Source organism: Chrysoperla carnea, chromosome 1 (genome assembly GCF_905475395.1).
Source record: "Chrysoperla carnea chromosome 1, inChrCarn1.1, whole genome shotgun sequence".
NCBI lineage: Eukaryota > Metazoa > Arthropoda > Insecta > Neuroptera > Chrysopidae > Chrysoperla > Chrysoperla carnea.
Window position 1 is genome coordinate 47,931,271 of NC_058337.1, and position 144,179 is coordinate 48,075,449.

At 29.1% G+C, this 144,179-nt stretch overlaps 9 protein-coding genes across 12 annotated transcripts; 4 read left to right on the forward strand and 5 right to left on the reverse strand.

The window, feature by feature from the left end:
- Positions 1 to 5,685: 5,685 nt before the first annotated feature.
- LOC123306175 (prisilkin-39-like) lies at positions 5,686 to 8,051 on the forward strand. Of its 2 annotated transcripts, none has more exons than XM_044888072.1 (3): positions 5,686 to 5,716; positions 7,689 to 7,917; positions 7,982 to 8,051. In XM_044888072.1, exons 1-3 carry the CDS (start codon positions 5,699 to 5,701, stop codon positions 8,020 to 8,022), a joined length of 288 nt encoding a protein of 95 aa, XP_044744007.1. In that variant the 5' UTR covers positions 5,686 to 5,698; the 3' UTR covers positions 8,023 to 8,051. The 2 variants fall into 2 exon arrangements, with proteins under 2 accessions (XP_044744007.1, XP_044744008.1); XM_044888073.1 differs by having other exon boundaries at positions 7,689 to 7,914.
- A 23,215-nt stretch (positions 8,052 to 31,266) lies between these two features.
- On the forward strand, positions 31,267 to 57,081 carry LOC123296912 (mucin-2-like). Its single transcript, XM_044878616.1, has 2 exons — positions 31,267 to 31,293; positions 53,789 to 57,081. Exons 1-2 carry the CDS (start codon positions 31,291 to 31,293, stop codon positions 56,462 to 56,464), a joined length of 2,679 nt encoding a protein of 892 aa, XP_044734551.1. The 5' UTR covers positions 31,267 to 31,290; the 3' UTR covers positions 56,465 to 57,081.
- A 13,413-nt stretch (positions 57,082 to 70,494) lies between these two features.
- Positions 70,495 to 81,552, reverse strand: LOC123299939 (putative ATPase N2B). The gene is made up of 6 exons (XM_044882365.1): positions 81,073 to 81,552; positions 79,794 to 79,979; positions 73,617 to 73,858; positions 72,813 to 72,984; positions 72,238 to 72,504; positions 70,495 to 71,087 (listed from the first exon to the last, which is right to left on the reverse strand). Exons 1-6 carry the CDS (start codon positions 81,433 to 81,435, stop codon positions 70,962 to 70,964), a joined length of 1,356 nt encoding a protein of 451 aa, XP_044738300.1. The 5' UTR covers positions 81,436 to 81,552; the 3' UTR covers positions 70,495 to 70,961.
- Positions 81,553 to 83,605: 2,053 nt separating this feature from the next.
- On the reverse strand, positions 83,606 to 84,575 carry LOC123290846. The gene is made up of 3 exons (XM_044871192.1): positions 84,176 to 84,575; positions 83,917 to 84,110; positions 83,606 to 83,855 (listed from the first exon to the last, which is right to left on the reverse strand). Exons 1-3 carry the CDS (start codon positions 84,361 to 84,363, stop codon positions 83,680 to 83,682), a joined length of 558 nt encoding a protein of 185 aa, XP_044727127.1. The 5' UTR covers positions 84,364 to 84,575; the 3' UTR covers positions 83,606 to 83,679.
- A 3,877-nt stretch (positions 84,576 to 88,452) lies between these two features.
- LOC123305356 (zinc finger protein 184-like) lies at positions 88,453 to 90,318 on the reverse strand. The gene has a single exon (XM_044887052.1). The coding sequence runs from the start codon at positions 90,316 to 90,318 to the stop codon at positions 88,453 to 88,455; it is 1,866 nt and encodes a 621-aa protein (XP_044742987.1).
- Positions 90,319 to 91,648: 1,330 nt separating this feature from the next.
- On the forward strand, positions 91,649 to 92,588 carry LOC123290843 (negative elongation factor E). The gene has a single exon (XM_044871187.1). It carries the CDS (start codon positions 91,770 to 91,772, stop codon positions 92,586 to 92,588), a length of 819 nt encoding a protein of 272 aa, XP_044727122.1. The 5' UTR covers positions 91,649 to 91,769.
- Positions 92,589 to 94,196: 1,608 nt separating this feature from the next.
- Positions 94,197 to 97,047, reverse strand: LOC123290842 (general transcription factor IIE subunit 1). Of its 2 annotated transcripts, none has more exons than XM_044871186.1 (4): positions 96,768 to 97,047; positions 96,073 to 96,368; positions 95,301 to 95,991; positions 94,197 to 94,422 (listed from the first exon to the last, which is right to left on the reverse strand). In XM_044871186.1, the coding sequence occupies exons 1-4, from the start codon at positions 96,889 to 96,891 to the stop codon at positions 94,256 to 94,258; spliced, it is 1,278 nt and encodes a 425-aa protein (XP_044727121.1). In that variant the 5' UTR covers positions 96,892 to 97,047; the 3' UTR covers positions 94,197 to 94,255. The 2 variants fall into 2 exon arrangements, with proteins under 2 accessions (XP_044727121.1, XP_044727120.1); XM_044871185.1 differs by having other exon boundaries at positions 94,197 to 94,431.
- A 981-nt stretch (positions 97,048 to 98,028) lies between these two features.
- On the forward strand, positions 98,029 to 101,255 carry LOC123290844 (rab-like protein 3). Of its 2 annotated transcripts, none has more exons than XM_044871188.1 (5): positions 98,029 to 98,156; positions 99,353 to 99,562; positions 99,631 to 99,791; positions 99,875 to 100,063; positions 100,743 to 101,255. In XM_044871188.1, exons 1-5 carry the CDS (start codon positions 98,093 to 98,095, stop codon positions 100,860 to 100,862), a joined length of 744 nt encoding a protein of 247 aa, XP_044727123.1. In that variant the 5' UTR covers positions 98,029 to 98,092; the 3' UTR covers positions 100,863 to 101,255. The 2 variants fall into 2 exon arrangements, with proteins under 2 accessions (XP_044727123.1, XP_044727125.1); XM_044871190.1 differs by having other exon boundaries at positions 99,631 to 99,785.
- A 500-nt stretch (positions 101,256 to 101,755) lies between these two features.
- LOC123290845 lies at positions 101,756 to 105,553 on the reverse strand. Its single transcript, XM_044871191.1, has 3 exons — positions 105,302 to 105,553; positions 104,951 to 105,233; positions 101,756 to 102,762 (listed from the first exon to the last, which is right to left on the reverse strand). The coding sequence occupies exons 1-3, from the start codon at positions 105,463 to 105,465 to the stop codon at positions 102,538 to 102,540; spliced, it is 672 nt and encodes a 223-aa protein (XP_044727126.1). The 5' UTR covers positions 105,466 to 105,553; the 3' UTR covers positions 101,756 to 102,537.
- Between the last annotated feature and the right edge of the window lie 38,626 nt (positions 105,554 to 144,179).

Consider the following 144,179-nt stretch of genomic DNA (forward strand, 5'->3'; position numbering starts at 1 on the left):
TGACATATACAACATATACTACTATTTACAATCCTGCTACAATAATATTAATCAAATACGTATAAATTATGAAATAAAATATTCATTAAATCATCAAACTACAAAAATACAATAATAATTACAAAATCATTTTACAATCACAATAGCACTTACCCTACACTACATATGATCTACAATTAATCATCTTAAAAAATAAAAATACCCAAATTAATTTGTAATCTTCGTTTACAATGAGTTAAGAAAACCTTTTTATTAAAAAATATTGAATAAATCCTTACTATTTAAGTTTAAAAAACACCCCTGAAATTCATACTTTATTCAAGAGCTGATATAACAAATATCAAGTACATATTTTTATCATGAAAACATTTGTTTCAAGTCTCTCATGCATGGTCCTTTAAATTGTTGTTGACATCTTAGCACATTATTCCACATAACAAATGAGGGCGAGACTTTACAGTATTATCAAATGGATTAACGTATACGTAACTCGAAATCATCGCGTAATAGCCTCTACCTCTATTTTACACAGGTAAAATATATGTACAGTTTTCAATTTTTTTTAAATGTAAAATAGTCCGAATTCATTGATTATATTCAGAAAAGATGGCTATGAGTTACATTTTGTTTTAATTTTTAGAGAAATATTAAATTTCTGGTTAAAAATGATGCTCAAAGATGGCGCGAAAAATGTCAGACTTAATTAATTTTTTTTTTTTGTTTGTTCAATGACCATTTGTCCTGCCCAACGAGAATAGCCTAGAACATATGGTTGTATGGTAGTTTGGATAAGGTTTTATTAACTTCTTGGTATCCCAACCTCATATCCTGGAGTAATTAATGAATTTTATGCGTAAGTTCAAATCGTTGTCAAACATAATTAAGCAAGATTGGAAACGCTACTCGAATAGCCGATTAACGTTTCAATAGCCGAGATAATATGGTTCCAATAACCGAGAAAAAACAACAACTTCGATTTATCATAAATATTTCAAATACATGCCCTTGTGCTTTGAACGAGGCAGGTTTGAGACTTTTTATTTCAAAAGCATAATTAATCAAATACTAAAGTTAGCTTTGAATTTAAAAAGAAAAAAGATAACTTAAATTTTATGAGAAGGTGATTGTAAAAATATTTTGGGAATTAGCTATCGGTATCAATTTAGCCAGCAGTCTTCAAAATATCAAGTAAACTACCATATCTCCGGGACATAGAATAGTTGACTTAAGTTTTTTGCCCGTTGCTGGAAAAAACACTTCATACATAGTATATAGAATAATTTTGCATACTTTGTGCAGGTAGACGGAAAAATTCATTAATTCTACAAAATAGAAAACTTATTATTTCAAATTTTTAGAGCGGATTCATTTTTCTAACCATTTTGTTTTTTCCTTGGCACTTTTTTTCAGTTTGGAAATTCCTTGTAAATGTCATGCGTCCATATGGAATATTTCGTTATCTTATTTGAGATCTTAGTAGAAATATACTTCCTTTTTAATTTAGTGTATCGAAAGATCGAATTGAATGATGACAAAAATTCAATAGATAATACATTTAAATCGAATAAAATTGTCATAACAGTAATTAAATAAAAATTCTTAAGGAAAAACAATAATCGCATCAAGACCGCTATAAAACTGTCGTCACTATTAAATACAAATACCTAAGTATTACAATGGTTGTTTATATATTGCGTGTAGGACGGGTTAGTTGTTTTCGATGTCAAGGTTTAGCTAATTTAAAAAATGTCCCCTTACTTGTTGTAAATACATGTTTGTGTTTACATACATTCAATTAATATTAACAATAATTAAATGAGGAGAAATTTTTCGGTAATTAATTCATCAAGTGAATAGAAATTACATGTCATTGATATTATTTAACTTTGATCACAACTATATTATTTACATTACTTCTAACAATAGTGTTATACATACAAATTGTAATTCAGAACTATAATACTTTTTGCCTATAAATATGGAAAAGTTATATTTTTTTATTTTTACAGTAGGCCAGCAAAGTATCTCAACAATTCAAAAGCACTTTCAGGAAGACAATCTGTGAAAAATGCACCAAAAAAAATTAATAAATGTGATGGGACCTAGTTAAGTGAAACATCAAGGGACCAGCAAATTTGTCACACTTAGAGGTATTTCACTTACCCAGTGTCTCAGATATCCAGGTATAAATAAATACTTGTCTCATTTACAGAGGGTTCCATTAATAAAGGTCAAAATGCAGGTTATTTCAGTTATAGAGATGCGATTAATAAATAAAATAACGAATTTTCAATATCATTGCTGCTACAGAAATTATGAATACCCAGCCTTCGCATGAAATCTTGTGCCTTCTCTTTAATCATCGGTCCACTTACCGGAACGATTGTATTACGAAGTAAATTAACCCATGTTAGCAAACACTGTTCAAGTTCAGGATATTCTGATAAAAGTACACGTATTAGTTAATTTTCCTTGCCCTCCAGAACATTGTGATTGAATTTTATCTTTATTCTGAATTATTCTACAAAGAGTAGATTTTGGCACTTTAAATTCGACACATACTCTATCGCGTGTCCACTTTCGGATATTAACTTCAAACGGATATTAACTTCAATTTTGCACGAACGATTTGAGCCATCGTTTCGGTATTTTTCAAATAAACATCCGTATGATAGTAAAGCAAAACTAAAACTCGGTCATTGAGGCTCAAAATAAGTTAAGTGAAGAATTTGCGGGTAGAATAAGAATATAAGTAAGTAAACAAACAAAACGATGTGAAATCATTTCTCAGTTACAGAGGTTGACGCATATAAAATTCACTCGCTGTCTCAGCGTCCCACTAACAGAGGTAATTCAGTGGAAAAATGTTGGGACTTCAGTAGAAACCTCCAGTTATGGAGATTTCTCACTTATCCAGGTCCCACTTAACCAAGTTTCACTGTATAATAGATTTTTTATTTTAATTTTTAAAAAGTGTATTTTTCAAAATTTTTAATGAAAGTCCCGTCAATTAAGATTGCGGTTTCCTCATTAGCTTCAAGTAAAAAACACAAAAGTCGAAATAGTACAGACAATCCTTCTTTAACGGTTTATAATTAGGATGAGCTATTAATGTAACGTATCCAATAAACCATAAAATTTTCTCATGGAATTTAACGTTAAATTCATTTAATCTTCCCATTATAACCCTTTCTCATAGATCAATTAACTGTTCTTTATGCAACATAATTATTTAAATGTATTGGTTTCCACAAAAAAAAATTGATTTTAACACAGTTTTGTGGTCAACCTTGATGTACCAATGTAAATTAATTAATTTTAAATTGATCAATATTTTATTTTTAACTAAACTCTGTAATGTATAAACTCTAAAACTATACAAATTATTTAACAAAAAATTCCAAGTACATATTGCTTTTTCAATCACACTGAGACAAGCCAAAATTCAAGAAAATATGTCTTATTTCCTATCCTATCTGTTCTATTCCTGAGCAGCGTCCTAGGCCTAAATCTCTAACCAGTCGATGAAAAATACTCTACCGCCACATTAGCAGATAATATTTCCTTTCTATCTAAAAGTGAACCAAAATGTAGCTTTTCAAATTTACAAAATAACACAAATGAAGTTACAAAAGTTGCATATTCAAGAAGCCATATTCCGTAAGAAATATTCACTTCCAAGATTCCATATTCCGAGAGAAATTTGCGCATCAATTACAATGAAAAATGTCAGCTTTCCACAGGCAAATTTTTTAGAATATTTAGAAATATACTTAGATTGAAGGCTAACTTGGCGCAAACATAACCAGTCTGCAAGAAAACTAATATACTGAACACTTTCTAAATTATAATGGGTATTAGAAAATAAAGTTAAATGTAATAATAAATTCAAAATTTAAAAAAAAAAGTGTGAATATACTGGGTAATTGACAGCCTCAATAGGAACTTTTTGAATCGGTAGTACCTGAAGTTATACATTTAAATTTTCATAGCTCTATCTCACTCTAACTTGGTTTTTCCATGAGAATTTCTGTATTTTGAGATTCTCTTTTAATCATTACTAAAGAATCTCGATCATATAAAGTTAAAATAAAATGAGTAAAATCTATTCGTCCGTTTGAAAATGCCACAAATACACACACAAACAAATGCACACATTAAAGACATTTTTCAACCTGGGTGGTCCTATATGGGTTCCAAGTATGAAAAACTGCTAGAAAATTAATAGGTCAGTACTTCGATTTGGGAAAAAAAATTTTTGAGGTACAAATTTTGTGACCCTAAGGGAGTTTTACAGTAACCACATCAGATCAAGAGTTATTAAGAGTGGATACCTTCCATCTTCTGTGTAGTCTATCTTGAGAATAAATCAATCGATTTCATTTTTTATAATGGTAAATAGAGAATTTTAAGCCCCCTTTAAATGATGTACAAGAAGGTAGGGGTGCCATTTGAAATTTCAAAGTCGATTTGGCTAGAGGCGAAGGGATGAAACTTAAAATTCTCTGGGTACCATTTTTAAACTTTCGCCTCGATATTCAAATCGACCTGTGTTGGAATGATTTGTCGGGTCATTTGCCGTGGGTAAATAGACGATTTCCTTCAATAACTTGAAAAAAACACATAAGCTGAAAAAAATTAAGTATAAAGGTTGAAGATGGCGTAATTCTATGTACATTTTCACAACTTTAGCATGCCAGTTTACATACTATTAGCTACTTATAACCAAACTTTCAACTAGTTCCTACAATTTTTAAGCTTAAAATCTGTATCTCTTGTACTAATAATAAGATAAAATAATAGGATACCTACTGAAAAAAATTATTAGTACGAAAACCAATCGTAGTACTCTTTCCTTGTTACTTAGGATAATTAGACCAAGTTCCTAAATATTATTCAATCTGTACTATTTACTAACAAATATAATTGAATTTTCAATGTGTTTTTCACTACGTCCATTTGGCAATATAAAAACCACAAACCACAAGGAGCTTTGGACAGGAAACACGACGTTTTCGATTGAATTTTCTTCAAAGTAGAATTTACACCTATTGGAAAATTATAGAGTTTGCAAAATTTTGGAAGGGTTGGATTTTTTCATGCTATATGAAAGGTCACGGCCTTATTATTATTGATGATCTGTAAATTCGAAAATTTTTTATGTATAATTATTTCAACATCACTTATGAAGAATATTTGACTAACAAAAATTTATAAGTAGATAATAATTTGTAATTATTAAAATTAAAATAAAATTTTTTATGTCAATGCACCTCAACAATAAATAATATGGTGACTGGGAAACCAAAACATAAAAGCATTTTTCAACAAATCAATAGACCATTGATTACCTTAATACCTACGATAATAAATATTAGATAAAAGAAATTAACCAGAAATAATGGTCAAACATTTTAAGGACGAGCACGCAATTTTTTAATAAATAATTATCAACTATAATTACAATAAATTTATAAAATTTTATCCTCGTTATTTGCTATGTAACAATAGATTTTCCCTCCAATTTGGTACAAGCTTATTATCTTTGCTAAACAATAGTTTTCGTAAATATATATAAATACTAAAATTATCTATTTCTTTAGTTACTATTATTACTTTACAAGTTCCTTAACAGAATAATTTTCTGTTTAAGAGTTTAATATTGTGTTTTTGTGTGTTTTTAACAAACTCATTGAAAATGAATTTCAAACAAATTGTAAGTACCTACTTAAATCTATAAAGCCTAGTTTGATCCTGAAAGGTCAGGACGATTTTACTTAATTATTTATATGGGTCGTAAAATTATCGTAACTATGATTTTTCGACACCAACAGACAATAGTCACTTAAATACCTTATGGTCTGTCTATCTATGCCGCGGAAATTAATTAAGGAATTTTTTTGACGGCGGTATTATTGATATCCATATTTTGCAATGATTTATCGTTTTGTTATGTCTTTCATATACAGTTCATTTATATTAACAGTGGCGGGAAAAACAAATCTAAAAGACTAGCCCTTTTAAAATTTGACATGAAAAGAGATGGAGAATTACATAAAGTGTCTCTCAATTTCATTACGAGCTGATACAGTGGCACGTCTAGATGGGTGGAAATATAAGGATAAGAAGAGTTAAATTTCTATACAATAAGGAAACAAATATTTATAATTTATAAAGTTTTTTTTTTCATTTTCAATTCCCATATGATATTTAGCCCTTAAAAGCCGTCCTGATAAGTTTAGTTTATTTAATCGTTGTGTCGTAGTTAAACAGTGGGGGGGGGGATACAATCTGTATGCACGCGTGTGCTCAAATATCTATCGGCGAGTTTGGCCCTAAAGTGTTCTTTTGCATTTTACTACGAAACTAGGATAAATTATTTCAAATCATTCTTCTAAAATTCTACAGAAAAAAATAAAGGAACCTGTTTTCATAATTTTATAATTTCAGAACTTTAAATAAAAGTTCAAATCTCATGGAGCATTCACTCGCGAATAAAATTACTTAATAAATTAGTTTTTTACGCATAATTCTATGTCTACCGATGCCCTAATCAATTGGCTACGTGAAATAGGCACATTCCTAATCCTCCAATTACCAGATCGTATTTGAAATAATTTTCGTTATTTTATTTAGTATTTATGCAATACTAGTTTCGAATACTATATTTAAAAGATTTTCGGATCGCATTGAAAAATCATTGCATACTTTTAATTTCATTTTGTGTTAATTTCATTTTGCCCAGACATGCCCTAAAATTTCAAAACCATGACAGTTACCCTGTGAATTTCACAAATTGGACCTTACTGCTTGCATCTTGACCAATGACTCTTAGGCTAGTAATACTTGTACCTTTGGGTAATACTTGTACCTTGCTCCTAGGGTAGTAAATTACCATCATTTATTATTTTGGCCTAATCTAATACATTCTTTGAATTACAAAAATTATAGTAATTTGTATTTATTTTCTTTATTCGAACGTTAAGGTTAAATATTGTATAAAAATATTATCAAGTTTGAGGGCAAGATTACGAAGATTACCATAAATACATTAGGCAATGCAGTTCGGTAGACTGAGAAAAACTAAATAAGGCAAAAAAATGACCGGATTTAAAAAAAAAAATGTAGTTTGGAGATGAGGGCTTCTCAGCAAAGACAAAAAAAATTGTCATACAGGCGGAGGTTACTTAACTCATCCCTATTCTTAGTCTGTGAAAAAACTCGTTAATTCTGTGTTAAAGTGGCTTTTACAATAGTTTTACTATAGGAACTGCAAATACCATGCTGAAAATACCTTAATAATAATAAAACTTAGAAATTAAAATGATATTAATTAAAAAATGAAGAAGTTAGAAACTTTCAAAGATTATTGTCCATCGCTTTTTTTGCAAAGTGTTTTTACTAAAAAAACTGCGTATTTCTAAAAATTTTCAAAAACCAATTTCTTTAACTTCTACGTGAAATAAAAGTAAAGTAAGTAAAAATTATTCTCATGAAGTGATCAAATAAATTTAGTATTAAATAATCTCTATAAAACAAGTAAATCATCCTTATTGTAGAAAATATGTCAATTAATGCTAGAAACTAGATGGTAATCATTTCAAATCTATATCCTTCTATAATTATTGATTAAAATATAAACTTGTTATAAATTTTTCTTGTACCTCACAACAAAATCGCTATTACAGAGCATCATTTTTGTGGTAATATTGGCTACATTATTAAATACTGTGTACGCATTACCGGTAGTAGAAAAAGCATCAGCTATACCTAAAGAAGACTTGGAAACTGCCAGTTCATACGGTTATGGATATGGGTTTGGATATCCTTATCGTGGATTCGGTGGATACGGTGGATACGGTTATGGTGGATTCGGTTATGGTTATCCTTATTATGGTTATGGAGGCTTCTATGGTGGTATTAACTCTTTAAATAATAATTCATTTCGAAGGTATAAACATTTTAATCGTTTTGTTCGTAGGTTACCCATACCTGGGCTATTACGGATATGGATGGTTTTAGTAAATTCTGCAACTTTTTTCTGATAGCACAAATGCAATTTTGGAAATTCTTAAATTATTAAAAAACTATGTATATTTTCATAATAAATTACTCTTGTTTTTAAATTAAACATGTTTTATTATAAAAATATCGATAATCACTTATAGAGGGTATTCTATAATTGATAGTAGAAAATTATACCAATAAATTAAGCTTATGAAGACAAATGGAAAAACTGTTTACCAAATTTCGAAATGAGGCCTGATTCGGGAGATATAGCTATGGGAAAAATAGAAAGAAAAATTCACAGATCTATCAAATTCATTAAATTAGTAGGTGCCACGTTAGAATATAGAGGGGACTGTCATAAAAAATTATTGATTGTAAATTGATTTACAATAGCGAATACTAAAAAAAATATTTTTTTGTCTTTATTAATAAAGAAAACAAAAATATATTACATATTTATCAAATTATTTCACCAATACAGAGACACTTACGTGTTTTGACAATTAAGTTATGTATTACACAATTTAATACCCCCGTACCTATATAAAATAATTTAATACCTTCCTCATCTAAGTGTTTCTGTATTGGTGAAATAATTTGATAAATATCTATATTTTTGCTCCCCAATTAAATCAATTTACAATAAATTATTGCTTGATGATAATCCCCTCTATATTCTAAAGTGACATCTACTAATTTAATGATTTGATAGGTCTGTAAATTTATAAAACTTTCGATTTTTCCCATAGCTACATCTCCCGAATCAGCCCTCAGATCGAAATTTGGAACAGTGCTTTTCCAATTGTCTTCATAAGCTTAATATACTGGTATAATTTTCTGCTATCAATAACACAACATCCTGTATATATGCCTGTCTCACAAAATGGGAATATACACACATTATTATTATTCGCATGTGCCAAGCCAAAAATACCTAATGCAGATTTATAAACGTTTTTCTAAGCAAGATACAAAAGTTGATAAGGTATTTTGGGAAATGAGCTTAGATTATTATCGTGGTTACAAAATTCTTCACTGCGCCCGCACTTCAAAAATTTTAAGGTTGGACTTCTTTGTACATTTAGCAGCTTCTTACATTGATAATCTATCTATTCTTATTCTTAAAGAAAGTACACAACGGTTGCTAAATTTACAGAAAGAGAGAACAAAATAGTAATATGTATGTAATAAATAGTATATTAATACTTTAATTAACTTATCAACTTCTCAATGCGTGAATATTAGTTAGAATAGGGAATTAATAGTCGGGAATCAATGCAATAACGACATTAGCTATCGATAGTTAGTGGAATAATTAATATCGCTATTGCACTGATGCGTAACATAAGTAATTTTCCAAAAATTATATCACGGAAATGTTCTTTTAGCACTTGGGGTATTTTTTTAACTAATTTTTGCATTTATAAAATGCGAATTCGGTTATTAAAAACCCATACTGTTTGGACGGTTTTGGTGCTTCAAGTTTGTTTTTTTCATAATACATTGTATACACAAAAAGTATACTTCAGACAGTAAAGTAGCCCTAGTTTTTGCCATTTACAAAAAAGGTTGAAGCAATAATTACACAGGAATGTGTGCTACGGAAGACGTGTATTTGGAACAAAATTTAGCAGAAGCTGCTGGTCACACACTTAAAATTAGTTATATTTTTGGTTTTTACCCATGACCCTTTTTTCATCTCAATATAAGATTTGAATGGAGAAGTAAATTTTGAAACATTTTATAATCAGTTAGGTGGATGGATCAAAACTTTGTAACCACACTGGCTAAATATTGATTTACAGCAAATGATAGCATAGGCATTCTTTGCATTATATTTCATTCTTTGGTTTTGCTTTTTAAAGTTTTTACCGCTGGTCACTATGTTCAAGGATTTTTTCTTTTAGTTATTTAAAGGATTTTGCATGCGATCTTTTCTATATTTGATCTATTTTTTTGAATGTCTTCCCATTCTTCAAATAAGTATTGTGAATTTTTCTCTGCTATTGTACTTGGTCTGTTATAACAGTTTTTATTTTCTTTTCCTGGTAAATTATTTATCCTGATTATATAACACAATTTGGCCAATGCAAATTTTGTCGAAATACCTATACTTCACAATTCCACTTTTGTTCGATCAATAGTTTGCCAAAATATTCGAAAAAACTCGAAATTTTCAAAATTTAAATATTATTTACGAAAATTAAACAAGTAATTTTCATAGAATCCTACGCTATGTGGATAAGGAATTTATCAAACACGAAACTAAATGTTTATAATAAAAAAATATTTAAATTATATAATTAATTTAAATTTAAAGGCATGATCCACTTTCAATTCACTTTCATAACAATCCCTGTTACGATATAATTAAATCATCAAATGATCATTGCTCTCCACATTAATCACGTATTTTAATTTTGTTAATTTAACTTGTCGGCGCTCACGTCAACCGTTCGGTGATCTTTAGTTTGCGTGATGAGAAATAAATTGTTAAATTGTCTTTAACTTTGTAAATCATAACCTCTGCATAATTTTATAAAAATTTATTTTTTTATGCGCTACATAACTAAAAATAGTTTGATTACGTGATTATTAAATGAGGTTTGAGAGTGAGATAGAGCAGAGATATATACAACGTATTTCTATCACAAGTTTTTAAATTTACTGAGTATGACTTTTATTAAACTAACGTAAGAACACGAACAGGCTTGGAAAATTTCCGAAGTTTATCCTTTTTTGTTTACACCTTTGCTAAAATAGATTTTTTTAAACTGTAGATAGACTGAAAAAATATGAAAAATCGATAAAATTATGTGAAGATAGAAAAAGTTTCAACCACATATATACCACACAACGTATAAGTTATTAATGTTTTAAATCGAGTGTGAGCAAAATGCTCATAGACGAGTGCTGACGGGTTAGTAACAGAAATTTCATTTTCGAATTGGAGCTGTGATTATGTGGTGGTACAATATAAAAAATAATTTAATAACCATCTTCCAAAAATTAATAGCATTACTCTCCACATTATCCCGTACTTCTTTTTTTTGATAATAATATCAATAGAAATTACATTTTCGAATTGAATTTGAAGTTAATACAGCAGATTAGAGCAGCCATTGTACTTCTCCAATATTAATTTAACTTACAAAAATTTATATTAAATAATCGCTCTTCAATTTTAAGTAAAACATCACAACTTGTTTGTTAAATATATTTTCCTAAATTTTTGCGACGATTTAGAAGAACCTGTTTGTTATTTATAGTTTACTATAAACATTCATTTTGTAAACAAATTTTCACAAAAAATTTAAATAAAAAATTGCTCAAAGCAAACAGTCATTGCAATATCGCATACTAAGTATGAAATCGTAAAAGTTTAGGATAATAAATTCATGTGCGTAAATTCAATGTTCACCATTAGCTTCAATGTTAACAATAAGCATTGGATTATGTATCTCAATCAATGGTTACGTTAGAACACATTTAATTTATAAAGCACATTGTGTGTGGTACCTGAAACAGAAAAGGAGTACCTCTTATCCGAACAATTTTGAGCGGTTCAGAGAAAAGAACATCGGATAACAGCAAAACAGATTTGACGCTAACAGATTTTAAGTCAAAGAATGGCTAAGCTAAGTCAGCTAGTCTCATATCATATTATTAAAATTAATAGCTAGGTGTTGGTAAATTGAAATTTATAACGTCCTAATATATCATTATAAAACTACCTAAAGACAAAACTAATCCATAAACAGTAAAATCCAATATTATGGAAATGGAAATAATTAACAGTCAAATTGATCTGTTTAAATTATCAAACCAAGCGGAAATACGAACGCAAAAAATAACAGAAACTGTAAAATAGCAATGTCAAGATATGTTTGCTAATATTAATCGTACCTACCATCTTACAGCCAAAAGTATCATACCTAATTATCCTCAAGCTCATATATCTATTGGCTGAAGAAAAAAATTAGGAATGCTCGAAAGAGTTCAAAAGATTTTAATATAAAAAAAATGAACAACTGATACGGTATATCCACGGATTCGCCAAATAAAACAATCAACGTTATCGAATACATTAATAATTATGGAATTTTAAACTTTAAAATATCAATGAACATTTAATATCAATTAATATTTAAAATATTAATCAGAACTCATCAATGCATTGGAGAAGACATTTAACAGAAATTCGACACTTTCTTTCGTAACAAAGCGTCCATCCCAACATACTGGGCTATGCTCTGGGATAAATTGTATTGAATTTTGAAGATTATGGTAAATAAATCACATGCGATAATTGGAATTTTTAAGCAGCTTAGAAGAAGTTGTTATATATATATACAGTTGGTGAGTCATTTATATATAAAAATTGACAAATCCTGCTGATACCTTCAACAAATCAATCATTATTTGGTTTATCTATTCCAGAACTCAAAATGCTTCAGACACGGGAAGTGGAAACTGTAATTATCAAGACTTTGCAGTCGAAGATTTGTGGACCAACGTTTCGGAGTACCTAAAGCTCGTGTATACATTATTTTGGCAAAGTGCAGATTCATTACTAAGTAATAACTTATTTATTATTATAAAAAAACTTATGTATTTGTATCTCTTTCTACCAAAAAAAACTACACAGTTAATCCATATAACTTTGATATGATTATATAAATCATTTTTTGTATTATGGAAATAGGTACATTTTGAATTACCAAATTTTGTATAATTAATATATATGTGTTAATTTCTATGTTTTACTGGTAGCACATAAATAATACTTACAGATGGCAATTATATAAGTATACCAATACAGAGTTTTACTGAGTTTTGGAAATACAGAGTTTTCCAAAATTGTGGAAGCCTAATTTCATCTCAAAAAGAATTTAGGGAAAATTTTTAATCGAATATAATAACTATAAATTGATTTTTGAAGTACCTTGAAAGTCTTTTACTTAGATTTCAAAAAGACATCAAATTTAAGGTTCGGTTGAAAGAACAGACGAACACTCAGGTAATGTTTTCAAAAACTAAATTATTTTTTATGTAGGTAATTGTGGAGGGGAAGTCCTACATTTTGAGAAAACTGTGTATATAAATATATCCACAGGTTTAATAGATACATTTTTTAATGTTGAGTTAAAAATTTGTTATAAATATTTTGAATTTGAATAATTAATTATACAAAATGTTATTTGATACATGTTTAACGGTAATCTATGGCACGCCATTTTACTATTTAATGTCCGAAAAAAAATTATCGTAATAATAATACATTATTATTATGTTATCATCATAATAATAATCATTTTCATTATGTACATAATTTTAATTCAATCATTTTTATTATGTACATAATTTTAAATCAATCATTTTTATTATGTACATAATTTTAATTCATATTAAATAGTAAAACGGCGTGCGATATATTTCCATTATGTACATAATTTTAATTCAATCATTTTTATTATGTACATAATTTTAATTGTCTATTTCCATTATGTACATAATTATAATTCAATAATTTTTTTTTAATCTAATTCAAATAAAATTAACTGATTTATTATTATGTATCATCATAATAATAATACATTTTTATTATGATGATAACATAATAAAAATGTATTTTTATTATGTATCATCATAATAATAATACATTATTATTATGATGATACATAATAAAAATACATTTTTATTATGTTATCATCATAATTTTAATTCTCATCTCTCTTTTCTCATCTTATCTTATATCAATCTCTCTTTTACTAAGATTTATTTTACGAAATATAAAATATAAAATATAAAATTTCTGATTGAAAAAAAATAAATAATTAATTTTTTTCTCGATAAAAATTTGCCTATTAAATAGTAAAATGGCGTGCCATAGTAATCGGAAAAAATACCCCTGGAAAAAATAGACCAAAAAAGTAAAATAGACCCAGAAAAAATATATTCGGAAAAAATATTCCCAGGAAAAAAGATTTGGAAATATAGTTCCAGAAAAAATAGACCTCGGAGAAAATAGATCCGAAGATAGAAAAAATGTTAATTTTTTATATGTTTATGAATAAAAATTCGAATCAAAAGAAAAAATTTAAGATTTTATTAATATTTTACACCCATTTATATCCATTACATTCAGTTAATTTTTTTCAAGTGTTTTTTCCAGATTCTTTTTTTTAGAAAGTTAGGATTTTTTAATCTATTTCATTTATGTTCCTTTGACCATTTCTTATTTTATTTGATGAGTTTTCGACTATAGAGGACTTGGTTAGATTCTGAAATTTTTAGCCCTTGTGTTTACGAATAAAAATTCTGATTTATTTGTTCAGTTCCGGGTCTATTATTTCCTAAGGATGAATTTTTTTCCGGAACTAATTTGTCTAGATCTATTTTTTCTTAGGTATATTTTTTCCTTATCTTTTTTTTCAGATCTATTTTTTTCGGCTCTATTTTTATTAGATTCACTTTTCCGTATCTATTTTTTGAGATCTATTTTTCCTAAATCCATGTTTAACTTGAAAACTAACTATGTTAATGACAAATAATGTAAACTTATCATGTATATTAATTAAAAGAAGTGAATACTGCCGAAGTTCTACTTTATATAAAGGATATAGAAAAATGAAGATGTTGGAGATATTATCGCTCTACGGTTTAAGTATACGATATTTAAAAACACAAATAATATATATACACGTTCAATTTGATGATGCAACAATAGTTTGTATGAAAATTTGCACAAATATTTTAAAAAAATTGTGGAACAACTGTGTCTGGGCAAATCCTTGTACAAGTAATTGAGACTATTGTACAATAACTCAATCTAAGCAATAGCTTCTAAATTATTTACACTAAGAAGGACTCTTAAACGAAACAGTCCTGGTTCGAGTGTATTTTTTTCAATTCTCTTCAATTAAGATTACTAGACAAGATATTTGTCAATATTTAGTTTACGAATGTGTAACATATTATATATCAAAATTAGTCGAACAGACCATGATGTAAAATATCGTGTGCATGATTAAATGTAAACAACAACAATAAGTAATAAAAATAGATTTAGGTTTAAGAATAGAAAGTCAGAACGTTAGTTAAATGTAGGTAAGTATCATGGCGAGGATCGGGGCTCGATACCCAATCACCAGTAAATGCTGGACCTAAAGGCAACGTTTTAGATACAAAATTTACAACAACATATAAAAATTACGGAAGATTTACATTTTTGTTATCTTCATAAAAAATTAGTCCAAATTAAATTATACCGTAAGATCCGAGCGATCTATAGAAAAAGTTCATTTTATTACTACATTGATTAACTGTGCCACTCAACAGTTTTCCTGAATCAAATAAGGAGTCTACTTCTCTCATATAAAATTTCGTCTGAAAACCAAAACCATTTCGTTATGTTTCACCTATGAGCACTTTCTATTTGAAATAAGGCTTACTTTTCAACATTGGATACCAGCATTTTCCTATGGCAAGTATTATGAGAAATACCTACAAATGATTAGGAAAATATGAACCACAAGTGAAACTGTTTTTAATTACGAAAAAATAATGTGATAAATCTGCCAAATAAATATTTCCAACATAACTGAACAATGCACTCATAAAAGGAAGATGATACCTATATTAAACTAACGTTCTAACTTCATAATAAATTGGTGTAGGATGCTCCGAAATTTATCTTTGAATAAGATCGAATATTGCGGTTGTTTCACTATTTCCCACCTTCCTCTGTATACATTTTCGATCACCCAAATTTAATACTTTCGTAAAATAGTCATGGAGGTAATATTATTTTCCAACAAGGTAGGGGAATTATTAGAATAGGTTGCAAATATAAGAAAAATCAAAATATTTTTTAAAACAAATATTTACATATAAACGATTGTTTCCTAAAAACTATTTATTTCAAATAGTAAAAGATAGAAGAAAACCAAAAAAATACTTGAATAAAAAAAATCTAATACATTTGCCGCAAATTGTCTTGCAAAAAAAGTCTTGCAAAAATTGCAAAAATAAACTTACATCTAAAAATATTTTTCTCACGAAATAAACTATTGTGACATTATATTTGATTTTATTTAAAAATAATGCAATTAAATTAAAAATATTCATAAAAATATACTTTTTTATTCATTATAAAATTTAATTTCCATCAATTAACTATTATGAAATATGTATTATCAATAATTAATGAATTTATCATATTCTAGGTCCTACAAGATACATATGAACTGGTTATTCCATATACAATAAAAAACTAGGTATTAATAGGTAGGTACATTCCAAAAAAGGTCACCCGTCATAAAATAAATTACCTTTATTTGTCATCTTAAGGTTAAATCTCATCAAAAATATGAATACGATCATCATTTTTCAATAAAATTCTGATATTTACACCACATGACTTCCATGTACGTTTTACTTATGTGACATAAATAAAACATCCGTTTTCATATCCATTCCTTTTTAGCGGCACTTATACGGATCTTATTTGTATGTTTTTAGTTTGTTAGAAAACAAAAAAATTTAATAACTGAACTCACCAAAAATTTACAATAATTTAACCGAAGCAAACAACTGCATATAGAAAAAAATATCTTGATTTTTTTCTTTATTTCTATTTGCTTCATGGTCTAATTTAAGATATAGTATAGCAGTATCGAGGGTCACAGATAACTACTATTTTTTTAAATTTATTGAAAAGATCTTAATTCCGGAATTTAGGAGAAAAAATTAGATTTTTCCGAAGGAAATTGAGTTATTGCTTTTGTACTGATGATGGAATTTTTAAAAATTTCTTCAAATGCATCGATCCGTATGGATTATCTATCTATACGTTTATGTGTCTGTATCCTCTCTAAAATTTGGTGTAAAGAGATTTGATATTTAAAAGGTCAAGTTCGTTAATGAGAAAAATCGACGGGTAAACGAAGGGTGGGGAGATGCACAAAGTACAAAATTTTGAGTTTTTTCATTTTTGTATTTTTTTATCAGTTTTAACTTTTTAAGAAAAAAAGTACTTTTGTGATTTTTTTCTCTCAACCCTTAATTTTCGAAATAAAAGTTATTGAAAAAAAATGCAATATTCGATTTTAAGAAAATGTTTTATTTTTTCGGACTCTGAGGGAATTCGTTTAGCTATCGCAGCTAACTTCCTGCGCTACGAATTTTATTTTCTTTGTACAACTTTACCGGAAATTGTTTGTGTCAAAATTGGCACAGTTCACCAAGCTATAGTAAAAAACATATGGATAAATTAAATAGCACAAAAAACGTAAAAATACATGTGTGAATTAAATAGTTTTTTGGTTACCTTTTTTGGCGTGAATAGCCATATCTATAGATGTATATATAGCTATAGATGTAAACTCAGGAAAATAACTTTGTATATTAAATATTATGAATATATATCGGACATTCCAATTCTTATTTGCGGCATATTTACTATTAAAATTTTATTGTTTATTCGAATAATTATTTGGATAAAAAATTATTCGAATAATGCCCATCTCCGATTATGAAATATGCAAGCTACGTGAGTATATATACGTACTTGTGGTGTGCCGGATCTAAACAATGTAGATGAGCGAGAAAGATACGAATTATCAGCATCAAGATTCGCGAATACGGAAACGGACCTTTGTTTTAGAGAAACGAATTGTTTTTGATGTGTGATTAAACTACCTAAAGAGATCCAGTAAAAAAGAAACGGCTTCGGATATCCGGCACAACACTGGCACGTTCACATTTACCTTCAAACGTCAGGCCGTTACTAGTCCAAATAGACTTAAAGATGCGCAAAATATACATATTTCCATTGAAAACTTAAGATTGAATTTTTTTCGTGATTTTATTACTTTCCATACTATGTACAAGGAAGTAATTATACGAACAATTTAATAAATGACTATAAAACAATACCTTGATAATTTTAAGTTTGCTCTGTATTGTAAACATTGGAGATTTATGAAAATTACGTCGATACTTACTATTTTGTGATCTATGAGAGTAATAAAACTGAGACATGGGTATTATAATTTTGCCAGCGACGCGACGACTCGTGTTTCTCAATAAATAAATAAATTGAACACGTTTTATTTCAAACAAATTAATCAATTCAAAGATAATCTTTACCTTTAGATGATTACAAGCCAGGGTACCAAAATATGGATATGTGGATAAATTCACGAGGTTTACGCATGGCTAATACAGAATAAAAAAAAATTTCCTTATTTTTTGGAGCATTAAAGTTGGAAACGTGAGAACCAAATAAAATATAATAATGTATTGATATAAATATTCAACTCCTACCGTATAATAAAGAGATTGCCAAAATCGTTCCTTTGACGGGCCATCTTTTGGTTGTCGAAGCTTCAAGCTATCCGAATTGAACACATTTAGGTCACAAAGCTAAGATACGTATTTGACAGGATATATCAGCATCTCATTTATTTTGAAGGACTGAGTGCCTTTTCTTCATGCATATGTCGTCTATAAAGTAATTGTTGTTGCGATGGCGAAAATCCAATGCGTGTTTCTTTTTTCAAACAATGTCTGTAGGTGGGACCAACTTTTTTGTTCAAATTTTCAGGTTCAAATTTTTACACGTTTGTTTGTTTTCACTTCTTAAGTTTCATACCAAATCGGCTCTACCCCTAAAATTTAGTGCTATTTATATGCTAATTTCTTGCTCTCTTCCCGATTTCGTTGCTGAAACCGTTTAACAGGAATGGATTATTAAAGGTGTTGGGGCTACGTTGGCGTAACGCTAGCCTCACCACTTTGGAAAAATTATTTTGTTTCTCTAAGAATTCAGTACCAAAAAGTCAACCATTTACACTGAAACCTATACATGCCTTAAAATTAACCACGCGAACTATGCAAAAAATTACCATGTTAGAATTTACACTGTGATGAGGGAGATCAAGACCAAGATAAAAACCGAGACTGTATTTGACTATCTTTGTTTAACGAATTTAATATAATGGGTGGATTTAGCATCTTTGTCTTACTCATTGGTCTTAGTCTTGCAAGTCTTGTTTGGTCTTGCATATGTGTAAGAGTGTGATCAAATTAGAACACCAAGTATGCTAGATAGAAGCAATTAAATACAACAGGACCAAGACTAATGTAGAAGATAAAAACAATCAAATTAGTCTTGGTACTCATCACCTCACTGAAACCTTTATCTTAAAATCTTCCCCTATAATTAACCAACCATCTAAACTATATAAAAAATGACCCTGTCATCAGACTGTTTACCCGGAATCAGGGATTGCAGGTGATGACGCTAGGTTGACGTGCAGCTAGCCCCAACACATTTAATCGTTGATTGTTGCTAAACGGTTTGAGCAACCAAATTGGGAAGAGAGCAAATAATTAGCACTTAAATAGCATTAAATGTTTTGAGGTAGAATTTGATTTACAATGTTGTAGGAACCAGGTTGACGTGGCTCTTAATTATTTTATTTTCACCGTTCATTATGTTTTACATGCTGATCTGCCTTCTTGAAGTAGTATGTAATTACACTTGTATAGATAAACAAAACACATTTTCAAATAACTGAACAGCACTTACATCAGGGTCATTATGTCATTTTGTTTATACATATTATTCGTTCCCTCTGTTACACTGTTAAATTTTTAACTTTAAAAGATATTGTTATTAAATTTTAATGTAAGTATGAATGATATAATTATGTGGTATTTTGGATTCTTATTTCTAAATAACGCTCTGTAAAATAATACAGTTATAAGCAATTGTGTATTTTTTTACCAGAATAAATTTTAATTATAAAATCGGAAATTCAAGTATATAATTTAACGAAAAAATGTTAGTTGTTTTCATTAAAGAGTGTCTAGATAGGTATTCGATGCGAAACTTTTAGAAGATATTTATTTTTTCGTTAAAATAGAATCGAATTTATCAGTGAATTCCAAATATATTTAAAAAAAAAACTGAAGTTTACAACGACATGGCTTTCTTGCACGCTCGTAAGTTAGTCAAAATCAATTCAGGGCTAATAAAACAGAATTTATTTGTCGAATTCTGAAAATTTTCAATATCGCTACTTACACAAGTATAAATAGATCCAAAACAATTTAATTAAAACACTGTTAAATTTCAAATTTCAACATTATACGGCTAATGGCTTTTAAGTTATGCATATGATATCGAAAACTGCACAACTACTTAGATGATACTTATTCAAAAATTTCAACTTTATATACAATTTATTGTTTGTGACTTACTTTTCTTGCAACTAGTAGAAACTTTTTAACTGTGAATAAAAATAGTCTTTAAATTAAAACGCTTCTAGTGATTCAGGATATTGTCATATAAAAACTTAAAGTGGTAGGTCTAAAATTTATCTTTCATAGAAGAAACATATGTAATACAACGGAGTAAAGCCAAAAATTTAAAATATAAATCCAAATAGTTTAGTCCTACACAATCAAGTTTTGTAATAGTTTTATTCTACAGAGCCAACTTTTTTCCTTATTAATTAATATTATCGCCCGTAGCAGAATAATAATAATTTTTATTTTTAGTAGGTATTTTTTTTAAGTATAATCAGCAAGTGACTTAGAGGGTTAAGTCACTGATATATGTATGATATTATTACTTAAAAATACAGTAAAATAACTTAAAAAATAAATAAATCAATAATAAAAAAAAAAAATTATTATAAGAAAGAATGGGATTTTTGTCAAATTTTTGTTACCTCAATTAATCAATAATGAAAAAATCTGCTATGAGATTCAGCAAAAAATATTCTTACCGATCGATGATATTTTATGGTCATTTGATTTATTATTTTATTTATTGATTTACATATTTATTAACCAACTATTTACGATGACTCTCGACCTCTAGCCTTTCTTTTAATTGTGTAGGAGAAAAACAAAATTAAAGAAATAATTAAATTAATAATAATAATAATAATTAAATTATTCACGATTAAAATTAAAAATGAGTTATTTTTACTTTATACAGCTATCAAAAAAAAAATAATAATAATAATAATAATAATTCGCCTATTTAAAAAAAGAATAATTTTAATAAATGACTGAGATAAAAAAAAAAACAGTGATCTATTTGAAAGTCGGGAAGCCCGAAGTACAAGCTTGCACCGTTTTATGCAATAGCATTTTTGAATGTTTGTCTAAAATAAATAGTGAGAATAATTCGTGACTCTTTTTGTACCAAGCCCTCAATTATTTTCCCGTAAACATGAAGAATGAAAAACTTTAAATTACTATTTTGATCCGTGTAAAAGTAGCTACATTTAAATCACTAATATTATTAAATGTTTCAAAGAAATTGCATAGCATAAAATAGATTGGTCTAAATTTTGAAATTTAGTTTCAATTCTTCCCAAACAATATTCTAGTTTTTAGATTTAACATTATGCCAACAGTCTTAAATCGAAGAGGTTTAATGAAATTAAATAATTGTCCTAAAAGTATTATTCACTTAAATTTTAATAATATGGTGGAAGCGATGAGAAGAAAAATTACATCACAGCGCTTTCATCATAGCGAAATATAGCGAAAAGTATTACAGCGCTTTTATCATATTTTTCATCTTATTATTGTACTAGCAAATAGCCGCTTCTCTGGGTAATTTGAAATTTAAATACAAAGATTAATGCGTTATAGCCTTCGTTTCGTTATCCCTCACGCATGTCAACTTTTGTTCTCAATTTCATAGGTTTTAATTTTTCGGCGCGGAATCCTAATAAAGTTCATGTTACTCCCTGATAATGTAGCTTTGTTACCTCTTTATAATATTAGTGTAGATCGATTGAGTGAGCAACTATACTGTGATTTTCAAGTCTCCATCTCATCAGAAAGTACAAATACAAGATTTTCACCAAAACAAGCGTGCTGGGCAGCGAATCGATAAAAAGCTTGGCAAAAATATAACAGTAAACAACAAATCATGCTTTAATGACAGCAATATTAATTCAATTTTTGTTTATACGAGTTACAGAAACGTTGGTCCCTACTATCTAAGTTTGTCTCACTCTAACCTAACCCATAGAAACAAAAAAATAACCTATAGAGGAACCAACTTTAAAAAACTTGGAGTTAACATTTCAAAAATTCTTGTCACATAATTTTGAATACATTATCTGGTAATTAATTTTTTTGTTTAACAAAATCTTCTTCAAAGAGTAGAATAAAATATCTAGTTCAATAAACTTATGAATATGACAAATTTATATTAGTTTTTCTATCTTAAATGTTTCGAGTAGATTCTTTTCCTCAAAAAATACATTTAAAACCAAGGTTTCAAACCGTTGGTAACAAAAGTTTTTAGGCGTTGTGAGCGAAGTAATATACGGTAATAAATGATAATTAAAAATGCTAATTTTGAGAATTAATCACGAGTAACGTAGAAAACAAAACACTTAGGTATTATCCAAGCACAAAACAACAATATTTTAAAAAATACAACGATATTTTTTTTTATTAGTCAAAATTCATCAGGTCAAGAAAATGGAGAGACCTACACTCCTTATACAGTCGAGTCACAAAGGTTAAATTATAATACATCGAATTCAAATGAACATCCTACAATAAATCCGTGTGGTTTCTTAATCCAAATCCAAAAATTCAACATTCTACGGCTAATGACTTTTGAGTTGAGGCGAAATACATACATATGTTACGCCAAAATTAGCCAAATACATTCAGGATTCTCAAAATTTCCTTTGACAAGTGGGATTTACATAATTAAAAAAAAAAGAACAAAACAAATGTTTCGAGTTTGGAATCTTAAATCCGCACTTAAAACATAGCTACGAATACTCTCCATTCAATTACCTTAAAACAAAACAAAACAAAAAAAATCAAAATAGATTCACACATAGCGTTCAAACTTATACCCTTTTTTTTTTTATTTGGGGGTTAAAAAACAAAACACTGAGTATTTAGATAATACACCGTTTTGGTTTATATAATTCCTAAATTCAGAAAAATGGTTCTTATTTTCATAAGAACCTTCTTTTATTTTCATGGTTTCTTAAAACCGGGTTCCTTGCGATCACTTTTGACTCTCCATAATTTTCTTCACGTTGAATAGGAGTTATTTTTTCAACCACAAGAATGAGATACGTTGTAAACAAATTTTTTCTATATCTATATACAAAACTATACAAAAATTACATACAGTTAATTTCATTATCTTTCACAGCTGCTTTAGCCATTATATTTTAGTTTTTGTTTGCTCGAACAATAGTTATGAATATTTCACAAAAAATTTTAATCTGTTTATCGATATTATTAAAGATAAAAAATTTATTTTGAAACTTGTTTTCCATACCCGGATTTTGTATAAAATTAATTAATGGTGATTATTTTTGATGGAATTTATGGAAAATAAAAAACTTAATTTTTACTTTTAATTTAAACTTTTATTATATTAAATAATTCGAAAGTGTTCAACTCAAAAAACTTTATTATCTTACCAGTTTGAGTAGATTTATTTAATGTTTTTTACTTAAAATATTTAGTGCCTGGAGACAAGGAATATATTTAAAATGAACGCAGCTCTAAATATGGAACAAAAAAATTGTTTATTTTTATTAGTTTAAAATATGTTCAAAAAAAATTGAAACGTTTACTTACCGTTGCATCCGGACGGTTAGGCTTTACTTCTATAACCAGATTTCTACACCCTCTTCTATTTCGAAAATGACTTCACTTCATGTATTGCACATGGATTAAACTCCACATGGATTTTTTGACGCGCCATACCCTAGGCTATAACTGATACAAACATGGTAATGAAGTAAAATTATAAAATATTTCCTTTTTTTCTTTGACTAGGGATCTGAAACATACACCAGAAATTATGTATTTACGACAATTGAACAATGTATTAAAAAATCGTATTTTTAAAAATCAGAAAAATGGATCCATCCAGCATTTTTCCCACATGCTACCTTCTCAACACTTTACGTTATGTTTAAAATTGAAATATAAATGACTTAGGGATATACGAGCACCAAAGTAATTTTAAAGTAAAAGCTTTTGAGATTTGTTTTTTTATATTTATTTGGACTAAGTCAAATCAATTCTGAAAATTTTAGGGAGTTTGCCCGATTATTTAAATAAATAAACGACTTCAAAAGTAGGAAAATTTAACATTGGTTTTATGGTAAAACGGTAGATGGATGATATGTTTTCATAGATTTCTCCATAACTAGTCGATGGAAATTGAAAAAAATTTATTTAAATTAAAGTTAAAACCTTAATAAATTATTCAAAACAAGAAAAAATTCCGACTAATTAAGGATATATGAGCATGGTGAGGGAACATAAATTTAAAAAAATTTTTTTTTCAATTTTGATGGTGAATTATGTTATAACTTGGCAATACAAAATTAAGAATAAAATTGTTCGTTATCTGGAGTAATTTTCAAAATATCGATAATTGTAAATTTTTTTTCATTATTTAGCTTTCGATATCACAAAAACCAAAACAGATATCGAAAAACTTTATTCTTATTTTTCGTCTACATTCATGAAGTTATAAGAAAATTCATCCAAAGTTGAAAATAAGGTAAAAATAATTTCAACCACAAGTCTAAACTTGCCTTAGCGCTCGTACTACCTTAACCGATTCAGAAGAAAAATTCTCTTAAAGCATACATGCCTACAGAACCTTACAAGAACCATATAAGGGAAATGCAGTACGTACACGCATTCCTATAAGCTAACCATATAAAGAAAATAATTAATAATATGATATGATATGATACCGTCGCGTCCGCACTTGAACAAGCCATTCTAAATTATTTGTACATCAAAGTTTTTATTTAAATGAGATTGAGAATAATGTTATTAATGTCATTAATAATGTATTTTTTACAAATGAATTCATAATAAGGAATGTAATCCTATAAATGTGATATGATATTACATAATAATAATAACAGTAATTTTTTATAACATCATGTAGTACAAGAAATACAGATTTTGATCTCAAAATTAGCACCTCGCTGAAAATACTTGATAAAATATCAAGATTATGATTTCGTGACTAACACACTCACGAAAATTCGCGAGTGGCTTCATTTCAGTGTAACCTACAACATTTTTATTTATGCAAAATTTAGAAATTGAGGCGTTTGCATAATAAAACATATAGACGTTAAACTGACAACTGACAATGCTTTTTTGTAGGCCACTATTATTGTCTCTTATTATATTCATATATCTTGCATTCAAGAAAAAAGCAAACGGTTATTCATATTTTTTCAATAGGACGTTTAATTGACATGTTTCCCGTTTTCGTCATATTGAAAACGCCCCAATTTCAAAGTTTTCGTAAATGTAAATGTTGTAGGTTACACTGAAATGAAGCCACTCACGAAGTTTCGTAAGTGTGTTAATCACGAAACTACACTCCCTCTCTGTACTGAAGACTATTAATATCACATAGAGCTCTTGGAAAATTGGGAAATAGATATGAAACTTTAAAAAATGGTTCCCTCCAATAACTTAAAAGCAGTAAAAGTTGAACCAGACGTAATTCTAAATTTTTTTTGGTTGACTTTCTAAAGCATCCAAATTGGCTGAAATAAGCTACTTTTTACTAATAAGCTAATATATTCGACGGCCAAAGCTTTAACAGTATTTCGATAGCTCGAAAATCTCGCGATCTATCCAAAAAAGTAGGTATCTCAAAAGGAAGGTCATAAAATAATAAAAAATTGCTTTTCGTTACAATAAAAAAAATTACTCTCCGAGCTATGGAGCATTGAATGTGGTATTTAGTCTCCGAAAAAGCTAGTAAGATGATAATTTTATTATTGTCATAGCCATGTTGTATTACTACTGTCCATAAATATAGTCTACCATAGTTCTAGTTTACCATAGCTCATTTTGAAGACGTTTTTACGAATTTTAAAATAGGTCTTTGAGTTTTCTCCAAATGATATTCCACTTTACAATTATTAAACGTTTAATGGTTGACATCAGTTATCGATGACAATGAATTGCGTTATTACAACTTTTATTTTTTCAGTTAATAGCTTCATTATGTTGAAGGTAAACTGTTTGTAAATATAAACTTTCTATTTCAAAATTTTCCAAAAGTACCGCGTGACAGCGACATGTTGTGTTACATTCTTTCATTTTCTAGGAATTTCTAAAATATTTGAGGTCATAGTAAATTAAATTTCTTTATTGCTTCTGCTAATAATAAGATGGAAAAAATTACATTAATATAGACTTTACATAGGATGATATTAATACAAATGTGTGCACCTATCCTTGTTTAATGACGATACTTAAAGTTGATTGCGTAAATTTATTGATGCAACAACAATATTCAATCTATGGCTATTGGGGCAAGTAAAGTTTGATTATAATAAAACTTCTGAGGAGAAAATTCAAATACACAAGGTGCTCTTTAATAGGGTATTCCACTATTTTTGAAAAAGTACTTCAAAATGTTGATTTTGCTAAGAAAAAGCCACCAAAAATTTATTTCGGAAAGATACATACGCTTTCTTGCCAAAAACTTAAATTAAAATTTAAACCTTTTTTAAACTGTCAAAAACGCGGGCATCCAATTTGATTATATAAAATGGGTATTACTGTACGAAAAAACACAAATTAGTTTGACAGATATTTTCATAGACATCTGATTATAATATAAATATAAATACTTATCTATGTATATATTATACCCAACTGTCTACACTGAAGTAACTGATGGTCTATGACTCATACCGCTATGACATCACAGCAGGACTTACCCGCGTTTTAGGTCACGTGATATACAGTTTAAAAATTACTATTTTTAATTTTAATATTTTAAAAGAAAAAAGTGCTTTTATGACTCGAAATCAGAATATTTAAGTATATTTTTACATAAATTTTAACTTTTTTCAAATTTCATAATTTACTTTTGACTAACGATAATACCCTATTGACTGCAGAACTCTTCACTTTCTAAATAACCAGGCAGTTGATTTACCGAACGAAAAAACGTGTGAAGTAGGCTTTTTTGAAAGGATGCTTCGGATTATACAAAGATAGATTCAAGCTCCGTTTCTTTTATTTGAATCATTGTAAACTTACCAAAATAAAAATCCCAATATATACCTACACTTTTATTTTCTTAATGAGTATTTCTTTTAAATGTCTTTCTTTCATTTATATGATTTTAACTAATAGATCACTGATTTCTTTATGATTAGTTAACATTTTTTCTGTTGACATTGTAATCAATTTAATAATAAATATACCTACTTATGTATAAAAATATAAATACTTCACTTGATTGAAATTACATAAAAAGAATATATGTTATTACAAATTAAAAGAAATTTCTTAGTTACCGTATAGTAAAGAATGTTATGTTATTAGATCGTATAACCGGTATAATATTAATAAGTAACTTTTTGTCTTTTTTAATATAAATCACCTTTTATAGTTTTTCGTTATTATATAAAAAAAAAAGACCTCGCAAGTTTGGATTCCGCCAAATTTATTTTAAATTTCCCCTCAACATTAGGATAAAAAATCTTAATGAGCTGATAGAATGATACCTAAATTTGTTCGGTCGTAACAAAATAGAACATTGAAATCTATAAGCATTTCTGTTTAAATATGCGACTTTGAGTGATCATCAAATTGTATTTTTAACTCCCGAACTAAAAAAAAATTGTGTTATAAGTTTGGCCGCTCTGTGTGTGTGTCTGCCTGTGGCATCGTAGCGGTTAAACGAATGCACCGATTTTTTTTTTGTTTCGTTTGAAAGGTAATTTAATGGAAAGAGTTCTTAGCTATGTTTCAAGTATGAGTTTAGGGTTCCGTACCCGAAAAAATTGGCTATGATCTTCAAAATCGGCTCAGTTTGGAGGTTTGTTTAAGGTAATTTAAGGGAGAGTGTTCTTAGATATGTTTTCAGCGCGCGAGTTTAAGGTTCCCTACCCAAAAAATTTGTCGGGGTACCTTTAAATTTTGGAAATTTCACTTGTTATAAATATAGGTAGGTACCATTAGTTGAAACAATTTCAAATATTTTTTTTCAATTTGTTTTTATTTTATTTTTTATTTATACGAGAAAAATTTATTTTGTAGCATTTTTTACAAAATATTATTATCCGTACAACGAAAAACTTTTTTCCCGAAAATTTGCATAAAAGTGCATACCTATACTATAAAATTATACATTTTGCATATTTAGATAATATATTTTTAGTGAGAAGTATAATTGAAAATATTGAAGAATTCATAATAAACCTTTTCAAAATTAGTTGAAAATGGAAATTTTAAAATTATAAAATGTAAACACTTTTATTCTAATTAATCAAAATTGATGAAAATATTAAATAACTATGTAAATTTATTTTTGTTTTTGTGTTAAAAATAAAATTTATTATGTTAAGAATTGCAATAAAATAATAAAATTTTCTTCTTCCTTTTTGATTACAGTTTAAATTATTATTTCTGATCGATATCGTTCGCGCGACATCGATCAGGAAATAAATTACCACGAACGTATGTTTGTACGTACGTACACATACATATACTTCTTCTCCAAGTTGGTGTTAATGTCGTTTTCGGACCCATTACAATAACTTCCTATACTGGGAAGTTAAAAATTGTTTATTTTTTATAACGAATATTTTTTTACTTTTTTTTTCTATCATTTACGGTTTACAAAATGGTTCCTACAGACCCAAGACCCAATTGAACTGTCTTCCATGCTGTAAGAAATTCAGCTTGATATGTCTTTCGTTAAGAGCTATCATGATGACGGACGGACGAGCGTACTACATTTAATGCATACAGAGTATAATAATTTTAGAGTAATTTATGAATTTATAATTTTTGTCACATGTCATTTGTAGCCTTATTACATCATTTGTAAAACAGACCGAGATGAATATGATTGGGTAACATCATAATCATGGATAAAATATAGTAGAATTTAACCTGTAATAACCAACATCTGTAAAAGTGATCCGATTTTAATGGGAAATTTTTTCGGTAAAACTTTTGTTAATAAGATTATAATCTACATGTTTTGAAACTAATTTTGCACAATATGATGGTATTAAAAACATATTTTCTTGCAACTAGGAGGTATGGTCTTTTTTTTACTATGTAAAATAATCAATTTTTTTTATCAATCTTTAAAAATTAATTTATTGGCTAAATAATTAATTATTGTTTACAAACGAAAAAACTATGTAATTTATAAAATTTCGAAATACAAAATGTGTTTTTCATCGAACCAAACGTAGACAGGATGCAACGCTCAAAAGTCAATTAAATGATTTAAAATGTGAAAATTTACTTGAAATGAATAAATTATAGGAAGGTTGCACTCCACAAAGTGGATATTATTATTATTATTATTATTTTTTTAATATTCATTGACATTTAAATTATTTTTTTTCATCTTCTATATTTAAATATTAAACTCATCAAACAAATTAACAAATTTATTTATTAAATTTAAAAAATAAAATTAGTGGCTAATATTAAATAAGATAAACCAAAAACAAATTCGCAAATTTTAATTTATTTCATATTTCATATTAATTAAGTACCTTCCGCTTATGGATGTATATACCTAGTACTTACTCTATGCATTGAGTTATATCTTGAGGTTTAGGTTAATTTAAAAACTAAGTTCACTAGTTCATTAACCATTTGTGGTAACTGTTAATGTGCTCAATAATATGAACCTGGAAATCATTTGTTTATTATACCCTGTATATATACATATAATATATATCAAAGTATACTAAGTTTAGTCCCAAGTTTGTAACTCTTAAAAATATTGATGCTGCAAACCAAATTTTGGTAAAGGTATTTATACAATCGCCTAAAGAGTCCATTTCCGGTTGTCTGCCAATGTATCTGTTAACACGATAACTCGAAAACGAAAAGAGATATCAGGTTGAAATTTTTATAGCGTACAACATTTATCAATTGGATCTTTGCGTCGGTTTACAAGATGTGTCCTACCGACCCATTGGTGCGGGACAAGAAAGTATATATTATTTCTCGACTTTCCCTTTTAATTTCCAAAATTTTCTCAGACGCATCTGTTAGCAAAAAAATATCCTGAAACCGCGTTAGCAAAGAAAAAAAATTTGATGGCGTGGAAGTTTCTCGTTTCGGACGTTACACGATTTTGTTTCCTGTTACTGACCGGTTTTACAAACATTTGAAATTCACCAATTTTGTTTAAATAACCTATATATAGGAAGAAATCTATTGTACATTTCTACCCCTAGGTTTGTCTCAAAACACTAACAAAAAGCAATAATGATAGAGCTGCGCTTTGAAAGTTCTAAGTCCAGAAAATTTTTAATTACATCTGTCAGCTTAAAATTATTGAATATCTACCTTTTTCATACTCTTTATAATAAGATGATCCGTTGAATATCCATTGAATTTTTGGGTAAAAAATATTAACTCCCTATTGCTAGGTATATAAAACTAGAAGTAGGTCCAAACAACAATTTTGCTTTATTACTTCACTCCCCAGATCAGATTTCATAACAACCAGAAAAAATAAACTGTAAGAAAGATGTAATAAAAAAAGAAACTATTACAAACTCAAATTGGAAATTTTAAAAGTTTTTTTCTTAGAATGTATGAAGAAGACTTGTTTTAAGTTGCTTCATTGCTACAAAACTGAAAAAAAGATCTGAAAAAATAGATGTTTGCGCTTTGAAATTCAAAAGTAAAGGCAGAAGATTACCTTGGTATGCCGCCACATACATACAAACATATAATGTTTTTATACATATATATTTTACAATAATAAGGCAGATCAATTAAATTTACAGATGAAATTAATGACTGACTGGACATAATATAGGTACATTTGTAGTAGAGTATAGGTGTAAAATTTTAGCAAAATTCTATATAAGCAGTATCATCAGTTGTAAAGCAGTTAAAATTGTTGTCATCATCCGAAACAACTTTCAATTAGTGTCCCATCTCCACAGCAGCACGTAGTGTATGGTATTTTCTGTAGATCATCTTCTCAATACATACCTAAACATCTTGTATGTGTGATCAACCACATATTTGAATATCTTACCGTTGATCATCGGTTAATGCGCTACTATTAATTTTTTGTTGATAAAACTTGATTGATTAAATCAAGTTTGGAGTTAAAAGTGTTTGTGTCTATGGAACAATGATATAATCATTAATTTAAATTAAAGTGTAATTAATTTTAAAAATTGGAATTTTTTTTTTTTGACAAAGATGGTGAGTTTTAAATTTTTATTTAAAATATTTTTTCTCAAAATAATTATTACTCAAATCAATGATTTTGCATTAAAATTTATTTCTTTGTTATTAAATTTTGATTACCCGGGCCTTAAGTAATATTTTTGTTCAGTTTTTTAATTAAAAACTAATTATTAAATTAACTAATTAAAAAATAACCGTGTTCAAAACCGCAAAATTTTTGTTCACTATAACAATGTTTCATTACTAATTGTAATATCTTTAGGCTCATGAAAAAATACAATCAGTAATAAAACGAATGAGAAAGTTTTGAGTTGATCAATAATCCTCGCATCTAAGAAACCGAATGTTCAAATAACGAATAATAATAAATAACGAATCTTAACACCAGAAAAATAAATTTAAATATGGTGTTAATACTTTTGGGTAAGCGACAATGAGAATAAAATTTTTACCGGATAAGCGACCAATTCAAATCTTTAAACAATGAGAATAAAAGTATAACCGGATAAGTAACATTTTGCAAAACAACACGAAGCATCAGCAATTAACATTGTTTATCCAAATACAAGCTCATTGTAGAATCCATTTTCTGCTGGCGAGGTTAAAAGCTTTTTAAATATTTAAAGGATTGATTGAAAACAAAAACATTACTTTACCAAAAGTTCATCACCCACAATAATTATTTTTTCTACAAATGATCAAAGTAAAAATTTAAAAATCATGTTTATGTAATTAAATTTTGTAAATACAAATTATTAACCTACGTATTAGAGCAAATTAAATATTTTTTTCTAAACGGTTCTTATTGATTATTATCTTTGTTGTTTATTATCTCTTGAAACAAATAAAAAGAAAAATTTTTTTTGTCCGTTGGCCGTGTCCAAATAAGGATAGCTAAACTAACAGTTAGAAATGATTGTTATAAAAGGAAGGTGAGTTGGGAGGAATGTGCCTAACTGTAAAAGTGGATTCTACACCAGAAAATTATACAAAGTAAGAACAAATAATAAGAACAATCACATTGTTTTTTGTTTTCATGTTTCAACTTTTTATTTTGGGAATTTTATTCCAAAAATATTTTGTATAAATACTTAAATTGATGCAAATTTTATTATCTACTACTTCTATTTATATAAATTTATAAATAGAATACACCTAATATAATTAGTATATTATTATAACAAAAGAAAAAATATTGAAATAAAGAAGCATCTGGGCTGTTTTGCAAAAATTATCCCGCCCGGTTCTTCAAGGAGATAATAAGGATAAAAATAGTAGTTTTTAACAAAGCATGCTTTGGAAAAAATTGGAGTGTAGGAAGGTATTTAAAAAAAATCGAAAAAACGATTTTTATTAATTACAAAAAAAATAAGGGTTCTAAAGATAAAAAACGAAACAAAGGAGATTATCTTATAAGTCAAACCCCTTCAAAATTTTACAAGAAAATAAATACGATTTTATCGCGAAAATATCCGCCATTAAAACAAAAATTTGAGATTAGAACGGATGCCCTGCGAGTCATACAATCTGAGAAAATAAAAGGCAAAAAACGCGATATTTTTGCGATGAAACTGTGTTTTCTCATAAAGTTTCAAACGGATTTGATTTTAGCTTGTCTCATTTTTCCCGTTTTTTTAGCTCTAGAACCCTCTATTTTTTGTTTTTTATCAAAATCCTTTTTCAAAAAAAAAAAACCTGTTTTTACACTTTTCCGACTGTTTTAAGCAACTTCCAACAATCCGATTTTTTCCGAAGTATGTTTTCTTAAGAACTACTATTTTTCTTCTAAATATTTTGTTGAAAAAGCAGACAGGAGAATTATTTTAAAATCTGAGGTATATTCTTACGTATAAACTACACCAAAATTTTGCTTGTAGCATCAATATTTCTTAGCGTTACAACTTGGGACTAAATTTAATATACTCCGAAAATATGTTTTTATACATTTGAGGATTGAATGTCTCGAAAAAATTAAGGAGTGTAAAAATTTGGGTTTACAGTCTAACTTGGGTTTTTTTTTTCAATTTTACGTTTATTATAGCTATAAATTGTACCTATTAAATAGGATGTAAACACACATAAAAAATTTTAACGCACGTAAGAGCTCCATTTAACACTTTAACAGATTGTGTTTTAAGTGAACATACGTTCGCGACTCGTTTGACCTTACTCACAAAACAATAAAACACCAAGCATATGAGTTTCTTCTAGCGGCAACTGTTTTTCTTGGCAACGTAATAAATAAACTTGAAAAAAAAATTTTAATAGTTATAGATATAATTTTTATAATTTTATCACGTACTTATAAATGACAGATTTGCGATTAAATTAAAATTAAAAAACCGGATTTAAAATAGAATTCAAATAAACCTTGGCCATCTTTCACATAATAAGGATCATCTTATAAAATACCACCTACGTATATAACCAAAAATAAATTAATTAAAGATAAATTTTTTTAAATATTATGTCATTTTTTTATAAAAATATACATATTGAGTGATTCAAGATAAATTTACCATGCACTACGATTGCACAAATTTTGCATGATTCTCTTTGACTTTTTGAGAATTAATAAAGGTAAATTTTTAATAAAAAATTTTTTTTTGTTATAAAGGTAAATTTTATTGCGACTCGAGTGTCGCATTTATGGATATCCAGTTTTTCGAATATCCCGTGTTTTTTATGACTTTTTTGTCTGCTTTTGAAAGATGTAAGAGGGGTCTTAAAAAATTATAAAGTTTCACGCCAATCAAATAATGATTTCACGTCATTGAAAAATGTGTAGAGAACCGTCTTAAGTGTGAAATGAGATTAACTCACCCAGTAACTGCATTTGTTAATTTATTTCAATTTAGAAAATGAAAACGCCATGTCACACACCCTCTTTTTACAAATACTGGCTAACCTTTAAGACGCTAGTATTGTAAACGATCGTAAAATTTAGTCTATTTCAAGGGCATATTTTCGTATTTCTCAACTTGGGTATTATAAAAAAAAAAACAGTAAATAGAACGTAGGAGGTAACACACATCAAGACTATGGATACGTAACTATGAATTTGGAGCCCTGAGTTCAATTTTTTGTCTGTGACAACAAATTCATTTTGTGGTTGGTGTAGGCGAGAAAAGTTTGTAATATAATAATTAATATACAGTTGATTTGAAAAAAAAAAACACTTTCCATTCTTAGAAATTGAAAAACAATGTAAACCTGGAGGAAACATTATTTTTATACTATGTATATATGAAATATATCAAGGTATATTGTCTTTAGTTCCAAGTTTGTAACGCCTAAAAATTTAGATGCTACGAACATAATTTTGGTATATAGGTGTTTTAAAATCACCTAATTATCCATTTCCAATTGTCTGCCTGTCTGTCGATATCTAAAAAACGAAAAGTGATATCAAACTGAAATTTGTATAGCATACTCAGGGCGTAAAAATTTAGATTCAGTTCGTAAATGAGCAACATAAACCAATTGGGTCTTGAAAACCGTTAGAGATAGAAGAAAAGTTTAAATGTAAAAAATGATCCTTGTAAGAAAATAAGCAACTTTTGTTTGAAACGTTTTTTCGTAAGTAAAACATGTAAATGCTTTTATTAGAATAGGTTAAATGCATCATATTATAAAGTGAGAGGAGATTTTAGTAGTGGTACAAAATTTAATTAATATAATTTACTCTTCTATGGTTTAATTAACTCTTCATTGTAAAATGTGTACCTATATTTAATTAATAATGCAAAATAATATTCTGTGTCTGTTAATAGATGTCAAAAATGACTATCGTTAAAATTTATATATACTACTGTGCCCAAAAAAAAAGGTGACATTGTATTTATTTTGAAAATTCTTTATTTATTCTTCCAAATCAATTTCATCCCCTTCAAAGTAATCCCCTTCCGATGCAATGCACTAATGCCAACGGATTTTCCAATCTTCGAAATACTGGTTGTAGTCACTTTCCGGATTGTCTTCAGTCCCGTCTTCGCTGCGGCTTGAATCTCCTCTATCGTATCAAAACGGTCGGTCCCCGGAGCGGTCTTTTGAGCTTGCTGAACAGCCAGAAGTCGCACGGCGTCAAATCAGGGGAATACGGTGGTTGAGGAACGATATGGGTTGAGTTTTTGACGAATGATCACGAATTATGAGTGCAGTATGGGATGGTGCATTATCGTGGTGTAAAAACCATGAATTGTCTTTCCACAATTCTGGCCTTTTTAGGCGGATAGCGTTACGCAAATGACGCATAACGCGCGCAGTTTAAAATTCAAATTTCACCCTATTTTTTGGACACAGTATTATACATATATACATACATACACACATACATTTATATATATATATATATATATATAAATGTATGTGTGTATGTATGCATGTGTCTATACGTTAATGTGTCTGTAAATTCTCTAACGTTCACAATTTAAGTACGATTTGAATAAAATTTGGTATCAAGAAGGGTTTTGGTATTTGAAAGGTCAAGAATTCAAAATAAAAAATATTTTTGTATTTTTTGATCAGTTTTAAGCAAAAAAATACTTTTGTGATTTTTTCTCTAGGCGCTTAGTTTTCGAAATTCTTGAAAAATAAAAAATGCAATATTCTGTTAGCTAACGAAGCTTCTGTGCTACGAATTTTTTATGTATAATCCTGTGCTTCTTTTAAAAAAATGGGCAATTACATTTCAATAAAAAACCTCTTATAATAAGAGATATATAACAAGGTGGAAGGAAGTAGGACTTTAGTGATGATTTAGGAGTTTTGCTGCTAATGAATTTTTTTGTATATTTTGATGAAGATTTACATTAAATTATATAATATTATATCTACATTTAATATTTTATACTTATACACACATATTTTAATTAACCACTTAATTAAAAATAAATACAATTCATTATGTACATATATAAACAATATCAATATATTACGTACATTTAATTCATTTTGTTTAATAACACACCCAATATTGTATAACTTAACTATTACCTATGTTTTTAAAAAATTAACTAATTGTAATATTAAATTCATAATTTAACGATGATATTCCAAATTTTATGGCCTGTAGGCAGAGAAAAATGTTAGAGTTGGCTTTAATCGTAAAATTAACTCTTCTTTTTTATATCACCATCATTGTGTGCCATGCCAACAGACGTTGGCGATCAGATGGACTTGCAGACACGGCTGCCGATCGTATGCCAAGTTAATTTATGAATTCGAAAAAGTTCTTCAATAGTTTTATGCGAATATAAGAATGTTAGGCAGATAATTGCCTTTCTTTCTCTTGGTAGACTTTATTTACGACCTAATATTTTACCGTTAAAAATAAGGTGTTGCATAGACTGTTTCCTTATCATAAAGCCGCTAACGCCGATGATTTTCGATAAGTTTTCGACAGGCAGACGATAAATCTCGATAGATTACAAAAAGTTTTATAATTACTATTTTGAATATAATTTGGCTAAGCACAAAAATGATTTTTTTTTTTTTTTGGTAATTTTTCGAACCAATCTTCCGCTTGTAACGATTCAAACGGTACTATCGGAAATAATAAAAAAACTTGTATTCGTAAGAAAGAAACGATGCACGAAACATTCCACTCTTAGGAAGACATTATTTTTATTTCTTACCGAGAATGATCATGATTTTGGTTATCTTTCGAATGTAGCCGTTCTAATAATAATAACTTTTCTAAATTTAATCGGTAAGAACGGGTCGCATACGTTATATGTATATTAGAGGAGTTGTTGGACCTGAAGGTACACCACACAAGAGATTTTTAACTATAGCTATTTTTATTAACTTGACACAATGGAAAGAACTTGTTCTGGTGAGTACGACCCTTATGGTTCACAACATCAATTTCTCAGAATATTAAAGAATACTTCTCAGAATATTAAAGAATGTTTTTCATATATCTTTTCGAAGACAATAATGAAAATTTTCCATAATTTCCCTAAACACTTCATTAAAGAGTTAATGTATAAATATTTATTTTATTAGTATTTTACAGAAAAATTATCAAGGTATAAATTATTGCTTAATTGATTTTTAATGATCAAAACTTCCAGTTGCCTAATATTAACAGAAAAATTTCAAGTGTAAAAGCGTTTCTACACGCCGCTTTTGTCAGCCTTTCGGATCTTCACGAAAAATCGTGAAAGAAAAAATGTCTTCAAATGAACGATCACCCACGATCACACAGACATCAATCTAAAAGTGGTGTTAATACATTATCCTGACTCTGTAAATAAAAGTTGAAAATTTTAATTTGGATTTTCGACCCCATTACAATAACTTCTTTATATTGGAAAAACCGTAAGGCGATAGCTCCAGCAAACAATTTTTTCGAAGGAAAAAGTTTCCTTTACTATACTAATAATAAAAATAGTTTTTTTAGTTATTAGAAGTCAACATCATATCGAAAATAAATAGTAAGCTGTATCAAACGTAACTTTTTATACGTAAGCTGTATAAAAAGTATGTGTTACGTTATACAACATGTCCTAAAAGTCCTTTATTTTAATAAGATGCATTTTTGAGATATTCGTATTAAAGAGAAGCATGGACATTGAAGGTCAGTTAGAGGTCAACTCATTTTCGTTACTGGTAAGAGATAGATGACCAATTTAAATTAGAAAAATTTTCCTTATAAATTTAACTTAAGTACATTGTTTTCTTGAAATATGAATAGAAACCCAAAACCCGAAATTGGAGCTAAAATATAAAATTTTGAGTCAAAATTTAATAGTTGTGGTAGATTTTTACTTTTAATTTCTGTTATATGTAAATGTTTCATTCAAAAAATTTTCATGTTTTTAAGAACAACTTTCTAATTTAAAGTTGACTTTTCTCAAGTATATATGTAGCAACGAAAAACGAGTTATTCGTAACTGACCTTGTAGGTCAAGTTCCAATCCAAGGTGCCTATAAAATTCCTATCTTTGAAACGAACAACTTGTGCTTGAAATAATTTTCTATATCTAATAAGAAAAAAGATTCAAGAGTGCATAAAGATTTCTGGAACATATTGTACACTGAAAGCTCCGTCAAAGTAATCACAGTAGTAATGAATACAAATATTATTTCTGCGACTAAATTGACAATAGTTTCATGAAGTAACGGATCAATTTATTAAAAACTTTTTCATTGAAGTATCTTTAAACTTAAACATTTTGTGTATGAGATATGCGCTACTAAACATTTTTATACCATGTATTTATGAAATATATCAAAGTATACTAAGTTTAGTCCCAAGTTTGTAACGCTTAAAAATATTGATACGACGAATAAAATTTTGATGTAGGTGTTCATAAAATCAACTAATTAGTTCATTTTCGATTGTCCGTCCGTCTGTCCGTACGCCTGGCTGTGGATACGATAGCTCTTCCAAGCTGGATTTTTTATAGCGTGCTTAGGACGTAAAAAGTGAGATCGATTTCGTAAATGAGCAACATTGGTCAATTGTTTTGTGCGTCAGAAACGGTTTTCTTGTAAACCGTTAGACGTAGGACAAAAGTTTAAATGTAATGTATGTTCCTAACAAAAAAATTAACAACTTTTGTTTGAAACATTTTTTCGAAAACATCACTGTTTATCCGTGAGGGCGCAAATTATATAGTATGTATTATATGGGAATATTAGTTATGTGTGTGTGTGATATGTGAAATACCAACAATTACTTAATCAACACTATCTATACATGGTATTTCAACAATTAACTCAGTCAATTGTTTGTATTCACTTGTTATTTTTTTAATTTTCGCTGTATTTAGTTATTATTGGGAAATAATTTTAGTCCATTTTTATATTTGGTTAGAAATATAAATAATTTCAATTGGTTCAGTAAATAAATAAGCAACATGCGAATGTGCCCTTAGATATGAGGACAAACAATACCAGCGATTATATCGAACCGATATCATCTCCGGTTTCCTGTATCACATATCTAATAAATAAAATAATCCATTTTTCTCATATATCAGTTGTTTAAGTTCTATCATTTTGAATGAAAAACCCTTTACTTACTATAATAAGCTGCTGATGGCTGTGTAATAATACCCATTGCTTAACTTGAGACAGCTTTTTAGCAATCAAGAAATTCAAGTTTAGTAATTTAAGATGAGTTTATAATAGTCATTCCAAATATAGGTGAGACCAACATTATGAAATACCCTAAATAAACTTCACTTTCCATTAAATGACAAGATAATCTCATCTTCAATCCAAACAACTTTATTAAATGTTAATTATTAAATTTTTTTTTAAACCATTGTAATCTGTAATCTGAGTCCATTTGTCTATTTTTCTGTCCGTCTATCATTCATTCAAACGGTGACTTAATAACATTTAAATTACATGCAAATTTTTGAAAGAACATGTTTTTTCAGTATAATATTATAGATTTCTATCACAATAATTTATTAATCAGGTGTTTTATATTTTTATTTTTATTCGTAATTTAAAATCTCATCAATATATCATAATATCGACATCACATCGACTTCACAATCATCATATTTGAACTTTTGATTTTTAAACTGTATTTCATTAAAAAATGACTTAACACAGTTCCTTGTTGTCATATTAAGAATACGACTCCCACTCTATTACATAAATATAAATATTTTATTAAATACATATCAATTTATGATGGCCATTATTATTCGTTTATTATCACATTGTGATGCTATTTACATGTCAGCGTAAAAGTAATATTATTTACAATGGAATGGCAATAAAAATTAAGTAAGAATTGCCATTAGAATAACCAAGTCGCCATCCCCACAACTCTCATTGAGACAAGGATATCTTAAGTTTAGCATCCACCAGTGGCGGATCTAGAATTTCATTCTGGGGAGAGGAGGCTATGATTCATCAATAAAATTTTTGAAAACCGGAAAAAGTTCATTTACTGGTATATTATCAGTCTCAATGAACATTTTTCTGGACTTCTCTATAACATAATTAAAGAATAATTGTTGCTGGTATCGCAAGTTGTTGAATCACACATGGATGTACGTATAATAATGGATTTTATTTAACAATCCACGTCTGTCGAGTTCAATATTTTGACGACGAGGTTTTACTTGGCAAAACATGTTAACTATTTCTTCAGTTGTGATTTGATTTGATTTATATCTCTTTGTGAACGTTACCGAGTGCAAACCCGTTGAATCTGGGCTCGGGCATATTTACACGCAGGTAAGATTTCAATCTTTTCAGCAGAGAAAAAATCCTTTCAGCTGTTGTTGAGGTGACGGGGATCGTCGAGAACAATTGTAACAATATTGAAATTTTTGGAAGAAAATTATTGTATTCCTTCGATTTGATGACTCGCATGAGTGCAGCCTGAGCTTTTTTAAACTCCGGGTTCTTGCAATTCCTGTGCCACAGAATGATTTCTTGCCTGAGCTCGGTTTCGCTGCAATCGTTCAAATCTTGCTCATAAATATTCGCAGCTTCCATAATTAAAATAAGCAAGGCAGTCTAGGATATAGATAATTAAAAAAATATTCCGTTTTTGTATCCAATTATTCCATCTGACAGCGCTGATGAATTCGTATGCTCAGCTAACATCGAAAAAACCTATCGACATATATCGAGTGTTTCGATAGGAATCAATTAGAATGCATCCTCACGCTAGACGGAGATTTAGCTTATCAGTATCAATTAAAAATTTCAAAAAATATTAAATTTAACTAACCAAAGTCCCAAATTGAATAATTTTTGATAGATTTTTAAAATAATATATATTATATCTTGTAACGACCCAATTCAGATAGAGCTAACATTATTTTCGTGCGTACCTATTCCAGATTACAGCTTTTAGATTAGACACGATTTTTTTAAAGGGAATTAAGTCGACTTTATCCCACAAAAATGGTAAATTTCCAAATTATTAGTACCTGCATATGTCAAATAATTCATCAAGAGACAAATAACAATTGTTATTTTAAATGACCCTCTGGCTATTTATGAGTGAAAGTATATTTCAAAGATCTGCTGCATATGGATAAATGTTGGACTTCTCACTTCGCTCAATACACGTAGGTATAAAGTTAAATAAATAACCCAATTTTCAAAATATTTTGGTTAATAGGAACAACTGATAGTTTTTTTACATATCTTTAGTGTTCTATAACTGCGGTTTTTCCCAACTATATGAGTACCAGAACAAATCCGATTTTATTTGTTGTAAATTATGAAAATATCAGACTTTTTCCATGGATCATTTTATAAGATTAATAGTTTTAATTATCATGATTTCTTTTTTGATTGAGTTTATCCAATGTCAGCTTGAACACAAATAATACTGAAAATTATCTTTCATAAATTCCCTAGTTAGAATTTCTGCGATCTATAACGGATGCGGATAAGTTTAAATACCTTTTGATCCAAAATTGTTCTTCATGCAGTAGTTTCATAGAAACGATAATTCCAGTCACAGTTGCAAGCGAAGAAAGATCTTTTTGAAATTGGAGTACTCAAAATTTATCTGAGAAATAGTGACTATGAGGCAATTAAGATTGAGCTCTTTCTTATTACTCCAATAAAAAACGAAGAAGCAAAAAATCAACCAACCGTGTCAATGTAGGAATTTGCGAATATGAAAGATCGCAAGAAGGATTCTAGTACTCACTAATCTATAACATCTTTTCCAATGTACAAAAGTCGGAAAAGATGCGTTGTATGATTAAATATGTTTCAGCGCAAAAGAATATTCGTTTCTTGCATTGTCGTAAATTGATAAGGTGAGGGGGGCGTAGAGGCGACGTGCCCATTTTTCTCGGGGTAACACATATAAATCGTCATTTTTAAATGTATTATGTTTTTGGAGGTATATAATCCGAATAGACCTTTTTCACAGTTTTTTTTCTTTTTTTTAAATGAAAGTAAATTTCTTGATAAATGGGCTAATTTTTTTTCCCGATTTTTTTGTAACCATATGACCGAGAAAACAGACAATGAAAATCATTAAAATTCAAATTGGTAAACGATCCGGAAACACACGAAGTTACACGAATGTGTTGTGACGTCATTTAAAATTGATAGTGATATATTAATACAGCTGTTGACACTGTTTTATTGTCATTGCTTGTCGGATTGACGTAACAGATCACGTGTGCGGTGGAGCCAAAGAAAAATCGTTTTAAATTATTTCAAATATTGTGATTTTTTTACAATTTTTTTCATAGTGTTTTTATTGTTAAAAATGCGTAATTTTCGAGTAACAGGCTCTATTCGACCTATATTTTCATAAAAAAATAAGAAAAAGTATTTCCGTTTTTCATGAAAAAGGTCTATTTGAAGTTTGCTAATAAAATTTCCTTAAACGTTCACTTTGTGTACTTTTTTTCAAAAATTGGCCTGTTCGTAAATCAAAAATGTTAAGATTTGTTAAAAATTCATCATCAAGTTTTAGGTGAAACACACCTCCATACACATTATACACACATATTTATAACAGAGTTTATGTTTGTAAATAAACTTACTTGTATAAATCTCTATTATTTGCATTTTTGTTAAATAAATTCATCGGCATACAATTAAAATTAATTTAATACCAACACTTATTCTACACCTTATTGGAAATGAAATATGTAATTTATTGCACTTTATATGTAAACCGTAGCGAATATGACCTTTAGAGAGCATATCGATAAGCTAAAATTAATACGTCTAGTGTATTTTTGTATAAATAGAACATTAACCACGTAAATTACTTTGAAATACAGTGGAATTTGTTTAAGTGGGGCCTGGATAAGTGAGAAACCTCCATAACCTATCATGATCTTCACCTCACTGACCTTCAGTTTTGGTTTTGCTTTACTATCATACGGATGTTTATTTGAAAAATGCCGAAACGAAGGCTCAAATCATTATCAGTACATGAAAAGTTGAAGTTAACATCCGTTTATGTAAGTGGGAAGATACGCAATGAAGTCTGTGTCGAATTTAATGTGCCGAAATCTACTCTTTGTAGAATATTTCAGAATAAAGATAAAATTCAATCACAATGTTCTGAATTAATTATTTTATTATTTACATGAATATTTTTAAGTATTACCCTTATTATCTTTTTTTGATTCCCAATAAAGATTAAAACTCTCGTATAATGTTTACATAATACGTTATTTTATTTTATAATAGACCTCTATAATTGAAATAACCTGTATTCTGGCCTCTAATTACACTGAGAAAAATAAGCAGGTCTCTTGATGTCTCATTTAATCAGGTTTCACTGTATTAGCCTTCAGAATAAACAACAATATTCTACAACTTGGCTTATGAATGATGCTTCCAATTAAGTAATATTAATCCCTCCTTGTCCCATTTTCTAGAATCTTCTCAGCAAATATAACGTCATAATTTCTAGATTTCCCTGCCCAGATAAACAATGGAAAATTTACAAATTTAAAATTTACTACGAACTGTGAATGTCACGTTTGCTTGAAGTCACGCTAGGCAATGTTCCACTTTTTTTGTACTTACGTTAATATTCTCATAGAAACTGTTAAGATATCAAAAATTTATTTCAATTTTCAAGGGGAATAAAATAACTCTATCAAAAATTTTTGAGTTAAGAAAAATATAAAAAATATTGAATTATGAAGAATGCATCTAATAATTTACACATATGTTTTATGACTTGTAAACATAATGAGTGAAAATTTTTTTTATGAATGAATCTACGAAACGTGACTAAACAAATCCTTCAAGTCCTACGTTTTATAAGTAATTGCAGAGTAAGTAGAAATAATTGCTCACTTTACGAATGAAATTCTTTCAAAAATGCCTTCTAGGTATTTTATAGATGCCAATTTTACATACAATATAATATCTTGTAGGCATTTAAGTGGCCAAGGAATTAATTCACTAAGTCTAAATGCAATAACATGAATACCTACTCTAAACGTCAAAATTAGTGAAATGTAAATTAAAGAAATTATTATAATGTAATTTTCCTTAAATCATCTATATATGCATTATGCATTTTTGATAATGTTTTAAAAATAATCGCCAGAAAAAAGTGCATAATAGGTACTAATAATCTCATAACAAAATTGGGCTCATGTATATATACCAAATTATATAAAAAATTTAAGTCGGTTTTCAAATGTGTCATAAATGTTTAAAAAATGTATTCATTTGAAGCGCCGAGAAGTTTATTGAGATATAATAATTAGTGTATACAGGTGATTTTTAAAATATTTCCACTTAAATATTTCGAAAATATAATGGTAAATCAGCAAACACAAGAAGTAATATCGGTTATGCAAAATAAAGTATTTGGATTTTTTTATACGGGGACATCTTCATGGTCAAGCAGCAGACATCGTTATTCTTTTTAAATTTTTAAAAACCAAAAATTTTTTTTTTTTGCTGATTTTTTTTTATTTTTTTTATTTTGCAAAACAAGTAAGACTAACGCTAAAAGCAGAGTAAGAATACTAGAGGAGAAATATTAATATCCGCTAAAAAGAATATTATTTTCAGAATTTACTAGTTTAAAATTTTTTTGGTTGAAGCTTTTAAACATGAAATTGTAGTGCTGAAAATTGACGTATAGGGAACATATTATTGCTTTAAAAAATATGCTTTTTTTAAAAATGATTAAAAATGAGGCTACACGTGTCGTTCTTCGACTTTTTAACCCCCGAACTAAAGAAAAGAGGTATTATAAGTTAGATCGCTATGTGTGTATGTGTGCCTGTCTGTGGCATCGTAGCTCCTAAACGGATGTACCGATTTTAATTTTTTTGGTTTCTTTTGAAAGGTAATTTAACGGAGAGTGTCCTTAGCTACCTTTCAAGTGCGAGTTTAGGGTTCCGTACGCGAACAATTTGTCGAGAGTTTTTTAAATTTTGTAAATTTCACTTGTTTAAACATGAGCGACGTCGTGCCGCTTTTGAAATATAAGATTGAAATATTTTTGCCTGTATAAGTTTAGTATCCTACACTTCTTCTATTACTCACATCTTTAAAAATTATAGTTAAAATTTTCACGAAGGCATAATATATAGATCAGTAACTATCCATGTCAAACATGGCGGTAATTTGTTTTTCGGTTGACAGAAGAACAAACGCAATGACAATGGTAGTATTATTATTAATAATTCTGTATTTAAAGCCTAACGCCTTATTACAGAATTTATACCCTAAACTATTGAGAAATAACTAGTTCAAAATACTTCGTTTTGAAATATACTAAAAGATAGCAATTTGAAGTCAAAATTCAAGAGCCGTAACCTATCCAATCAGTAAAAATCTGTTCAAGTATCATAAGCTTCAAGAAGAAAAAAATCTGCACAAGTGCTACAAAGAACAATACCAGTTTTCCGCAAGCAATTCTTGTGAAATATTTGGGAATACACCTACATAGAAAGCTTACAAGGCGCAAACATATCTGGTTTAAGAGAAACTAACTTTACATTTTATATTTTATATTGGCTATTAAGTAATAAATTAAATTCACATTAGACAATAAAGTGTTAGTTTATAAAGTAAACCTATGTGGACTTATGGCATTCAACTATACTACTAAGGAACAGTTATATCGAAATTCTGTAATGGTTTGAATCGAATTTTAAGAATAATAAGCGAATCACCATGCCATGTGCGTAATGAAAACACTCACCGTAAACTGGAAGTATCTACAGGGCGTGATCAATTTGCTCGTTTCATTGGCAGATACTGGACCCGCATTGAATAGCATCCAAATATTGAAACGATCAACCCTAGACAGATAATGTTGCCAAAACAGGCAAAAGTTAAAAAAAAAGTCAATTTTTAAACGTTCTATTTACGTCAACTTTAAGACGCATTACAGTTGCATTTCACACTGTAAGATTTTAACAAACGTCGTTTAAGATTTAAGGTATTTCCAGCATGGTATTTGCAGTTCTTATGCTAATGGTAAAATTTTGTTTCGACAGAATTTAATACGAGAAATTAAATTTGAGAACTTAATAAGGCTTACTATTTAGTCCCAAAGTTTCAGAAACTTTGCCCGTTTTAAGCACGAGATGCCTACGTTCTCAATTTTGACCAATTTACATCAAAAATAATATCTCGAAAACGAAATTAATATCTAGAAGTTTTTTTATTTTTTCTTATTTTATTGTAAAAACATTTCTTTCAACTCTCCTACTTTTTTTTTTAAATTCTGTCGAGAATTTTTTTTAACATCGTTAGGGCCAGTTGGGAGAACAGTGAGTTTTACATGCTTTGAACATTTTGCAACTGCAGGATCTCACAGCTAACATTATTCTGAGTCTATGAAAGAATAGGCCCCCCAATCTGTCGACTAGTGCATTCATACTGGAAATACCTTAAAGATGAAGTAGAAGTACATAAAACGTAAGTTTAAATCGACGCTCGTGTGACTGAAGCCTAATAATATATACACATGCATGAATTATCTGTTATTGTAATTTATTTGTAACCAGTTTGTTGTACTATAGTTGTACTAATAGTTTTTAACTTTGAATATATGATGGTAATATTTACATAAGAGTTCATAAATAAAATAAAACAAGATATCTATATAAGGTATATTGTACCTATAGCTAGTTTTATAGGTACACTTAGAACTCAATCAGTAGGTATATTTGCGTGGGCTTTAAAATGCAATTAATTCAATGCAATCGAGAATTTGATTAAAAGACATACGCATATACAATAGAATATTGTCAACTCATTTTCCAGTGCTAATGAAATTATTTTACAGTTATATTTCATCAGAATAATTAATCGATGTTAGTTCTACTTGCAATAATAGTTTTCCCTTGTTTAAAGTTAATCTCAATATCAGGACAGAAAACTTTGTTCTAAGGAAATTTTGCATAAAATTTTTATTTTCACATCGCAAAATTTTCAATCACATCGCTATTTCAGTTCTCATAAAAATAGCCATATTTTAAAATTTATTAAGACACATTTCATTTTTAATATTAGTCCATTCTGATAGTCCTTGATTAGCTTCCCTTCGAAAGAATGGGATTTTGGGAAAACATATGAGAGCCTTGGCTAAAGGATGTAATAGAGTGAACAAAAAACAGTTTGGTATGAAGAACATGTGTTCAAAAACGCCCTTAAATGAAATCAGAAACTTTGAATATCGTTTTGTGTTTGTACCCTAGCCGTTGCATTTTCGAAATGATGTTTCGAAAAAAGTTTTTACTATTTTGCAATTTTAAGTAATGTGATTCTCTAAAGGTTTTCGAATAATTTGTCATATATATTAAATAATGTTATATTTAGAGAAGCAATGCTCTATTTTTAACAAACAGCTACAAATCATTTTACCGATTAGTACAATGATTTTACCAATTTCATTAATAATAGATAAGAGGAGTTCCGGAAACGAATCCCTAGCACCTAGGCCAAGGGTTCCTCTGTGCTCTGAAAACCGATTTTATTAAATCAAAAAATTTTTGAAATTGGGACATGTAGACATTGGCAACGGAACCCTAAAAGTATAAATTAATGATGCGTTATTTTTTATTCATTTAATACGTACGTATAACAACAATACGTACGAATGAATATGTTTATATTAATATTTTATTATAAGTGAATGAATTACAGTTATAAGTAACTTGTGAGCTACAGAGATCCATTACTAAAGTCATATGTACCTTTCATTTAATAGTCACGTCAATAAATGTTTTTACTCGGAAGTCCTCAATAACAGCTCCGATTTTGATGATATTTTTTTTCAAAATGATTCTTTTTGTCTATTATTTAAAATCAGAAACATTTCAACTGAAGGAAATAACCTGGAGGGGGAATAGGCAATATTAGACTGTTATATCGACGCCCAGTCTGAATCGCTTATGATAGAAATTTGAAATTTCGATAAGATATTGATTGCACACAGTAGGTATTTTTTCAAAAACATGAAATGTATAAAAACAGTAAACAGGCCTGAGAAGTTGCCACTAGCTCAAAGGATTTAGAACAAAATTAACCGGAAAAAAAGGCCGAAAAAAATTTCTGTAATAGTGTTTCAATTTTAAACGGTAGGGCTAAAAACTTCAGAACCCAATCAACTCCTCTATCGTCAATCCAACCAACTCTTAATTACAACAATACTCCCTGTCTATAATATTTTCGGTCTATTTTTCCGAACTGTTTTTTACGGGTCTATTTTTTTCCGATTACCAACTCAACTTATACACCAATTTTCAACTCTAGCTGAATTTGAAGGAGCAGTAAAGTTGTACAAAGCCTCAAAATCCACAAAAAAAACTTAAAAAATAAAATAAAAAGGCACTCACATACCAGTTTGCAACCCTCGAGCTTAGTTTGGAAGTACTGCATTTCGACGGAAATTAAATAGAAACATTTATCGATTCTAGTTTTTCGATTCCATTTCTGCGGGATTTAATGAACAAATAAAATAGTTTTGTTCTATCTCTTGCTGTTACCAAAAATTGAGCGCATCACACACACTTTCATATGAGTATAGACTGATTTTTGCTTTCGATATTTTGCCGTGTACAAAAAATTATTTTTAAAGCTGTTTTTTTTTAAAGTTTTCTAATTTAAAATTTGCCTCCATGTCTTATCAATTCAGAGCATGAGGTAATTTTTAAACATTATAGAAAGCTCAGGTAAAATTTACGGTTTGTAGCAGCAATTCCTTCTTCATACTAGAACAACTTTTAGGGATATATCATGGATATATCCCTAAATTAATAAATATATAAATAAAATACCCATGATTCTGAGTATCATGAATCCGTATATAACTCTGCCGCGTTTGCCTTCCATACAATGCATCAGTCTATATTTTCGGGGAACACACGATTAAAAACACGAGTCTGGTATAGGTAGTGAAAGTTGTATTACATATGATAATATTTATGTATAATAAATATGTAATCAAATAATGAACTATATTGAAACGTCTTCACATAATTTTGTCATTTAATTACAGTTGAGATCAATAAAAATCTGGTTTAGTGTAAATTTCATACAAACTATATAAATAATTTCAATTTTTTTATTAATATAGGGAGAGAGTAAATTATACCCTTTAACTTTTCTAAGAGTGTTGATCTACTTAAATGTTCCCAAGCAAAAACATTATTATTAATATTTTCATAATTAATTAAAATGCATCAAAATTGTTATTTGCGATACAAATGGAATAACAGCATTACCAACGTACGCATGAGAAGAAGTACGTGTGTGAGTGTGTGTTTGTACGTACGTATGTGGTCATTTTTTTCCAGATAGGTATCGCATGAACAACAAATGATATTGACTTCGTTAAGGTGTCGATCGAAGCGCATTATCTATAATATGATCAGAAGAGAATTAACATTCGGTCGAGTCGTTTTTATACATATATTAAAAAAGATTTATCAGATATACTTCTCAACGATAATTTATAAATAAATACTGTAGTGACCTACAAACATATAAATGTATTATACTGGGAAGTTATTCGTGTGGACCTCAAGAGTCACACCAGCACCACCCCACGGCTTTTTATAATTTAAAATTTGTCAATACTATACTTACTTGTTAATAGTTCAGATTTTGACAGTAGTTTGGCTAATTTCATTGGTTGAAAAAGATGTAACTCCTTTTTAAGCTAATTTAATTGATTGAAAATGAGAGTAGAAATAAAAAAACGAGTTCTCACTACGACACTGTAATGAACTATTTTTTGTACTCAAAATGAGTGAGAAAAGTAGTTTTTAACTCACGGACGTAGATAAAGTAATATTTTTACGTCTAGTTTCATATTAATGGTACCTCCTTGCCTCTCCTAAATGGTACTCCAATATTTTACCTAAGGAACTCGTCATAAATTTCATTATTTATCTGATGAAAATTGCAAAAGTAAGGAACAAAGTAAATGTAATTTGTATGTTTAGAATAGAAATTTAAATGTACGTTTGCACAAGCTGTGTATTGGTACCATTTAGGAGACACGATATAATTTTAAAAAATCAAAAAAACCATTAATTAAAAATATTATATGGAATCTTGTCAAATAGTAAAAAGATCGTTGTTTTATTAAAATGTTCTGACATCAAAAATTAGAAGGCTATTCCAAACACCAAAATAAAAATAACAAAATAGATACGCATATCCAGCCTTTGGATAGATCAGATTCATCTCCTCTCATTAAAAAAAAAGTTTCCCTGTTAACAAAAGTCTTATGAGTTATGTCCCGCACATGATCTTGCTCTTATTAGGATGTATTAGCTTAGTAGTAAGATGTATTAGCCTTAGTCTTGCCATGGAAAATATATGGGTTGGTAATGTTGGGTACGGAACACTAAAAATGGACATTCAACTTTTATACTTAATCCGTGGAATTTTGACATCAAGATGTTACACTTGACATACTATAGTTGATTTATTTATTACAATAATTTCATAAGAGTAAATTATGTATTCAACAACAAAAAATTTTTATGTTTTTTCAAACATCATATAATATTGTGAATATCGTCTGCTTTCTCATATCTCAAGATGTAACAAAATTGTAAATATTTTGTCGATATATTTTATAGAGGATGTTTGCATTTTAAGAATACCTGTCTCTTAGTCACGAACGCTAAACACAAGTCATGGTAGACAACGATAAATGCGAGGTCATACGAAAGAAAACTTTTGTTAATAGTGTTAGGAATAGGTATTTGGCTGGCTAAACATTGCTATATATTATTTTTCATTCGACTGTGGGAGTAAAAAAGCAAAAAAGTGGATTAAAATTTTATGTATATAACTATGCACATGTGTTCGATGTTCTTTCGCAGTACTGAAACTGTAAAATTGTAAGCTAAATGTCAAAAAGAATGCATTCTAACAATTCATGAAAATATGCATTACATATTTAAAAAATAAATAAAAGTAACGCCCGTGATACAGCATGGAGACATATAAACTAAATTAAAAAACTAAAATTACAAAAATAGAGACAATTTTTTCCATATAATATAAGTATACTATTCAATGTTCGAACCTAATTTGCGCCCTCACGGGTAAACAGTGATATTTTCGAAAAAATATTTCAAACAAAAGTTGTTTATTTTTTTTATAAGGAACGTTTCTTACATTTAAGACCCAAGATCTAATTGACCTAGGCTGCTCATTTACGAACTTGACTTTTTACGTCCTCAGCCCACTATAAAAATTTCAACTTCATATCTTTTTTCGTTTTTGAGTTATTTTGTTGTCAGGTGTACAAACAGCCAGACAAACAGACAAGCGGAAATGGACTAATTAGGTGATTTTATGAACACCTATATCAAAATTTTGTTCATTGCATCAATATTCTTAAGCGTTGCAAATTTGGGGCTAAACTTAGTATACCTTGGTATATTTTATATACCTACATAGTATAAAAAGCAATGATTGTGCTGAATTTTTGAAAGAAATAGCACATTTTTTTAATGACATAAATATTAGAAATGTAAAAAAAAGACCAAGAATCAACATAGAAGTCGATTATGTTACGACTTTCGCTATAGGGAGAATTACTTCTTCAAAATGTTTTGAAGTAATGACTGTTGATTTTACCAATATTACGTCACCAACATCGATGACAGCGTTTTTGACAGAAGAAAAAAGGTTTTAAAAAAGCGTGTTAATTTTGTCCGAATATAATTTTTTGTGGCTTTTTATTAGGAAAATCAACATTTTGAAGTACTTTTTCAAACATAGTAGAATTCCCTATTTAAAGGTGCATAGTAGGTTACAAAAATTGAGCAGAATATAATAAAATCCTACTTGTTATCCGTGAATTTCTTAATACCCATTAATGATAATATGTAGAATAAACGGAATACTTCAATTAATTATGCATGAATATTTTAAAGCATCGTTTTCTAATTACTTGTAGTAATTAATACGATGGCCTTGACCTTTATTTTTATTTTCATTTATGACAATTCTTGGTTAATAAAATTTGTAAGTATAAGTCAGTATTGTCGAATTAAATATGATAAGAGAAGAATTCAAACACAAACATTTTTTGCATAAAAAAACCATTAATAATATTTTCAATCAGTTAGAGATTATCTTGAATTAATTTGCCTCGTACAAACAACTAATTACTATTTATATTTACATACATATAGAAAACAATTTTGTCCTGACTGACAACGATAGATAGAAAATGAATATTTGCATATTTAATTGTAAGAACTACCCAATCAGCGAAAACTGTGCTGACTTTCTTTCTTGTTATCGATAATCTTAGTGATAAATATTTGTTTGCACATTTATACCCTGCCAGAATATTAGCAAAGAAAAATTTTTTCTTCTAATAAATTGTAGATTAATAATTCTAATTGATTTTTTTTACCGTGCTCGCTTATGTTTATTTTTAACCGACAAAAAAAAGGAGGTCCTGGAAATCTATCCGTATATTTTATATATTATTTTACTCTAGCAAATGTTTCTCTGTTGTACCCTTATCTTCCTTATTCCTTTATCAAATTCCGTGATTCGCCTCTCATTTTCAAGTTTATTATGTCTTAGGTTTGACGAAAATTCAAATACTCACGGTCTAAAGATGTACCGCTTAAGAAAAAACACGCTAGACAAATAATTTGAACAAAAAAATATATTTAAATAAATTTAAATAATAATAATTACTAGGCAAACACGCTAGTTTTTATAGATGCTTCCCAAATACTCTAGACATATAATTACTATTCTTAATACATGTTCTCCTAATATTAGTATAGTTTTTTCACCACTTTTCTATGAAATTTGTTGTTTGTTGTTTTTAGACACGGGTACTGGGTATCCACGTCGAGATAGTTTTTTTTAAATTATAGAGTATACTTAAAATAGAAAAATTACGTCTTTAAGGCTAGAAAATTACAGTACAGGCGCCGAATTAGAGGCGATTTTCACCCATCTGTTTCATCTGTTTCCTGAACTAAGTTTTTTTTATGAATTTTATTAACACAATAACAAAGTGGCTACATTTTTCTAGGCAACGCATTGCAGAGTTATTGGTTAACCTTTTATATTTCATAAAAAATTACTGTCATTCACGAAACAAATTGGTGAAGGTCGGTGTCGATCTAAATTCGGATCTTAGATTAATGGGGAATGATTTGATTGTTCACTCACTGAATTTTTATCTAAAACTGATTTTGTTGAAACTTCGTCTCATACGAAGGTAGACCAAAACTCATTAAGAAGTATAATATAAAAATTTTTTGCAACCAAATTTTAAGAACCAACTCCAATTAAAAATTTTCTTTGAAATTAACGGTAATAATTTAATTTTTAGCTAAGGATATGGTTAGCGACAACTCCAAAATGTAATTGTTCATAAGGAAATTACTGATTGGAGTGGGTTCTATTTTTTAGAAATTATTAGATTAATTTTTTGCAATTTATACATATAAAAAAAACAAAGTTTCACAAAAAATGCAAAGCCGATTTCGATTTGAATGATATTTATATTTAAATGCCTTTTTCATAAAAAAAATTCATTTTTGTTTTTCTATTTCAGGCATTGTTAAATTGGTGTCGCTTAGTTGTCGTATCATTATGCTATGTGTCAATAGTTAATGCACAGTCATTTGAATTGCAACGTCCAGTTAGAGCACTTCCATGGGCTGATGGGACAAATGAAGATTTATGCTCACATCCTTTACATTCGTTTCTATGCTCTGCCGCTAGCAGAAAGTCAGCAGTACCATGGCGTCGTTTAGAATACGAAGAGCCAGCTGCAACAAACTTCCAAGATACTCGTATTGGTCCATTTATACAGCATGAATTTGTTGAACCAAGTGACACAAATGACAACATTATAATACTTGGGTCAAGTTTACGATCTGATGGATACAACTATCCTCAACCAACATCAAATATTAATAATGGTTATGATTACCCAAAACCTGCACCAAACGATAATGACGGATATTACTACCCAGTTCCAAAGCAATCTGAAGATAACGGATACTATTACCCAAAACCTGCTCCTAGTGATGATGATGGTTACTATTACCCAAAACCTTCTATTCCTTTTGAAATTTCAACAAGACCTCCAACGACAACTACGAGAAGAACCCCACCACCTACATTGAGAACACCACCACCTACAACGACTCGTAGACCTACACCTCCTCCAACTCCTTATTTGCCTCCACTTACGTTCCCTACACGACCACCAACCACAACTACAACAACTCGTAGACCAACCACCACCACACGAAGACCTACACCTCCTCCAACACCATATTTACCACCAAAAATAGCACAACCTAGTGATGATGATGGTTACTACTACCCGAAACCTTCTATTCCTTTCGAATTTAAAATTCAAACTACGACGACAAGAAAGCCAACTCCACCACCTACGACTCCAAGACCTACAACAACCACTCGTAGACCTACGCCACCTCCAACTCCTTATTTGCCTCCACTTACGTTCCCTACACGACCACCAACCACAACAACAACAACTCGTAGACCAACTACCACCACACGAAGACCTACACCTCCTCCAACACCATATTTACCACCAAAAATAGCACAACCTAGTGATGATGATGGTTACTACTACCCGAAACCTTCTATTCCTTTCGAATTTAAAATTCAAACTACGACGACAAGAAAGCCAACTCCACCACCTACGACTCCAAGACCTACAACAACCACTCGTAGACCTACGCCACCTCCAACTCCTTATTTGCCTCCACTTACGTTCCCTACACGACCACCAACCACAACAACAACAACTCGTAGACCAACCACCACTACACGAAGACCTACACCTCCTCCAACACCATATTTACCACCTAAAATAGCACAACCTAGTGATGATGATGGTTACTACTACCCGAAACCTTCAATTCCTTTCGAATTTAAAATTCCAACTACGACGACAAGAAAACCAACTCCACCACCTACGACTCCAAAGCCTACAACAACCACTCGTAGACCTACGCCCCCTCCAACTCCATATTTACCCCCATTAACTTTTCCCACAAGGCCACCAACACCTTTCAGAACAACCACAACCACACGTAGACCAACTACAAGACCTCCTCCACCACCGACAGAGGGATACTATTATCCAAAACCATCAATTACGTTCGAGGAAGCAAGACCACCACCAGTATACAGAACTACTACACGTAGACCAACACCTCCACCAACCACAACACGTCGGCCGACTTTACCACCTAGCACATACTTACCACCTTTAACTTTTCCCCCAACAACTACAACCACAAGAAAACCAACTCCACCACCTACGACTCCAAGACCTAGAACAACCACACGTAGACCTACTCCACCCCCCACACCTTATTTACCACCACTAACTTCTCCACCGAGAACCACTAGACCACCACCACCACCACCAAAAGATGAAGGTTACTACTATCCAGTACCATCAATTCCATTTCCTCAAACACGAACAACCACTACTAGACGGCCAACACCAACTACTACAACTACAAGACGGCCTACTACAACTACTCGAAGACCCACTACAACTACACCCCGGCCCACACGACCGCCAAGTACATATTTACCACCAGTAACCACCCCAAGATATATCCCGCCACCAACTACAACTACTCGAAGGCCCACTACAACGACACGAAGGCCCACTACAACTACACGAAGGCCTACACTACCACCAAGTACATATTTACCACCACCAACCACTCCAAAATATATTCCACCACCAACAACTACAACTACTCGAAGGCCCACTACAACGACACGAAGGCCCACACTACCGCCAAGTACATATTTACCACCAATAACCACCCCAAGATATATCCCACCACCAACAACTACAACTACTCGAAGGCCCACTACAACGACACGAAGACCCACTACAACAACACGAAGGCCCACACTACCACCAAGTACATATTTACCACCACCAACCACTCCAAAATATATTCCACCACCAACAACTACAACTACTCGAAGGCCCACTACAACCACACGAAGGCCCACACTACCGCCAAGTACATATTTACCACCATTAACCACCCCAAGATATATCCCACCACCAACAACTACAACTACTCGAAGGCCCACTACAACTACTCGCCGGCCCACGACTACTACCACAACTCGACGACCATCAACAACACCACCAGCATACCTTCCTCCTGATGATGGATACTACTATCCTAAACCCGCCATTCCATTTAATTTTTAAGAAAAAATTAAACATTGATGTAGGCGTTAGAAAGTAAGTATTACGATAATAAGAGTAGTATGCTCCAGTAAAAACATCCAACTAGTGGTGGATTCATGGTGAACTGACAATTTAGCACACCTAAAATTTCAGATACCTTATCACATAATCATATAATATATTATGTATTATATAAATGTATTATGTATAAACTTGTCGCAAAAAAACGCAAAACACGATTATATTAATTGTTATTTGGTTTCATAAAATCACCTATCGTTGTGCATTCTAACGCCCATCAAAACCGACCAGTTTTCGAATAAACTATGGAAAACACGAATGGAAATATTCAATAAAAGTTAAAATCCAAAAAATTCCAATTTACAATTTAAGAAAAAAAAAAACTTAATATTAATAGCTTTCACAAAATTTCATTTTGCTTTGAGACTTTTAACTAATTCACAATTGATTTATGAGTATTACATAGTTATTATGTTTCATATTTTCATATCACTTCCATATTACCACCGCATTCGCCTTCTCTATAGAGCAAAGGCAAAATAAGTCGACAAAACGAACCAGCAAAAAATTGCTGATGTAAAATATTTTTGTAAATTTTGTATTTTCATATGTTCAATATATTTTGTTATAACTTTTGTAAAGAGTATTTTAATGACAAATGTAAAATATTTTAGAAAAAAATAAATTACTCAAATACCTTTTTAAATTTTACATCCTTTGTACGAAAAAATAAATTTGTCAATTTTTTTATCAGTACCAACCTTTTTACCTCTCATCTAGACTTCCCAACCATCCTGCAAACAAAATACTGTTTTTATGTCCGCTGGTATCTTCAGCGTCATACGTAAAGTCTATATAAAATGTAAACGTCGTTACAATCGTATCGTTAAGTTATTCGTTACTTTTGATACATATTACCAAAGAAAATTTCATTTTGTGGAATATTATATCAGTTGCAGTTCAACTGTTTACGTCAAAGTGTAGATATTCTAATTAACAAGTGAAAACAAACAATTGACTGAGTTAATTGTTGAAATACCATGCATAGTCAGTGTTGATTTCTTAATCACATAACACATACATACATGTGACACATACATAACTGATAATCAAGTATAGTACATATTATAAAGATATAATCCGATGTTTTGAATGGGATCAAAATCATGTTCAAAGTTTCCATTACATACTAACATACTAACATACGTATGAAGATAATTAAAGCGTGTTAACAAGTGATTGAGTTAATTGTTGAAATACCCTGTATACACAATGTTGAATATCAGTGCTTGCATTATTTTTAATAAATTAGAAAAGTTGAAAAACTCACAAATTTATTGCTGCCTTCCAGTCGCCATTTGTTTCAGTTTTCGAAAAGTTTGAAGTATTTTCTAGAAAATTTTTTCTTTTGTTTTTTTTCAAATCTTTTATAAGGCCCACTAATTGAAGCTACCTATAAAATTTCATCTCTCTATCTTTTATAGTTTTGGAGAAAATGGACACCAAAGTTTTGACCTAATTTGCTCCCTTGCGGAAAAACAATATGTTTATGAAAAAATATATCTTGATGCATTAGGCATATAACACATCTGGATCGTTTTAAAGTAGAATGAAATAATGAATAATCAAGAAAAGTTCATATTCATCCCTACAAAATCTGATCTACGCTTAAACTACGTGTCCAGTACGAGAATTTGTTGGGGATAATTTGAGATCGTTCTGACCAAAATACATGTAACTGTAAGTCAAAACCATCGATCGGCGAAATAATTTTAGAAATTTTAAAATAATACATATGTTAATAATAATTAAAAACTTAAAATTATAGGTAATTACTGAGCAATTTTGATGGATTATTTGTTAGTTAGCTACCGATGCACAGTGGAGTATTTATACCAAATTTCCGGACGAAATATAGTGAAGGGATTTTTATGCTCAAAATTGAATCAAAAGACTATTTAAATGCAAAAGTACCTTTTATTTTTTAATAATATAAAAAGATTTTTTATTCATATTCGTCTTCAAACAACATTATTTCATTTTCTTCTTCAATTTTTTTTTTTTTTTTTTTTTTTTTGCTATTGAGCCATTTTTTTTCTTTTCTATGCTTGCTTTTGTTTCCACGTAAAGTGATTTTGGAATTATATAAGTCACAAATTTTCACTGAAAAATTGCTTGCTCCTTTTTTTGACTTTTGACTTAAGCTATCTTCATCTCTATTCTTATCTTAGTCTTAAAAGAAAAGGCCAAGTTCGCACAAGATATTTTTTATAAACATGTGATAGAATACTTTAACTTTGCCCTGTTTTACCGGGCAAAAGGGGGTACATAAACAAAAAGTTTTGAGTTTGATAAATTTAATGAAAAAAAGTTACCTTTTTCAACAGCAAATATGAATCATGAATATTTAATTATATTAATAGAAACATTAACATTAAATACTAATAAATAAAGTACAAACCACTAACAAACACAGTAAACGTAAATTGAATGACACGGTAAATCGAGAGTAACAACAATAATAACAAGCAACTGTAAGAGCAGGTAGATTGGGGATTACAAAACAAGCGAGGGCGAAGTTCGGGTAACTCAAGTAACCTGTTTGTGATGGAGTGGTTATCTAGCTACACCAAAAAACAACTTTCAATGCTAAACAAAAGAGTTGAGTTTTCTGACTTTTGTCCGGAAATTTGGTATAAATACTCCACTGTGCGATGATAAACTGGAATAAACGCTGCGCTACACAAAACAATTATGTTATACTATAAAATAATGGAACATAAAATACTTATTATATTCGCGGTATTATGAGTGTTTTATGTGTGTATGCATTAATTTGAAGTATTAACAGTAGTCAAAGACTAATTTTAATTAATAACTATTAGACCGTAAGCCCATAATGAAGTGAAATTAAACTATGATTCTTTTTGTCTACAGATTATTTTTTGATAATAAAGAAAAATAAGATTTTAAATGTGACTCAGGTGTCGAATTTATAGAGGTCGACTTTTATGATTTTCGAAAAATCGTTTCGAAAGACCACAAAATTGCATGAGAGTTTTCAACCCACTAAAATAGCTACTTAGTTGCAAATTTGTTGTCATTTGTTTCTGGGTATTGTCAATGACTTTTTTTTATATAAACAGTGGACATAAACAGAATATGAAAATTTAACTCGTAAAACTCGAAATTATGCCCCGGTCTTTTAATCAATTTATATATTATAGCACTTAAGGCAAATCTACTCTGGCCACAGCTAAAACTTTATCTCTGGTATTACCAAACTTACCTTTACCAACCCTCTAAATGGTAGATATAAAGAGTCATCGAATTTTGCATCATTATAAAGGTCTTACTTTCTACTAAGTAAATACCCTAACATTTGTAATTTTATGAATTGCAAAAATTATTATTATTATTTTTTTTTTTTTTTTTTTGTATAATACTTTTAAAAATTAATGAAAGTGTTCTTAATGAAAAAAAATTACCTATAATATTCAATAAAAAGTGATTTGAGTAACCCGAGTCGAGTAAAAGATTTTACTCCTTTCTTAAAATGTGGCTATTTTTAAAAAAACAAAACTTATCTGTAAACAAATGATTTTATACTATTTTAAGAGAAAAATTGTAGTTTGCATTGATTTATCGTATTTCATAGCACCTCGAGCTCTAGTGCGTTTCCGGATGAAAATAATTAATTACATAATGAGGATAAATATTCCTCTGTAGTAAACATGGCATTTTTTTCGATAATGATGTTCAAAAAGTGTAACAAATACATTTCAATCGCCTTACTCGTATTTTAAAATAAACCATTGGATAAAAGTTGATAATATAAAAAGTGACAAACCATTCTAGTAAGTTAGAATGGAAACTTTCTTTGAGAAATTCACTTAGTTTATATTAGCTAAAGAAACTTTAATTCACACTAGGGGCTCAATCTCTTTTGGCTGTTTGACTCAAAAAGTGGTCACAAAAGACCATTAAATAAAGGGGCTATAAAGGCGCTCCTGCAGCGGAGTGCATGTATCTGTATGAACTGTATGTATATATGAACCATGTATGCATGGTCCTATGGATGGAACACTAATGCCATCTTAATTTAATGCATTTTTGGGATCACTGTTTTAACACAGAGATTGTGTTGCTTTACCTCTACACTCCATAATACATACCTAACAAATTAAAACAAAGAATTGACTGAGTTGATTGTTAAAATACCATGTATAGACAGTGTTGATTACGCAAATGTTTGTTTTTTTTTTACGTCATGTAAGTAAAGAAAGATAGCCACTTTTAAATAGCCACAAACACATACACACACATAACTAATATTCCCATATAATACATAATTTTCGCCCTTACGGGTAAACAGTAGTGTTTACGAAAAAATTTTTCAAACAAAGTTATTTTTTTTATAAAGAACATTTTTTACATTTAAACTTTTGTTCTATCTCTAACGGTTTACAAGATGGGTCCAACGGACCCAAAACCCAATTGATCCAATTGACCTATGTTGCTCATTTTACGTGTTGAGCACGCTATAAAAAGTTTAGCTTGATATCTCTTTTCGTTTTTTGGGTTATCGTGTTTACAGGCGGACAGACAGGCAACCGGAAATGCACTTATTAAGTGATTTTAGAAACACCTATACCAAAATTTTGTTCTGTAGCATCAATATTTTTAAGCGTTGCAAACTTGGGACTTAACTTAGTATACTTTGATGCATATTACATAAATACATGTTATAAAAACTAAATTAATATACAATATGTCCCAGAAGTACTTAGCCACCGTTTAATGAGATATTTCTTCTACGGTAAGTCAGATACAGATAACAATTTCATAAATGTTTCAAGTAAAAATTGTACGTATCAAAATAGGGTAGGGGATATTTAGAGTCATCTTGGATTGGACCTTGACCTTAAAGGTCAGTAGGTCATCTCGTTGATGCACAAATAGGTTCAACCAAAATTGAATATAAATCTATCTATATATAAAAATTCTTACAATTTGTATTTTCCGTTTGGTTTTTTATAGTGCTCTTTTGAATTTGAAAGCTCGTTTTGTCTAAAAACTATCCCAAAATTACAAATTTATTTTTTTTAACCATCGTTTTATTAGATTATTCAGAAAAAAATGTATCTAGGTTTCTGAAAAAAAAGATTTTATTAAAGGGTCGCTATAAGAACGTCTGGCACATACTGTATATAGTTGTAGTAAGCATAGCCAAAGATACAATTTAAAGACTTCTTTGCTACTTTTTCCCTCTTTTTCTGAATTAAACCTACTAAGGTTAATTTAATGTGTGCCTTAAACTAATTGTTGTATTTTATTCTGTTCACTGGGTTGAATCTTTGTACTATCCAACACCGAAATTAAGTGGCTTTTCTTCTAAAACATATAAACCACATAAACACAATAAGAAATTTTATTCCTAGTTCAGAAAATTTACTTGCGAACAATAAAATTGCAACAATGCTTTATATCAGATATATTTGGTGACATTATTATACATTTTAATTAATGTGTATTATTCAACCACCAAATATATCCGATGACAGCAAAGTCATTTCATTGTTCACAAGTATACATCAATAGTTAATCTTCTAATTATTTGTAACATAGATTTTTCTTGTTTTATATTAATATAATAATTTTTAAATTTTTTACGTCCTCTAGGGGAGACCAGGTACAAAAGTAACATTTTGTACTTTCACCTTGAGTATTTTAATGAAATTATTAAATTCAAAAATAAATTCCGTGTAGCTCTTTACATAAGTACCTTCATTTTCCTTATAATTGTATATTTTGTATGAATCACATAGACTTAAAAAAAATTCGCAAGTTGTTACTTTCGATCAAGTTAGCGGGTCGAAAGTAACACGAAAGAAACAGGGACAAAAGGCTTACAATAAATTTGCTATGGTATAATAAATCCACAAATCACTTATTAGAAGTGTTTATATGAACAAGAAAAATACTCATTTGTATTCAAAAATTATAAATTTTATGAAAACAAATCAATATTATTAACTCCTCGAAAGAAATTTTCTTAGTTTAAGTAATGGCATCTATTATTATATAATAATCATATATTCTAATCAGATTATTCAATATCAGTCTTAAGTAACATTTTACTTGTGTATTTGTGTACCTACTTGTGTAAGTAGGTAACATGTTACAATTGTATACCCACGGAGCTATGTTACTTTTGTACCCTACCACATTTTTGGTAAAACAATAAAGATGAAGACCTTAAAACGGGTGGTTGTAGGCAAAAACGAATTAACGCACTGTACAATCAATGTAATCAAGAAATAATATGCAAATACTCAGATTAATATCAGGCTATTAATACGACGTAATTATCACATGAGTAAACTTCCAAAATCCTACTTTTGATTTGTAAAATCACGTATTGTCGTCTCGCAAAACCTGACAGCGCGGGGCGCGCGCGGAGTTGGATTGTAATTAAAGAGGGCGCCACCGACTATCATTTGGCGGTAGTGAAGCGCTTTTTCGACGGTTTCAATCTACAAAGCATTTGTTACTTTCGACCTGCCGTTACTTGTGAACCCGGTCTCCCGACTCGAGTAACTTTGTTTTACCATTTCTAATTTCTTAAAATAGAAATGTTCCATACCAGCGATTGAATTTATTTTAAGAGTTTACACTTTTAGCATTTTTGAGCAGCAAGCGAAACAAAAAGAGAGGGAAAAGCAATTTTTCAAATAAAATTATTCTGAAAAGCATGAAATGGTTAAGCAAAATTTCGGTACTAGTTTTTTTTTTAATATATTAATTAATTTCTACATAGGTAACAATATTATACATATGTATAATCTGTTTAACTGTGTATCAGATTATTCATTCAGTATAAAATATACATTAATGTGATATGTTTATGAAAAAAGTGTATCAAGCACTAAGTTTGAATGTCTTTTTAGAAAATTAAATAATTGATATTGTTTTCAATTTGGTGTTGATTGTAAATGTGAAGTGAAAAAATGACCGATGATCCGTATTTATTTCCACAACCGCAAAAAAAATATCGATGGTCTTATCAATTTGGATTATATCGATATGACAGTGATGATCGTGGTACCAGATATCGTAACATTTTAATGAAACGATCGAACATACAATATTTTGCTATATTGGCTATGTTTGGTATTGCTATTTTATTGGTATGAATATTTTTTATTTTTTTTAATAATAGTTTATTTAGTTTTTATTTATTTATTTAAAAGCACGTTTTCAGACGTTTTACTTATTTTGATATTTTAGCAATGTTTGCTTTTTTTATTGGCATTGACCTAGGTATTTAATTTTTTTAATATGGCTTTGGCCACACGAGTGACGATTTAAACGCACGTTTCATAATGTTTGTTAGAATTAATTATAAAGTTTTAAATAAAACTGTAACATGCAGCGACGTCGTATCACCGAGCTTTTAGGTCCATATAAATCAGTTTGCCATAATTGACCTAATAATAGAAACATGATCAAATAAAAAATTTCGGTATCAAAAGAAAAACTCGGTAATGATTTTTTCGGGTTTACATATGATTTTGATACAATCCACGAAGGATTCGAACTATTTAAAAACAAGTGAAAAAAAAAAAAAATTGTTGAAATACCCGATATAGAAAGTCTTAAATGTCAGCATTATTTTCTTTATAAATTCGGAGAGTTTAAAAAACTAACGTAATTATGGCGGCCAAAAAGCCGCCATTTATTTGTTTTTCGAAAATATCAACAATTTTTTTCGAAATTTTCTAGAATTTTTTCTTTTTTCAAGATTGCTTTTCAAGATTACTAGTTGACGCTATCTGCAAATTTTCAACTCCCAGTCTTTCATAATTTTAGAGAAAATGAACGCCAAAGTTTTTCCCTAATTAGCACCCTCACGGGTAAACAGTGATGTTTACGAAAAATTGTTCCAAACAAAAACTATATATAAGATATATAATCACATATATATATATATATATATATATATATATATATAACGTATGAAACTTTTATTTTTTAACGGTTTACAAGATGTGTACCACGGACCCAAGACCTTAGACCTATGTTGTTGATTTACGAACTCAAACTCACTGATGTTTACCCTTAAGCGTGCCAATTAGGGAAAAACTTTGGTGTTCATTTTCTCCAAAATTATGAAAGACTGGGAGTTGAAAATTTGCAGATAGCGTCAACTAGAACTCAAATTCACTTTTTACGTACCGAGCACGCTATAAAAATTTCAGCTTAATATCTCTTTTCGTTTTTGAGTTACCGTGTCCACAGACAGACGGGTAGGCGGACAACCAGAAATGGACTACTTAGGTGATTTTATGAACATCCTTACCAAAATTTTTGTAGCATCCATATTTTTAAGCGTTACAAACTTTGGACTAAACCAAGGATAATAAATATTTATATTATACTATTGTCTATGGACTAAACTTGGTATACTTTGATATATATTACATAAAGAGTATGTTTTTTTTTAAGTTGGCATATGCTTGAAACTCAAAAAATAAGCTTTATCGACAAAAATTGTTCAAGCAAAAAATGTTGGGTGAATAGGTGCACATCTTACGCAGACATTAAACTTGACCCAGGTGAATGAAAAGCTCCGCCTACTCCATAACTAATAAAAGTTAGATGAACACTAAATTAGAAAGTTGTTATATTGATTAAAAAAGTAACATTTTTTGTTTTCCCGTAAACCGTACAGTTTTAAACGGACTGAAAATTTTTACCCACAAATATTTTCTCGTATTAAAATTTTTATTTTGTGTAATTTTTTCTCCGGAATCTAGGCACTCTTCGAAAAATATTTTCCAATAAAAGTGGTTTGTTTTTCTAAAAAGACCGTTCGTGTTCAAATTAAATAAAGAAACACGCCAAAGCTAAATTTTTGTTATCAATTACTGTCTAAACTATTCGATTAACAAAAAAATGTTTTCAACAAATTATGTTTGTGTTTTTATATAGAACAACTTTCTAATTTAAAGTGTTCGTCGTTGAAACTATCCGAAATTATTGTTTTCCAATTCAAACAATCACAAAGATCGAAATGCACACTTATTTACAGCAGCACATTTCGCGCAACATGTGACGTAAATCATTTTATGTGGGATCATTAAAAGTAGAGCTCTATATTCAGATTTTAAAAAATTTTTATTTAAAAATTGTCTCTAATTCCGTATATTTTAAATAATAAACTCTTACTTAAATAATGGAGCACAAATCAAGTTTGACCAATAATTTAAACAAATTGGTAGGTTGTCGTTTAAAATAAAAAAAATTGGCCTAGATTGATTTCCGGTAAAACGATAACCCATTTTCAATTTTTTTACCCAAAAATTTGTTTTTTTTTTTAACTACGTCTTCAACTCAAATAAATATGGTTTCGACACTCACGTTCCTGACAAGGCGCGCTTCTATAGATAGTCTGTTCAGACCAACCGATTCTTCATCATAAACTTGAAAGTAAAATAAGAAATCTTTGAAATAAAAGAAGACAAGCGTACCTATTGTCCCGTAAGTTTTTAATTAGAGAAAATATTTTTACTTTTCTTTTTTCCTTAATATATTAAATTTTTTTTGAAAACAATAGCCATATCATATGAATTTAAAAAAAAATAATACCTACTTTTTATGTTGTATGCTCCATTAACAAAGCGTAAAGGTGCTTCTTTAAAATATATTTAAATAAATGATTTTAAGAATTAAACATAAAAATTTTAAACTGTCATAAATAATTACTACAATTAGTACAAAAAATAAAGTTTTTGTACTAACGCATTCTGTTCTAATTTTTGCAGATTTGTTTTTTAATGTATACTTCACCGTCCAATATCAACTCTGAAGACCAATTAGATGAAACCACATTAGAAGGATATCCATCGATTTTACGAAAAAACATTGATGGACAACATAATTTATCAAATCCAAACCCAATAAACATATCAATATCTAACGTTGCAGCAGAAAAATTAATTCAATCATTGCCAAATTTTTACCTAACACCTCCATCTTCAACCACTTCACACCCTTTCAGAGATGATTTAGATGCTGTGGAATCTAATAAAAATGATGACAAATTTAATCCTTTATATTTTGATGAATACATTCCAAATTTACAACCACCACCCAAAATGAATCAGCCAAATACGCAAAACAGACGTAATTACATGTTACCTCCAAATCCATTTCGTTTCATAAACTCAGGCCCACGACCGCAAGCATTTCAGATGCACCCTCAAAATGTTGATCGAAAATTTCCACAAATTTATGAGAACTATCATTATCCACAAAAAGCTATGAATATTCAAGATATTATTAAATATTTAACAAATAAACGTGGTCGAAAGTTAAATAGAATTGCCTTTGCAGGAAAATTTCAAAATATTAACTCTGATTCTTCAACACAAGTTAATCGAAACCAGAATAATGACAATGGATTACTTTTAACAGAGGAACAGGTTTTCAATGATCCTTTTTATAAATTTAAGCCTTCGGATCCTAGTGATATTAATTTATTAGCACCCAATCAATTTCGATTTGCACCTTCGTTATTACAGAACCATAAGCTTGTTCCAGCAAATGAAGATATTCCGAATACTCGAATTCGCAAGGCAAAACCTGTTAGTTTAATGCTTGACATTTATCCAATGCCTGAGGATAGTAATGATGAAGTGGATAAGTTTGGTACTCGCAAACCTGTATTTATACGACCCATGTACAACCCTAGTAATCATTATAATAACTTAAACAGCCTTTACCACTTAAGTAATTATCCAAATCAACAACCCATTTTAATCCCAAAAGTACAAATGCATAAAGTGAATAAAAATCAAAATTTGAATATTTATGACGTTACGGGTTATCATTATAATAATGGTAATCGTTATAGCCCACAATTACAACAAGACACTCAAAGTGTAGAAAATGATTTAGAAAAAATGATAGTCCATTTAAATTTACACCCAAGAAAAAAATTTCATCAACATTCAGAACTTAAAAATACAAAAAATTTAGCGAATTATGAAGATAATTTATTTATGGAAAGTGTGATTCAAAACACAACTATTCCTATTGCTAATACTGCAATAAATAATGTTACAATAGGGACATCAAGAATAAATAACAGGTTCTCAGAAACCATGAAAAATCAAATGGAAAGTTCAATTGAAGAAGGAAAGCTTTCTGAAAACAGCAATCAATTTTCTCAAAGTAAGGAGCGTCAAACGCAAGGAAATTCTGCTAGTAACGAAATGGATAAAAATTATTCACTTGAAATTCAAAAAACTTCACAGAAAATGATTCCAATTTTAACAACCACTAGTGAAAATCCTAAAATATTCATTTTTTCTCCACAAATAATTGAGGAACAGAAAAATTATTACCAAAATCATTCAAAGACTGATATAAACTCAAAAGAACAAACTCCGCACATTCAATTTGTTGAAAATACCACGCCAGTGAAAAGTTCTTCGGAATATTCTATACCGCTGGAGTCTGGATTTTATCCAATAAAATTCGACAACGTTTCATTTTCGTCAGAACCATTAGATAAAAATTTCATGGCCAATATACAAGGACATTACGCAAAAAACAGAATTACTAAAGAACCAAATTTGGAGACAGCTTTTAACAGTAGTGAAATAATACAATACTATGAACCTTTGTTAATCAACAGTGATATTGATCGTAGTGATAATGATTATACGAATGAAAATGAAAAAGCTGGTGATGAATCAAATGATGTTATGAATGAACTGTTAAAGAATTTTGAAGTCAATCCAAATTTGAAAAATCATAAACCTTTTTTCAGTGTTGTTAATGATTCTTTAAAACACAGTTAAAAAAAATTTCAGGAGTCCAAAACTTAATGGAGTCCAAAATTGTTGAACGTTAAAAGCGTAATATTATGTATTTGTTATGAAATTCCTATTTGTTATATTTTTAATTATTAAAATTTTTTCTAAATACTTACTAACCCGTTTAGCGATTTTTATTACACCATTTATGTTTTTAGATAAATAGTTTATTATTTTTGTAAAATAAAATAGCCGTTAAAATACTTAGATACTCATTTTGGTTTTGGTTTAACCATTTCGTAACTAAGTATGTCGTATGTTGAATGGAGCATCTAAAAAATGTTTTGAGATTTTTTTCGATTTTAAGAGCCGTACCCCTTAAAAGGAATTCAAAAAATTTAGGGTTGTATTACGGAGCAATTTCTTGAGTCGATACGTTAGAAACTTGTCGTTCAATTGCAAAATCAACCAGATTTTCATAATTTTAAGAAATTAAGAGCCGAAAAACATACAAATAATATAGCTAATATGACGATGCAAAATTTTCGAAATATCATTAGAATCAATCCAAAATACAAGCTTTTGAACAGGAAAGGAGCGAAATTTAAAAAAAAAAAAAACTCATCCAATAGTTGAATAAACGAGGTTTTTATTATTTTTGGGTCAAAAATGATCCCTATATACCAAGTTTTACCGAGTTACGAAAAAAAAATGTTGTCCTTAAGAAGGTAACAAATAAAATTTCCCCCTTTCAGAAAATTGCTAAAAATCAGAAAGAGAATAAATTTTTGCATCTGATTTAGATAAAAATCATTTACTAGGTAGTTTCTGAGATATCTACTAAAATCGTTTACACGCAATAGTATTCGGAAGGAATATATAATACTAGCTGATTCCCATTTGGATGTGAATCTATACTTCTTTTATATTAACGAAATGTTCAATTTCGATTTGATATATATTGTAAATTTTTCAAATTTGAAATAGGAAAGAGTTATAGAACGCCAGTCAGTGAATACACAGATTTCCACATCACCCGTGAGTCACTGTATATTGGGATGCGTTCCCGTTATTTATTGTGGCGGGATCCCCAGTAGGCCTACACCACGAAAAAATTGCCACCATAAAACTAATGACAAATTTTGCTAATTTTTTTTAATAAAAAATATCCGTTGGGATAGGAATTCCGTAAAATCCGTTCTTAGAAGACGTCTATGTCACGAAAGAGGTAAGTATGCGAAATTTGAAGTTAATCGGACCGACACTCTCTCATTAGTATTAGTCAATTTTAAACTTAATATTTTGTAAACGAAACGCAATGGATTCATTTTGTATAAAATGTGCAATATAAAATCGTATTAAAAAAACATTATATTTATTTAGCACCCTTTTTATTTTTTTATGTGGTTTAAAAATGATAATGTATAAGGTGAAAAAAAATTTACAGAATGATGTGCTTTTATTATGGATGAACCAAAAGATTCTTTTTTTTATTTATTAAGGAGACTAATTAGAAATCTAATAAAATGCATATATCTTTCGTCAAATATTTAATGCTTTGGGCGAGTGTAAGGCCTAATATTCGGTACTCAGTCAAATCATTATTAGTGGCATCCTATACCTTTGAAACCAGATTTTTTCTTAATTATATTTTGGGGGTATGATGAATCTAAAGAATCATCTTTAGATATTTGTCCCTATATTTGTCTTAATATAATATTTGTCTTAGTATAGTAAGTATCTAATAATAAAAACTCAGCTCTTTATATAGGATCGTGTAACAGATTGAGAAAATTTCCATTTTTTTAATATTAGTATGGATTTATTTAAAATAAAATAAAGTATAAAAAATAATTAACATTTATTATTACTTCATATATTATTGCTAATATAAAAAATAACTTTTACAATTTTTCAATATCTTACTTTATCACAATTTGTTTTTAAAATTATGTACAACCTTTGAACTTATTATCCTTAATTAAAATAATTTTTTGACACTTTACAAATAAATAAGTAGATTCTAAATAAATAACTAAATAAGTAGTTTCGAAAATAATTTAATTTGGAAAAATGTAATAGCGTTAAATGTAATAAGTTTTTGTAATAAAAATACGAGGTAAATAATATTCTAACATGATTAATATAATTTATAATTATAAAATTAACGTTAATTCTAAACAAAATCAATTTTTCATTACGAAACAAATTGGTATTTGACATCTTAATAGCAATACAATTATAAGACATGAAGTGTGGCAAATTTGTGAACACATGCGTTACTATTACATTATATATTCTACTATTTCGAATTAACTGTAAAAATAATTTCTATTTTAGAGTATTTGAAAAATATTATTTCCTCGTATTTTGAACTCCTATGAAATTATGATGTTGAAAAGAACTGAGAATGATAAGGAAATATCCTAGTCGTTCATATGCATAGGAACACACTAATGAAAGTAAAAAATTTTGAGACCAGCTCCATCTTATATACAGTGTCCTTTAAGTAATTGGCTTCAACAGCTTCAATAAATAACGTTTGTGAATTTTCGTATGCATTGTATGTACATTTAGGATACAATTAAAACTTGGTTAAACTTCATATGCATGCTAATTTCTCAATTAGAAACCAAAAAATCTTACGAAGAATAGGAATTATTCAGTTAATATTAACTAATATGTTTATCCCATTGCTCCCAATACTCGGGTGTTTGCATTTCATATAATCGAGATACAGTACGGTCAAAAGCAAATAATTCCTCATCGCCAGTGAAAACATTTGCAGCTGCATCATTCTAAAATAAAAAGTTTTATTGAGGTAAAATTAAAAAATCGCAACAGTTAAAGTTTATTCTACAAATTGAAGTCATATGTTGTTTGCGGAATAATAGACGCATGTATAACATAATTTTTGGCATTTATATAACCTTTTACCTTTATTGCAGAAAACGTTAAATTTCAAAATGGCTTAAATTGAACATGCGCCCGTCATCCGACAACGACATAGAAACATAGATATAAAACCTATATACTTCTATGCATAGAAATTGTTTATTAAAGATAACAGAAGTTGTTTTTCAAATTTTTTTTGCGCTTTAATTGAAATCTAAAGTACATGCGTTTGTTATGAAACAAAAAATGCCCAAGCATAACCGATTTGGCTATGAATACTCGTTATGTAAGTTTAGTTACAGAACATAAAACATGTCTTAGCTACGCTTTTCAAAGTAAGCTTAAATTGAAGTGTGAGATTTAAAAGCGCACTTTTTTTAAGGTTGCCTATGTGATTTAATTCTAGTTTACAGAAATTTATTTTTGTAAAAATTTCAATATCCAAAATGTTTTTCATTCACTTATTTCGTTTGAGATGCATTGTTTATTCTACGAAACAAATATAACTGTGCTTAAAAATTAAGTTTTAATGCAAAGCAAGATTGGAGATGCTATCTCTATAAATTTAGCACACGTTATGTATTTTTTCTTTAAAAAAAGAAAGTGAAATATCAATTTATGGGAGTGGCAAAAAAGCGTAAAAAAGGGAAGAGAATCCGCGGAGTGTTTGGCAAACAAGACTATTGACAAATTCTCATTAAAATCGTTTAAAACGAATCTTTAGCAAAAAACGCAGTTATAATGACGATTTGAAATTAAATCATAAACTTTACGTTACTTTACGATTTTAAATAGGAATATTTAAAAAGATTTAAACTGATGTTATGAATGATATTAAGGGATGGATAAAATTTTACCATCATTTTATTTTTTAGTATGTTCAACAAAATTCCACATTGAAAGACCCTAACTCTCATGTGTAGTTTTTGGGAAAAGTGGTATTTACGTGTTTCATTAAATATTGCTCAGAGATATATAAATTTAAAAATATAAAATAAGAGAGATATACGTAAGTAGAATATGTTATATTTAAGGAGAAAATAAGAAACTTACTGAATCCGTAGTAATTTTCAAATCATCCATAAGCATCCTATGTTCGTCGCTCATCAAAATATCTGCAGGTTTGTCTCGAATAAATAATTCTTTAATAGAAACATCTGATGATATAACAACCCGGATTTTATTATCATAAAGCGTATCCATTAATGTAATAAATCTTCTGACAGGTGATTTCATTTCTAAATTTAACTGTGGCAAATCTCGTATAATAACTGTGTGGAATACTTGTGATATGTACAAATAATCAACAGCCCCTAAAGCCTGTAAACAAAATTTTAATAAATTAATATCAACAAAACTATTTTCAGGTAGAACAAAAAGACGTAGTGTTTTATATTTAACATTTCGAATATATTGTAATTTTTAGAGACAGAATATGATTTGATAACTAATTGAAATATTTAGATATTGTTTATCTAAACAAATGAAGATACTAGGTTTTTCTCCTGAAGATACTAGGTTTTTCAATGTATCAACGTTTCAAAGTATATGTATGATTAGTGATTTTGAAAAACTGGGAACACTACTACTTCTAAAGAAGGCTTATAGAAAAAAGAGTAGTAACTTACTCGACAGCATAACTCTTCGAAACTTGATTCCAATACTTGTCCACATGTCTTCTCAAAGCTTACATTACGCCCTAAAACGGTGAAAGTCTTTGGTCTTATAGTATCATTTTCCTTAGCACACAAAACCTTAAAAATAGTTTTAACCGGATCTGAATCAGGATAATCAGATTTCCTGTAAAAACAGAAATTATTTCATTAATTGCAATCTTAAAATGTTAAAAAAAATCTGTTAAAATTTAATATAGAAAATTGATCTCGTTGAGAGTGCCCTGATAAGAAATATGTTGGGTTTATATTTTTAACCCCCGAAACAAAAAGCGCAGTGTTATAAGTTTGACTGCTATGTAGTTGTGTGTCTGTCTGTCTGTGGCATCGTAGCCCTAAACGGATGTACCGATTTTGTTTTTTTTTTGAATTGAAAGGCAATTTGGAGAGATACCTTTGGAATTTTTACCCCTATTACGGTGTTCAGTGAATCAGGAAAGAAACAATGCATTACGCAACAAAGCAATTCTTTTTTTGTTTACACAAGACAAGCAACAACGTTCAACCAATAAGAAATGCGAAAAATTTGGTTCTAACTGCATTCCTCTTTGTTTGATTCTTACGACTTACGCGCTTTGATTTTTATCCCTATTTTAATCCACGGCATACGTTTGCATGAGCTTAAAATGAAATATACTACAATGTTAAAGGGCGACATGATAAAATATTCGAACTTATCAGAAAATTGTGTTGCAAACCAGTGTTGGAATCATAACTAGTTAGTAATTATTAATTTGATTTTTTATTATTTTCACTTACACAAAGTATTTTGTATCTTTGTTGCTAGAATTTTGTGTCCGATAATCAATACCAGAGTCCAAAGATCCTACAGAACATTGATTCTTTAATATTTGGATGAAAGGTACAAAATTACATCTTTGTAATCCATTTTTATACAAATCATCAGGCGAACGATTACTTGTAGCTACCATAACAACCCCGTTTTCAAACAATTGGCTGAACAACCGTTTCAGTATCATTGCATCACCAATGTCCGTTACCTAAAATAAAAAATTAAATTTATAATTTCAAATAGTAATGCTTGTTAAATATATAAGAGTATTTTGAGTAATTGTACGGTCTTCATTAATGATTATTATTCATACAAAATAATTATTTTATTTAAATACATAGTATAATATTTTATCAATAATTTAAAATATTTTTTGTTTAGAAGTCGAACGTATGCATTCAATAACCTGGTTAATATCTTAAAAAGGTTTGAATTGTTGATATCTTAAAAACATGATTCAAGGCTTATTTAGATTTAGGAAGAGCAGGTGGCCAATGTATAATCGATCATTTTGTTAAAATTAATAATTGTTTAGTTAGGTATAAACAAATTAGATAATAATGAAGTGACAATTTTTCGTTAATCAATTGAAAACAAAATCAAATAACGTCAATTTGAAAAAATATTATTGTTTGAGGAAATTTCCTAAAAACATTCCTAGCATCACAACGTCTGGAGCTCAAATTCAGTTATTTATAATTATATTTAAATTTTGAACATATATGTTAATGGCATTAACGGCTTAGATGACCCTTGCCAAATTATTTAAAAAAAAGTTTCTTTTTAAACGTTGAAAATAGGGATACTATTCTCTAACAAAAATTCAATATTTAAACACTCAAGAGAAATACTTTGCATAAATGTTTTATGTCTACAATTTAGAAAGGACAATAGAAGATTTTGTGCACATCCCGAAGGACTAAGATATTTTGTTGGTATGAAAGAAGAAAAAACAAATTAAGATTGGGAAATATAAATATAAAATATTTAATACGAAATTATAAGTTTACTGTTTCATTTTCTACGATTCTATGACCCATGTTGCCAGAGGCAGTTCTAAGATGTTTCAAGTAGTGTCCTCGCATTAGACGATGAAAATGAAACTAATTTTGCAATTTTTAAATTTTATGAGTAATCAAACTTTTTGGTGGACAATAAAATCGAAACCACCCTTAAAACTTGCTAGGACTCCCTTTCTATACCTTTAGAAATTGAGAGGAAGTTAGCACTTGACTGAAAGGTTTTTCAAAATTTTTATAGATCAACACAATCATCAACAATAATGCTTATCTTCAATTTAATTAAGTTTATTAGCTTTAAAAATATAATTCATTAATTATCTTTATCAAACAAATAAAAATATAAAAACATTATTCTCTTGAAGAATTACACACGACAACAGTGTGACTGTTGCCAGTGTGTTTTATAACGTGCTTTTATTAACTAATTAGTAATGCTGCTGGGTAGTGCATGCCTCCAGTTATGAGCCAATCAAACTACTTACTTAACAAATCATTCCACTTTTTATATGATTAGATAGAGCGGATCAAGTACTAAGTTCAGGGGAATCTCCACTCCGATTCCGTTTTCTTTATCACAATCATTAACATGTCTAGAATCTTCACCTTTGACTCATACAAGTTACATAAACAATTATTATTCCTACATTTTTTTTTTCAATAAACAATAATTGTGTCTTGAGGTAAATTACAAAAATTTGAATATATGATCAGCATAAACTATAGACTATGTGTCCGTTAGTATATGACATTATTGATAAACACACCTTTAAAAATTCGTGTGGCAATTAATTATATTAAACAATCTTTTCCATTACGAAAACTCTCGGTAATGAGAAAGGGCATTTACTTTAAAGGGTTTCGGAAATTTTTTTATATTGCGCGGTAGCTTATATTAAGAGTACAGTCTTTTTGTTATTTTCATCGGAAGATAATTGAACAACAAATGCAAAAATCAAATAATTTTTACATTTGTTATTTATTCAATTACCTTCCTATTAAAATAAGAAAAAACAAGTAACAGTCAATTTTAGACTCTTGAAAGAAAACGGCCCACTTATGAGAATTTTCGTTGTACATACGAATTGCGTTGCACCGCTCTACCCCAACACTAATGTATATAATGTTTAATAAATACTATGATTATACTATCAAGTATTTACGTCATATCAAAACATTTGTTATGTAATTATTAGAACTAAAATCTTCCTACAGTTTAGTTCAAATTGTAATGTAAACAGGATGTTTTTTAATTAAGGATAAATACATTAGTAATTAAGATAATACTGCTAATACCGTACCATTATATTTATTAAATTTGTTTAATGTATCTTCTCTTTCTGAGTTTTTTTATGTCTATATTTCATGGGTTCCTAATTTTAACAATGTCCTGATTTTTTCGCAAAAATTTGATCTATAAAAATCGATTTTTTAAATTGGAACTAATTTCCAAAAATAAAGGCAAATTTTTGAAAGACAAGCCTTTATTTTAATGAACTAAAATGTTAAAATATTTTTTCCTCTGAATCATCTATATGTGACTATATAAAAGTAGCGATGAAATTCGAAATAAAATTGTAATTCCAGTTTCCTGAACATTTAGAGCCTGAAATCACGAAGAAAAACTTTTTAATTTATTTAAAAAAAACTTGTTTGGCAAATTTTTTATTTTAGAATTTTCTGTATTACTGAACCAATGTTATGAATAACGGCCTAAAGCTTATCGTATTCTCCTCGTAAAATATTCATTTAACATTCATTGGAAATTTGAAGAAAAATTTAATTCGCCAAGTTGAATTTCGTACTAGAATACGTACTTATACACAATAAATTTCATAGCTTGATATAAATTGCTCGAAATTTGTACAAGAAAATGGTAATAGCTAGATGGATGCAGTAAATAATTTTGATAATAACGCAATTTTTGCAATCATTTTTTAATTCACTTCAAGATGGTGCTAATACCGAAATTTTTGGAACAGTATTTGGATTCAAATCATGAAAATATTTTACTGCGCATTCGAAAAGTAAATCCAGAGTCAAAATGTTGACTCATTACTAACGCAAATATTTTATAAAAAAACTTCAATCGAGTAATGAATTTGAAAAAATTACTTATTTCTTACTATACGCTCGCACATTTAAACATTTAGAATTATAAACTGCCATTTCACAAGGTAATCTTCCGTTTAAAAATATCTATTAATTTTACAAAAAAATTATTTTTAATGCTTTCGAAATTTAAACTTGATATCGACTTTGAATCCTTCTAAATTATTGTTATTAAAATTCAATGTTCGTGTTTAATTCAAAATCACATGTCAAATAATGTGGTATTATTTTGTAGACATAATTCAAATTTAATAACAGTTGCTGAGTGCAAAAAAAAAAAGTTGCTATCAATTAACATCAACTGAACTGTTATAAAAAATTGTCATCATTAAAAACATAAAATAACGTCATGCAGCTTTAAGTGTTTATTTATCTTGAGTATATTAACATTTATTAGTATGGAAATATTTGATGTAGATTATGGAAAATAATTAAATATATACAGCTTGTCTATCAATGGAATTAACACGAGGAAAAGTTTTTATTACTAATTTTACAACGGAAAAAAAATCATCTCGTCAAAAAAATAACTTTTTATATCGAGTGCCTTATGCCAGAAAGAGATATTCTAAAAACAACTTTTCGTTTTTTAATTGTCTTTGTTTAAACAAAACACCGTCCATTTAATAAGAAATTTAATAATGTCAGCTTAGAATGAAAATTTCATATCTCAAAAAAAAATTTTAATTATTTTCAACATATTTCGAAAACCTCATATTTCTATCCAAAATTATTATTCGAAAAATTATTCAATATTCTATTTTCTTGGAAAAATAAAAATAAACATTGTTTTCCTCTATTCAACTCAAATCTCAGAATATGGTCAAATTACGTTTACACAAGTTTTAAAACTTGAATATATTGTTACCCTGAAAGTCGTCATTTTTACCAAATTTTTTAAACAAGATCTGCTGCTAAAAATCTCAGAAACAGAATAATTGTACAATTATCATAATACATTGATTACAAAAAAAAAATTATACTGTAGGATTCAAGGGATCCAGAAAATTAATTACGAAAAATTTCACGGAAATTCGGCTAGAGCACTGAAAAATATTACCTGGATTTCAAATACATTTTTATGATACAAACATCTACAAGTGGCTAGGCATGTTCAAAAGTGTAAGTTAGAGAAAAAAGACTGTTTGATTGACTGTTGAGAAAATAACACATTCTTGGCAATTGTAATTTCCAGAAAGTTAAATGCGTACCGGCTTGTTGCCGTACCTCAGCTTCTTAAGCACCCTATATACAGTTTTTTATTTCACAAAACCGAAGGCCGCTTTTATCAAAATCGTATGTGTCGCTTATCTCCGTGTATTTAGGTAATTTTTTTTACAATATAATTTTTCCATTACACAATCCATGTGTGAGAATTTAATTGTATGTCATTTTTGTATTTCGGAGAAAAAATTGAAAAGTAAAAATAATTTATGTTCAAATTGATGCACGCTTGCAAAACAAATTGTTCTATTAAATAAACGTAAATGTTTGTCAATTATTTGTAATTTGTTACGAATTTGATGTAACAGAGGAATTATACCCAAGGAAGAATAATTCAGCGTGCTCAAATTTTGAATGGTCTATATATCGTAATAAATGAAGAATAAAATTGCGAAAAAAAGAATTTTTAATTAAATATTTCCCAATTTAAAAAAATGAAGGGTAATAGGAGATAATTATTTTGTTTTCTTTTTTCAAAAGTCTTGCCGCAATTGTTTTTTCAGCAATACTGTCACAAAAATGAATTTTTCCATCCACCCAACTAATTGTTCTAGATGAAAAATATTTTTTTTCGCAAATTGCAATACGTAAATCTATGACAGTGGACAGGGAATAGTGAATATTAGGGAAATTTTTATATTTAAAAATTATTATAAGCGGATGAACAAAATTTCCTACAAAATAATTTCAATTTCCTTATAGACATATTTATTATTCTATGAATGATTTTTTATTTATGATAATCAAAATTATTAAAGCATCAAATTTGTTTTCGAGCAAATTATTGTATTCCAAAATCTTAAAAAGTATTTTGATTTTAAAAAAATTATCAAACTTCGCATTCTCTACGCCCACTGTATACCAAAACCTTGATAAATAATGTGACTTATTGAATTTAAAGTGATAAACCCCATTAGGTTCGATATATTTGAAAAAGTATTTGACCCTCTTTCAACCCAAGATTTTAGGTATGGTTTCCAGGATTTTATAAAACGTATAAAATGTTAAAATTGATTGTATTACAGTTTTTCATGATCGATACGTATTTTAAGTGCACTTACTAGAGGGTTTCGGCATTCGGAAATACAAAGTCGAAAAATCAAATTTTAAAATACAATTAAAGTGCGTAGTAGATCGTTAATAAAAATAAAACGTTTTGTCTTTTGTGACCACGATTAAGAAATACCTAAGCACTTTTTAAAATTTTAATAACCATGACCTACTTTTGAATTTTATTTAATTTATTAAAGGTAATTTAAAAAATTTTAAGACAATAAATCTACATGTCTGGATTATTTCGCTTTGTTATAGATAAAATCAATTAATTTTGTTTATATAAGTTTGTTATTGATAAGCAATTTCCACGCGTCACTTCACTTGTACTCGATAACAAAGAATAAATTAAAATTTTAAATATTTTTTAATAGATTCATGCTACATTGAAAACAATATATAAAAATTACAAAAAGGTCGAAAAGTTATAGTATTTAAAAAATATCAAGAAAATTTAGAAATTTAATATTTCATGAAAGACTTACTCTTGGGTAATTGTTGTAAGGATTTGGCCGTAATGATTTTTTAATTTTATCAAATTTAACTTTCAAGGTAAATTTGGCAGTAATAAAATACGGGGATGACGATTAAGAACCGAACATAAGTTCTTCACATAAAAATCTAAAAAGTCTCCTTATAAAAATTCCTTAAGAATTAATAAAGGAGGCAAAAGATTTATATTTAAATAAAAATGAATAAATTCATAAATGTTACAATAAAAAAAAAATTACTTACTTGAAATTCGTCAAAACAAATCAACCATGTTTTTTGAGAAATAGATTCTGCAACAGGCGGGATGGGATCGAACGGTTGTGGTTTTGTTGACGTGTAGTCCCTTACTTCATGATTTTTTAGCTCGTGAATTTTTTTATGTACATCTACCATGAATGAATTGAAATGTACACGCATTTTTTGATCGGTCTATAATTTAGAAAAATTTGTGTTATGAAATATTTTATTATTTTAATTGAATTTGTAAAAGACAAAACTTAGTCCAGTAAATAGTACGTTACATCTGAAAAAATTGGGTCCAACAACATGATTAATTTAATTTCAGTATTACGATAATATCGATAAAAATCCAGAAATCACGTTTGCAAAAAGTTGTTGAAGATTAATGACGAATATCAGTTTTTCAAAAATAATTCGTAAAATACTGGCCCTCTATTACTGAAAGTAATTTTAAAATAATAAGATTTCGAAGTAATAGATTTCGAAAAAAGAAAAAGCTAATTTAACTACTCATTTACGAACCTAAATAAATTTTCATTTTGACTAAATTTAAATAAAGATTACCTAAGCCCTATAGAGTAATTAATTAGATTCTAAAGAGATTTTACGCCAAAGATTGGCGTAAAATAAGTATTTTACGAACGAAAACTCTATTCGACATCTTAAACTTCTTTTATCAACGCAATTTCGTAACGGGCTTTATGCTATATTTTCAGTCCCGAAACGAAGAGAATCATTATCATATTGGAATATAGTAGTTTGGATTTTTTAGACCCAAGTGTGTGTACCATTTTACTGTGCTATTATTATTGCAAATACAAAAGCAATGATGAAGAAAAATTTCCATTACAATAATGGGAGCTATGAACTTTTAAATTTTTTATGCATAGTCTAGTTTTAAAAATGTTTAATTCTATATTGCTATTTCTTTTTTTTTTTTTTTTTTTTTTGCTCACTAATTACTTTATTCATAATTGGTTACATAATTTTTCTTCGAATTTCATAAATTCTGTGATATTGTCATAGTTTTTATTATAAACATAGTCATATGAATTTTCAAGGGCATATATAAAAATACAATATAAAATAAGCGTGTTCATAAAAATAGTTATTTTTCGATTATCAAGGTTAATATTTAACTACACATATCTATTCTGGTATTTTTTACTTCCTACTAGAAATTTTACTTCCTGATAAAATGAGGAAATATTATCAATGAATGGAAAATTTCCAGAAACAGGTACTATATCATATTGAACATAAACATTAAATATCTACATACGTTGCAACATTCGTAAAATAAATCCATCAGCATAGTTTTTCCGCCACCAACAGCCCCATAAATGTATAAACCTTTCGGAGTTGTATTTTCTGATGATGAAAAAAATCTACTAAATAGAGTTTTTTCAGCTGGTGTATATTGTTCGATATCTTCAAAAACTCGCTGTAATTGTTTTAAAACTTTCCTTTGATGTTTGTCTTCCTTTAATTCACCTGATTGAACTTTTTCATTGTATAATTCTAAGGGAGTAATCGTTGGTGGTATTTCTAACTTTTGCACTTGAGTTGAATATTTACTTAAAAACACTGCATTTTTAAACAAACTTCTTGTTTGTGGTCGTAAAATAAAATGAAATTTCGACATAATTGTTAATTAAATGATAAAATTAAATGATAATTGTTAAATTAATAAATAGTGTAGACTTGTGTTAGTTTGACTAGACAAACACTCACGCGATTCCGCCTTGAAATGTTTGACGTCAGCGCCAACATCAGAGTATTTATAGGTAATTCTCAACCAATGAGTAAAGCAGTTACGTTATTGTAATAGACTAGTAAAATCAATGAGTGAAATGAATATCAGTCAAATAATGTATTCTAATCTTATCTAAAGTATGCAGTGAATAAGAAGATAAATGTTTTAAGTAGGTAAATATTCAGAAACAGTATCCACACTGGAGAGGGTTTCATTTCAGTGACTGCCAATCAATGACATTATAGTTTTATGTAGACTAGGTATCGCCTATCTTTACGTACAGTGAGAAACGTGCCAACATCTGAGGTAATTGCTTAGGTCAACTAGGAATATTTATAAAAAAAAAATACATTTATCAAAAAAATATACATTTAATGTCAAATTCTCATACCACAAAATGTTTTACATAAAGCATCGTGATTTCACTGAAGTTTTTTGCTTTTTGACTTAAAAAAATACTTATCACGTATCACTTTACATTTTTTATTACGAATCTACAATGCTTGGACCTATGCAATTACCTCAGATGTTGGCACGATTAAAATCGTTTGACAGTCAGTCTATATAACTCTAACGTCAATGCTACCAATTCTATGTGTAGCTATATTTGTGCAGAGAGATTGAGAGAGAGAGTAAATGCTATTATGGAAATCTATATTAGTTATCCAGAATTGAAATTACACTCGTTATATTCCGGGAACCAGACTTTAAGTTGTATCTTATTGAAAAGATGCATAACTGATGACTTTGAATGAACAACACTGAGCTGAAAGGCGACATACTTAAAACTACCAAAAAAATAGCACAACGCGCAAAACATACGCGAGCATCGCATCACTTTTATATATAAATTTATCATAGATATATATAACATATAAATAGAGTCTTATGTATATTGAAATTGTTCTGAATTTGAAGTTATATACTAGCGCCACCAAATAACTTACTAGAAAATATAACTTATGCGTTGTATGATTTTATTTAGTTCCCAGTCACTCTCACTGAGGCGCTGTTTTACGCCATAAATTTTATTTTAAGCCATATAAATCTATCTATTTGTTATATATACATGTCAAATTCTTACTTGAAGTTTTATATATAGTTTAGAATAATATGTCCGTTTTCTGTAATAGTGATAGTGTCCCATTTTTGAACGCAAGGGCTAAAAACTTCAAAGCCTAACCAACTTCTCTATAGTGGACAAACTCTAAAAACACTACAGAGTTATAAAAAAAATAAAATTAGAAACGTTCAAGATAACAAAAATGAAATAGATGAAAAATCCAATAGAGTTAGATATGATAATACCTTTTTTTTAAAATTTGGTTGCTGCTGGATTCGAACCAAGTAATCAATATAACAATATTCATATATATAACAATATTCATATCGTGCATTGTAGCGCATAGCTAACCGATGTTCAAAGAATCGACCATAATATAACCTATTACATACAAATGTAAAATATTGTGTGTGCGTTGCGCGCGCATGTATAAAGTATATACAAACTCGTACAATCGGAAGTAGGGGATTCTAGATCCATTAGTATATGACCAATGGTACAATACGATATTGTACCATGGGCCACATGGGTGAGTTTTCATCGATATTTGCATGATATTTGTTTAATATTTAATTTCCAAAAAAGACATAGTGTCAGGTAATGACATTTCCATTGTGATATTTTAAAAAATAGCTTTAAAAACACATAAATTTAAGTTTTTTTTACAGGGTGACACCCTATTCTTCAGCTATACTCGCTGCTTTATTTAAATAAAATCAGACATTTTTAACATACAGATTTACTTCCAACTTGTTCAGTTCTAAATTATTTTCTGTGCAATTTACAGAATTGTTTTTTGTTAAATTAGAACACTGTAACTTGGTTCTCATAAGTAGCTGAAAAACAAAATTTAATGCACACTATTTTTCATTAATATAATAAAATTAACTTACTTTTTATTTTTGCAATCTAAAAATTGATTTAAAATTACACTGACAAAAAAGTAATCAAATATCATCATAACAAGTATTATTACTGCAATATTTATAAAAAAAAAAAAAAAAAAAAGTATTATCACATCAATTAATCTTAATTAAGTAAGTCATTACAAATGTTTAAAGGGGAAAGAATTAAAAGGAATTCGGATTAAATTGTATTCTTAAATTGTCCATAATAGCTTGACGTTGAAATTCAGCCTCACGTTTACAATACGATGAAAATATAGCAGGGCATTCAAATGTAACTTTTTCCACACATCTCGTGCCATGAGTTGATGGTGAAAATCGAAATTCGCCTTTTGAGTTTACTATAAAAAATTTTTTTTAATAATTCATAAAATGAAATAAAGGTAAAAATATAGATCTTACAACAAAAAAATCCATTCAAAAAACATGTTTTATGGGTTGAATTAATAACATAATCTATTCCACTGGGGCTCACTATAAAGTGACCAATATTAATGTTTTCCGTGTATGGCCAATGAGATAATAATTCTTTGTATTCCACAGAATATTTCCATTCATCAAAGTTTCCTTCTTCTGATAAAATATTGAAATCTTTACTATAAAAGAAATTAATTATTTCTGTACATTCATAAATTAAATTAAATAACTTTCTTTGACTTACATTGTTGGATTTAAACTTTTCATATTACTAAAATCAGCCACAAACTCCCAAACATCAACGGGTTTTGTATTTGAAAAAACAGCACTTGTACTAATAGTTTGTTTCGTTAAACGTAAACATAAATATACTATAAAAATAACAAAGCAAATTATGCCTATGCGTTTACTTTTCCAACTTATTCGTCTCATTTTTAATTTGTAACTGCAAATGTATTATGTAAAGTATAGAAATTATTATTTAGAACTCTGGAATACATAAACTTGGTGATACATAAACATTAGAAGTGGTTAGTCAGCTGTATAATCAACATTTCGTATAATAATAGTCAACGCATTTGTCTGGCTGTAGGGCTTAACAGCATTGGTATTGTATCGTATAGACCAAGAGCTGGCAGACATCTTTTCTTTTGTTCCGGGTGAATTCTTTCTTATTTTATAAAATATATGTTTTTGGTCAGGCTAAAATTTTTTATTGGCCGATTCTTAAATACAAATTTTAAAATAAACAAGTGAAAACAAACAATTTATTGAGGTAATTGTTGAAATACCATGTATAGACAGTGTTGATTACGCAATCGTTTTTTTTTTTACGTCATGAAAGTAAAAACTGATACAACTGATATTCCCTTATAAAACGTACTATATAATTTGCGCCCTCATTCGTAAACATTGATGTTTACGAAACAAGTGTTGTTTATTTTTTTGAAAGGAACATTTTTTACATTTAAACTTTTGTTCTATCTCAAACGATTTACAAGTTGGGTCCGACAAATCCAAGACCTAATTGATCTATGTTTCTCATTTACAAACTCGACCTCACTTTTTACGTTCTAAGCACGGTATAAAAATTTCATCTTGATATTTCTTCGTTTTTGAGATATCGTGCATCCAGGCAGAAAGGCGGACAGACAACCAGAAATGGACTAATTAGGTGATTTTATGAACACCTATACCAAAATTTTGTTGGTAGCATCAATATTTTCAAATGTTACAAACTTGGGACTAAACTTACTTTACCTTGATTTATTTCATATATATATGGTATTTCATATATATAAGATACTTTAAGCAATACGATAAACCCCAGCTTAACTGGTCAAATTGTCGCCTACATGTTCCTTTAAAACAAAACAATGTGTCTGATCATCAGATTCTTTGGCCCATTCCACCCCCTCTCTCACACCTTCGAAAGAGACAGGCCGCCGTTGCATGTAGGCTTTTTCAATGGAATGAAATGGACAAAACAGGTTGAAGGAGTGACATATTGTTTTAGTTCTGAGAAACATATACGCGGAAATCCAATCTGTTTGGGTAATATGATGTTAAGTATACTTTATTTTAAGATTTGTATGATGTAAAGGTCGTCAATAATAGTTTTAGTCCCACCAAAAGTATCTGCTACTCAATTTTTTAGTCTTCCTAAGTTTAACATGAAAAAGGATAGAAAATTTTGAATAATTATTTTTTCAAAGTTCTTAAATCAAAAAATTGATATTTTCAAAATGCTTAAATCGAACAATTAAAAAATTGATATACCTAATTATTTTTATCCTAATAAAATGAACTGATGCTATGTACATTGGCTAAAACTTATAACTGAAAATCAGACGGTTTGGTGACATTTAATTTGCAGTTTTTTTGTTGCCTCTGTGATAATCCCTGGTGTAAGGCTTTCAAAGTCTGGTTTACCGCTCCTATAATTTGGGGTTAGTAGAATAGGTGTATTAGGCGATTTGTAGTCTAGCCAAAAAAGGTGCTGGCTCTTATACTATATTGGATTACACATCAGTTTGGAAGAATATATTTTTAACACATCTGTAACTTCCTCTGTTGATAAATTCCGCCTATTTAATTAAATTTTAGATAAACTTTTCTTTTTAAACAATCATATCTGTTAATTCGGGGAACATTAATTTTTGCTTCTATGTTTAATATTATTCTGCCATAACGGATACGGACTCAATCCAAAAACAGTGAACGCACAATTTCATCTTGCGATTGACTAAAAAGCGATTTATATTAGCAATGTTCTATTTAATCAACCTCAAATATTTTCTTGCATTTTGTCTCTTTCTGCATATATGCGTGTTGGGTAATAAATTTTTGCTCTAAATCTTACAAAAAAAAAAATAAAACGGAAGACGGGTGTGATACCTTACATAATGGGATAGTATGTTTTATAAGCAAAATATGCACTAGAAAAAACTTAACAGTCCTTTTTCTAGGATTGGAAGAAATAAAACTTCCAATTTTCTTTGCTAGTCCACCATATTTTTTAATATATTAAAAATTTAAAATATATTTAAATGTTTAAACGTGGGAACTAAGCAAAGAAAGTTGCAAGTTTTATTTCTTCATATCCTAGAAAAAGGACTGTTAAGTTTTGAGGAGAATTTCACAAAGAAATCCACAAAGTATAGTTCTACAATTAAAGTCCTTCTGTTAAAATTGGAAATCGAAATATTACGTTTCAAGACTTAAATTTTGTATAATATAATATTTATTCTTCATTTTGTAAATTATATTTCTTCAACATTATTTAATATCGATTATGATTTTGATTTCAAGCTACTCGAGATAAAAACACATTATTATTCATAGAATGTTTAATATTCTATGTTATTACAAGTATGGCGGCTAGTTGGTGACAGGAGTGAGAGAGCACTGTTATACACCTGCATAGAATACTATACATAGAGAACGCGAAGGATCTGATAGCCTGTAAGTGGATGCGATATGATGATTGAGAGAGAAGACTGCCAGTTCAGAGTTCCTCTGTGTCGTTGTCATAATCATATGATGCATAGAAATTTTGTGGTTCTCCAATAATGTAAGCAATATGTAGCCATAATGACATATAGATTAGACAAGGACACAGGGGAACTCACTGGCAGTCTTCTCTCTTATTCATTATATCGCAAGTTTTGGGCCACGGCATTCTCTAGTTTAATATTTTATGCACACCTGCTCCTGCATAAGAACATACGTTGTCATCATTTTACCATGGTTCATACTCACTTCAACTGCCATTACAGTGCCACCTATAGTTTTTTGGAGTCACGAAAACTGAAAATTAGGAATTTTAAAATTACTTTCTTTTTTGATTGCATATTTCTCCGGATGGCACATTTAAAGTATGCGGATGAATTAAATGATATGATAACAAAATTTGTGGAGGATGTGTAATAGATCAAAAATTATATTATATTGTTATATAAAATAATAAATATTGTTTAACAATTCCACTTATTCAAATTGAATTCCTCAACGCAAAGGCCAAAAAACCTACAGACAAAACAGGGATACCACAAGTGGGTCCTTCGCACCTAGACCAATAATCCTCTGCGATAGTTCAATCGACAGTGTCTAGTCAAGAGTCCCACCACCCTTCTCAACTGTGCTCTAGTCAGTTTCAGACGAGCACAGTCGAATGGCTTAGCTGTGGTTATATACAGTTTGGCCTGTCGCAGGCCCTGCTCAAAGTCCCAGTAATCAAGATGGGCTTGTCGTAACCATTCTTTGATTCGGTAAATTACAGAGCATCTTGCTATGGGTATGCCAGTCTCAGGTGAAAGGGGCGTTAAAGATGATCTCTCTCGTGCCAACGAGCTGCTGCTTCATTCCCTTTAATGTCAGAGTGACCCGGAACTCAGATCAGTCTGACTGATGATCAGTGTTGAGCAGTGCTAGGTGATTCAACTCCCCGAAACACTCGTATATTATTCTTGATTGGAAAACTCGGTCCCATTAATGACATGACAAGTCTGTGGAGCACATGGTGGGCGTCCAAACAGCGGAACGCAGTGCTAAGAAACTCACAGACCCATTCTAACAGTGTGTAACAGTGTGGACACTATCATACGGTGAATGCAAGGAAAAAAAACTCGTTGACTGGTGCGTTCACCCTGTGATTGCATCCATCCTATGATCCATGGGTTGGTCATGCCTTTAATGGGGTCGAGTTAGCATAGATCTGCGGGTTTTTTGGTCCTTGCGGTCAAGTATTTTCTGAACATCCTCCCGGGTAAAAAGTGATAGTTTACGAAAAGATATCCCAAACAAAAGTTGTTTATTTTTTTATAAGATATAAATTTTATATTTAAATTTTTGTTTTATCTCTAACGGTTTACAAAATGGATCCTTTTCATTTGATAAAATAATCAAAAAATGCACCAGATTAAAATTGGCATACATCGGTCAATTTTAAAGCTAGAAGATCGAAAGAAAAACAAAAATGTACAAAATTAAATCAGCTAGAACGTTTATTTGAACTTTTTTTTATCCATTATCTAGCCCAAGTAAAAGAGGGTTTTCATCAATGTCGAGTAATTCTTCTTTAATTACATCATTTTCTTCTTCAAATACTTCATCACCTTGGCTGTGAATTCTTTTATGTCTCGTTAAACTATTTGAATTTGTAAATTTACTATCACAAGTTTCACATGAAAATGATTTTTCATCCATATGAGACCGTTTATGTACAATAAAACTACTTCGCCAACTAAATTTTCGATCACAAATATTACAAGCAAATGGTTTTTCATCAGTATGGATCCTTTCATGTTGAATTAAACCTTGCAACTGAGAAAAAGTTTTATCACACACATCACATGAAAATGGTTTTTCACCAGTATGAATTCGTTTATGGTCTTTTAAATTATTTCCACAGGAAAATTTTTTACCACAATCATTACATGAAAATGGTTTTTCTCCCGTGTGCAGTCTTTTATGTCGTTTTAATCCACTTTGTTGTGTAAATTTTTTACCACAAATTTCACAAGAAAACGGTTTTTCCCCGGTATGAGTTCGTTTATGGTCGATTAAAGTACGTTGATCACGAAATTTTTTATCACAAATTTCACAAGAAAATGGTTTTTCACCAGTATGGATTCGATTATGTCGAATTAAAAGTCGAGACTGAGAAAACGATTTACCACAAATTACACATGGAAATGGTTTTTCAGCGGTATGAGTGCATTGATGAGCAATTAAATTACTTCGCAGAGTGAATGTTTTATTACAAAAAGCACAGGAAAATTTTTTAATTTTTTGGCTTATTGTTTTAACCTCCAATTTAGTGGTTTCATCCTCATCTGTAATTGTATTCTTTTCTTCTAATGCTTCCTCTTTAATCAATATTTGCTCCACATTTAATTTTTCTTTATTTTCTTCTGCAATAATTTCATTTTTCACAAATTTTTCATTTTCTAACCCAAGTAAAAAAGGGTTTTCATCAATTTCAAGTATTTCTTTTTTAATTAAATCATTTTCTTCTTCAAATACTTCATCGCCTTGGATGTGAATCCTTTTATGTTTCGTTAAACTACGTGAATTAGTAAATTTTCTATCACAAACTTCACATGAAAATGGTTTTTCACCAGTATGAGACCGTTTATGTACAATAAAACTACCACGCCAACTAAATTTTCGATTACAAATATTACAAGAAAATGGTTTTTCACCAGTATGGATTCTTTTATGCTGAACTAAACCTTGCAACTGAGAAAATGTTTTATCACACACATCACATGAAAATGGTTTTTCACCAGTATGTCTTCGTTTATGTTCACTGAAATTACTTTGATAACGAAATTTTTTATTACAAATTTCACAAGAAAATGGTTTATCTCCGGTATGGGTTCGTTTATGTTCAATTAAATTACTATGATCACGAAATTTTTTATTACAAATTTCACAAGAAAATGGTTTTTCACCAGTGTGGATTCGATTATGTTGACTTAAACGTCGAGGCTGAGAAAATGATTTACCACAAATTTCACATGAAAATGGTTTTTCTCCGGTATGAATTCTTTTATGTAACATAAGGTTATCTTGACGCGAAAATTTTTTATTACAAAAATCACATGGATATGATTTTTCCTTGTGAGTTCGTTCATGGATATTTAAATTACACTTCTTTTTAAATGTTTTACCACAAAAGTCACATGGAAAAAGCTTTTCTAGTGGTTTTGAATTAATTTCATTTAATTTTTCACCTACTTTCAACTTATGGTGTTTCAACTTTTCATTTTCATTATAAATTGGTTGATATTCCATGATAACATTTTCTTCTTTAATTATAACATTTTCCATGCCTATTTCTTCTTTAATTAAAACCTGTGTCAGTAAATCACTTTTTTCCATTTGAACATTTTCGTTCAGTGTTTCTTTATTTAAATCTTGTTCATGTTTAATGTTGTTTTCTTCATTGATCAATAAAGGATCAATTTTATCTTTAAATGAACTATTTTCCATTTTAATTAAATTGATAATTTAAAACTTTGCAAGTGTTTGAAAATTGTTTAGAGTTCAGTAAAAATGAACTTAAAAATGACACCAGACAAAGATATATAATCACACAGATAAACATATGTTTGTCGATATATCTTGGTATACATTGTTTGCATATAATTTTTATATAGCCACTAGAGTGATACCCACCGCTTCGCTGGGTTTGAAGTAAATATTGATTAAAACCACCGTGTTATATCCTCCACCTCTCTTGCTTTCACTTATCCCCTTTTTATAACATTCGAAATTATGATTGTTTTACACAGGTAAAATATATGTACGGTTTTCCATTTATTTAAATGTAAAATAGTCATAATTCATTGAGTATATCAGAAAAGATGGCCATGAAATTTTTATATTGACTATTTTTACAGAAATCTGAAATTTATGGTAATGTCAAATAGGGAATATTCATGTATTTTTTTATATTTTGAATTCATTGTTTACACCGTTATAACAAAGTAAAAAATATAAATAATGCTTAAAAATGCTGTATTTAAGTTGATGACGTATAAGTACGTGATCTGTCAATTGGTGACAGTTCAATGTATAATTTACACTTTAAAAAAATGAATTTACAACACAGAATTTACACTCGTTATTATTAAGTTTTCTAATAAAATGTCGTAGAATAGTATAATTTAATGAAATATCATATAAAATGTAAGTAAATAATATCATACAGAATGTCAACAAATTGGACAAGCCCGTTCTATGATGTCACGTCCGTATAAAAATTTGAATTTCCGTTTTAAAAATTTTTAAATGCCCTCACTGAATTTGTACTTTTATTAATTAATTTTAAGTAATTAAAAAGATATGAATTACTAAAATAATGGTTTAGTTGAAATGTCCAGTCATTTAAGTTTAAGTAAAGGAAGAAAAATATTTGAACCAAATTTAAATTTCGAATATTCCCTATTTAATTTTTTAACTAATAAAAATATATATATATATATATATATTTTTTAATTATAGCTCATGTGTTATTCTGATGTATGAGCTACATTATTGTTAAGTTTCATTCAAATATATTCATTAATTTTTTCCGTGAAAGCGTAACAAACAAACAAACAAACATCCTTACTTTTATATTTATAACATATAGGGATAGGGTTTAATCATGAGTAGTATTTATAACCTTCATGAGTAGTATGTTGATAATGCCGCTGCATGACGCTACTGTCTTAAGAAACAATTTGTGTACGAAACAATGCAAATGTCAAACTTATGTTTGTAAATAATACAAGAAAAAATACTTATTTTAATTATTCTTTATTAAAGTAAAATTAATAAAAGACAATATGGTTTACATACATTTCCCGTCAAATTTAACCGAAGAAGAATTGATGTTACAAGCAAAATATCAAAAACTAAAGAAAAAACGAAAAGCAGTACAAGATTTAAAAGCTCCAAAACCTGAACCAGAAAAACCAATAATACCAAAACGACCAGCGGAAGCTAGAGATGCTCGTGAAGTTGCAAAAAAATTAATTAAGTCTGGGGCAATAAATCCAATATCAAAACCACAAAAAAGTTCGGATCAAGCCTTCAAACGACCTAGAGGATTAGAACGTAAATTGATTACTGATAAAACTTTAAGTAGCTATCAACCGTTTTCCGCAACACAATTAGAAAATGGCGATCCTGAATCGCCTGAAAATCGACCGCCACGAATCAAAAATAAGAATTTGTATGATTCATTTGTAAGTCAACGTGATCGTGAGGAACGTGGGATTACTGAAAAACGTAAAGAAGCCGATAAACCACGACATGGAAATACAATTTACGTTTCTGGTTATCAAATCACTGAAGAGTATCTCCGAAAACATTTTAGTAATATTGGAAATATCGTAAATATATCAATGGAAATTGAAAAAAATCGAGGATTTATAACTTTTGATAAAGTTGAACATGCAGAAAGAGCAATAACTGAATTTGATGGAAGTATGACGTCTGGTATACAATTAAATGTTTCATTTGCAAGAAGGCAGCCACAAATTGAGCCTATTAATGATGCAACATCCTCATCGACATGGTCTATTGCTGCAGCAAGTAATTCACAAAAAGGCAATCACCGTGATAAACGAGATTTAGTAATTTATGATGATATTTTTAATTAATGATATGTTATAGTATTATAAATAATAACAGTTCATTGTTAATTTAAATTGGTGTTGATTTCATTTTAATGAATATATAAATGGCTGCGCGTCTATACAAACATACCAATAGACCTCTAGGGTGAGTGGGTCGTGGAACCGCAGGAACAAATTAATTCGATCCAACATCTAACTAACTCCATCTGAAACACGCTGGGTACATGATACTTTATTTAAGCAATAAATATGTTTTTTCTTAATATATTACACCTTGTGTTGTACTTTTAGAAGATGCTGTAATTGTCTATGCTAAAGGGGGTAGAAAGTAGGGAAATAACATGCTAAACAACATTTATCAGTTTTTTAATCTGAAAATGTGCTTTTATAGAACAAAGGTAGAACGCTACGGAGAAATTCTTTTTGCACAAACGAGCGTAGCTAGTGCAGTAACATTCTCTCAAGTCAAAGTCAGTTTAAAACCTTCAATGCCCATGGTCTTATACGACTAACGTACACTATATATAGTGATATAAAATTAAGGTCTTACAAGAGAATTATCTCTTCAGGATTTTGTAAAGGATATTTAAAATTTGTTCATAATGTTTGAAAAGTGATGAACTTCCTATTTTTTGCATTTTATTCACCCTAGAAAATGACCATTTTTTAGTTTTTCCAACATTAAACACCATGTAATTCGAAAAGGCTAGCTTTACGAAAAAATATCAAGAGATCTTTTATCTATCAAATTACTCAAAAAGCTTAAAAAACTAATCAACCTAAAAAAAATCCATAAATTTTTTCCGGGCGAATGCCAATTACCTGTATTTTGTGGATAGCATTTTTGCATATAATTTCTGGTTTAGCTCAAATTCTTGTAATTTTCTTCAAATTAGATAAAGGTTTTCATTTTTTGTATTTGACAATGTTAAAAAATATATTTCAAAAGTAAATTAACGGATTTTGCCTTTAATTTACTATCAAAAGTACATTTTTAGGAGATTTAAAACCTTTAATTGCAAATATCTCAGTTTAATGTGTCTGTGGCTATAGAATGTTCTTCCCTCTTAGCACTTCAAATAAACAATGCAAAAAATTTATTTTTTTGTTATTCCACTTCTCACTTTTTGCAAACAAGATACATTTTTGATGACATAAAGTTGTTTAAATATAGCCCAATAAAAAAGTTTACATCTCTCAACGTAAGCGCAACATAAACATTTTGGGTCAAGACTTTCTAATATATAATTTTTGAATTTTTGCTATTCAAAAATTTACTTGGAGTGTTACTTAATTCGATTTTGCATATCATGTACGAATGTTTTCAAAGCAATAAAAAATAATATCTATTTCGAAAAATATTAAAAATGGTTATTAACGCTATAAATGTTGATTTTTACACAATGAAAAGTGTTGTTAAAACAGAAGACAAAAAAATAATTTAATTTTAATAATATTCTATACCATATATATGATTCAATTAAGTTTAACGGTGATTTATCCATTCTGCAGTTTAATGAAAATATTTGACTATAATCAATATTAATATAATTTTCGATTTTACCATTTTGGAAGAAAACAACATTCTTAATTCAAAATATATAATAATAGAAATTAATCAGTACAGTTTTAACACTCAAAATAATTATAATTACAAAGTCAACTATAACTAATCTCTTATAGGCACATTATTAATCGTACATATGCGAATAATATTCTTGATAAACTTGTATATACACTTCTTTTTCTGTTGGTGTCATTTCTGATATAAGAGCATCGTTCACTTCTGTAATTGGAATTGTTCGAGAACCAACAGTAACTGTTGGTGTGTTATCATCTTCATCTGAATCCATATTTTCTATTTCACCTGAAATATTTTCAAGATAGTCAATTAAATGTACAATTAAAAAGTTTTCCTAAAAAGAAACCTTGTTGGAAAATTTTTAATCTTTTTTCTCTGACAAAAATATGATCAAGTTTAAGGTTTTAACACCTTGTGATACATGCGCCGCCGATAGACATTATTATTAGAGGGTGCTCCCTCAAATCTAAGCTAATAACCTAACCTTGCTAACAATTTAAAGTTTCGTTTCATTTTTCGCCAGAATGAAAAAAAAAATTATTGGATGGAAATGTCTAACACCAATATCTATAAATTTTTTGTTATTTTCGGTAACCGCGTACAGTCTGGTATTTAGCGCATTAGGGTATGTTAAGTACATTAATTGATTATCAATGCGAACAGATATCAATAGCCATTACATTAATAAAAAAACTAGGGAAAGAAAGTTAGATATTTATACAGCCACTTTGCTTAGATTTTACCGACTAGCAGACGGTAGCCTTCCATTAGCGAATTCACATACTTTTTTCTAAAATATATTGGATCTAAAATATAAAACAATGAAAAACATATGAACCGATTCCACATTTTGCAAGTCACAAGTCGCTTTTTAATTTGCTATTAAATTTTCAATGACGAGCGGATAAGGAGGCAAATGGATTTATGGAAATACGCTAATTGTTCTTTATGACCGATCACATAGATCAAACTTTTTTTCTGAAAAATATTATTGGCTGTTACAAAATTGGGATTCAACTTAGTAGTTTTTTATGTGATATACGAAGAAAATATACAAAGTTTGATCTGGTTTTGATTTTTAATTTATCCTATTTCTCCAAAAAAATTTATGCTCGTTTTTAAAAATAAAAAGAAATTATATAATTTATAAATACCTATGTCATCATCCACAATATTTTGTAGAGATCGTCCAACTTCATTCATATCATCATCACTAGAATCTGATTCTTCTCCGGGTAATCCTTTAACAGCATTATTAACATTAGCGCCTTTTTTCTCATGAGCTAATAGTACACTCATAATGTCATCAGTTTTTCCAGAACTTGTACTGCTACCTATGGCTCCTGTTGCAGACTGTGCAGCAGATTCCAAAATGGCATCGGAATTATTTTGACCTGAATTAAGATCGATTTGTGAACTGTCGTTAGTAATTACTGTTGATTCAACCATCCAAATAGGACGTTCTTTACGTTGCGTTTCATTATTCTGTGTTATATTATCATCGCCTATTGTAACATCAACACGAGTTTCTTCCACAGCAAAACCTTGGCTTCTAGTTGCTTCGCCTGACCATGCTTCTCCAGGTGGTCGAAGTAGTGAATTTTTCTTATTATCCAAACCTCTAATAGTATTTATGTCTACGGGTTCAGGTTCTAATACTTCAGGAGCAAGTTTGATACCTTCCACTTCTTTTAGTAATATGTATAAGGGTTCTAACTGCTCATTAAATTTTGCTAAAAGAAGTCTAGAATCTTTTTTAGGTAGTGCAGACTGATCTTCTTCAACAATTTCTCGACAAAATGTACAACGAAATTCTCCGCTAGCAAAATCGAACAGTTGATCGGCCTAAATAAACATGAAATTTAAATTATTCTGACAGTAATGAGAAATGTGTTTCTTATTTTTAAAAACACTAATTCGAATTACCTCTAGATCAGTGAAAGTTTTCAAACAACAAGGACATTTAAAACTGGCTCGGCTTGTAGCATCTCGTTCTTCAGTTTCCATTCGTTTTCGCATTAAATCTAGTTTATATTTAACGACGTTCACAAAACTTTTATAGTTAATAAAATAATAATTAACTTTCTGAGCTTTTCCATCAGCTCCAGTCTCCATTTTTAGCCGCACTTGTATAAATTTATCATTACGTAAAACAGCAATTCTTGCACGCAACATTTTTTTTTCAAATTTAAGTAACTCGCAAATATCATCTTCTTTCATGCCTAATAAACGACATTAAACATTTAAGTACTTAGGTAATAACAAATTCAAACATAGGTTTGAAAGGACAATGCACAAATCAAATTCAAAAGGCTTTTCGGTCAAACTGAATGAAAATTTTCTTATCAGGCTGATCAAAAGTTTGAATAAGACCCAAAGCATATAACTGGAAGATTTCTGAGATATTTGGGGATACAAGTTGAAACGTTTGCAATAATGCGCCCCTACTGGACCGTACATCAGGCTTAATATAACACCAAGAAAAATATCTGAAATTTTCATTTAAAACGTTGCGGCCTTTTGCATTTCACTTATGCAAGATTCTTTCTGTTAAGACTAAGTATCAAACTTAAAATTACAATTTGCATCTCCCGATAAATGGAACATATAATAAGACTTACATGGATTTCGTACAAGCATATCAATTATTAATGCATCTTCAATAGAATAAAATCCTCTAACAACTAATCGAGCAAGTTGTTTTAAACTACTCGGTACTTCTGTAACTAACCTATCTTCAGTCATTTTGATATTATTAAATTTAAAATTTCATTCAAATAAATAAATTTTTCTAATGTTTTAATTCTATTTATCATTCCGTATATATTGTCTCAAAATTCATTAGAATTCGAAAATCGTTTTCATATTTTATGTGTATTTATTTATCTGTTGAATTTTCGACTGTTGTTAAACAAGGGCAATAAGGGTAAGCAAATACAAACATAACCTATATTGATTCAATATGTCAAATTGAGTTTCACTCATAGACATTTAACGATATTTATATGTCTATGGTTTCACTCATAGACCGCCTGTGTCTTCCTATAACTGCCTATAACAAAAATACAAATGGGCACAAGATGTCATCAATTTATATTGTAGAAATATAGATTGATAATGGCTTTTAACATAATAAACGAAGGAGCATTTTCAAGTCTTTCAAGTAGTTTTAAATTAGCTGGTATTCTACCATGGTTCATCCACGTAGGTACTTAATAGTATTTTGTCAGATACTGTTGATAACTGGATCATCCAATGAAATCAAATTTTTACCACCAATGGTACCATGTAATGGCATGTATGAATAATTACACTTGTTACTATCCGTGATATATTGTAACATTCGACTAAAAGAAAAAAAACCATTTTTGGTTCGAAACATTTATTTATTTAAATTTCGATTTTTGCTTCAAATTCCTAGATCAATTTTCTGTATTATATAAATACGTATTTCGACTACCAAGTAGTCATCATCAATATGAATTAGCTGATCGTAATTACTCTTTTTTTGTATGTTTGCGGATGTGCAATGTGCCACCAAATTAGCAACGAGTAACATACGCAATAAGAGTAATTATGATTAGCTAATTCATACTGATGATGACTACTTGGTGGTCGAATTACGTATTTATATAATACAAAAAATTGATCTAGAAAATTTTGGCGAAAATCGAATTTTATTTCGAAATATCCTAGAGTTCTCACTTATTATCTTTGATAATATTTATATTTATTTATATGCAAGCCTACTAAGTTCGACAGAAGTCGGTTACAATATGCTTAAAAAGTAACAGAAATTTTGTTTGGGTTATAGAGGTCTATGATTTGATCATCGTTTTAAATTAGATTCATAAAATTGGAACGGAATGTTGAAATCGTTGAAATAAAGAACGTTGTCAACTGTCAAGTGGTTGAGTTGTCAATTTTATGTTTTTAATGTAAAAGTATGGCTAATTCGAATGTCATAGCCGCAATCGATAAAGTGCGGGTTATTGTTTTAGGCGATTCAGGTAAAAATTGTAAATTTCTTTATTAAATATACCATTTTTAATACAGGAAAAGGTAAAAATAAGAGCATTAGCCTTCAATTTGAATATTATACTTATATAGTCGAAACCTATTATAACGACATCGACTAAAACGACGAACCGATTATAATGGTGAAATGGAAAGGCTCGGTACGAATCCTATATAAACATTATATAAATGTATCAGCTATAACAACCTCGAATATACCGACATATCCACTGTTGGGATCAATATTCATTGGAATTATAAATTGACATATCGGTTGTAACGACCAACGCATGTACACACCTACTTTTGTTACATGTGCATATTTTTTCAGTTATTCAAAACGATATTATAATAGTATTTAGAAAAAAGTACTTATCGTTTATAACGACCATTATTTGTCTCTTCAATGTTGCTATAGCCAATTTTGACTGTATCTAGCTCCAAAAATGGGTCGAGACTATGATTTGGAAGCTCACATCAATTCCTCTAAAAACATTTATAGCCTACTTTTATAATAATTATATTTACTTCGAAAAATAATGAAGAAACGGTTGTTCTTTTTTGTTACGCAAATGCATTCGGACGCCGTTTATAATATAGATAAAAGATTCTAGACTGGAAAATGGCGTAAGGATTTTTACATATTTTAAGAAGGCAGTCTATCAAGTAAATGTCTATGTATATCGAATTTTCGACTCTTTTTCGAATTCGTTTTAAATTTAAGTTAGATAACTAACGCTAACCCATATGCTATTTAACAACAGAGGCAACCAGATCAGATTCCCGATCCATTTTTCAGTGTAGGGACTGGTATATATTTGGGGTGGCTTAAATTACCTCATAGTTAAACAAATTCTAAATCTTATTTCGATTTGAGTCCCATATATAGAGAATTAATTACAAGTGATTAAATAATTGCGAATCTATGTTTACTTTATTACATATCCGTGAAATTTTTATTTTTTGTAAAAATATTGTCTGTTACTCTCCCGCTTTGCTGTGCAATTTCAAATCTGAAAGTAGAATATGGTTTAGAATTTTGAAGATTCAGTTCATTCTAATAATTCAGTTTTCTTGGGAATGTTATATTTTCAAATTTTTTTATTTGCTACCGTTCGCTATGATCTGTAATATTGGAACAGGCAACGCGTAATACTTAAGAATTATTTATAAAAATTTGTAATTTTAGGGGTTGGAAAAACATCGTTAGTTCATTTGATAAGTCATAATAAAGTAATTCGTTCTCCCAGTTGGACAATTGGGTGCTCTGTGGAGGTAAAGCTTCATGAATATCGAGAAGGAACTCCTGTTCAAAAACAATATTTTATTGAACTTTGGGACTTAGGAGGTAGCAGTGCTCATAGAAATGCAAGATCAGTGTTTTATACGCCTACACATGGTATTTAAAACTCTTAAGCTATTCCAAATTTGTTGCCTATTTTTTAATCATAATTGCTTACATTACAGGAATGATATTAGTTCATGATTTAACAAATCGTAAAAGTGAAGAAAATTTACAAAAATGGCTATCCGAAGTATTGAATCCAGAGAGTTGTAGTTTTGGAAAAAATTATTCACATTATGATGAATTTGATAGTGAAAACTTTTTGGGCTCCACACAGGTAAAGGTAATTTCCAACCTTTTCCTGATCCTTCTATTGTATTTCAATTTCAAATTATTTTTTTTTTTTAATGTTTTTTTCTCCCTCAGATTCCTATTTTGGTTGTTGGCTCAAAATTAGATTTGTTAGATTCCAAAATAAGAACTTCAAGCCAAAAGTCTAGAAATAATATAGCTGAACAATGCGGATGTGACGAAATATTTATTGATTGTTTGGATGTTAGATCCTTTGCTGCTGGTAGTTCTAATGCTGTTATTTTAAGTCGATTTTTTGATAAGGTACTATTATTTTGGCTCAGTGTATTTTAAATTTAACATGGGATTCCTTTATTAATCACGATGCAATCACGATATGATGTCGTCGTTGCTAATGTTATGTATTTGTGTAAATTGATGGCATCATATCGTAATCACTTTTACCACTAATAAAAGAACATGAGCTAATAATTATTAGGCTTTCAATTGAGAGATATTTAAGAACTAATATTAGCAATTTTTTATGATTTCTTGACAAACAGTACGCTATAAAAATTGCATTATTTGACAATAAAAGTTGATAATAACCATTTTGTTGAAAACAATACGCCTTGAGAAAAATATAATTTTACAACAAAAACATATAAATCAAATTCGAAACAATAACACTTTATTGACAAGGAGCACGGTCATAAAATAATATAATTTGACAACAACAGATTTTCGATTAGCAATATTGAAAATCTTGCTAATCAAACATATGTTATATTTTTGCCTTTTTGTGACGCTGAGATATTAACTTTAATTAGCTTGACAAATTTTAAACTTAAATTTCAATAGATTAATTTAAAACAAATTCACAGTATTATAACTGTTGTTGTTATGGTAATTAATAATATAATAGTACCCGAGCTTGATTTTAAACTTATTAAACGAAAAAATTGAAGTTAATCCTATGTTAATTGGTAAATTCTAATTTTAGGTTATTGAAAGAAAATATTATACCCGGGAAATTACGACTCCTTTTGATAAACGACGTGGTGTATCAACAACTTCATTTTTTGGTCCATATTCACCTCCAAGATTGTATCATATGGATTAAATTAAATAATATTAAAAAAAATCATATTGATTTAAATAAAACGAATTTATATTATTTTTATAAGAATATAATTTTTGACAAAGAAACAAATACGTAGTTCTGCAATTCTCCTCTTTACACCGGCAAACGAAAATAAGGATTCATTAGGCGTATATGAGTGACTAAAGATCATAAATCACAGGAGTCGCTTTGATGGAAGTATCAAATGGTCGTTTAAAATTTTGATTGTAAATTTGCTTTAATTCTTAAGGGACATTCAATTTTCGAATTAATAAACTAATAGAGTATTATGAACGAAACAACTACATTTTTACAAAAATATATATAATACTATTGAAAAGGAGAAATCTATGAAGAGTATTTTACGCATTTTTATTAAATTAAAATCCATTCCAGCCAATAATCAGAGTGTCAAAATGAGGATTCTCTTTCTTGGTACTTTATTTGCGCTTCAAGTAAACGATTTTATTCTAAACATTTAGAACTCACATAATTGCTAATAATGTTAATATATTTTTTCGTCATGTAAAACCTTCGTTATCGCTGCATGCAGTACAAAATGTTTTCCTATTGATGGTTTTTTTTACTAAATTTGTAGTGAATAACTTTGTACAAATACAGCCCATGTTTGAAATAAATACATTGTCTTAAGTGATCTTCAAAAATGACTTTTTAAAACTATGTTTATCAAATACCACAGTTTTTGTTCATAAATAACTCCAATACAATATTATATGGATTCAATGAATTCAGATAAGGATATAAATGAAATAAAAGACTTTTTAAAATTGAATAATTTTTAATAAAGAAACAAATATTCATATTCTATAAAAATTTCAATGATTGATGTTTAATAATACATTAAAATCAAGTAAATTTTTGTATTCTTTCATTTGGAATTATTCAAATATAACATGATAAACCACCCAGATTCACGTAGGTAAGTCATATACTTATTAGCTATGTTAGGTAGGTGTGATTATTGAAGTTATTTTTAGTACCGTTGTAGTGGCGATGTTATCCAAATGATTGCGTAACCCGTACGTATCAAAATATTTACATTTTTTGACAATTACTTCCTGGAACTATAGGCGTTACCACTGACAAAATTCCGAATAGTTAATAGAGTCCGAAGTAAGTACAGGGAAAAAAAAATTTACCTGCTTAATTTCGTACCAAAAAGTGGCAATGAGTGAATTCGTTTCTTTAATTTTATTTTCGAGATACAGCAATAGTCTACTTTCATATTTAAAATATTTGCTCGCCCGTGGGTTATTTGGTTTATAGAACTCTCTCACATGTCAATGCTCATGGCTCTGCCCTGTTAATATTTTTAACCTTTATAAATTTTGGATTAAATACACTCAAGTTATATCAATTAACGAAAAAAAAGTTACCTCGCGAACGCTTAACAACTTGTTTTTTGTTCAGAATCATTAAAATTTTTGAGAATATGTATTTTAAATATTTAGTATAACATATTCTTTTGAAAAAAGATCTTAGAAAAAGATGGCTAATATATTTTTTTTAAAGAAAACATAATTACTATTCAGGATTAATAACTAATTTGAAAAACAAAACAATAAATATATTAATACTTTGGTATATGAGGTAATTATTGTAAAAATGTAAAAAGCTTTTCTTATATTAAATACGTAGTAGGTTGATTTTTAAGTTAAAAACAATTCGTTGGTTTCACCTCTTTCCACCAATTTAATTCATAATGATACTTTTGTAGTTCAATACCTTCTCTTGGTACTGGAAATATATAACCACCAAATTCTTTTTTTGGAAGCGGTGGCATTATTAATCTAGGTGGAAAACATTCTAGTGATTTCATTGCTTTACAATCTGGTGGAAGTACTCTTCGTTTCCAACCAATCCGTTTATACATTTGTGTCTGGAATAAAAACAAAATATTTCCGTTTTATTAGATGAATCTGTCACAGCTGATTTTTCGACAAGCTAATCCAAAAAGAAATGCTAGAAAATGAAAAATCTAGAATTGGGCTTGGGTATTGAGTTTTTAGTGGTCTCACACAGCCCGAATCGACCTTCCTAAGACTCACTCTTTGTACACAACAGATTACTCGTAGATGCAATCAAGGAAATAAAACCGAAAAAACAGTCTAACTGAGGAATTGACTCCTCGTCAGTAGTAGGAGCCAATGGAAAAAGTTTGCCTAAGTGTCATATACATACTTAATAAAGTCATATACATGCGAACTTGTGCTTTCTCGATTTACCCCCATAAGGAGGGACCGAAGAGGCCAACTTCCGGACACCTCTTTCTCTTTACTTTACATTTAAAAGAACTATTGTATTTTATATTAAGTATTTGAAAAAATAAAATTCGGATTTTAGCCGAAAGCTCGTTATTGAGGAAAATAAAGATTATCTTTAGGTTTCGGCCAAAAATTTAATTTGAAATTAACTAGATATTATATTTTGGACGACTTTAAGTATTTTTTGACTCGTGACAATTTTTGTCAAACTTTACCGTTTCCGATATATAAGCGTTTAAAAAAAATAAAGTACAAATTTTTGTCGAAAATTCGTTATTAACGAAAATAAAGATTATTTTATGATTCTGGTCAAAAATTTGATGTGAAAATTATATAACTTTTTATTTTGAACAATTCTAAACACTTTTCAATTCTTGATATTTTTTACCTTATCTCACCGTTTTCGATATATAAACGTTTGAAGAAAAAAAAACGTGCTGTTGAAGAAAACTTGTTTTTGGTGAATATAAAGATTATTTTGTGATCCAAAATTTGATTTGAAAACGACATGACTCTATATTTTGGACAATTTTGACAATTTTTATCTTACCTCACCATTTTCGATATATAAGCGTTTGAAAAAATAAAATAATAATTAAAAATGTATTTTTTTTAAGTATAGCTGAAATTAAGACTTAAAGATGCGTTTTTTTAAATGCCTATACATCGAAAACGATGACGTAAAGAAAAAAAATTCAAGAATCAAAAAGTCTAAATTATTATTATTATTATTTATTTATTTAAAGTCGCTTTTTAACGGCGGGGTCATTAAATATCATATGGTTTTTAAATCAAATTTTTGTCCAGAATCACAAAATAATCTTTATTTTATGTTAATAAGAAATTTTTGGCAAAAATTTGTACTTTATTTTTTTTAAATGCTTATATATCAAAAACGGGGAGGTTTCGTGAAAATTGTCACGGTTCAAAAAATACTTAAAATCGTCCAAAATATAATATCTAGTTAATTTCAAAATAAATTTTTGGCCGGAACCACAAGATAATCTTTATTTTCCTCATTAACGAGTTTTCGGCGAAAGTCCGCATTTAAATTTTTCAAATATTTTTATGAATAAACATTAAATGCTGGGAATTGTTCATAATATAAAATACCATGATTTTTTCAAATATGAAGTAAAGAGAATGTGGTATCCAGAAGTAGGGTACTTCTGCCTCACTCTATGAGGGTAAATCGAAAAAGCACAAGTTCGCATGTATATGACCTTGTTAAGCACAGTCAGGCTAACATTTTCCACCGGCTCCTATAAAAATCTACTGACGGGGAGTCTATTCCTTAGTCAAATGCTTTATTTCGTACAGTAATGATGTAGGATTTACTTGTTATATTAGTGACGTATGTTTGACTCTAGTGAATGGAAAATGCTTGATTGGTTCATGTCCCGATTGGAGATTTAAGTTCGGGTTCACGATCGGATTTGTTAAAGAAATGCAAGGATTATAGACCGATATCTAACAACTAAAAAAGTCGTTTAATACAACAAGTCCGCAATATTTTCAATAACTCTTTCATAAAGAAATACCGATACTAAGAAAGTCATAAAATTTATTTATAGTACATTACTTTGTGAGACAAGGCTGTTAACTTATTTTGAACTCCAAAATCGAGGTTAAATGACGATATCTTTAAGTTTTGTATTTGTTGTTTAAATACTACAATTTAATATGCATGGTTGGAGTCGTAATCAGACTTTTTTTGCTAGTCATCGGCCTATTACTATTGATGATAATCATGAGAAAAAACTGACGAAATATAAGTATCTAGATATAAAAATTAACTTTTACCATAATATTTAGTTCAAAAACATATAACTCTATCCTTCCTTCTTCAAATGTGGGATCCGTTATAGTATATACTCCATCAGACGATATATATTGAATTATTAGGCCGTTTTTCTGGAAAGCTCGGTAAATTTGAGCTTCTTCTATAGCCGTTATTTCTTCATTTAAAACACAAATTTCAACATCAGTTTCCCAAGGTAATGTTTTTGATAATCTGATTTGCCCCCATAAAGCACCATAGCATAAGAAATGTGTCAAGGCAAATTTTGTTAAAATTGAATGTGTTCTGTAAAAAAAATAATAAATGAATATTTTAGATATAATTAATTTTTTTAAATATTTGTAACATCTAACCGGAATGCCAAGTCGTGTAAATCAGTCTGAAATTCTTCAGATCGCTTACATATTCGAACAATTCCTGTATTTTGGTTGATTGTTTCTCGTAATACAATCCAGAAAATTAATAATACAGTAGATATTAGAAAAGTAGATAAAATTCTAGTTAATGTAATTCTCATATTTTGTCATTCAATTTGTTTATATCACAATTGCATTTTTATCTAGAGACACTCAGAATGGTTTCTGACACTTCTGACATTCTAATAAATGTCTTTTGAGATTTCGAGGTATAAATAAAAAACATTTTGGTAAAGCGAGAATGAATCAATGAGAATCCGTGAATAAATAATAATGCAGTTTGTGTTCGCAAAAGGAAAGCTACCGTACTTTGCGTACAGATGCCTTTAAGTCATTGTTACTTTCGACGTTGTGTCGCTAGATGTCTCGAGTTTCATATTTTAGAAATAAGATAAGATAAAAATAATTTTAAAATTTTTTTGTGATTTAAAATATATTAGCTTGAAAACTGTTATTAAAATAAGTTCGAATATTGTTATTAAAATCACATCGCTTAACATATTATAAATTTTTAAAGTTATTTGAGAATCGTAAGATCGTCTGATTAATATTTTTGGCTGATAAACCCTTTTAGGACGTATAACACACATTTGTAACAGCAAACCAGTACCTAGATGTTTGGAAAAGCTTTACTATAATATTTTAAATAAAATTTTACTTAGCTACGTACTATCGTTTAGAGTCCAATGAGAAAACCCATGTTGCCAGATTCGTAAGTAGTTAGTTTTCCCCAGCACTTTTTAAGGATGCTACAACACCTTAAGACTAAATTCAACTGATTTATTATTCAAAGATTAATTTTACAATGCATAACTAAATCCCAACCACCATATTCGATATTTTTTCCCACACTGACTTATTTATTTTTTAGTTGCTACAGAACTAAACATTAATATTAGACATTTTTTGTTAATTAATTTGTTTTAACACTGCTTGCTGCTTCCATTAAACTACACGCACCCGTGATATCAAGATCGCATTCGTAGTCTTCTCCCACTACCTGCTCATCCGCCTCTACGAACAACTTTCCACTGTGATCCGACAGCCCATCGACCAAATTCAAAACCAATGCCGCTACCACCACCACCTTGACGTGATCCTCTGGCCTTTCCTCCTCGTGGTAACCCCTAACCAGCACTACTCCAACCAGAAACTGTCTGGCTTTCTTCTGGCTTATTCCCGTCACATTCACTACATTCATTTCCTCAGGAAAATCTCGCACCTTCGCAATCTGGATTTGGACATCTCCAATCATCATCTCCAGATTCTGTGCTTTAATTTCCTCAGGCAAATCTTGCAGCTCCGAAACCTTGGAAAAAAAGGAAAAAAAAATATTAGACATTTTTTGTTAATTCATTTGTTTTAACACTGCTTGCTGCTTCCATTAAACTACAGACTGATTGGCCGATAATTTTTTATGTAGTATGTTTAAAGGTAAGTATTTTACAAGAAGTTATTGACCATAAAATTCGTGCAAAAATGATTGAAAGTTTGCAAATGTCGAAAGAATTGAAAAATGTATTTGTTTTTTATAATTGCACTCCATTTTTAAACCTTTTCGACTTTTGCTAACTTATTACTGCCATTTTCTTTCACTTTTTTGTATTGTCAATAACTTTCTTTTAACCATAGAATAATATATGCTTTTAACATATGCGATACAAAAACAATCATTGAAAAAGACGAAACTCGAAAAACTCAATCTACTCAAGCCTCATAAATATTTATCAACTCTCATAATGGCAGACAAAAAGAAGCATTTCGAAGAAAATTTTGATTCATTATGATCTCACAGTCTATTCGCAACAACAATTACTTATAAAAACTCTTTAGTCCAATCAGACCTTAGAAGTTGTAGCACCCCATTAAAAAGTGGCCCCATCATTTCCGAATCTGAAAATATGAGTTTTCTAATCCTTCGATGATTCCGGCAAACAACTCGTATGAAACATTTTGGTTCACTAATTCTTCATACATACTCAAATCCATCAAGCTTGAATTGTTTATACGAGCAGCAGCAATTGTCACGAGCAGCAGAAAAGTGGTGAATAAAGATATGAAATTAATTATCGTTTTTAATTTTGAAAATTTCTCTTAAAATTACTAATATTCAAAACTTTATAATTAGCGAACTTGTAGAGAATTTATCTATTATGTGACTGTAATTACACCTTAGTCATTTCAAAATATCAAAAGAAAGTATCGGATTGAGAGCGTGAAAAGAAAAATAGAAACAAAACAAATAACAAGAGCTAAAAAATGAGCAAAATTAAAAGGTCTTTCTTTTATCTTGAACAGTGATTCCACTGCTAAATAAAATATTATAGTTACGTGTGAGAGGAAAAACTGCTATAAAAGTTCCGTGTAGAGAAGGCTAGGTTGAGATTGAAGAGTTCGTTCGCGGTGCAGACAATTATTCGGAGGAATAAGGTCCATGATGTCCTATATGTGTTATTTCACTTTCTAGTTAATTTTGAAAAGCTTCGTAGACCTCCTTCATGTGTTACTACTATATTTCATTACACTAGCCCATCACAACTATGTAAATTAATTTTAATAATTTTTACGGTTTTTGGTACACTTTAATAAACTTGGATTGGCCATGTGAAGAAAATAATGGAAAAAATTGTTATTGATATCTATAAAAAATTGAAGGCGGCTTTATCTTAAAAACTATAATACACTCCCTGAGCCACACAAAACTTCGATACGATCGATAATTGTGCTTTAAGAAGGAACTTACACTACATTCATAATGAAAAAATACAATTGGTAACTTTTGCGGGTTTCGATTGTCTGCTCGTGTGGGCAATTGACACTTTTCATACTTGTTGCACAATATGTGTAATAGAATGAATAACGCATGCATTCATTGGATTGTTATGTATAAAAAATATATCTGTATAATAAAATAAGAATACATTTGAGCGAATGGAATGACATTTATTTAGAAAAATATGTAAACAATTTGGTCAGTAAAAATAGTATTGTTTAATGTAGTAATTCGGTGTTCAATGTAATAGTTCAGATCATTTCAATTATAAACGATTTGAAATAAATTTGAGAGAAACTATTTCATTAATTATACTTGTTAAAAATAAATTTTGGTATTTTCAAAGCTGTTAGCTTAATACATTAGTCGCGTTATAAAGAAGTCGCAGTATCAATTGTTAATAAAAAAAACGACGGGTTGCACTCTGGGAGTGCCGGCAGAAGTGAAAACTTGAATATTAACGTTGTGCTTTTTTGATATTTTGGAATGGCCAGGGAATAATTTTGCACGAATTGCTTTAATTATCAGTATAAAAGTACTATCATTTATGAGGTAGAATACAATATTTATTTATTGCGCTATCGTACACAAACATGACAATTTCATGAACGAACATTTTTTACCCATTACAAAAAAAGTGTATAAAGCCGCTAAAGAAGCCTTCACTTAAAAAAAAACCAAAAACAAAAAAAAATTTATTTTTAATAAAAAGGCAACCGCACACAGTGTTCCCAAGCGGTCACCCATCCAAGTACTGACTGTACCCAATGTTGCTTAACTTCAGTGATCGGACGAGATACGCTTTTTCGATCAGGCCACGTATCCTGACGCGAGTTTAACATTTTTTACCCATTACAAAAAAAGTGTACAACGCCGCTAAAGAAGTTTTCACTTCGAAAATTTGTATAAACAAATTAAATCCAGTTTTAGCTAGGAAAGTTTTAAATTCAATATTAATAGATATTTCAATTACGAACGAGGCGTATTTGAATTTTTTCAAAACATCTCTATTAGGTTAAATTTATTGCAAAATAAAGTTCGTTGCGCATCAATTAGTCCCATTATACCCACATTTTCGCTCATATCATCTCTTTTAATAGAGCTAGTGGATTGTGTATAAACACTTATTTCATTGAAGAAGGATCTTTAGGACCCGATCGTCCTCTACAACCCACCCACGAACGTCTAAAAAAAAAAAAAAAAAAAACAAATTTTATAATTATCTTTCTAAGCTGAATGCAAAAGATCCCATCTCGATCCATCTTACTACAGATTTTTCATAATTTTCATGGATTTTCTAGTTAAATTGAGTATATTAACAATACTGTTTATGTAAATTTTTCTAGCATAAAGATATCTGCATTCTGTGAAATAAAGTCATTTGGTTTTCTTTTTAATAATAAAACTGTCTAAGGAACGAAAATTACATCGTAGATTTTCGAAATGCCAATAATTGGTGTATGAGTTTTGCATAACAAGTAGGTATTTAATTTAATGCCACAAGTTGGTATTTATATCAGCATTTAATACAACGTCTAATGGCAGACACTAAACGAATACGCCCGCTGCGCTGTTCTCGTTATTTTCCTGCGGTGTATGTGTATATGTTTTCTGTTGAATCTGTAATGTAGAAATAAAGTGGAAATTTCACAAAGAAAATGAAGATTTCATTTTACATTAACATTTAGTCGCGGTGCCCGTCAGCATGTGATATTATTGATAAATATACATCTCATTATTATGAACAGCATCTATTTGAACAGCTTTTTTCCTTCGGAAATTATCATAAATGCTCTATCAAAGGACTTTTTATGTTAAATTCTTACAGTTGATGAGGTACCACTTTTGTTTGTTGAATACAGGTAACTAGCTTTTTTCCGCGGCTTCGATAATAATTCATTTCATTAAATTCACTAAATGATGATGATTATTATTAATTCATTAAGTAATTTATTAATTGATTTAGAGAACATAACTTGTGCCCAATTTATCCCTTCTACATGCCACTCACATTTATTTTCTGTGGGGGGGGGGTTTATTTTTTTCCTGAAACAACCCAAAAACTTAGGGTAGCTTTTTTTGGTTTAAAAAATGGCCATTTGACTGTTTCTATGGAAGAGGAGAGTATAAAAATTGGAGCATTAGTGTTTTGGCAACATCCGGAATATATTATCTGTAAGCTTTTCTGAACAAAATCAATTGACGAAATGTGGTCATCTTTATGTATTTTTAATGCTATAATGATTTCAAAACTATATTCCAAATAGGTTATTTTTGTAGTTTAGGAGAAACAGTTGGGAGGTTACACAATTAGGAGGTTAATCAATTTGGGAGGTTACACAATTGTTAACAACTTTTTCTCCAGACTATTCTCCCAAAAAATCCAAAAGTTTATATTTTGAAGAAATATATATAATTACTTATTGTTGTTGTTTACTGATAATTATGCATACGATATTTACATCATGGTCTATTCGATTATTTTTAATATAAGTGTATGTATGTAATGAGTGTATTTTTTACAATTCTCTTTAATTAAAATTTATATAAATTGGTTATCGTTTTTCTGCTTTTCCGGAAAAACGACTCGGAAAATCAAAATTCGGCACTCTATCTTTTTTAGAAAAAAAAAAAAATTACTTACAAATTTAACCAGAACATTTTTGAGAAAAATGAACGAATCGAAAGGTATTAAGCGTTATTTGTATTATATACACATAAAAAAAAACTTTTAAGACATAAAACAAAAAGGAAACCGACTTCAAAAGAAATACTTTTCCAAAACAAATAAATATGCACTAAAAAGTAAAAAAATAACGATAATATAATGTAGTTAAAATTATTTTTATTTTTGGAGTCGGTGTCAGATAAGGAAACAATTGTGACAGAACAGTTTGCTACATTAGCTTGGCTGACACCGACTCCAAAAATAAAAATAGTTTTAACTACATTATATTATCGTCATTTTTTTTACTTTTTAGTGCATATTAATTTGTTTTGGAAAAGTTTTTATTTTGAAGTCGGTTTTCTTTTTGTTAAAAGTTTTTTTTTATTTTGTGTTTTTTAGTGAATCTGAAGTATTGATATTGAGTTATTGAGTTATTGAGTACTCTTGTCGTGCATACTTAATGCAAATTTAAGACTTGTATGATTTTCTCATGGATGCCGTTGTCAGAACTGGACCAAAAGGTTTACCCAGTCGAAAGTTTCTCGGTTTACCCAGTCGAAAGTTCTGATGTAACAAACATAAAATAAAAGTTGATTGAGAACCTCCTCTTGAGATGAGATGATGGAGAACCTCCTCTTTTTTTTGAAGTCGGTTAAAAATGAGTCTTATTTCTGCTTTTCCCGACAAACCGTTCAGAAAATCGAAATTTTGCTCTCTTGCTTTTTTGTAGGAAAAAATATTTTCTAATATTAGCTGAAATTTAAACGAGATGCCGAAACACTTTTTTTTTTTTTTTTAGTTTTTATTCTGCCCCCCCCCCCCCCTCCAAAGTTACCATGAAAAATTCTTAAATGATCGGCCTTATAGGTATACTGACGGGCCTCGGGACTAAATATTTTAAATTATTGCTACGTTGTTTTGCATATATTTCATAATTGAAACTTCTTCATTTATGCAGTTTCTTTTACATAATTTGTGTACAACTTATTACTTTGTTTACTATGACGGATTTATTTTAAGGGTTCATTTTTGTTTATATTTATTAGTAACATTTTATAAACCTAAAATAGAGAAAAAAGTTTACAGTATATTATTCTTAGTTTTCGCATTTTATGGTTTATATATATTTTAGGGTTGAGCTAATGAATGAAAAAACTACATTCACTTTCGAAGGTGAGCTTCACACTTTAGCGAATATTAATTTCATACAGGAATAGAACATAATCTGCTTTTGAAAATTTAAGATACCGACGTCCCAAAGGTAGTGAAATAAAGTTTTAGAAGTTCAAGAGGCCAGTCGAACATATGACAACAACATTCTTGAAAATTCCTTGAAAATAAAGAGAAATTTGGTAATCTTTTATATTCTAGGTAGAAACGAAAATTAGAAGTAAGCAGAAGCTTGGCGTGGACAGATCACAAGTACATCGTAACACTTTCCTTTGTAGATATTTAAACAATTTTCGCTTCGGCTAACACCGTGGCCGAATATCCGGTATTCGATTGTTTGACCAAAAAATTATTCGTCCCATCACTTGTTTTTACTATACCTGAGACTTGAATCTGAGCTCGTGAACAAGAGCTCGAGCAAAATGGGATTTTGCTCGAATTCTAATGAATAAGTACCTATATATAAATAAAAAATTTGGCTTCTAATAAAGCTTTCGTAGTTTTCATCTGACAGGAAAAGGTACAGTTATAGAAAATAATAACAGAAAATGATCTTTGTTTTTTGCTTCTATATGTTGTTGAAAAATGTTTATTTCCTTACTTCTTTTTATTTGAGCTTTCAAAGAAAATATTTTTTAATTGAATTTGCTTATAATACTAAAGGGAAAACAGTAATAAAACTGATGGGGCAAGAATAACCCTTGTGTAACATACAATGGATACCAACCGTAAATGGTTATTACATGTATTGAATAACAAAGTACCCCATTTAATATAAAATCATCCCCTTTGAGTTTTATTTAATAAAAATAATTGATTATCTACCATATAATTGTATTGCATTTTGGTTAATAATATAAAATTTTATTATTAGATTATTAATAATACAAACATATTAAAAATGAAAATTATTTATTGATATGTCAATGAGGAATTTCTAAAGAGGGTCATATTATTATCACTGCAATATTGTATTATTTAGTATTTTAATAACAAAACAAATGAGTATTTCTATCTGAAGTATAGATGGACCACAGCTTCCCTTCGTAATTTTAGATTAGAACAAGTGAAGTAAATGCTATGACCTGAAATGAAATTTTTCAACGAATCTATAAATATATAGGAGACTTTCTATAGATATAGATAGATAGATAGATAGTCACTCATCACGATATCTCTGGAACTATAAGACCTAGAGACTTGAAATTTGGGAGGAATATTCCTTTTGCCAAGTAAAGGTCAGCTAAGAACGGATTTTACGAAATTCCACCCACAAGGGGGGTTGCGGGGGTGTTCATGAATAAAAAATTCATATTTTTCAATTATTTCTTTTAATAGTTCAAAACTTGGTCAGAATGTTTTAAATTACATTTAGAAATTTTTTTAACATTCGGAGGGTAGAAAGGTGTAGCGAGAAAGTGGGAAGGAAATATCGAATATTTACAAATATACCTAAGTGGGGTATCAAATAAAAGAGCATGACGTGTACATTACAAAACTGTTATCCAACGCAAGGAAATGTGGAGGGAGGGGTGCAAGTGGGGATGTTGCCCAGCAAAGCGGGCGGGTAACAGCTAGTATTTAATAAAAAAACTATTAAATTCCAAATTAATTCCACAAAAGCTTTGTAATCCCTGTCTATAGTGTTCCAAAAACTTATCACTGATAAAGTTTCAACTAAATGTTGTGAATAACACCATGCAACTCACAGTTACTCGTAAGCTAGACAAATTTGAGGAAGCTTAGAGTGTCTCGCTTTTCCTGAGTTATAATGGAAAAACATTCTGGAAGACTACGATCACTCCATTTTCATCCACACAAAAGAAGGAGTAGTCATCGAAGAGTTTCATTAATCTGCTCGGCAAGTGGCTTTTGCTGTGATGGTATGTCAATTGCACTGTTAATATTGTTTAAAAGATCAGCTACAATCAATGAGTATAACGCAGTCATTGAAATCAAATTTATGCTCAAATATCTAAGTATTATACCGATTCGGAAAGTATAATATTTTTGATCGGCCAGCGTTATCAGCTACATTTGGCCACAATGGTCAACAATCTGAACACTTTACCTAAATGATTGGTTTCTATATTCTTAATTGTTACTGGTATAAAACATGTTCATTTTTTGGAAATTCTGTAGTATTAAGTTTAAATCTATATTTTTCAGATGGTCATGGGTCACCCAGATTTTTATCTTTTAATCTTTCTTTATACTACCTACTTATATTTATAATTAAATTCAAGATGTAGGTGGAGAAAAAGACATTGGTGGAAGGCAAATAACTCATCTAGTACGTACACAGATAGAATGCCAGGGAAGCATCGGCCTAGAAAGTACCAGGAAAGCCTAGAATGCCATCATTGGCCGATAATCGACTAGCCAACGACCGGCCGGATTCTTGTTTGACATGCTTGGCATGGCGTTATCATCCAATAATCAGCCAGTCCTAGGTGAATTATTGGGATCAATCCTTGGCCGATGATTGAACATTGGCCGCCATTCCCTCAATACCTAACCGATCATCATTCTTTGTATGGGCGCTGCCGAGATTCGAAGTCGAAGTGTCTCAGTCGACAAACCGTAGTGTTTTCTGACACAAACTAAAAACTACGCAGCATGTATGTATTAACTTTTACTTACGATCTCGGTTACGTTATAAATAGGGTTGAAAACAAATTATTACACGGCATTCGATAGAAATAAATGGAACAGAATGTCAATGTTTTGTGTAAACAGATACGGCTTTCACGAAGCATATGATCTTTATCACCATATGCTTCGGCAGGTCCAGAACTAGGGCGTGGTAAAGAAGGCACCCGCCACCAGCGCATAAGAAATAGGGGCGCGAAACAAAACGTATGTTTTATACGTAAAACAAATAGTGAATAAAGAATCATGTAAAAGAAGAATTTTTTATGAAACCCACTAATTATGGGTCATTTTTATCAGCTGCGATGTCTGTTTTTCGCTAGCTATCATTTATGTGCTTCTATCTAATTCCGGGGCCAAGACTCCAAAGTCTTAAAACTCATTAGAGCTAGATTCATTTTGATCACAAATTATGTAGCAAATTTAGTAGGATAACATACTTGGTTTATCAAAATTGGATAAAATTTGGATGTGATAGAGCAAAATTAAATTTTTTGTTTTCTGATGACGTCATAAAGTTTAAATATTCGATTTTTTTGATAACACAGGCCAATTTGATCCGATCTTTTTGGAATTTTTTTTAAACCCAACAATTTTGGGCCATTCTATTCAGCAGTAATGGCAATTTTTCGCTACCTATCACATTTAAGCTTAATTCTCGGACTAAAACTCCAAACTCTTGAAACTCATTATAGCTAGGTTCATTTTTATCACAAATTTGAAAAGTATGACCCCAATTTTGTAGGATTACATACTTGGTTTATCAAAATTGGATAAAATTTGGATGTGATAGAGCAAAGTAAAAGTTTATAGATTCTGATGACGTCATAAAATTAATAAATTCGATTTTTTTGATAACTCAGGCCAATTTGAACTGATATTTTTGGAATTTTTTTTGAAACCCAACAATTTTGGGTCATTCTTTTCAGCTGTGATGGCAATTTTTCGCTGGCTATCACATATATACTTAATTCCGGGACCAGGATTCCAAGTTCTTGAAACTCATTATAGCTAGGTTCATTTTGATCACAAATTTGAAAAGTATTACCCAAATTTAGTAGGATTTCATACTTGGTTTATCAAAATTATCAATATGGTACTTTTTGATACCTTTTAATGAACAACCAATATATTAATAATAATTACAATTTTAATCCAATTTTGGTTATATTACTGTGCATTATTTACTTTATTTACTATCAACAAAATTTCGATTTTGGAGGTTAATCAGTTCCTTATGCAAAATACCCTAGTATCATTGAGGAGAGTAATGAGTTCCTTGTTTTGCTCAGAAACATAGAGAGAAATCAATACTTTAATTTGATACTCTATCATTTGAATGAATTTAAAAATTTTATCAATTAATTGTACAGACTCTTTACGGTAAAATGACACGATTATGGTGACTCTCACCCATTTAGCCTTTACCCTTATGTTAAATACTATAAGTATACGAATTTTCATCAAAATTAGAGTTAGAGACTATCCCGATATATGTAAGGCGCAACCTAAATACTTGACTCCGGTGCTATGTACCCGCGTTACGGCCTTGTGTTTCGGTAAAAATGGATACAAAGTGCTGTCACAGTGTTATTTTTGAAAAACAATGCTTTTCTACTTACACTCAATGTCATTGTAAATAGTTCATACACTAGGTCGTATAGAAAATGAATATATTCCTACTAGAACTACCATCAAATAAAAACTTACGAAGTTTTGGGTACAGCAGTGTCACCAATTTTTAGATTTTATTTTACTGGTAAAAATCTCTTTAATTTTCATATACATAGTTATCGAGCGCAAAATTTTTGTATATATAAACTTTTTCTTATCATTGATATTTTGATCAATAATAATTCAGTGTATTAAATCATATCTTATTTAATGCAATAAATTTCAGGGTCAATTATATATTTTGATGCAAAAACATAAATCTGAATATATTTCGAAAAATAACTTTCATTTTTTTTCATTCCATCTAATCGATAACTGGTAGTATAATTAAAGAAAAGTTGGTTGAGCCTTACTTTCTCGTAAGACACAAAAATTTAACACGGTAAAGTTTGATTGAATTTTCACTATACGACAGATAAAGATTTAAAACTATTATAGAAAAATTATTTTTCCTTGTAATCTAATATTTTTTAATTAACATTAGCGGCGAAAGGATCTTCTTAAAAACTGTGCATTTTAGAGCTTTTAAAAAAGTGAATAATTTTGAAAATTAAAAAATTGATCATATGTTAGTCAAATTTTATATTAAAATCGCAAAGCACGATAAAAAGTTGATTTTTTGGTATGATATTTGGACCCTTTAGGGGAGTGTGATACTACGTTTTATGTAAATAAAAAAAAGTTGTGTGTGCTGCCTGCGTAATACGTGAACTCCAAAATTTTCGGACTTTTTTAAGTTTTATATTAGACCAAGAGCCAGTGACCAATTTTAGGTGGTCATTTCAAAAGTCACGAAACTGTTCCCAAAAAAACCTCAATACCTACAGATACTGAAAAGCCACTTCTGGCAGCTCAGTGTGGCCGGGTTGAAATACCCTAATTTTTTAAAGAGGGTAAGAAATAAGGTTCATTTTTGTTAAAGTATAAGTCATAAAATTTTAGGAAAATACTTTCCACAATATTTTTACTTCATACAATTTATGCCAGAACATTTACATCCCTCCTCATTGTTGCCAGAACGCTGTAAATATTTAGTTAAAAAAAATCCAATGTTGTCATTTCATCAGTCTTGAAATTTTATCAGAATAAATAAAATAAATAAATAATTCTTAATATTGAATGCCAGAACGAAACATCACCAACAGTCTGCCAGAGCGAAAAACGTGTCCGTACAAGTGCGAACAATGCATATGGAAACCTGTGAGTTGGAGTGAGAGCGCTTATTGGGCATTGTTGTATACGATTCAACATCGCATTATGTAAGGTGAAGTGAAATAGTAAAATACTGAAATAAATTCATAATCGACATGTTACAATATTTTACATTGAATTAATCAAAGACTTGCGTCTAAAATTTTTTTAGAAAAACGGTTTGGCATGCAAAATAATGCAAAATGCATCAAAATAAAGCTAATGAAATAAAATTTTTTCGTGATATTTCTTGGTCTAAAGTGTAAATTGGATAATTTCGTTAATAATTCGATATTATTTTTTTCCATGTAATTCGAGTTTTCGAGGTTTATTAACGATATTTATTGATTACCATAAAAACCTAACAAATTCAACCAAAAAAATTGCCGAAGAGGAGATTTAAAGTTGCACTTTAGGGTTCGATTTCTCGAAATCCAAGCACAAAATAAAAAGTTGTTACTTTTCGTTTTCGCTTTATTTGACTATAAATGGGTAAATTCCATCATCAAATCGTGGCACCACAGTTATCGTACTCGAGCCAGTTATGGAAAAAAACGGTCTAAACTTCAACATACACTCAAAAGTAATACAAGTGAGTTAATATGTAAATATACGTGCTGCTTATTCTAGAAGTTATGTGTATAAGTATATACCATTATTTTGTGGTCGAAGCTTATTTTGAGACATTTGGTCATGCAGACTGTGGATTTGTCCTGGTTGTATTTTTGGCCCCACTGATAGTGTTTTCCCATAAGGATTATGCAGTTTAGTTGGTTTTAATATGAACGGTATACAAACCACATTTGTTCTTCATTAGATTATTTGATGCTTTTAACTTGAAGTACGTTAGATCCCAATCCCCAACATCCTGGGATGGTGGTGTCATGATATTAACATAAATGTATATCGCAATAAGCAGAGAGCAAGTTATTTTCCAGCACCAACAAATGATATTAATAATAATATATGTTATGATGATGGTATGGGAAATGAAAAAGAAATTAGATATGGCGGGTGGACAACCTATATATTTATCTTAGAGGATATATATTAATAATATGGAGAGCCTATTCCTATACTAATTGGATGGTGTAAAGCATGTCATGATAGTGGTTATTGTTAATACTTTGGGTAATGCTACTACAAGGACTGGAAACATCACGAAAAAGTTGATTTCAAGACGACTGGATTTTGGATATTTCTTTTCTTATTTAAATTAGGTGAAGAAATCTGGCATCTGCGTTTAATTGCTATTTTAAAATTTTAGATAATTCCTATATAACATCGTGGCACTTCATAAATATTGAAAGATACCACTTTTCGTGTTTAATTTCAGAACTTTTGTTAATATCATCTAGAGAATGGTAAATTATTTCCGTCAGGTGCATGACGTACTTTACCCCATATCTAAGTTCCATAGGTAAAACTGCAATAAACTTAAAAGTTTACGAGATATTTGGAAAAAACTTATTTTCGCGACTTTTTTTTTCATAGGTAATTTCTTGCATTTGAATAAAGATAATCCCGGTAATAAAAAACTTCACTTGGATCTTTTAAGCAGAAAAACCTTTATTTTTATAGGCTAAAAATATATTTTAGAAAAAAAACCACTATTTCATCTTAAATAAAATGATTTCGATAAAAATGAGTTGCTTGGCCAGATGCAAAACATTTCGTAAACCAAAACAACTGTTTTATCGGAGATGGTGGTTAATATTTGTGACAATAAAGGGCTGAAATCTTAATTGTAAAACCCAATATGTGTAATTTCGAAATTTCTACCTTGGTTAACATTGATTTAATAAACCGTCCAATGTTCAAACGATAAAAATTATAAATTTATATAAAATATTTTTATTTCATCGATTAAAGATATTTTAAAAAATATATATGTAGACTTAAGGTTCAACGTAAATGCTGAACTTTCATAACAGAACTTGAACCCTGTGATCCAATGTATTTAAAAATAAAATCTGCATTTTATAATATATAATATATACTCTAAGATATATTCACTGCATGAAGGAGATTCGATGGTCATAAATGAGAGAAGGATATTGTGATGAAAGGAAATGTAACAAGTCGATATGGATATGGTCTTTGGGAGTTTGCAATAACTTTCTTATTCAGTAAATTATTGAATTTCAATCCTTATATTTCAAAAACGGAATGAGAAATTATAAAACAAAAAAATACGTAATCGGCTTATATGGATAAACAAGGCCAACTTTGTGGCCCTTTGCTTATATGGATAAACAGGGTTAACAAGACCTCAATTTTGCCTCCTGATTGTAGATATTTTTGGCACAAAAGTTTCCACCAAGCAAATTTTTTAACAGTATAATATTCTTATAGATTCATACATAAGTTCCTTTTTTCTAATTTTCACGTTTAGTGATTTTCCATTCCATTTTCTAAATACAAGGATGGAAAACTTTTCCTTAAAACCAACCCAAAAAAATTGTAATATACAACTTTGGTTATCATAAATATTTCCATTTGCCTATCCTGACCGAGATTTTACAAATTTTAAAAGCTCCCTCTCTCCCTAGGATTATATCTATCTTGAATGTTGATATCTTCACGCTAATTGGAACTACGGGATCGAATCTTGGTGAAAACGGCAGATTGGACGATACCATTGACTCGTATTATAATCTTGTTGCAGCTGTCTCTCATGGATTTATCTCGTCAAAAACTAAAACAACAAAATAAAAAACTCGCCAAATATTATTTGATTTTACTGAATGAAAATTTTATAAAGCTCTCCATCGCTACTACCAATTACAATAAACAAGTGAAAACAAACAATTGACTGAGTTAATTGTTGAAATACCATGTATAGACAGTGTTGATGAAGCAATCGTTTGTTTTTTGACGTCACGTTAATTAAAAAAGATATCCACTTTTAAATAGCTACACACACACTGATATTCCCATATTAATGCATACTATAAAATTTGCACCTAATAAGCGCCCTCGTGGGTAAACAGTGATGTTTACAAAAAAATGTTTCAAACAAAAGTTGTTTATTTTTTTATAAAGAACATTTTTTACATTTAAACTTTTGTTCTATCTCTAACGGTTTACAAGATGGGTTCTACGGACCCAAGACCCAATTGACCCATATTGCTCATTTACGAACTTGACCTCAGTTTTTAGGTACTGAGTACGCTATAAAAATTTCATCTTGATATCTCTTTTCGTTTTTGAGTTATCGTGTCCACAGACGGACGGACGGACGGACGGACAACCGGAAATGGACTAATTAGGTGATTCTATGAACACCTATACCAAAATTTTTTTCGTAGCATGAATATTTTTAGGCGTTACAAACTTTGGACTAAACTTAATATACTATGTATATTTCATATATACATGGTATAAAAATGCAACAGACACACGAGAAGATATGCATTATACACCTATTTATATCATTTTTTAAATGTAACTTTCGTAGTGTGATATAGTAAAACTTTCGATTTTGTTTTTCGGGGTGAACAACATATCTTTACAATCAGAAATTTTTTAACAACAATGGCATTGTATGTAGTACCTAGAAAATAAACCATAAAGAAGATGGCATCAGTTGTTGTGATCATCATTATATTGTTTAAACACCAACCGCTGATTGGTGGCCACCGTGTCACTATAGCAACGCCCTATTCATATTACAATTGTATTTTGCTTTGGGTTTGGTACATATTTATTATATATTATTGCCTATTGTTTGCTTTTGGAGTTTGTTTTATACGTCAGATCGCGTCCTTCGTTAATGACATGAAAATGTGCTTTTTGTATTTTATTGACATACACTACTAGCTTTAATCCTTGGATCTACCTTGCATATAGTGCGGTAAATCTACAGGATTTTGATAATCAATTTGGAAAATTTTGGGAGAAGGCTAATTTTTTTTAAGGTAACTTTCGTTGGAAAAACTGACAAAAGGAGTTTTCCGCTTTCGGAACGTTCCTCACGACCTTCTGCACGCGGTTTTGGGACAATTTATCTCTACATAATTGTTTTCTTCGGTGACGTTTTTTTGAATATCTCTGCCTCTATTGATTGGATTGAGGCGAACAAAAAAAAAAAAAAGAATTGTTTGTTATGGATTTTTGGATCGACCTGCTGTCAAATCCTGAACATAGCAAAATAAACTCAAAATCTCTAGAAAACCGCATATTTCCAACTTTCTCTGATAATTTTTCGAAAAATGAAAGACTTGAGTTGAAATTCAGGAAAAAGATGATACCTATGATTATAAAAAAGTATGATAAATTTTAGCTCGATGCATAGCCTCAATTTTCTTCTGAAATCGAAATTAAAAATTTTAAAATCTTTACGTTTTTTAAAACACCTGCATTATGGATATTTCTTTTATTATTTAAATAAGGTAAGCATGAAGTTCGCCTGACAACTAGGAGCTGTTGCATGTTTACACGTGCTTATTCTCGAGAAAAGTTAGCAAAATTTTTAGAAGAATTTTTTGAACATGATTTTTTATGCTTTTTAGCAATATATAAAATGTTTTTTCAGATCATTTTAGTGTAACTGTAATTTTTATATGATTTAGTTTTATAATTAAATTAAAAAAAATTTCTCTGTTTATTAAATTAGTAAATAGGAAATAATTTAATAGAGGATAATCCTGATGTCGAATTGGCCATAATACCCATAAAAATGTAGAATAAGACTTGATACCATGACAAAATATGAAACTGAATTTAAAATTGATTAAAAAACGAAGAAGTTATAAGCAATCAAAGATTTAATTCAAAAGTTGCCCATCTCCTTTTAGTAAAACAAAGTTTTATATGTAATCTCTATGGCGATACTCACGCATGATGTCACAAGTGGGTATTTTCCTCTTTGTTAAATAGGAATTTTAAACGTTCATATCTTGCATATTAGTAAAGATTTTTTAAAACCAACTTATTTTATCTGTACATCCAGTGAAATTCTTCACCTGAAGTGATAAAAGAAATTTAGTTCGCACTCTTGTTGTCTCTAGATGATAATGACAAAAATTCAGGAATTATACACGGAAAGTATCTTGTTTCAATATTTATAGCATCTCACAAGATTATCAAAGCCTGAGATCCATAAATTTTAACCATGACATATTTGCGGTTTTCTTCGCAATTTACTTTATGTATACAAATGGCTCTCATAAAATTTTGCTTAAGAGATGTATACCACATTTTCAATTTTCGGTGCCAAATAGCAAATTCGAAACCTTTATATCTTCACCATGTCTATCGTCCATTTACAGCATATACCGGATTCGCTGAAAAAACTTAAGATAATTCCTTAAAAATGCTTTTGTGATTTCATTTTATTAAGCTCGTTTAAGGTTCTTCCTCCATTAACGACGATAAAAATTATTATTTTTCGGACCTTAATTTTGTGTGTGATTTGTTTTTGGATGAACCTTTGCAACTATAAAAAAAAAAGAAATGGTCAATAATTTCATTTCTCGTTTATTTATAATAAAACCGAAATATTTATTTATTTAGCGAGTTGAAGTAGTGTAGAAAATGAATTTTGCTAGAAATGAAATACATTCATCATTTTTTCTGAAATTAAATCAAAGGAAATCGAAATAAGCGTATGCACTCCTGCAAAATTCTTATGAGGAATGACTTTCGGCTAGATTGACTAAAAATCGAATAGAATATAGTTCTAAGAATATTGATTATTACACTAAGAACAAAAACATAACGTGACACTCAATATACTCCAACAAACTCTCAACGCAAAGAACATTTTTAGCGAAACAAAATCTGTTTATATGCAGCAGTAATAAAGAAAGTCAATCAGGATGTGATGCTTATGTTAGATAAACTGATTAAAATGAGTTGACAAAATTCTAGATCTGAACCTATGAATATTTATTTCTCTCAAGCAAATTCAATAAATATGGTGGGAGCGCAAATAAACGCAGAATACAATAATTGGAGGGATATAATCATAATGATGTAAGTTACATTTTTGTGCTGTAGAGAAAATAAAGAAAACCCGTTTAAACTTGTAAGGGAAATTTATTGATTTTCATTGGTTAATTATTATAGAAATATTATCTGTCATGTTGTTATAATGGAAAAACGACAGTCGTTTAAATTATTTTAATTAAATTAAAAATAATAATAATATTCGTTTTTAGACAAAAATTAATTTTTTATAAAGTAAGAGGTGATGATTTTTCTAGGAAATTGATGCTAAATGGCCTTGGGTTTGTGTGGAATGGAATAATTCTGTTTTGTCGTACTAACATACAAAAATTTCTATTTTAAGAAAAATTATACTTGGATCACATTTCCTCCACCATCATCCATGGATTTTTGAGGTCTGGCAACGTCACGAATGCTGAATTTTTGATTTTTTTTTTCTAATTGAAATTAGCTAGGAATGAAATAGACTTAAATTTATTTTAAGACAAGTTTTTAAGATCATTTCTTTTAGCAATACAAATGCATGTTTTTCCGTTGCTAATACCTTGCCATATACTATTTAACAAGCTTTATTTAACTTGCAATGTATGTATATGTGTACGTATGTATGTAACTATGTTTGTTTGGATGGTTCGAGTAGTTTGTCTTGCAACTCAATTTTGAAGGAAATATCTTCAATCTATTAATTTGAACTTAACTTAATTTTCCCACCGTTTCCACCATATTTGATATACATATGTTTTTTCAAATTTAAGTTTAAAATTTTAATAGAAAATACTTTTTAAGGCACAAGTATTTATTTATTAAATTAGAAGATAATTTTTTTTATGAGTGACTGATACACGGCTATTTGTAAAAGCTCCGATTCATTCATGATATTTTAAATTGAGCGTCTCTAACTCTTACAAATACTCGCGTATGAGTTTTTAATAATTAAAATAAAAAACTTTTTCAAATCCATTTAGATAGTATATGGCAATAATTTTAATGCTATAGTTTTATAATTAAAAAATGTAATTTTTATTTGCCAGACAAAAGTTTTTTCACCAAGTTACGCACTGTCAAATCACATCCAACACCTCTCTAATATCGGAATAAATTGAATTTCTTACAAAATAATTTTTGTACCAACTGTACGCCTACAAATTTATGAGATAACTTTTCTCATTCTTCCAGCTCTCTACACAAAGTGATGAGCTAAAAATTAAACTAAAAATTACAAGCTTTTGAATGAGTTCTAAATAGAGAACTTTTCGGGAAATTTAAATTGTTCAAATATTTGAACTTTTGTAAGCGGGGCGATTTTTTTGATTCCAACAGTTTTGATAGTTTATGGTAAGTAAAGTTAAAGAAAATATATTTATCAAGAAATCAATTCCCGAATCTCTCCGCGTATCATCAAGACCATTTAGTAACCGTTTAAAAAACAAACGAATCGAAATCGGTAATACATATGTTGCAATACGGCGTACATATGTGCATTCATTAAAAAAACAAGAACAGTCGAATTGTGAATCTGCGCTTTGTTTATTTCCAGTCGATTAAAAAGTAAATCTAAAGGAAGAACGTCTTGTTTTTTTGGGTAAAAGTGAGATATGTATATTTATAAAAAAAGATAATAAATAGTAATCATGGTTTAGTTAATTCTGTAATTTTTTAAATAAGTATAAGTTGCCCGTCGAAAAGTTGTTCTTAATCGGTGAGTTGGTGACCAAATGATCATGGCGGCATATTGATAGCTTAAACAATAATATAACAAGCCACGAAGACGAAGCATATAACAACAGAACAAGAAAGAATATACAGCGGCTATTTAACACAAGTATAAAAGCATACCATTTGCCGGTTTTTTATCAAACTGTATAAATGCCGCAGCTCTGAAATTAGTGATATTAATTATAATTGTAGATTAAATGCTAATGAGAATTTGAGTGCATATTTTGAAATAATCTTACATATTATACAGTGTGTCTGCTATAGCAGGTTTGAGCCAATATATCTTAATGTATTTTATATAGAAAAAAATGTTTTCTTATCATTTTAATTTGTTGAATTTTTAGGTGTATGTTTCACATTGTAAATCATAATAAAAAAACTGATAAAGTGAGATATAGAACTTTTATCGTATGCATCTTTTATTTTAAAAGCTACACTAAAAGTTTTTAGTTTGACAACAAAATTAATAAACTTTGTCCCAATTTTCAAATTTTTATTTGTTTGCACTCTTTTAAAAGTACCCCATTTAATTTATAGACTTAAGTATAAAAAGTAAAGTATAAAATATACTTTTAATAAATATACCGTTTAATTAGACTATTCATATATTCATTTATTTTAAATAGGTTTTATTCGATGTTTATTATTTCGAAAGTCTGTTAAAACATTCTTTTATGTTTTACAAAAGCTTTTTATATTCACTCTTCTCTCTTGTCTCTCTTTTTTAAAATTCAATAATTTTCGAAACACAGTCTCTTCCACTTACAGATATTCAGTTAGAAAAACTCAAATATAAATAATTACTGTATGCCCAAAGCATTTCAATAAGGAAATATACTTAAAATATATTATAAACTGTCTTGACTTCTCTTCGCTTCCACCATTTAAAAAAACCTAATCTTTACTCCAAGCACTTCCATCTACGGAATCTCTCAGATATTGATACCAAAGTTTCTTTTTCTAAATATGAGCTATCGATGGCTGAATTACTTCACTTTTAATCAAAATCAACACAAGTTCTATAAACATTCTCTTTAAGTATAAAGTTTTTGATCTGCGAAATTAAAATTTATTAAATCTTTTTGAGTACAGTTGAGAGGTCTCAAATGAAAACCAGTTAAGCTGCCATGAAGCCTCAGTCTGTGGAGCTGAAAATCCAATAATAAGTTGAAAAATTATAAATATACTCTTTAATTGTTGAATTAGTAAAAGAAAAATCACCATCGTGAGAAAAATTATTTTGATTCCTTACGTTCAAAATTTAAAAGATCTGTTTTTATATTTGCCTGTCCAAAAGGTATATATTTTGAAGTTCGAAATTCTGAACTAATTGTAGGCTAAAAGTGTGTTTTTAGTACGGAAGTAATGAATTAACTACAGCGCTATAAACAGTTTTTGGAAATAAAAATGACAACTATCAGCTTTAATTGGGTAGATGACAGATATCGAATTTGCCACATTACCCACAAAATTGTAAAAGTAGATTAATACCATAACAAAATTTGAATGCTAAATTAAAATTGATTGAAAAAAGAAGTAGTTATAGACATTCAAAGATTGTTTCCCATCTTTTTCTGAAAAAACAGAGTTTTATATGTAATCTCTATGGCGCGATAATTAACAACAACGTCACTTTTAAAGTATCTTCCAAAAACCATCTTCAATTTTCTGTTCGTGAGCGGAGAATTCTTCACCAGAAATGATAAAATAAATTTAGTCCTCAACCCAATTGACACCTTTGTGTTTTATTGTTTGTATTAGTCGAAAAAAAATGTTTACCACATTTTCAATAAATAAGTGGGTCTTGATGTTTCAGTTTCTATTATTAAAAATAACAATTTAGAACCTTATAAATTAGTTTACATAATTATGCCTTTGCTTGGAGTTTGTGAGGGGAAAATGAAAAAAAAAAAGAGCAACGAAGTATTTTTTAACCACGGCTCATCTTAGCTATTCTTCTTAGCTCATCTTAATTTTCTTGATTTAAATAATATCATATTATCTTTTACAAGTAAATTAACCATTAGCTACCCGCTTCACTGGGCCATTTTAACTTTAAAAATAAAGCCCACCGCGTTATAGACTATAATTTCCTTGCTCTCACTTGTCCCCTCTTATCTTCTCTGCCGAGCCCTCTAATACTTTTTCTAAAATAAAAGTAGCTTACGTTATTCCTTATGGTCTCGGAATAATGTTCCATAAGACAAATCTATACAAAATTGCAAGTGGATACCTCCTTCAGTTCATTTTTTGATCATCGCACAAGAGACATACATTTTTGCGGGATGAAAAGTAACGTCTGTGTTAATGCAGGTAATAAAATATCAAAATGCGTTCACATTTCGTTACAAACAGACAAACTTTGACCTTTACGTAATTAGTTGGATGTTTGATTGCTAATATATAATTAATTATGTATTTTATTGCATAATTAAATTATAATTAAGCGTACAAAAAATTAATAAAATAATTTAGTAAATTATGTTTTCCTAAAAATTTTGGGCTTTTATATAACAGTTTTGTCATTTGTGTAATAATATTGATTGTATTCTTGATTCAATGCAAATGTATCTCTAGCGCAAGCTTTGTTTTGCACACCAGGAATACAATATGTCACATACATGATTATTTTCAGGAATAAGTGCTAAGAACACTTTGTGTGATTCATTCTGTATATATAGTTAATATAGTGATATTTTATTGTTAAGACAGCTGCATTTAATTGTGTGTTTTTATTTTTAATATACATATATTATGATATAAATTAGGTTCCATAATTATTAATTGGCAATAGATACTCTTTTAAAATCTAACTTTACTAACGACATTTATTTGATTAATATTTTCACAATAAATCGTATTAACTACGTAGTATGGAGTCAATCAAGCATATATATATATATCATCAAGAATTTCCAATCGTTAAATGCATAACTAATTTTTATGGAATTTCAAAATAATTTTTTAAAATATCGTTTTTTTTTTTTTGTTTTTTTGTTTTTTTTTTTTTTTAAAGTTTTTTGTGTAAATAGCTTAAAAGCAGTACCTAAAGTAAAGCATGATTTTCAGTTTTTGAGAATTTCCAGCTTAAACGCTATTAATTTTCTGTTACAAGTTACAGCTTCCTATAAACAGCACAATTACGACAATCTAATTCAACCAATACGCAAAAATATGTATCTCTTCTCAGGGTATCTTTCTTTGCATTAATTTTTGGCAAGGATACAATTGATGCAGCTGTTTTTGAAAGTTTAATGCTACGAGCTCGACTAAGCTCTACAATTATATTCTTACAATTCTTCTCTAAAATATTTATTCTAAAAAAATGTAGGAAATTTTCTAGTGGTTTTCAGACAGAATAAAAGACATCTTTAAACATTAGATCTCCGAGAAATCCGAAATGTTATAAAGAAAATTAGTTAAAAAATCAAAAAATCCGACTGCGTTAAATATAAACTGGAAAGAAAAAACAATTCCAGCAGTTTACATATCGACTTTAACAGTTGGGACCCATTATGGGGAAAATTGGAGTCGGTGTAGATTTAAATGGGTCCCGACTGCTAAAGTCGCTATGTCAACTGCTGGATTTGTTTTTTTTATTTTCAGTTTATATATAACGCAGCCCGGTTTTTTGATATTTAAAAAAAAAATTTATTTTACCCTTTTTAGTTAAGATTTTTAAATATCTATTCAACGATACCCCAACATGCATGTTTGGTCATTTGAGGCGTATGGTTGGTCCTTTGAGACCAAACGTGTGAATTTTAATGATTATTACGTCTGGTGGTCGCCATATTGAATTTTAATTACTGCCATATCTTCAGTAGAACTTGCAAGGTAAAAACAAATCGATGGACGTCAGAATAATCAAAATCGGCCTACGCGTTTAGTCTCTAGTGTGCCGCATAGAAACACACATTTTCACAATATGGCATCTGTAATCATGTTGATTTTTCGTTACTGCTATAGAACTCTTCACACACATCTTCAGTAGCACTCGCAAGGTAAAGCCAAATTGATTGACGTCTGAATCATCAAAATCGGCCGACGTGTTTGGTCTCTAATGTGCCATATAGGAACACGCATATATAGACCCATAAACCCATTACCAATCCTTTACGTTGCTCAGTCGGATTTAAAATATGAGGAAAGTCGTATATCTGAGGCTATTCGTAAACTGGAGTGAGCAGTACCTCATATTATTAATTAACCTATGAAGTTCTTGTGATTTATGAAGTAGCATACAGTGCCATCCTTCGATAATACCAAGCGTCAACATATATGCCCAGCCAGTGGTTGGCTAGGCCCGAAAATGAGTTTCTGTAGGCAGGAGCTTGATTTTGGGTAGGTAATACGAAATATTTACAGTTTTCAGTTTCATTTATAAGGTAAATTAATTAATAAGCAAATTGTATTACTTGATTCTAGAATAATTTTAAGGCACGGAAATTTTTTAATATTTTTTTCTTGTAGACGGTTAGAAATGAGAGATAGACGGCAATGTTACACAGAGTATTATCAGATACTTTTTTCTTACCGTGTAGCCTCATAAAATTTTTAATTTGTTCCAATTTCTTATCGCGGTACAGTTTCCAAACCTGTGAAGAGCACAATATCTCTTCAGATAATAACTGTTTATTAGCTAATATTAATAATTAGCAATTCATACTTATGAATGGGAGTCGAAATACTTATTTATAATAAAATAATTGACTTGACTAGGAGGAAAAACCCGGATTACTGAAAGTGTCATTGATGTTACAATGTTTGATAATTCCCTTTGTTTTTATTCATTTTGTTTCAATTTTATTCAATACACGAAATAGGAAAAAGTGGTTTTACAGTGAAGTAGAAACAATAAATAGTGTAAACTTTTCAGTTGTGAATAAATAATTATTTATATTGCTTTATTATTCTCGCAAAGGCAGTTCCTGTAAAACTTACATTTCTTTTAAGAAAGAACACGTTGAGAATATAAATGAATTGGTTTTTTGTACCCTTAGCTATAAATTTTCTTTAAAATTGGCATGTATTTAGTAGGCAATAATACTAGCTAGTTGATTTCGGTAAAATTGATTATGAAAGTATTACAGAAATATATATCGATATATTGATTATACAAGTTGATTATACATTATATTGTTTATCAATCACTTCAATTTGTTCAGTGTTGTTGAGTAAACCTTGAATAATTTGATGCAAAATCGATAAAACTTCACTATTTTTGGAAAGCTACATATTTGACAGACAGATTTAGAATCTACCGGATTCTTCATTACGAAAAAAAATTCCTTTTTATGAATGATTTTTGGTCTGTATATCTCAAACTAATATCAGCTGCTGTCTGCTATCTTAAAACACACATTTACTCCCTTTGTGTCCAGTTTTGTTACAAGTAATTATCGCTTTGACTACTATTGAAACTATAATCAAGACATATTATGATATTCAAGCTTAAGAAAGTGAGAAAGTGCCGTTTATAGATATTATTTGCTGTGGCTATTAAAACCTGTTTATGATATTCAAGCTTAAAAAAGTTGCGTTTTTTTATATTTATTTTTAAATAAAGAATTCAGCTTCAGGATAGATAGTATTTGCTGTGGCTATTAAAACTTGTCTTGATGATTTTTATGGAACTGTTTTCTGGGAGCAATGGGCGGTCAATTCTGGTTTTGAATTAACGTTGCTATTTGTTATTAGATGGTTATATATATATGTATATAAATGATACTCTATTTTTCAGGTAATCGAATCACGCGTGAACGGATGGAATAACTTTGCTAATTCCTTTTTTGTTGTGTTAATTATTGTCAGGAGAAGGTTTGCGTGAAAGTTTGTTTCAGGAACAATATTAAATGCAATAAATAGTGGAAATGCATATAAATAACGCATTACATTAACATTTTCATTTGTATTATATATTTATTTGCGCTCCCACCATATTTTTCTATATATTGTGAACAGGCATTTGAATAGTATTGAAATATTATTTATTAGTATTCAGGTATTGATAATAGAAATTAATTAGAGCTGCCCAAGAGATGGTAGTAAAATTTGTGTTTAGCGGGCGGGTTAAGCAGGGTTCGAGCTTGCAGGTGGGCTTAACGGACTTGACCTACTTATAAGATTAATAATCGCTGATTAATAGTTACAATTAAATAAATTGTAGGTGAAACGAAATTCATCGGGTCATCTGGCATTTGCAATGTCGATGAATAATTCACAAGGGCAGTCGCTAAATGTTTGTGATATCCATCTAGAAAATTCACATTTTTCAGATGGCTAATTGTATGTCGCCTGTTTCCGTGTTGGCATACCAACAAACCTATTCATATACGCACCAGAAAATGAAACGAAAAATGCTATATATTGTAGAGTATTACAATAATAAACACTATGGTTTTTATTAATGTTTTTTAAAATTAATTATACCAATTCGAATCCAATATTCAAGACAAGACAACGTCTGGCTGGTCAGCTAGTTAGTCTAATAAAAATAAACGTTTTAAGAAATTTTAGTTATAATGTTTTATTTTATCATTTATTGACCGAAGTTAAGTTAACTCTAATTTAAGTAATTTAATCTTACTGTCCAGGTTACCAACTCTCACATTTATTACAATGAACATAGCATGTTCTTTTAGTAAAAGATTCCGTTAGCTATTCATAAATTTACAAAATTCGATTTTATATTGTTTGACATATATACCAAAAATATAGTATTAATGATTCGTGGAATTTGAAAAAATTTTAAAGGTGTAAATTATCATAGCCCAAAAGAATTAATTATTCTGATAATTTATCACATATCTTTAGAAAATCATTTGTATATTTAGTATACGAATTAATTAATAATAGATTTTGTTTGTTTGCTGTTGAGCTGAGGTTATTAAGATAATTATTTGTACGAAATTATTTGTAACATTGGATGGTATAAATGTTTTGGCTTCAAGTATTCATTCCACACATATTAACATTAATTTTAAATACTACATATGTAGTCTTTTCTTTCTCTTTTTATCTATGAATTACTCTTTGTATTATTCATTAATTTATTGGAGCAACATCTTAATTACGTAAATAATACCTGACAAACAGCAAATTAACATAAGTACTAGTAAGTTCTAAGTTAAAAAAAAAATAAAATAAAATGACTTATTTATTTCAAACTTTAATTTTATATTTAATAAGTAAATATAATTTTTACAGTTCAAGTACATATGGGAAATTTATCGAATTTTTAAGCATTATAAATTGCTTATCTCCTAGAACAAACGGTAGAAGATATTAAAAAAATGGAAGAGAACTTAGCTCTACCACTATAATCGATACACCATTTTGAGGAAATAATAGTTTGGCCTTTTACATGTATGATGTTGTGCCTATGGGGTTATTGAGGTAGGAAAAAGATTTATAGAATTTCCACTTCATTCTGGGATATTTATAACAAAGGATCATCAGGTAAGAGTTATTAAATTGGAATAAAATTTTAAAACACATTTTTAAATTGGAATAAAAAGAAAACGATGTAATATTGATTTTGAAAACGATTTTGGATGTACGTAAAACAAGGCTATTTTCAATTTCAAATATACAATTCAATTGGAAATATTCAAGATATTTTTTTTCATTTATTCTATTATTTAACAGAATATAAATTACCTTAAAAAATGACAAAAATTGAAATTAAAATCGGTCAAGAAATACTGAAGTATTTATAGCATATAAGCATTAGTAGTTTAAAATGCAATTTAAACTACTAGGTTACGTTATATTGGCTGTCCTCGAAGGACACACTTAGGCTATAGAGCCCATTGTGATACCATATATGTGTTTTACCACCTTTCCGCTGATAAGTGCTGAGTGCACCTCCTTCATGCATATACCATGCACTACACCAGCCCATCACAACTATTAATTAAATTAATTTTGTTGCAACGGCGGGAATCGAACCCGAAACCCTAAGCATACCGCGAACGGAATTGGTTACGCCTTAACCAACTGAGCTAATAGGGCGTTTAAACTACTAATTAGACAAAAAAATCGGACACTACAATCGTAATTATCATATACTAATGATTCCATGTTAAATTCTATTTTGCTAGAAAGAATATAAATATGCCTTTGATGGAGTTTATTTTGGCTGTTTTAATAGTTAATCGAAAAATAATTTTTCTCTCCTGTTTGTTACATGTATGAAGTTTTATTAAAGAAAAAAATAATTAGTATTCCTTATTACACTTTTATATTGCAAAAATACACCAAATTGTTAATTTTGTGGATGTTAACATGACTTATGAACACGTGGTGTTATCGTAGAGAGGTAGAGAGATTTTTCTTGGATTTTTAGCCTCAAGTGCAGCAATGCCTGTGTTTAAATATATCCATTATTTCAAGAAAATATAGAGGAATTTCATTTTAAGTTAAATGGCTTCGTGAATAAGGACACTATACTTACACACAATTTGAAAACCTTATAAAAGATTTGTAAAAAAATTTTTTTTTGTTAAAGTACATTTCATATGTTGTCCTAAGTTTATCAATATGAGTGAATAAACTAGAATAAAAATAGGAATTGTACAGAAATTTGTTTGTTGAAAAAATATTAAAAGTATTGTCAAATACTATAATGTTAAAAAGAACAAAAGTATTTAAATATAATACACTCATATATATATTTTTTTTTAATTTGCGAATCGTTTTTCCTAACATATGTTTTATAATAATTACATGATATGTGAGTATGTAAGCCATTTAAATATGTATAATGTGCTTATTGCAATACATATTATTATTATATAGCTATGCAGTTTAGTTGTAACCACCTATCTAAAAATAAATATTTTAATTCTGATAGAAAGTTATATATGTTCATACCGAAAATTGGTATTAAATATTGTGTGATGTCTTTACGTTTTGAGGTGTCTACATAAAATTTACAACAAACTGTTCAAGTGAGTGCGACTCTTATGGTTCATACTTCCTAGAAAAAAAATTATGGTGCACACTTACTGAAAATAACTTTTCTATTGGAACAGAAATGTTTAGCAAGCATAAAAGTTAAAGGCGTTTTAAGTAAGAGATACTGAGATCAATGCCCGATCAATTTATTTAATTATCGTAAATATGAGTTTAATTTTCAGCACATTTTGATGTTATTACGCATAATAAAACCAATTGTTGGCACGAGATTTTATTGACAGGAGAAATCAAAAACGAAAAAATGTTCCTACCCACACCCATATGGACACAGGTATCAATATAAAAGTAGTGTTAATACATTTTTCTGGCCATCGATTTGGATTTTCGGATATATTACATAAATTTTCTTATAAAGTTAAAATATTCAATGTGTTTATCTGATTATCCCCAAACAAAAAAGCGGTCTAGGTGCGACCCCACGACTGGAAAGGATAAAAAATATCATATGTTTTAATATTTATAATTTTTTTTGTAAAGTAAATAAATTAAATATCATATGTTTTTTTCATTCCGTGGACTCCCCAGCGGGAGCTTGCCCCATGCATCCTCCAGGGGCTTCGTTAAAACTATATAAATGATAAGTGATAATAGTGACAATTATACAATTTTCCTTTGGTACAAAGAACGGCATGACCGATTTTACTTAAAACCTAATCAAGTCTAAGTTACATAATTATGCGTTAAATGAAACTGGTCCCATGTCAATATCATCATTTGTTCTTGAGATATGCGAGACGAAAATTGAATCCGAACATACATACATACATACATACATTCATACAAACATGTGCACACACGGATATCCTTTTAAAATCATACTATTCGACTCTAAAGGCCTTGAAACGTGGAGATATGTCTAAATTTTTAATTTGCAAAATCGGATCCATTATTATAACTTTTACACTGGGAAGTTAACAAATTTTATGAGATATTTACTTAGTACACATAAAATATTTACGAAGATATTACACGGTTTGTTCTGTAACACAAAATTGGGAATATCTTGGTAATTTAAAATTTAATATTTATTGTAGACCAACATATCGATAACTTTTACTAAATACAATACATTACAATAATTTACTAGCTCAGAAAGTTATTTGCCCGGCACCAAAAAGCCAAATTTACCACTGCTTGTTGTCTTTTGATGTAAGTATGCAAATACATACAAATTTAAATAATATATGTATCGCATACAGTGAAGTAATTACTAATTAATTGTATAAAGATACTAAATGCATTTATTAAGAATTGTGTACCAATATTTACATTTAAAAGAGTGATTTTTAACGCTTGAATATACATAAACTTTGTAAAAAATGTCTTCATTTAAATATATTTAAACATTCGTATATATTTAATGCTATAATAAATAAACTATTGTAGTGAATCAGGGAAATACGTTCCTCAAAATATAGATTTTTGTGCTTGTAATGTGCGGGTACTTATTCAGAAATGTAAAACAAATTATGCAAGCTTTTCTCGAGAATTATAAGTACTATTAATTCGTATGAATTTTAATTGCGTTTAATAGAGAATTTACATTTTTCTTTGCTTTAATATAAGCTCATTCATTTTTGCTGTAGTAAAAGTGCCGAGAAAAACTATTTTTCGAATAACTATAAAAAAATGATAAAAGCCATCAAAGATCTGTTCTGTATCTCTCTCTGTATTTATTTACTTATTTATTTATTTAATATCTGTCTTATTGTAATTTAAAATGCTTATATCATGCGTATTTCTTAGCAGATTTTAATTTTAATTTCAATTTTTATATCATCTTTTTTACAATATTTTCATATTTTGTGAAGAAATGCTAAAAAAATTGCATGCACGTACTTTATTGGCCCTAATTTTATCGTGAGTTTGCTCTCACACATTATCGATCTGCTAAAGACGAATAAATAAAAAGAAACGACTTTGATAATTTAGTTACCACAGGTCATCCATCAAGCGATTCGCAGATTTCCATAGAAATAATCGCATGTGTATATAATCGATACATTACGTAATTTCAATGTCCCATCATGATTCGATAATGTTAAAGAGTTTGGGAGTAATTTTACTTTTAATATTCGCATTTTTCTAAATACTATTCCAGTATCTATTTAAAATTTGTATTTATTGTCTTTGCCTAGTTTCTTCTATTAACGTAAGTCAAAAGAGAAAAAGAACAATATATGGACACAATCAAAGTTTTAGTTTTATAGAATTCCGTCAAATATTTTAAATAATTACAACTTTTCGGGGTTTTTATAAGATGGTATAATATATTATTATGGCAATTAGATTTAATAATATAGGAAGAAAGTTATCGATTAATCGTTAAGCTAAAAGTCGAACGGATCATTGAAACAGCTGCCTACATATTATTTTGTAAAATATTTCAAGAATTATTGAAATGTAACTGCAGTATTAAAATGTATACAAAAATCATCTTTGAAAAAAAATATTAATTTTAACTATTTTAGTTATAAATAAATCGATAAAGGACAAAGCTTCGAAAGTTGTTTTCTTATCAATATTGTTGAAAATTGTCCCCTGATTACCTGATCACATGATAACAGGGATGTTGGATATAAAAAGTACTTTTTTTAACATTTTTGTTGACTTCAAATTTGTAATTGTTAGTAGGATTTAATCAAATTCTTTGAATTAAGTAGTCATTGAAGTTATTAAATGCGTTCTTGATGGGACACTCTATATATACATACAGGGTGCTACTTAAGTTGGTTACATGTAGAAACCTATTTGATTATAACGTTTCCTATAAAAAGTTAAAAAGTCTCTGCCACAAATTGAAAAAGTTCGATAGGAATGTTAATGGTTTTTAGAAATGCAGACCCACAAATAATAAGGGAAACGGTTCAAAAAATCACTCCCGAAATATGTAGGAGTGTCTTTAAACAATTTTGTAAAAAAACAATTACATGTATAAGAACACAAAGGTATATACGTTGAGACAAAAACGAACTGAAGGTAATTGTTTGGGAATGAATTGATAACGATGGGAATATGTTGACCATTCCAATTTTCAATTAAATTTAGCAAATTTTAATTATAAAACACGTTATCTGTTATACAAATTAACCAGTCATCGTAATTAAAATGTTTATTTGCTAAATTGAAACATTTTTAACATAATAATTAATATAGAACATTCATTTTTCATACATTACGTTACAATTATTAGTGTTGAAGAAAGTAAAAACAGCAATTCCATATTACCTGTTCTAAATGGTCTACATTCTTAAACGACCTTTAACATTCCTTTCTAACTTTTTCAATTTGTGGACACCCCATACATTAGATGTCAAGAATGAATAGCTTATAATAAAAAAGTTTTCCATATGTAGCCATCTTAAGTGGACACCCTGTACATGTATATATACATATATAATTTTGGCGCATTAATCGCTTCATAAATCTGTCACAGAATGTAATGTGTCTATCCTTCCATTGAACACAAAATCTTCTTTACACCTCGTTTAATGAACATATATCTTCGTAAACTAACATTAAAAGTATTTCATATGAATTCAATGTTGGTCCAAAAAATGTCTATTTTATTGCAATTCTATTTACAACATCAATGCATGCATATATCCGTACTATACGATGAAAACAAATACAATTAGAGTTAATTAACGAATCATCGTTAATAAGTATTTGTGATAATGATTAATAATATAATAATTTAAAATATTTCAATTTTAAAATTGTTCTCGCCAAACATGTAGTTATGTGGTTTCGAGGTTTATATTATTTAACAATATTCATATTATTTTTAAAAACTACTTGATATTTGGATGGATTTCAACAGGGTAAGATATAGTACCTAGATGTAGTACCTAAATTGAAACTTTCTGTGTTATTTATAATAACTGAACAGCATTTGTATTGATATGAGGGTATTTTATGAGAATAAAGATAGGCTAATAAGTTTTGTTGTCAATGTGGTTTTGTTTTAGAATAGTCTAAGATCCGAATGAGGGTCGACCTTCACCCATCTGTTTACCGAATGAAAGCTATTTATTATGAAATATAAAATGAAATATCCCTGCAAAAGGATGCTTAAAAAAATGTAGTTATGACTACTTAACGTGAAAATACCAAGAGTATTTGTACGATTGTCCATGAAATATCGGTAAAAAAATAAAGTTTACAAGCTTTTAAAGTTTTGATTTTTTAGAATTTGTATTTTGTTGAATTTAAATGGTATTTTCGGACATAATCATTGATTATTATTTCGTTATATCCTTAACAGCCAATATTTTTCATTGTAACGAAAATTTTTGGAAGTTTGAAATAGCTTACAAAAAATTTCTTGTAGAAATATGCCAACTAGCTGAAGAATTTCTGAACGTTATTTATTTCACATATTTGGTTTGTAAACAAATGTGTAGGTCTGATAATTTAGATACGTTTGTTATCATGCAATTATAAAACTGTTTAATTCTCACTTTGCTTTCAAAAGCGAGGATATGATCGGTCTTAAACTTTTCGTAATCCAATTTGTCCACTTTTTATAGTAAATAAAAAAACTTTTAACAAAAAGAAAACCCATTTCAAAAAAAAAAAACATATCTACATTCCAAAACAAATTAATATGCATTAATTGTAACTACATTATATTATCGTTATGATTTTACTTTTTAGTGCATATTAATTTGTTTTGGAATAGTTTTTTTGAATTCGGTTTAATTTTTTTTGTAAAAGTTATTATTATTTTGTTTTTATTATTTTGTTACTAAAAAAAAAGAAAATTGGTTGGAGTGACATAAGGTTATTCGTACATTTATCGCTCACATACTTTTATGCCTTACATAGTTTTCTCATGGATGCCATTGCCAGAACTGGACTAAATTGGAATGAAATTATCAAAATTGGTTCACCCAGTCGAAAGTTCTGAGGTAACAAACATAAAAAAATAGGGTCGAATTGAGAACCTCCTCCTTTTTTGTTTGAAGTCGGTGGTATTAAAAGGAGTACACCACTTTCGAAATGCGAATGTAAATTGTATGCTGTACTTAATACACAATTATCCAATATAAAGGAAGTGTTTATCAATCCTAACTCAGTAGTTGGTAGAAGCGTAACCAATTCCATACGCGGTATGCCCAGGGTGGCGGATTCGATTTTCGCCGCCAAAATTAATTTAATGAATAGTTGTGATGGGTTGGTGTAGTGCATGCCATATGCATGAAGGAAGTGCATTCAGCCTCTCAAATAATTGAGGAGCTGATAAATGAAATTATCGGCGGAAAAGATGGTAAAACACATTATATGCATGCTTTGTTATGTCTAACAAAACCTAAGAAATTGCTACAAGATCGGTAGCTTCCAAATTATAGAATAGATCCAAAAATTTACATTGAGCCAAAAATTTTTGAAAATAAAAAATGAATACTGACTGACTGTCAATAGATTACATTACTTAATACATATATCTGGATATCGGATAAGGATCTAACCGATTAAAAAAATTATTTTACGTGCACAGCTAATAAAAAATAAAAAGCCGGGTTGAAGTCAAATAAAGGCTGCCTAAGTTAAATAAAATACTTCTGAATTTTGAAAAATTGATTTTCTGTTTATTTAAGCCCTACAGAAAATAAATTAACTTGGTGTTAAGATGACGTAAAAGTGTATGCACTTTTAAGCTTAGAATAAATAGTACACTTCTAGGACAATCCTAAATTGGTAGTGTTGTTACGGTATAAAAAATACTTACATCTATACTTCAGTTATTTTACCGAGGCCAACCTTGGGAATTTCAAAGTGTGTTTTCGAGCCTAATTGTACAATCTAATTGATTCGAATAGGTATACGTTATTTCAAAGCAGAATGAAAAGATCGAACTACTTAAATTAAACTGTGTTCTTTAAAAACGTATTTTGTTTTTTTCAAGGTTGGTTTTTTCAAAATAACTCAAGTATAGTGTACCTACTGAACGAAGCTTAAAAGAACATTCCTGAGCATAAAGAAAAGCAAAATATCAAACTTTAGGGAGTGATTATTTCAAAATTTGAATAAAATTTAATTTAATTTTGATAAAAACATACGAGTTTCATTTCATCACTGAGGTATTTGTTAAAGTAGGACAATTTTGCCAGGGAATTAATTAATTTTAATCTTAAGGTAGTTTTAAACAAAAAATATTTTAAACTCTGAGTCAATTCTGTTTTTAAATAGATTGTTTGAAGATGGAGATAAAACTTAATAAATACGTAAGTTTAAAGAAACAAAAAGTGTATATACACATATACACACATATCCTAAAGATTTTAACAAACACGAAGAAAACATCTTTAACTGTTGTACATTAGCAAGCGCGAATAATGCAAATGGTAGCCAATTCAGTTGACCCATGACTTCTTGGTTTGTTGTTAAAAGTCTTTGTAAACTGAACATTACAATCAGCCATATAAATATTCTACTAATTTATACATATAGGATGTTTCATATTACACGATAAATTCTTAAATTCTGCTGCAATGGTACAGATTTGTTTCGTATTCGTTGTGTGCGTAGTCATGGTAGGGGCAATAAAATCGATGCTAGCGCTTCTAGTGAAAACTTTTGGCGTTTAAGGAGGCTGTTATGACTAATTTGCAATTCCTTACATGTTAATGTTATAGAAAATGTCAAATTAAAATTATTGAAAAACACTAATTTATTAAACTTAATGCATTAAAAATTGTGAAAATAAGAAATCAAATTGCACAAAAATTATTTTTCAAATTTAAATTATCATTATTATTTATTTAAATTTGTGAGACAATAATATTAAATTTTCAATGTAATTCATAAATGCAATCCATACAATTATATATGCATCCATACAATTCTATAATTAAAGTAGGGTATCGTTACCATGGAAACGCCTCCAATAAAACTCACGCACGGTGCAAATAAGCATTAAATTTATTTGTGGGAATCTTAAATCTTGAGTCGTACGAAACTTTGATTAATAGTTTTAACAGCGGAATTTTTGTAGAGTCCTCTAATTTTTCTTGACAATAAAATTCAATCCATGTTACTCGCTGAAATCATTTAAGTATTTTTTAAGTTTATCCAATACAAACAAACTTTTAAAAATAAGCAAAATCAATTCTATCCTCTTTATGAGTTTTGTAAGTTTATATATATTTTTGTTGGAGTAATCTTTTTTACGATAATAGAAATAGGTAGTACAGAAATGGTTTGATGGTCAGATAAATCTCAGGTGGAATCAAGACCTCAAAAATGATTTTTGTTTCGAAAATTTTAGAAGTTTTCTGAATACTCGGTTAATATATAATAAATAACTTTCATCATTGTGCTAAGAGAAGATTTTCGTCAGTCTCATCCCGTTTCGGAGTCGAGAAATCGAATTCTTTTAATATCAAGTCAAGATCTATCTTATCATCTACCACTATAACAATGAATTGACGGAGTGTATGCATAGTTTACAAGATGGTACGAAAATAGAATTGAAAACTAATAATATCGTTTTTTCTTCTAAATATTGAAGGGTTAAAAGAATTTTTGATTTTTATAGCTTTCACGAGAATTGTGGCGTAGCTTACATCGATTTAGTGGTTACCATAACTGCAGTGTGTTATGTTGTCAGCAAATAATTTAGAAAACAAAAATATTAATTTAGAAATTTAGACAATACATCAGTGTAATACTTTACACTGACGACTATTAAATGTATTATAAAATTTACGTACAGAATTAGAACGATTTAAATCTGACGTACAATAATTGTTTTTTAAATAACGTATTTAATTGATATTACGTTATATTGATTCTATATACTAACTATTATTACATTGACATTTATTTCTTTAACAAATCAACTTTCATTTGGTTGCTTGCATCAATAAAAAAATGTTTTCTTTCGTCAACTGATCTAGAGTATTATAATTTTATCCAAAATATGTGATGAATTTTATTTAGTTAATTTTGTTGGCAAATATTTTAAAGTGTACCTGTTATTCATTGATAGAAAATAATAATATATGTGATGAAATGTAATGTATTGCGATTCAAATATAATAAGTCTATTTCATGATAAATTTTATCCAATTAACAAAATAAAAAATTTTTGAAGTGTTTTCAAATATACCTAAGAACAAGTGAATATAAACAATTGACTGAGTTAACTGTTGAAATACCATGTATAGACAGTGTTGATTACTCTATCACATTACACAAATACCTATACATACATAATTGATAATCCCATATTAATACATACTATAAAATTTGCATCTAATGTGTGCTCTCGTGAGTAAACAGTGATGTTTACAAAAAAATGTTTCAAACAATAGTTGTTTATTTTTTGATAAGGAACATTTTTTTTAATTTTAGCTTTTGTTCTATCTGTAACAGTTTACAAGATACCCAGTCGACCTATCTTTTTACGTCCTGATTGCGCTGTAAAAATTTCATCTTGATATATTTTTTCGTTTTTGAGTTATCGTGTTCACAGACGGACGTACGGATGAACAGCTATGCCAAAATTTTTTTCGAAGCATCAATATTTTTAAGCGTTACAAACTTGGGACTAAACTTAATATACTATGTATATTTCATATATACACGGTATAAAAATCTTTTTTTCAGCTGGTACAGTTCTTGAGTATATATCTACTCAAGAATTTAAAAAAATAAGGTAATTATATACGCAACTAGTCAGATGATTAGAATCGAGCTTACGATTTCTAAACTTTTCCATTTTGTTTTTAATAAGAAGCTTCAGAAAAGAGATTTAAAAGATGATGACCCTTCTATGTCTCTGGAAAACTTACTGAAGTATTTCTCTCAAACTAAGGGATAAAAACAAAACCCATACGTTTTTTTTTTTAAAATAGGAGAAGCACAAGTAGACAATAAGGCCCATTGTGACAAATGTTTTAGCGAATTATTCTTATTTATTTATAGAAGGGAAGTATCCATCTATCTTTCGCCGATGTAGAATAAATTAACTTTTGTTCTGACAGCGGAAATTGCATCTGCAATTCTTGGTAATTACTTTAGTTTGATGGAAACTGAGCTTAAAACATAAGTACGACGATGTGGGCGGACTGATTAAGGTTGCACAATTTTTTCACTTTTATACTTTTTCTTTTTCTTTTGCAAAGAGACACTTTGATGCTAGATTTTATATATTGGTCATCGTGCACTTTCCCTATTAATATTAGAAATTAATTAATCTAGATGAAATGATTTATAGATGATAAAATCAGTAATATTAACATTGATCGTTTTAAAATTAAAGTTTTAATAATAAATCTACAATGACGAGTCGTTTTACTAGTTGAAAATTAAAAGTTCCTACTTAATAACAATTATTTATCTACTATTACTAATCCCATACAGGATGTACCGTTGCAACGCCACAATGTACAAAACTTATTGAACAATTTTAAGAAATTTTAAGATATGCTTACGAGACAAAGAGCTGTGGACAAAATTATTTTTAATGTTAAATAAACTTGGCAGACGGCGATGATTCGACAATTTTATCAAAATATCTACTCTTCATGGAGTATGTTTTACGTTTTCGATTATGAGAAGAGTGAAATATGTATAAGTGCAGTGTCTTTTTTAGCCAAAATTTGAACTTGAAAGCAAGGTTTTTACTTTATTCTTTAAGATCTCTTAAATTTATTTCGGAACCTCCTTCACGTTTTGAAAATAAATGTATAGTCCAGTTATGTAATAAGGGTTATACGGTAGTATACGGCGTATACCTTGCGTTTTTATCTGACAGGTTAGATTATACCCTGTGCTTATTGAAAACTAAATACAAATTTCAAACTTTATATTATTTTATAGCGTATAACCTTTGAATTTTGTTGGGCTACATAGCGTAAGTACATACCGTATTCCTTCTGATGGTTATACAAGTATGTGGTACTGGTCTGACCTCTTTGTAATTGAGTGGCCATTTCAACATAAGACAAATTAAAGTTTTCAAAAATTTTCTGTAAATCATTTGTAAATAAATTGTCTATGAAACGATAAAATTTAAAAACTTTAAC

What these genes read in the sequence shown, in the direction of transcription:
- LOC123305356 (XM_044887052.1), bottom strand. Translation starts at nt 90,318, where the DNA reads ATGGAAAAAAGTGATTTACTGACACAGGTTTTAATTAAAGAAGAAATA.
- LOC123299939 (XM_044882365.1), bottom strand. Translation starts at nt 81,435, where the DNA reads ATGTCGAAATTTCATTTTATTTTACGACCACAAACAAGAAGTTTGTTT. An exon ending in TTTGTTTTGACGAATTTCAA is followed by an intron (nt 73,859 to 79,793) that starts GTAAGTAATTTT and finishes TTTTTATTTTAG; the next exon opens with GTAACGGACATTGGTGATGC. An exon ending in TCGAAGAGTTATGCTGTCGA is followed by an intron (nt 72,505 to 72,812) that starts GTAAGTTACTAC and finishes TTTTGTTTACAG; the next exon opens with GCTTTAGGGGCTGTTGATTA.
- LOC123290846 (XM_044871192.1), bottom strand. Translation starts at nt 84,363, where the DNA reads ATGAGACGAATAAGTTGGAAAAGTAAACGCATAGGCATAATTTGCTTT. An exon ending in AAAAGTTTAAATCCAACAAT is followed by an intron (nt 84,111 to 84,175) that starts GTAAGTCAAAGA and finishes TTTCTTTTATAG; the next exon opens with TAAAGATTTCAATATTTTAT. An exon ending in TTTGAATGGATTTTTTTGTT is followed by an intron (nt 83,856 to 83,916) that starts GTAAGATCTATA and finishes AATTTTTTATAG; the next exon opens with TAAACTCAAAAGGCGAATTT.
- LOC123306175 (XM_044888072.1), top strand. An exon ending in TTATGGAGGCTTCTATGGTG is followed by an intron (nt 7,918 to 7,981) that starts GTATTAACTCTT and finishes TTTTGTTCGTAG; the next exon opens with GTTACCCATACCTGGGCTAT.
- LOC123290845 (XM_044871191.1), bottom strand. Translation starts at nt 105,465, where the DNA reads ATGAGAATTACATTAACTAGAATTTTATCTACTTTTCTAATATCTACT. An exon ending in TTACACGACTTGGCATTCCG is followed by an intron (nt 105,234 to 105,301) that starts GTTAGATGTTAC and finishes TTTTTTTTACAG; the next exon opens with AACACATTCAATTTTAACAA. An exon ending in TTTTTGAACTAAATATTATG is followed by an intron (nt 102,763 to 104,950) that starts GTAAAAGTTAAT and finishes TTTTTATTCCAG; the next exon opens with ACACAAATGTATAAACGGAT.
- LOC123290842 (XM_044871185.1), bottom strand. Translation starts at nt 96,891, where the DNA reads ATGACTGAAGATAGGTTAGTTACAGAAGTACCGAGTAGTTTAAAACAA. An exon ending in AAACTTTCACTGATCTAGAG is followed by an intron (nt 95,992 to 96,072) that starts GTAATTCGAATT and finishes ATGTTTATTTAG; the next exon opens with GCCGATCAACTGTTCGATTT. An exon ending in TATTGTGGATGATGACATAG is followed by an intron (nt 94,432 to 95,300) that starts GTATTTATAAAT and finishes AAAATATTTCAG; the next exon opens with GTGAAATAGAAAATATGGAT.
- LOC123290843 (XM_044871187.1), top strand. Translation starts at nt 91,770, where the DNA reads ATGGTTTACATACATTTCCCGTCAAATTTAACCGAAGAAGAATTGATG.
- LOC123290844 (XM_044871188.1), top strand. Translation starts at nt 98,093, where the DNA reads ATGGCTAATTCGAATGTCATAGCCGCAATCGATAAAGTGCGGGTTATT. An exon ending in TATTGTTTTAGGCGATTCAG is followed by an intron (nt 98,157 to 99,352) that starts GTAAAAATTGTA and finishes TTGTAATTTTAG; the next exon opens with GGGTTGGAAAAACATCGTTA. An exon ending in TAAGTCGATTTTTTGATAAG is followed by an intron (nt 100,064 to 100,742) that starts GTACTATTATTT and finishes TTCTAATTTTAG; the next exon opens with GTTATTGAAAGAAAATATTA.